The sequence below is a fragment of the Balaenoptera borealis genome, assembly GCF_965194805.1.
Source record: "Balaenoptera borealis genome assembly, chromosome: 7".
In the NCBI taxonomy this organism is placed as follows: domain Eukaryota; kingdom Metazoa; phylum Chordata; class Mammalia; order Artiodactyla; family Balaenopteridae; genus Balaenoptera; species Balaenoptera borealis.
The window spans coordinates 115,542,376-115,685,980 of NC_138864.1; the positions used below are offsets into that span (position 1 = coordinate 115,542,376).

At 41.1% G+C, this 143,605-nt stretch overlaps 4 protein-coding genes and 4 long non-coding RNA genes across 21 annotated transcripts in view; 4 read left to right on the top strand and 4 right to left on the bottom strand.

The window, feature by feature from the left end:
* The window catches only part of UBN2 (ubinuclein 2), a 77,711-nt gene extending 62,574 nt beyond the window's left edge, over positions 1-15,137 (top strand). For 5 of the 7 annotated variants that reach the window (XM_082400257.1, XM_082400261.1, XM_082400259.1 and 2 more), the window contains 3 exons: positions 1,114-1,345; positions 1,778-1,867; positions 4,844-15,137. In XM_082400257.1, the coding sequence (XP_082256383.1) occupies positions 1,114-1,345; positions 1,778-1,867; positions 4,844-4,893 (372 nt within the window). In that variant the 3' untranslated portion in view covers positions 4,894-15,137. The other 2 variants (XR_014246988.1, XM_082400256.1) reach the window with 2 other exon arrangements.
* A 17,171-nt stretch (positions 15,138-32,308) lies between these two features.
* FMC1 (formation of mitochondrial complex V assembly factor 1 homolog) lies at positions 32,309-35,815 on the top strand. Its single transcript, XM_082400393.1, has 2 exons — positions 32,309-32,523; positions 35,521-35,815. The coding sequence occupies exons 1-2, from the start codon at positions 32,386-32,388 to the stop codon at positions 35,722-35,724; spliced, it is 342 nt and encodes a 113-aa protein (XP_082256519.1). The 5' UTR covers positions 32,309-32,385; the 3' UTR covers positions 35,725-35,815.
* A 6,853-nt stretch (positions 35,816-42,668) lies between these two features.
* Positions 42,669-43,963, bottom strand: LOC309632631. The gene is made up of 2 exons (XR_014247011.1): positions 43,831-43,963; positions 42,669-43,724 (listed from the first exon to the last, which is right to left on the bottom strand). It is a non-coding gene; the product is annotated as an uncharacterized lncRNA (long non-coding RNA).
* A 185-nt stretch (positions 43,964-44,148) lies between these two features.
* Positions 44,149-100,392, top strand: LOC309632602 (putative RNA-binding protein Luc7-like 2). 7 transcript variants are annotated; one of them, XM_082400361.1, is made up of 11 exons: positions 44,175-44,574; positions 57,411-57,481; positions 59,060-59,154; positions 76,091-76,189; positions 79,249-79,359; positions 83,120-83,263; positions 87,744-87,920; positions 89,333-89,424; positions 91,691-91,720; positions 95,223-95,414; positions 99,108-100,392. In XM_082400361.1, exons 2-11 carry the CDS (start codon positions 57,424-57,426, stop codon positions 99,283-99,285), a joined length of 1,176 nt encoding a protein of 391 aa, XP_082256487.1. In that variant the 5' UTR covers positions 44,175-44,574; positions 57,411-57,423; the 3' UTR covers positions 99,286-100,392. The 7 variants fall into 7 exon arrangements, with proteins under 7 accessions (XP_082256485.1, XP_082256487.1, XP_082256490.1 ...); XM_082400362.1 differs by lacking the exons at positions 44,175-44,574; positions 57,411-57,481 and adding exons at positions 50,298-50,398; positions 54,593-54,669; XM_082400360.1 differs by lacking the exon at positions 44,175-44,574 and adding an exon at positions 54,609-54,669.
* Positions 95,269-100,320, bottom strand: LOC309632623. The gene is made up of 3 exons (XR_014247004.1): positions 100,210-100,320; positions 97,842-97,901; positions 95,269-95,380 (listed from the first exon to the last, which is right to left on the bottom strand). It is a non-coding gene; the product is annotated as an uncharacterized lncRNA (long non-coding RNA).
* Positions 100,393-109,931: 9,539 nt separating the features above from the next.
* Positions 109,932-115,559, bottom strand: LOC309632625. The gene is made up of 2 exons (XR_014247006.1): positions 113,077-115,559; positions 109,932-111,015 (listed from the first exon to the last, which is right to left on the bottom strand). It is a non-coding gene; the product is annotated as an uncharacterized lncRNA (long non-coding RNA).
* Positions 115,560-117,102: 1,543 nt separating this feature from the next.
* KLRG2 (killer cell lectin like receptor G2) lies at positions 117,103-134,926 on the bottom strand. Of its 2 annotated transcripts, XM_082400335.1 has the most exons (5): positions 133,270-134,923; positions 127,088-127,189; positions 126,201-126,346; positions 118,806-118,909; positions 118,078-118,332 (listed from the first exon to the last, which is right to left on the bottom strand). In XM_082400335.1, exons 1-5 carry the CDS (start codon positions 134,408-134,410, stop codon positions 118,212-118,214), a joined length of 1,614 nt encoding a protein of 537 aa, XP_082256461.1. In that variant the 5' UTR covers positions 134,411-134,923; the 3' UTR covers positions 118,078-118,211. The 2 variants fall into 2 exon arrangements, with proteins under 2 accessions (XP_082256460.1, XP_082256461.1); XM_082400334.1 differs by lacking the exon at positions 126,201-126,346 and having other exon boundaries at positions 117,103-118,332; positions 133,270-134,926.
* LOC309632628 lies at positions 134,000-135,405 on the top strand. Its single transcript, XR_014247009.1, has 2 exons — positions 134,000-134,101; positions 134,944-135,405. It is a non-coding gene; the product is annotated as an uncharacterized lncRNA (long non-coding RNA).
* Positions 135,406-143,605: the final 8,200 nt, after the last annotated feature.

Here is a 143,605-nt window from a genome sequence, read left to right on the forward strand (position 1 = left end):
GGCTACAAAATTGCAGAAACTATAGTAGATGACGTCTGATACTGAGAAATTTTGATTATCTTTTTTGATAAGTACACATAAAAAAAGTCAAAATGGGAAAAAATTATTTAATTGCTTTATAGAAAAGTGTTCAAAGAATTAAATTAGCTTAATAGAGTATATTTAAGTAATTTGACAATGAAAGCTCATCAGTGCTAGCATATTTCTAAACATAAACATGGCATCAAAGCCCAGGTCGGGGAGTGTCAAAACACTCTCTAATTTACCTTTTGCCTTAGGAGTCTAAGTTCAAAAAAGTAGTGGAATTGGAAACCTCTTTCAGGGGTTAAGGAGAGGCTAGATAATGTGGAAAAAGGAGGCTGTCATTCAGCAAGTTTGATAATAAAAGGAAGATACATAAGTCAGGTTTTTGCTAGGGGTTGGGGGAGAGCCAGGAATAACAGCGTGGTTGTAAAACCATGTAAGAGGACTCTGTAATTGCGAAGGCAGAGTGAATACGGAAAAGGTGCAGTGCTTGACATTTGTCGCAGAAAGTTCTGCGTGGGTGGGATTCATGGCATAGGTCAGGTGTTCAGCTTCTGAGGAAGAGGCAGGTAAGGCTAATGATGAGGAGGACACAGGATGGCTGTTATGATGAAAGTACAGGGTATCAAGTTGGGGGATCTGAGAGGGTAATAGTCTAAACAGCAGCTGCAGGGGTTGTGTCGGAAAAGATTGTAAGACAAACAGTAAAATTACAGAGCATTTTCAGAGACCACATTGAAATTATGTGGAATTAATTACCAGTGTCAGATCTAGGGGCTAAGAGCAAAAATGGAAATCTAAGGTTAGAAATGAGTTGATTAAGAGAGCGAATGGGTGCTAATATAGGCATTGCGGTAACAGTTAAGAAATCTAAACTGGCGATGAAGAGCTGAGTAGAAGTATTTCCAGAGCCAATATTGGTCACTCTTTGAAATGTAATTTATGCTTCAGTCTTCATTTCTGTCTCCCAAAGTTTCTGTTAGAGCAGATGTAAGACATAGTCTCGTGTCCATGAGGATATTAAGTAAAATAAATCAATTCAGGTTAAAGACTTGACTTCTTATGTATTTTGACCCCTGGTTTCTGCAGTCCACAGCAGGAGCATCATTATTGGCTAATGCCTCACCTCTGACTCTCATGACATCACCTTTGTCTGTAACAAATCAAAATGTGACTCCTTTTGGGATGCTGGGTGGCCTTGTTCCAGTGACCATGCCCTTCCAGTTTCCCTTGGAGCTACTTGGCTTTGGAACGGACACAGCTGGAGTGACAACCACCTCGGGATCTACCTCAGCCGCTTTCCACCATAGCCTAACTCAGAGTAAGTGGGGCTCTTTTATTTACTTGGCTACCTAGTTTGATAGAACAGGAAACTTCACAAATTTATACTAATTGAGAGTAGTCCAGTTGGAGTTAGTGAAAATTATAGAATGTTTTAAAAAGAAATGCAGTTTATTTCATCTATATATATAAAATAAGTCAAATTACTGGACTCTGAAATTTTTTTATAGTTTCTAAGTGAACTAACTATCCCACATTTCTATCTTAATGAAATTTATAAGAGGGAGTCCGATTTGCTGGGTTATTTGCATACACATTTATATTTATACATGTAAATATGTTTTAATGTATGTGCTCTAGTTTAAGAAGTCAAGGTCTGTGCTTGCATTAGATAAACTATTTTCATTTTTTATCTAAGAGGGCTCAGATCTTAGTTTTAAGAAGATTACTGACAAGTCTGTTCTCCTCTCAGATTTACTAAAGGGTTTACAGCCAGGAGCTCAGCGTGCAGCAACACTTTCCCACTCACCTCTGCCTACGCATTTACAGCAAACATTTAACGGTAAGAAAGCCACCTGTTTCTTCCTCTCTTTATTGTTTATACAAATTTACAAATATATATTTTAAGTCTTTTCTGAAAACCATGTGAGGGAATGACAAAGATTGGAAAAACTAATTTTCATGTGACTGAATCCTTATTGGCAACAAACACCTTACAGAAAGGAAATAGGTAAAGGAGATCTTTTATTACATGTGTAGAGAGCCTTTTTGAAGGTGTTTGTTATATGGAAATAATGACAAAGAATAGGATTCATACGACAGTGTACAAAAGTCATGTCCGGTAATTAATCATAGTTGACCTTTATTGAAAGCTTACTAAGTGACAGTCTTGTGACTACTTAACATGTATTAGCTAATTTAATCCTTACAACAAACCAGTGAATGAGATAACAATCCCCATTTTACAGATCAGGAAACTGAATCAGAGGTAAGCAACTTGCCCAAGATGATAGGGTAGTAAGTGTTTAATCTGAGATACAAACCCAGGAAGTCTGACTCCATGGCCTGTATTCTTAACTATTAAACTTCTCTGCCTCTTAGCCGTGATTAAATTAACGTGATTTTAAACTGTACACGTTATATATTTGCAGCCCAACTAGATCGCTCTGAAATCTGAAATTGGATAGTGGACACTGGACACAACACTGGCCTCCAGATTCTTGCTCTCACCAGCAGTTGACCCCCATAGAACGCTGATACTGTTCTGAAGGCCATTTTCAGGATCTTTGGGCCGCTCGGCTGCTCTCTTAACTTTGGAAGTTGACTGGGGCCTCACTATTCTTTTTGGCCACTGCATTTAAAATTATTGTTGACCAAGTTTACAGTTGACCACAATGTGGAAATGGGAGCTTTAGAGCAATCTTGAGGCAATAGGTTGTAATTAATCCTCTAAAACACCTAAGTGGTAAGCTGCCCCAGACTCTCCCCTTGAGAGAATGAATACAAAACCACAGTCGTGCAAATGGGGGACCACAAAGTAGGCACAAGTGTCAACAGTCCTGATCTTCCTGGGCTTCTTGATTAGGTTTAAATGCTTATGGAAAATTGCCCTGTGACCCTTTAAGGTAGTTCCGCCCTGGGTATTGACCACTGCTTGGTAGGATGAGTCCAGCTTAGAGCTGTATGTTTGAGGGCAGAACGGTAGAAACCTGCAAGGAATTAGACACCCGGGATTCTTGTGGTTCAACATGACCCCAGTATTCCAGGTGTAGGTACATTATCTTGTTTTCTGGCCAGCACCACTGTTCCAGAGGGAGAAAGGAAATAAGACTGTCGGCATTTTCCAAGAAATTGAAATTAAAAAGTTTATAATTTTTCATTGTAAAAACATTTTAAAGTATGAGACACTAAATTTGAGAATCAGGCTGGGATTTTTGAATTCTAGGACTGCCGCTTTGAGCAAGTCTAACTTGTTTGACCTGCACTTCCCTTGCTTGTAAACTGGGGACAACAAGATGTTTTTAGTAGGCTTCTTATGAGAATTTAACAAAAATATTTATTTAAAGCTTCTAGCATGGTACCTGGTACATAGTAAGAGCTCAGTTAATGTTAATTTTCTGACCTTATCTAGTCTAAAGACTGGGGTCAGTAAACTTTTTCTATAAAGCTGCAAATAGTAAATAATTTAGGCTTTGCAGGCCACATAGTCTATCACAACTACTCCACTCTGCCATTGCAGTAGGAAAACAGTCATAGACGATATGTAGCATGAGTGTGGCTGGGTTCCAATAAAACTTTATTCATAAAAAGAGGTGGCAGACCATATTTGGCCCACGGGCCATAGTTGCCAAACCCTGGTCTAAAGAATTGCACAGTCCAGTTAATATGAGTATTTTATTTTGGTAATTAACCAAAGCTTCTTTGAGCAAAATCCCACTCTGCCATTTTATGAATTTAATTATGCCTCAAGTCAAATCATTTCTGTCTACAAATGCAAGGGTATAATACCTCATTATAAAATAGAAAAGTCAATTCCTTAGATGTTGTCACCAAGTTCATTTTAATAATATTCTGTTTATACAGCTTTTGAAATAACTGTCTTGTTTCATTGATACATCTTTTCTTCAGTGGAGGCAGTTTTTTTGTTTTGCTTATGTTTCACCCGAGTAATTTAGGTTTCACACGAGTGGACTTAGCATTGTGACTTTTGTGGTCTCCTCCAGCCTTAAGATTGTTACTGAATGCAATAATTTGTTCCTTTACACCTGTGTATTTCTGCCCTTTGTGCCTCCCTCTTTTTCTCTCAGGCCTGGTGGGGGCTTAATTTTCCTTGCTAAGGCAATGAATGATCTATTAGAGATTTTCTCTATATTCTATTAACTCTCGAGGTCACTGGGCCCTACTCGTGTCCAGTTTAAGTAGAGTGATCAACATTTTCCCAGTAAAAGTTACATAACCATATGTAAAACTAGAAACCATTGTTCCCAGTAGCAAGCTTTCCTACCTTTTACAACTTTTGCCAGGTTAGGACTAAAACAAAGACTCAGCTGGAGTTTTCACTACCAGTGTGGTCCAATCATTTACATAAATAATTGAGAGTTATTAAATGCTGTGTCATAGCAGGAAATTTAATCTCGCTTGCAAGAAAATGAAATTGACCTTGTCTTCTAAAGGAATCAAAAAATGTGGTAGGTCCCTTGAAGGAGGGGGATTATGTCTTTTATGTTTCTTTATAATCCTCACAGCATTTGACACAACTTACAGTGAGGTAGATAATAAATACTTGTTGAAATAGTATTTTTAGGACACTGAAAACCAATTAAACCATAGTCATTTGAGGTAAGAGGATCATTCTTGTTGAGTTTTTATCTCCTTTATGTTCTCAACCTCTATGATGCTATAACATGTAAGGTACGAAAGGTTATCTTTTTAGCAATCTCATCATCCATGTGAAAATTAAAAGTTAATTGTTCTTTTTGCTTTGTTTTTATTTTTTATTACGTGCCGACCCATACCAATTAAACATCTCTTTTCTCAGATGGAGGCCAAAGTAAAGGGGACACTAAATTACCACGGAAATCTCAGTGACTTCCCAGCAAGCAAAGGAGATGACACACTCGGCTGGCTGATGGAATCTACCTGATGGAAAAGTACTCATGTGGTCATAGGGCTGCTGTTCTGTCGATGTTTACATTCTCTCGTCCCAAGCACTGTGGTGAGGAGGAAAAAGAAAAGAAAACATTACTTGAGTAAAGCCAGGTGCAGGAGGAAGAAATGCTTTCGTGCAAAGTTAGTGACCTTTTGGTCTTTTCTAAAGAAAGACAAAGTTACCATATTAACTGACTTGAAAGAGACTCAGTTGTCAAACCCACAGAAATACAAATTGGATTTTTCCCGGGGGGAGGAAGAAGGAAATTGAGGATTTGGGTAAACTCCATCCATCCTGGGGGTTGGATCTGAACACTTGTAGACATAATTGCATAATAAAAGACAATATATCTGAAATTAGGCCAGTTTGTCAGGAGTAATGATCATGTCTGGGTGGACCATGCAGCAAATTTGCCACAAAAAAAGTTAATGACCCTATGTCTGATACAGACAGTAGCTGAGTATAAATCATGTACCCTCAAAAATCCTGAACAAACTTGAATCTTCTCCAGTGTGTAGCAACTCCTATGTAAATCAGTGGACTAAAGATGCTTCAGGAAAGTCATTTTAGCACAGTGATATATATTACATTTTTAAGTCAAAAAATTGAGCCCGTTGCTCTTAACAGACAAAACTTAGATGTTCCCTTTTTGTAAAAGGGTCAATTACATCTTCCATTCAGAAGCAGGTACTTAACTCTCTTCTTCAGGTGATTTGTGCATCTGGTATTGACTGGTTGATTCTTATTTCCATTCTTGATGTTAAAACGTGACTGTGTTCACATTTTCCTCTTGAGAAATGGGGATCTTTGATATAGGGCTGTGGCTTTGGTCCACTTAGCCTTTGCAGGCCTGCCAGTATGAACTGTAAATTTCCCCCAACATCACCTCAGGTTCACAACGTCTCCTTCTGTTCTTTTAGCTAGTGGTATTTCAGGTGATTATTAACTATTGATATAAACAGGTATAAGTGTGCATTACAGTGCTTCTTCATTGGTCATTCAAATGGCATATATGTATTTTTTTTGGAATTTTGAAGATGGTGTTTTAAAGGGAAGAATTAAATTAGGATCATTATGTGTACAGGGGATTATTTTTATAACAATCATAGTGTATTTTTACTCCCTATATCCAGTGTAGTGAAATTGATTTGGAGCATTTGGGATTTTAAAGCTTTACTAATATTTACTCAGAGTATCGATATGTGAGTAAACCTGCAGATAATAAGACTCCGTTATTATAGCTTCCTCATGCAAATAGCATATTCAACAAAGGACGTTAAGGGAGAAATTTATGGTTATGTTTGGATGCATTTTGTTTGGGTTTTTATTCACCTCATCATTGTTCTAGTCTCTCTTTTTTCTTCCTATTTAGGCTTCTGAATGTTTTCAAACTGTACTCAAGAATAGTGTAAGCTTGATCCATTAACAATGACAGACTAACCTAAAAAAACCAGCATCAGATTGGTAGTAGCAAGATTCCTTGCATATGTTTTCATTACAAATCATCCTGTTACGTTTACTCAGATAAGGGTATTAACCAGGCCCTTTTTTTCCTTTCATGAGCAGAAGTTCCAAATAGCTTTAGGACTGTGAATAAATGAGCACAGATCTCTTTAGATCTGTAAGCCTGTATTTTGACTTCAGAGTCACATTGGCTTGGTTATAGCAAAAAAAAAAAAAAAAAAAAAGTTAATAACTGAAAACTTTAGTTCTAAGAACTTGTTACAGTAAGAGGAAAGGATTATTTCAAAGGAATCATTGATATAATTACTTGCCTCTAAGAATTTAGTTTACCGGTAAAGCAAATAAGAATGTTGTATCAACCCTGGTGGATGTTTTGGAAGGATATTGGGATGGTGCAGATAGGTTTGACTTGAATTGAGTATGTTTGATTAAAGTTTGTTTGATTTTTTAACTAGGGAAGCTTACCCAGTTCTTGAGTTGTTCCAGTGTAGCATACCTCTTGCTTTTATTTAATTTAGAAAAAAGAAGTCTTTGCTAATCTCTAGGAATTTTCCTTTGGGAAGCTGCCTTTGTTTTACTTCCCATACCAGGAGAGAAGTCAGAATGCACATTAATCTCTCTTCCTGAGGATAGTTGTGCATGTATTCATCTGTATGTGTATATCTGTACACATATATTTATCTATATATAAGTTCATTAGGACTTTCAGTTGAGGAGTAACAACTTTAATTTCTTTAATCCATCAACTCTGAATCACGCCATGTGAAGATCCCTGATGACTCTGTCTTCATTAGAGAAGAACAGGATTATCAGTTCTTCCCCCAGTATCGTTTATAACTAACCGGTAAAAATAACTGAAGGCCCTTGGCTCTGAGGAATTCTCATACGTGGAGATTCTGTTCTTTTCTCTTCGGTCTTGATTCTGCGTCACTCACTGCACCACATTTTCACTACCTTAATCCACTCCAATCAAGACTACCCTTTTATGTTGTACAAGTGAAACCAACATCCTTATATTTCTTAAAAAGTATGATCAAAGAGTTACTACATGTAAATACCTCTTTCTTTTCTAGGCCATAACATTGAAAATGGTGTCCATACTGTACAGTCACCTATTTTTACAGTTTGTCTTACTAAAATCATACATACAAATCGGTTATTTTTTAGCACAGAGGCTTGTGACTCATATTCTATTTTTGCACTTGAAAGTCAAATTATGTTATTTTTTAAAATGGTGAGTAATTTGGAAAGGATATAGAGCAATGTGTATTTCTGAAGAGCATTAGCAACATCCCAGTGTAAAAGTAATCAGCACACAATGATGTCCCCATTCAGCGGGATTCTTGATTCAGGAAAAGTAAGCTGTTTTCAACTGTCTCGTATTTTAAATTGCCTTCACTGATGTATAAGCTGTTACTGTACATACAAGTTAATCCTCAGTATTCACGAGCAATAATGAGTGGTCAGCAGAGCTGTCTCCAGAGATAGCAGAGCTGAGCCTCAGTTGGAGACTGAGAGCAAAGTGTCAAGCTCATTCAGAGCCTCCACAATAGATGTAAGCAATAATTTAATCATAAGTCGATTGTAATTCTTTCTCATATGCTTCTGAGATCAGAGGGTAAAAGAAATCATGATTTTAAAGCAGCCTGAAGAAATTAAGTTTTGGGGAAAGAAGTGAGGTTAATCTGAAGTCACAGAATCTTGAGATTGAGGGAATCAGAGGATTGTGTTAGTACATTCTTTCATGCCTACCACCCCTTTGATGGATGCTGTTAGCCCAAATTACATTTTTTAATATCAGAGAAGCTGAATAGGGTTTATCTTATCACCCAGGTAGGAGGAAGAACTGGGCACACACACGTTTGAATGCTGTGGGTTTGACACCTGTTTGAAAACAACTTATCTGAAAAGATTTTTAACCCAGGATTTTTTTTTTCCCAAAGCAGATCTAAATTGTTTACTACCCAGGTTTGGAAAGGGCAGACACCTCTAATCTTTCTCCTCTCGTTGCCCTCTACCACACCCCTTTCCACCTCTACTTGGTTCAAGACATTTTCTGAAATGGAATTCTACTGTTATTCAAACTGCCATTGCTTATGAGAACGCTGTGTCCCTTGGGATCATCTCTTAGAACTCCAGTTATCTATCAGATTTGCTGCTACATTTGTAAAATGAACTTTGCCTGTAATGGTCAACTTTAATCTAATTTACAGTTCTTTACTTCTAGGAGGTTTTGTCATATAATTTGGCCCATGTATAGAATTAGGATACTTTATTTTAGGGGTGTACCATAAAAGCACACTGGTCCCTGTATTCTTTTTTATCATCATTTAGGTTTTGAATTTTTGTTTGCTTTTTTTGTTCGTTGATGTTTGTTTTGTCTTGTTTAAAATTAGAAGGGTGAGAGGAATCTGTAATCTGTAAGGCCAGACGTGAGAACTTGCCCCGTGCTTCAGCACTGTAGTTTCTGCTGACCTTATGTTCTCAAAAGGGCACTTTTACTTTCTATTGTGCATGTATGATTGTTTTTTTGTTTGTTTGTTTTTGTTTTTGCTTTTAGGGGGCTTTTGTTTTTGTAATAGTGATGTGGAAGAAAAATGCAGTAGTAGGTAAATGACTGATTACAAACATGTTAATTTTATTTTATAAAATTTAAGGGGAAAGGTTTAACTCTGTAGATCGTTTCTTAGCTCTGGTAAAATGGCTTATATTACTCCTCTAAAACATACTCAGTTCAGGCCTTTGTCTTTGTTAAGTGCCTTTTTTTTCTTTCTTTTTTCCCTTCTTTTGAAACTGTTCTCAGATATCCTAAAGTACAGGCTAATACGTCAGGGGATTCAGGAGGAAGAATCTCAAAACTTGCCAAGATCATGTCATGCTATAATATTCTTCCTTTTCCTTATATGAATATGGATATATGTGTAAGATACATACATACATGCATACATATATATATCTGTCTATATATGTATACATATGTAATATATATACAAAACTAGTAGCTGCTGTACCATTGCATCCTTTCTGAGCACTCCCCTATTAATGCTTGCAAAACTGCCTTGTTTATTCCATTGCTTTTAGTCAATTCAAATGGGTAGATTGGGAAATTGTCTTTTCACAAGATACTATTTTCCCCCTTTGAATATCTGTTTGTAGACGTCAACAGCAACAACAACTATAACTATATATATATAGATAGATATATATATAGATATATAGATATAGATATAAATAAAATAAGTCAGTTATTACAAGTAAAATAAATTTAGTGGACTCATTGACTATTCCTGGATGTAATCCACTACTCTGTGCCCTTCAAACTTGGCGTGCATAATACTAGAGAAAGCATTGGAATAACAAGAATCTTAGAGTCTTTCTGGGTCAAGTTGATAAGGTACACAACGGCAGGCAAGACTAAAGACATGGGAGAGCTAGAGTTAGAACCATGGTATTGTTTCTGAGTTTTGAAGGAAGTTAGCAACTTTGTCAATATTAAAAATGCATCATGTATTCTTCTGGGAAATAATTTTTGAAGAATTCATATAGCTGCATATCTGTCAAAAGATTAATAAACTTAGAAGTAGAAAAGACTTCAGATTCTGAGGAAAAACACTCATATAACCCATAGCATTCTTGAGAGAGCTTCAGTTTTCTTATTTGCCAAATAATTACATTTGGCTTAATACGATTTAATGGTTATCTATGTTTCTCCCTTGAGCAAAATAACATAATATTCGATAGCTAATATTCATCTGTTTCTTGTTGAAAACAGATGTGACATGTTAAGGGAGACTAAATTGAACCAATCCTCAAAGCCCAGTACAGATATATCTAATAAATGCCCCCTTTTAACTACATTTTAACTGAGGAGACTGGTGGCCAAAAAGGAGAAAGCAGAGGCTCCTGGTAGTGTTACCTGATAGCAAGACTGTTATCAGGTGGCCTCAGTTCAGGCATGTTACTCTTGAATTACTATGTTTAGGGGGAATATCATTTAACCTTTGTGCCTCAGATTACCCATTAGAAAATTGGGTATAATAATATTCACCTACCTCCCAGGGATATCAGAGACTTTTTCAAAAATATTTTGAGTTTTTCTAAAATGTCCTATATAATTTAAAAAGTATTATCATTTTCCTGCAGCGGCTAAAAAATGTTTCCCTATGATGGGTATAAAAAAGTACCATATGATTTTTAAGTTTAAAAAAAAATCACTGGAATTCTAATTTAGATACATATTTGTTATTTAAACATATTATATTTGTGGTTGGATAAAATGCTTAGTTTCAGGTTAATAAGTGGGGAGGGGGTAAATAACACTAAGTTTCTCAATTATAAGTAGATTTTTTTTTAGCCATTTATGGTATTATTACACATGTGATTTTTGCCAAGGTTGTGGAGCTGAAGCTAGCTAAAGCTTGGTCGATTGGTTATTGGAGTTGATTAATGATCCCAAACATTTTATCTGCCTCACTTTGCCATATTCTCAGTCTGATTTCCTTATATTACTTGTTTAGTGAGGGATAGCTAAACTTTTAACTTTCTAAGAATGAATGGGAGTCTCCTCCTTCTTGTAAATTGAGATTGTGTACTCTTGCTGTAACTATAGGTTTATCCAGCTTTGCACTGAAGGGGCAAGCACTACATACAGTCAGCTGGGTGTACTTTTAGCCAGTCTACCTTTGTAATTTATGCTTCTTCAACCGTGAAAGAGTTGGAGCCATCAACTGCTCAGGTGGTAGGAAAATGGGAGAGGGGGGAGGCAGGATTCTTTTCCTGTAGCTGGGGAGGGGGTGGGGAGGGCGGGGGTAGAGGGAAACATGTTTTGCTCAACTCCAAAGAGGAAAGGAAGGTCATCTTATCCTACCCTCCACTGGGTATATTAAGCAGTAATACATAGAATTTTCCTTTTATCATTGGAAACAACAACAACAGGAAAAAATGGATGCCACCTCTCTGAGCCAAATGCTTAGCAACATTTGTTAGGGTGTGTATGTAGATTTAAATTGTAGCACATATTCAGGGTCAGGAAAGAGAATGTAGGGGGATGAGGAACAAATTATCCAGTGTAAGTGAGTCAGCAGAAAGCGCCAGGCCCAAGCAGACAAAGCCTCTGGGTTAATTCCCAGAACTGGCTGAGGCCCATTTAATCTCTAGCATAGGATGTTTTTCCTTAAAAGTCACTTTTTGGTTTTTTTGTTGCTTTTTCCAGATAAAGCCTTAGTTAGTAGCCTCTAAATATCAACTATGCAGATAAACACACAAATTTTCCACACTTTTTCTCTTTTTTCCATTCTTTAAATAACAGATGTTAATTAAGACTTCTACCCAAAGAAATAAGGCATAAGGGTTTTGTTGAATGTGTGTTTGTTCCTCTAGGGAAAATTAATGGAAACATAAAAATAGAGATATTTTGTGTGTTCATCTATCCTAAAATGTGAACTTTATATTAAAAAACTAAGTACAGATACTGGTGCAAACTGTAGTTAGAATCATGGCATGTCTTTGGGTTGTTAAGATAAAACCATCCCAGTGTTCAATTCTGAGAAAGTTTTAGATTCTGTGGCACAGTGTTCAGGTTTGTGGAGCTAAACAGATGGTCAGACTATAATTAAAAAGTAGCTTTGAATATTAATGTCAAATTCTTATTATTTCTTCATTTGCTTTAGTCTTCATTCTTCTTTCCTCTAGTCTGAGCTCTTCAGTTAACCATTCCATCAACCAATTGCTACACTAGAATATAAGTTGCTAAGAGTCAGGGGAGGAAAGGTTAAACTGTCTTTCACCTCCTTTTCTCACTCACGTTGGCCATCTATGCTGTGTTCCCACTGAATTCAAAAGTAAAGACTGTAGGCATTTCTAGGAGACTGTTTACATCCCAGCACAGACTCAGACAGGGACTGGTAAGATTTTAATCAGACTGCCTTTGAATAACTTAGTATTAAATTACATTTTTCTCAGATACTCCCAAAGTACCATTTGCTTGAAAGTAACTACTTGTGATCTTTATTTAATTTCCTCATACTGTAATACTTCTTTTTTCCAGCCTTTCTTACATATGTACATTTTAGATCGGGTTAGTACTTAAATTTTGGACACTTTTCCGAACTGTTACCCAAACAGGTCAAGAATACTTCTAAAAATCTCAGTAGTAAAATCAAAGGGGTCTATATGTCTAGAACTTAGAGTCATCACTGGTGACCTGAATTATTTTTCTCTTCTTTGTGTTAAAAATAGATTTCTCTACTATATAATGTAGTAGTAGCTACATTGCATGGCTTCCTCAATACTTTTCAAGATTATTCAGAAGAGACACAGACCTTTGTTAGGGCTCTTATTTCACATAATACTCTGCCTTGCTTATTTTCATTACTTCCCCTGGAATAAACCTACTTTGCAAAGGTCTGAGTCAGATAGGCCATGTGAATCCTTAGTACCAATTTTATGTTCCTCAGAAAACTCTCTATACATTATTTGCTCCCATTTGCCAATAATAATATAATTCTATTTTAATCTAGTTTTAAAATATTTTGTAATAAAGCACTAATGGAAACCTAATTGAAATACAAACAAGACGATTATTACCTAAGATAACTTGGAGATACTTCTGTTTTTGAAGTTAACAGCTCCATCTACCCTCTAAGCACATTTAGGAGTCAGCAGTAACCAAGACCAGCCAAGTGGCATGTTTTTCTGTGTGACCACCTGCCCTTTATTTGTCACATCTCAGCTATATTATATTTTCTGTCCTTGCGGCCATCAACTTCCCTCCTTTTCTTGCTTCTCTCTTCTGTTTGCAGGGGTAGTGTGCCCTGTGCCCGCATATTGGGTTTTTTTTCCTGTACCTGTGAAATTACCAAGAATTACCCCAATTTTGGCCAGAGGCATTAAAAGAGAAGTTATCCTCAGTTGATAAATGTATTACTGTTTTATATAGGTAGTCGGAAAGTTGACCAAGTTTGGCCAACTTTTAAAATCCTGGCTATGCTTACATAATTAATTACATATACCTTCTGAGACCTTCAGATAAGCAAGGGGCCCTTTCACCAGTAGAGGTAGGTTTCCAACCTATACGTAATTTCCTGGCCAGCCTCCAGAGAAAGGATTCAAGCTTTGTACTGTTCTTTTGTTGGCTGTCATTGAAAAACTATATTATAGAATGTATCAAAAATATCTAATTGTCCTTAAGAAGAGTATGTAAATCTGGAGCTTGCCCTTGTTTGTTGCTCACTGAACATTGTAAAGCTTAAAAGAAAAGGAAAGGAAATCTCTGGCTGGTGAAAATTTTGTGCCCCAAATAACATGTTAATCAAAGTCTACCACGGTAACCAAGTGATGAGTGTTTTCTCTTTTATTACAAGCAAGAAAATTTATTTGCAGTTGCAAAAGTTATTGTGGGACTGCAGGCCTATTTGCTATAAATGATTGGAAATAAGGATTCTGATCTTTAGTCTGGGTTAAGCACATATTTCCAACCCTTGCGGTATGAATTTTCATAAAGGAAAGACTTTTGTTTGGTAACAGAAGGAAAAACAGGACTTATTTATACAGTGAACGTTCACTCTGTAGAGGAGCTTCCCTCCAGTTACACATCATGTTCTCACTTTAGCCGCCTCCACACTTGATATAGATGCCAACATGTTTTACAACGAGTCTTGAAGGAAGGAGCCTACATAATTGTTGCTCCTCCGGGTGAAAGGCCCTGGTTACTGTACTGCATTTGTTTATAGGGAGGTGTGTTTTTGCTAACTTGAAGGGATATACTGTATTTTAAATAAGTGTGTGACTTAATATTTTGGGATTTTTTTTTCCTCCTTTAAAACTGGACCTGAACACAGCTTTGAGTTGATATTTGTAATAATCTCAGGACCTGAAAGATTGTAGCATTTAGTGTGTCTTAAAAATTATGTACTGTACCAGCCATGGATTTTTGTAAATATACCTGTCTCCCTTTTTTGTATTATTTTAGTAAAAAAAAATAATAATAAATTTAAATAAAAGGGGGTGGTGACGACATGTGGATGGGTGTGGGTATGTATGTGTGTGTGTTTGTATAAGGCTCTTTTGAGATGAACTGGTGCTTGTTTAATTTCCGGCTCTAATGAGAGCAGGAATATGGACAAACTGCTGCTACTGAACCCTGCACTGAGCCTAGCTGTTTCCATTGTATTTCCTAGTGATTGACCAGGAAATGACTAAGTTAAATTCTTCTTCCCACTGCCATCTTGCCTTTGAATTCTCAGTTCTACACACTTTTTGAACTTTAATGGTAAAGCTTTCCAAACTTTGGGTGGTTTGCTGGTCTCTAGTTTTTAAAGAGCTCTTGTCACTATTTTCTAAGAAGAAAGAAGGACAGGTAAATTTTTTTAACCAAAAAAAAAAAAAAAAAAAAAAAAATCACATTTCATAAAATCCTGTTGAATTTTGGACATGCGAGAGGACTTGAACATTCCTAAATGTGGATCTGTGAATTTAGTAAATTGACCCCATTGATATACTCCTTCAGTGCAGGAATTTTTTTTTCTTTTTTTTTCGTAACAGCCTTGCTCATATTCCAGGTGTAGCTAAGCAAACCCCTGTTTTAAAGCAGGAGCCTTATTTGATTCAGTGTAGATGTTTTCCTGTCTATCCTTTGTGACAGGGCCTTTTACATGAGTGTTTTTTCTTTTTGTATGTGTTATGTGTTTGTTGTATTAAATAAAGAGGAATGTACATATTATTCTCGTGTCTGTTGTATCATTGGACTACCTTGGATTTTAATATCTCATTCTTTCGGTGGTGGTTGAGTATCTCGTGCCTGTTTCACACTGTGCGAGGCGCTGTGGGATACAGAGGTAAGGGCGTAGTCCCCACCCTCCATATATTTACAAACAGTTTGCAATCACATGAGAAGTTAAAAGACAACAGTTCAAAATTTATCACAAAGGTGTGGTCCGTGGCCATCTGACATTTGAGTTCAGAGCAGGGGAGAGATTGGATTGGAAAGATCCGGGGAGAATTGTCAAGTTGATGGCATTTGAACTGGGCCTCCAAGAATGAGTGGGATTTGGCTGGGAAGGAGGAAAAGGGAGCATGCTGAGCGGAGTCAGGAAGAAACAGGAAGGAGGCCAGGCTGCTATGAGGTAGACATTGGGGTGAGTAGGAGAAGCCAGACTGGGGGAGTCTGGAATGCAGGCTTACCAGGTTCTTCCTTCAGGTTATAGGGGGTGTGTGTGTGTGTGTGCCTCCAGGATCAAGGCTTGCAGTTGTAGATACAGGAATTAGTTGCATAGGTGAGCATCTTTTAGTCTTGTGGAGGACTTCTTTAGGAAAAATATTGTTAAGAGAAAAAAAGTAAAAAAGAATTCAACCTTAGAAATCCAGGTAGAGTGTGGGAAAAGGATGAAAAGATAGAAAGCAACTTGTCAGAGAAATTGAACGGTTTCGTCATTTGTAAGTGTATATGTGCATAGAAGATACAGAAAAGAACATAAGCCCCCAAATATAAGAGTGGTGGTACTTAAGTGTATTTTCAGTGCATTGTCATCAGGATGAAGAATTTAAAAGGCATGGTCCTCATGCAGGGAGGAGGGTAGGCTGCAAGTGCTTTTATGAAAAACTAGTAACATTTAAGGACAGTTTTGCAAGTGTGTTCTTGAGAGTAACAAGAAATCTGTAGTTAAATAATAAGACTACACTTAACTATGTTGTCACCATCTTGTAAATGTGTGTTAACATATTAAAGGTGCCATTATTAAACCAGATTTTTTAAACCCATAATTTCCTCAAGCTTATTTGACCATGGAATACTTTTTTTCATGTAACTTCAATTAACATTAAATTATATACGGCATGTGAAGCACTTAGCATAATGACACATAGTAAGTACTAGGTAAATGTTAGCTTTTATTATCATTCATACTAGTTCTGTTTTATTATTTATTATATAGTATATATATATTCTTAAAGTTTTTAAGAAGAAAAAACATGGCCCAAGGAGTTAAGGATTTCAGAATAACCAAGTCAGTTTAGAGAGCCGAGAAGTAAGCAGGTAGAGAAATGCAACCAGTTCTCTAGAGTTGAATGAGGGACAGGTGTCCAGAAGGGGGGCTGGTTCAAAGGAGTATAGAAAACTCCGAAGCAGGAAGTACGTTTTACACTTGTCCATGTAGTCAAGAAACTGTCTCAGACCTTAGCTTTGGCACAGAAAAGAGTGTGGCTAGTTAAGAAAATCGACAACTGTAGATGGAGCTCGAAGGCAGAAGTTAACAAATTGGTGATGGAGCTACTTTGCTTTTACAAATTTATTCTAAGGGGAAAATGGCCTTGTACAAAGGTTTCTGTAGGAGTGTGTTAATCTGTGTTGCTCATAACAGTAAAAGTTGGAACCAATCTAATGTGCTAGAGGGGATTGGTTAAGTAAATAAAAATAATACTACTAAACAAAATTGTTTTAACATAAGAAATGATCAAGATGTCCATGTATTAAAAGAGCAGTTATAAGTGTTAATGCACATATATAGGCACAGAAAAAAATATATGGGGGGATGTACACGCCAAAATATAAAGATTGGTGAAATGAATGCTTTTTTCTTTGTCCTTTTACTTAAATGTATTTTCAGTGAACATGGATAACATGAGCAAGATTTTTGGTTTTGGGGTTTTTTTAAGAAACAGTAGGTGGACTTAGGTGAGGAAAAGGGGAAAGAAATGGGAAGGAGCCTCTTGCTGTCTCATCACTGGGAGAAGGGAAAAGAAAAGAATTTATTTCTTCCACTCAGACCCTGCTAGATCCCAAAATTGGATCTGGCTTAGAGGGAAGACACACCTGAACTGCTTGATTTAAAGTAAATATTTTTCTGGAAAAGATTATTCTTGTACTTAGTTAAAAAGAAAGTACCAAATACATGATTATACAGTGAACGCAAAGCGTCTTTCCTAACCATGGCCCCATTTTCCTCCCTCAGACCAACCACTGCTACCAATTTCTCCAGTTAAAAGTATACATATGCATCTGACCTTTTAACATAAATTTAGCTTACATATCTGCTCTACCAGACCTAGCATTTTTTTCTCAATTATCTTGGAAATTATTCCACACAGTACGTAGAGGTCTGTCTTATACTTTTTGACAGCTCATAGTATTCCATAGTTATAGTACCATAATTTATTGTATCCATTCTTTATTAATGGGCAGTTAGATAACTGTCACAGGTCAAATTGTGATATCCTTTAGGTATTTGCAGTCTGTGTATGCATATCAAACCAACAGTCAAAAGTTTGTTTTGTAATGGATAATAATGACTAACATTCCAGATTTGAAAGTTGGTGTCTGGAATCTGTGGCATTGCTTCATATCTATGTAAAGCTTTGAGGAATACTCGAGAAAATAAATCTTTTCTAAAACAGAGTTTTGAAAATTGGAAGTAAAAGAACTGATTCGAGGTGCACGAAGGGTTGCGTTAGCTTGCAGGTGGGATCATGAGCTTTTCCAAGGACAGTGACAGCCCCCTCTGATGCAGGTATCATCTAGTATGATTGCTCTTCCTCATCAATATGTGCCTTGACATGGCTTGTTTTCTCTGTCTCTGTGTATAGTTACCTCTTCTGTGTCCCTGTGTCTGACCGTTCACTATTTCCCACTATCTTTTTTCTAGTAGGGTGGCACAGCACGCAGAATAGGCTGACATTAAACAGACTTGGGTTCTCAGGTCCCCATTATGCAGCTGTGGCACTTTAGACAAGATGCGGATCTCCTTTCAGCCTGTTTCCTCATTTCTGCAGGGGTAATTCCCAGTGGGGGGGTTTGTTGTTGAATTGGAGACAAGATACGGCAAGCACCTAGCATAGTGCCTAGCACATAAGAAGAGCTAATGAATGGTGGCTACTATTATCCTGTCTCTTTTCTGCCTTTTGCTTCTTAAATTCGCGCTTCCTCTTGCTCTCCTAATTTCCCCAAATATAGAAGTGAAACCAGTGTTTTAAAAAATCTTAAAATATATATATATATATTTAAAAGTACAGGAGTGGATAAATATCAGTTAAAATTCTTTCATCACAGGTGTCAAACCCCTGGCATAAAAAGTAAAGGGAGACTGCTCTAAAAATGAAGTCTATCAAACAAAACGGTTAAGGGAATCTTTCGATTCATATAAGTGAGCCTTCTAGAGGTAAACCTAGTTTAGGTAAAGCTTTATAGGCTGATTCAGTGTCACCAAGAGCCAGCCATCTGTCTCTGCCCTGGCATTCGAAGTGTCAGGTTTCACAGGTAGCCCTCTGACAACTACTGCCTCTCCCTTCATAGCCAATTGGCTGCTGCATTTCCAAACTGTATGTTAGTATGTGTTGTATATAGTTTATTTCTGCTTTATTGTACCTCAAATGCAAAGCAATGCATTAATCATGTGCCTCAATCCATAGCACATGGTTTTCATCACTTAATACAAGATCTCATTCCCTCATTTTATTATAAATTAGGTTTCTCCTTCCTTCCTTAGTCCCCACTCCCTCTGTCCCAAAGGTACCCACACTTACTCTTTTGATATGTGCCCCTTGTTATGCATGCGTCCTTCTAAAACTTGTAGTGTTATTTTGTGTGTATGCAATTTTAATTTATATAAATGGTCCTGTGCTATAAATTGTGCTGTTTTCTACTTTTCTCACTTATATTGGTCCACGTTGCTCTCTGTACATCCTACGTGTTGCATAGTATTTCATATGACGCATCCACCACTTTCTGCATATCCGTCCTCCTAGAGGTGGATATCTAGGGTGTCTCCAATGCCTTATTACCATGAGAAAAGCTATAGGTAGTCTGCGAATTGCCTGTTCATCTGTTCTCATTCTATTGCATTTTCATCTTTTTGTTGTGATAATAATCTCTTAACAGTTTCAGACATGTCAGATATTTTAGTCTATTACCTGTCTTTTTAACTTTGCCTATGCCATCCTTTATTGACCAGAAAACCTTTTTTAATAGTCAATTTTTGTCTAATTTATGTTTTGAGGGGTTTGTTATTAAATATTTCCCTTCCCCTAAATCACAAAAGATATCCTCCTACATTCTCTTTGAATATTCGGTTTTTCATTTATAATCCATCTGTTGTCCATTATACCTTGTATAATGTAGGAGTCCAGCTTTATTTTTCTTCATTTAGTGGGCCAGTTTTTTACCAGCACCATTTAGTAAGTCAGTATTTCTCCCATTAATTTTTGGTGCCATTTTTATCATATGTCAAATACTCATATATGCAATGGTCTATTCTGAGCTCAATTCCATTCCATTGTTCTTTTTATTTCCATACCAGTATAGACTTATAGTCTCCCTTAATATTTAGTAGGCAGAGTCTCCCTCTTTGTTCCTCCATGTTCACTCAACTAATCGTGAATTGTTACTCTTCTATATAAATTTTAGAATAAAATCTTCAAGTTCCATTCAAAAAATCTAGCTGAAATATTAGGATTGAATTTAATTTGTAGTTTACAAAGAATGGAATCTTTAATGTTAAATTACCTCATTCATGGTATATCTCTTCATTTATTTAAATCCTCTTTCATGTCTTCTAGTAAAGCTTTTAAATTTTCTCTGTAAAGGTATTGTTTGTGTATTGATTTCTAGGTACTTTATAGTTGTAGATTTTAAGTATGGTATGTTAATCTCTATTATGTTTTCTAGTGACTTTTGCTGGGATCAGGGAATGCTATTGATTTTCACAAGTTGCGTTTGTATCCAGCAACTTTGCTGTACTCTCTTATTCTAATAACTTGTCTGATTATTTTATTAACTTTTCAACTGAGTTAATCATACACTCTACAAATAATGGCAGTTTAATCTCCTCTCCCAGTTTTTTTCACTTTTTATGTCTTATTTTAGAGCATTAGACTCTTTAATAAGTACTATGTAGACAGTAGTTGGGAAAATGCCATCTTTGTTTCCTTCTTTCTTTTTTTTTTTTTTGGCCACACTGCGTGGCTTGTGAGACCTTAGTTCCCCGACCAGGGATTGAACCTGGGCCCACAGCAGTGAAAGTATCAAGTCCTAACCACTGGGCCACCAGGGAGTTCCCATCTTTGTCTCTTATTTTAATGGGAAAATATCTAAATTTTCTCCATTAACTATAGCATTTATTCTATATTTCTGGTTTATAGTTTTTATGAAGTTAAGTAAATTCTATTCCTAATTTTCTGGAAATCTTGATCATAAGTATGAGTTGAATTATGTCAAGTGCTTTTCCTATAACACCTATGTACAATCAACCCACTTGCAGAAAATTTCTTAGAAATGTATTCATAATATTTTTTATTCTTATAACCTCTGTTGTATCTGTATTTGTTTTCCTGTTCTCATTCTCTGTTTTGTTTATGTGCATCTTCTCCCTTTTTCTTATTCAGTCTTGGCAGAGGTTTGTTCTTATTAGCTTTTCAAGGAACCATGAGTTTTATTGAGTTCATTATGGTTATATCTTTTCTTCTTTTTTTTTATTGAAATATAGTTGATTTACAATGTTATGTTAGTTTTGGTTATATATATATTTTTTAACATCTTTATTGGAGTATAATTGCTTTACAATGGTGTGTTAGTTTCTGCTTTATAACAAAGTGAATCAGCTATACATACACATATATCCCCATATTCCCTCCCCCTTGCGTCTCCCTCCCACCCTCCCTATCCCACCCCTCTAGGTGGTCACAAAGCACCGAGCTGATCTCCCTGTGCTATGTGGCTGCTTCCCACTAGCTATCTATTTTACATTTGGTAGTGTATATATGTCCACGCCACTCCCTCACTTTGTCCCAGCTTACCCTCCCCCCTCCCTGTGTCCTCAAGTGCATTTTCTACATCTGCGTCTTTATTCCTGTCCTGCCCCTAGGTTCTTCAGAATCACTTTTTTTTTTTTTTTTTTTTAAGATTCCATATATATGTGTTAGTATACAGTATTTGTTTTTCTCTTTCTGACTTACTTGACTCTGTATGACAGACTCTAGGTCCATCCATCTCACTACAAATAACTCAATTTCGTTTCTTTTTATGGCTGAGTAATATTCCATTGTATATATGTGCCACATCTTCTTTATCCATTCATCTGTCGATGGACACTTAGGTGGCTTCCATGTCCTGGCTATTGTAAGAGCTGCAATGAACATTGTGGTACATGACTCTTTTTGAATTATGGTTTTCTCAGGGTATATGCCCAGTAGTGGGATTGCTGGGTCGTATAGTAGTTCTATTTTTAGTTATATCTTTTTGATCTATTGTTTTTTTTACCAATATATAATGTCGCTCATTTTTCTTTATGATGTGTTTTTGCCCTAATATTAAATTTAATATCCCAGCTATCTATATCCTGAATAATATTCCATTGTATGAATATATTACATTTTTATTTATCCATTCATTAGTATGGACACTTGGGCTGTTTCCACTTTTGATTATTATGAATAATGCTGCTATGAACATTTGTGTACAAGTTTTTGTAGGATATATGTCTTCAGTTCTTTTGGGTGTATACCTAGGAGTGGAATTCCTGGGTCATATGGTAACTCTATGTTTAATTTTTTGAGGAACCACCAAGCTGTTTCCCACAGTAGCTGGATCATTTTACATTTCCACCAACTATGTATAAGAGTTTAAATTTCTCTACATCTTCACCAGCACTTGTTATCTTCCTTTTTTTTTTTTTTTTTGGTTATAGCTATCCTGGTTGGTATAAAGTGATATCTGATCCTTTTGATTTGCATTTCCCTAATGACTAATGGTGTTGGGCATCTTTTCATATGCTTATTAAGCATATAGTGTGTTAAGTATAATTTACTTATATTAGTATATTAAATATATAAAAGTACTTCTTCCAGGAGAGTTTTCTTTTTTTATATTTTATATTTTTTATTATTTTTCTTATTGATGTACAATATTATATAAGTTACAGTGTACAGTATAGTGATTCATAATTTTTAAAGGTTATACCCCATTTATTACTATTATAAAATATTGACTATATTCCCCATGTTGTACAATATATCCTTGTAGCTTATTTTATACCTAATAGTTTGTACCTCTTAATCCCCTACCCCTAATGTTACCTCTTCCCCATTCCCCCTCCCCATTTGTAACCACTAGTTTGTTCTCTATATCTGTGAGTCTGCTTCTTTTTTATTATATTCACTAGTTTGTTGTATTTTTTAGATTCCACATATAAGTGATATTATACAGTATATGTCTTTCTCTGTCTGACTTATTTCACTTAGCAGGAGAGTTTTCAAAGAGACCCTTTGTGCTGTAAACTTTCTAAGGCCTTGTATGTCTGAATGTATCATCTTTCCATCCTTACATTTAAGTAACAGTTTAGCTGGGTATAATATTCTAAGTTATTTTCCTTCATCACTTAGAATATATAACTTCATTGGTTTTTTTGTCTCCAGTGTCTTTTAGGAAGACTAATGTCAATCTAATTCTTATTCTTTTGTGAACTATCTGCTTCTTCTCTCCAGAAGCTTTTAGAGTTTTTTGTCTTTAATGTTCTTAAATTTCACTGTAATGTGTCGAAGTTTTGGTTTTTCCATATTTATTCCGTTCGGTGCTCCATGAGACCTTTGAAATGGAGTCCTTTTTATCTTTCATTTTTTTAAAGTTCTTACTTATGATTTCTTTAAATATCTCTTCCCTAAATCCATTTTCTCTCTTACTGGGATTCATATTGTACAGATATTGACATTATTATTATCTCTTAAATGTTCTTTCATATTTTCCATCTCTTTCCAGTACCTTCTAGGAAAATTCCTTGAGCTGATCTAGATTATTATTCACTTTTCAGCTAGCTAGCCATTGTTTTTATCCAGTCTGTTGGGTTTGTTCAGCTATTACATGTTTCATATATATTTCCATTTGGTTCTGTGTAACTGCTTGTTCCTTATTATTAGCCTCTTTGTGAGGATCTTTATTATGCTTATTTTAAGTTCTTGATCTGTGTTGTTCCATTCTGGTTTGTCTATTACAGTATGTTCCATTAACTGTCTCTTTGTTGTGATTATACTCCTCAAGTACCTCATTATTTTCAGGTGTGAGCCTGTTTTTTCTTGGGTTTAGCAGCTTTCTTAGCTGGTGATGTATACGAAGGGGAGAGGCCAAGGTTAGGGCCCTAGCATGTGTTTAGTGGGTTGGGAGCAACAGACCCACAAGGTCCCAGGCACCAGAGTCAGACCTTGAACCAAACTGTAGGTCCAATCCTACAGTTTATTGTTTTCTACTAACTTGCTTATACTGGCTTATTTCTGCATGTGTGTGGTGATTTTTTATTATGTATCCCTGCACTTTGGCTTTGGGCATTCTTTGAGGCCTGGTTTTTTTTTTTTTTTTTTTTTTTTTTTTGAGGACTGGTTTTAAAGTGTGTTCCTCTAAAAGAGTATTTGAGTTTGCTTCTTCCAGGCTTCTAGGAACATTACCAACCCAGGACCACTTCAAACTAAATGCTCATCTTAAGGATTTCAAGGACACAGAGATAGGAGGACTTTCAGCCACAAATGTATTTGAGTGGTTACTGCTGGTGGTTAAGGATTCTTGTAGAAGGTTCCCTACCCTGCCACCCAACCCTGAGCTGAGGTTGAGACAGATAAGTCTCCTCTTGGTGAGGTCGGGGATATTTTTTAAATTCCCAGCAATAAGGTCAATTGTTGGGGGCTCCATTATTTTGCAAGAGTTTATGATCTGACCTCCTACCATGCTACTCGGAGGCTTCCTTTCCTTTGGGCTGCCTAAGGCAAATTAAAACCTAGACTGTAGGCCACCAGGAATGAGCAGGTATCTTCAGGGCAAATGCTGCTTTTATTGCTCACTTACCTCCTTCTTTCTGACCTCTGGTTGTTCTGGCTTCCTTTACTGTCAGCTCAGTCAAACTTAAAAAAAAAAATTTTTATGTTTGTTAAAATTTCACCCAGGACTTTGTGTTTTACATGGAGAGAGATTTCTCTGCACATCTAATCTCCCATAATGTAAAAAACAAAAGTCTTATATATAGGTTCTATAAAAATAGTTATATCTCTATATAAACACATAATATTAAAATTTAATATAATTAATATAAGATTATACTTAATAATTAATATGTAAATATCAAAAAAGTTCTATATTAACTGTACATTCCCACAGTCCAGTTCACAAGTCAGACTGTCCCATGCTGCCTGCAGTGAGTGCATCAGGTGTCCTGTTGAAAGAACAGGAGTTCCATAAGGAGGGTCTGACAGTGGTAACTTCATTTACTAAAGTGGGAATCTTTCTGTGTCAGTTTCACCAGAAACCCCAAAGGCTGAGAACAAAACAGTAGGTGCCAAGTCCATCCACAGTCTAAAGGGAAAAGGAGCTAGATCACCTGTGCACCACATGCTAAGAGATTGTGAAGTAGATACTGGGAAGCACTGGTTCAGTGCTGGCAAGGAAGAGCTCGGCACCCACCTCCAGGCTCTGTGAGAGAATGTGAGAAGATTCCTTTGGAAGCAGCTGTCAGTACGCTGGACATTTCCCTTCTGCTCCCCAAGCAGGAGAGGGTGGAGGTGCTTCCTCTTCACCTCATGCCAAATGAGGGGGGCACTTCTAGAGGACCATTGGGAGAGCGTGACACATCCTGTGGAGTTTGAGGGACACAGAAACTGGTGTCTGACTCACTCCTAAAAGTCTAAAGACAAATGAGGAGTAGGTGGCTAGCTCCTGGAGAAGACAGAAGAGGAGAGAAGGCTGCAATGGGAATGGTTTACACTCCCAAAGTTCCCGAGTTCCTGTGGGCCTGACGTGGTTCTCAAGAAAGGGAGCCAGATTTGGTCATTTTAAGAAGGAACCCAGCCAAAGGGAACACCTGGACGGATGGAATGACCTCAGTGGAGGGGAGGCTCCTGGAAACTAAGGGGCCGGGGCAGGAATTCTAAGTAACTAGAGAAGGCATGGCCTACAAGGGAACTACAGCTGAGAGATCCCCAGAGAAGGAGAAACTATTGAGAACCTATAAAAAAAGAAGCAACACTGGAATCTGCTGCTCCCGGAGGACACGGACACCAGCTTATCTCTACCAACAAAGTAAGACCTTACCTCTTTCTTCTTTCCCTTGCTGTAACCGGCCCACAGGCCCAGAACAGCAGCCAGCAAGGGGGCAGGAGGTAGTGAGAAACAGAAATGACACTGATCCTGACCTCCATTCTCCTTCACATTTCCAGACTGGAGGAGGAGAGAAATGTTAAATTAACTGATATTTGAAGTTTTGATCTGATCCTGGATGAGACTTATTCACACCTAGAAAAAAGAGACTATTCTTAAAATGCTCATGATAACTCTTTAACCTGTTTGTCACCTAAAAGAGTAAAACTGTAAATTTCAACGAGTAAAGCTGTAAATTTCATCCAACCATAAGCACAAATCATTACAGCAAGTGTGTAGGGGCACTCATGAGAAAACAAAATTGCTTTCTGTCTATACAAGTCTAGCTTGTTCCAGGAAGAGGTTGCATTTGAAGAGCAGTAGGTAGGTGGGCCGTGTCCTACTGCCCTAACTGCCCATTTTTCAGCCTGTGGCAGCCTCAGCTGACAATGGGGAGAGGTCTTATGCAATGACGTTTGGAGTTTTAATGTTAAACAGACTGGACTGTTTTTAAAACGAAAGGAAAAAAAAAAAAAAAAAGCCAACTGTCCCGTTATTTCCTAGGAAAGCTGTGTGAGCCACCCACGATTTCATGCCGGAGAGGAAGAAGTCCACAAGCAGCAATGGAAGGAGGAATAAATTGCTCTCTGCTTGTATCTAGCAAGTCCAGCTTGCTGGTTAATAGTCACCTTTACTTCTGAGTATTATAATGTACTGCAGTCTGTATGCTACAGGATGTTATCAGTAAGGTTAATCTGCTTAAGAGTAAGGCATTTAAATGGCAGAAACTACTATGTAATGGGAAGTAAACGACATAAAAATCCATAAACTACACAGATGGAATGATTATCTTGCTGAAAAGTATTTACAAGAGTTGTCAAACTTAAAAATTACCTATTTTTCTTTTACAAAAGAGGCAAGTGTTTCTCATTTGCCGTCCTTCTCTGTGATGACAAGAGGGTATGAAGAGTAAGCTGCTGTGTGCTCTAAGTCTGGTTTTCGGCAGCCAGCATTCATTCCCATATCCTTATGTATTACAGGGGCGAGATCTATGGAAACGTTCCCAAACTCCTTGCCTTCAAGGTTCTGGATGTGATTTCTTTCTGCTAGATGTATTCACGTGGTATTTTGTAGGTGGGAGGAAAAAGTGATATTTTTTCTTCTGGCAGCACCTAGCAAAACGGGCAGGCCATGGGAGACTGAAAGTTCTGCCGTAGCTCCCAAGTAATCTCCTGTCAGCCCCTATGTGAGTACTTGGGGGCCAGCTCTGGTCAGCAGTGGGGGGACCTGCATTTTTCTGACCTAGGTGATAGCAGCAACCTCCCAGCACTCTGAACTGCTGAACGTTAGTGGCAGCTTTCCTGAACTCCTGCAGCTCTTCTAATGGTGCCGTCAAGCGTCTACTGAATTGAATGTCCTGCACTCAGTTCCTTTCTGCTTGAAAAGCCTGCGGTGGTTTCTCTTTTTCTGACTGAGCCCTGATGGATACAGGTGCCTAGCTGATCTTCTGAAAGAAATGAACATACTTAATGGGTCCTTTTAAGTTAAAAGTGATATTTTAAAGCTAAGTGAGGCACTGACTGCCTTTTTAAAAGAAACTCATGCAATGAAGAAATTTGAAAATGGATGTTTAGAAATGTTTATCACTATGTGATTTTGTTGCCCCAAATGATGTGTTAAACCAAGATTTTCAAAATAATAAAACATACTGTATTACATTGCATTTTCAATAAAATAAAGAATAATAATCTTTCTTTACTGAGAGAAATTAGTACTTTTTTACTGTTAATAAATAAAAATATTTTCAAAATATTGTTTTTCTTTTTTAAAATATACTTTTTATTTCTATTTTGTGCATGTTTTAAATGTATTTACTACGTTGAATCAATAGTACATGTATATAATTTAAAAATAAATACAAAGGAGGAGGCACAAGATTTTTACTAGAGTGGTTACACGATCAAAGAAGTTTAGAAATCACTGCCCTGGGACAGGCATCTCTAGAATCACAATTGATAGAAGCGAGTGCCTACAAACGTCTACTTTCAGATACACCCTCTTTCATTAGTCCTGGCTCTTTCCCACCAAAATTTCCCCCAGATTCCCAAGCTCATGGCCAGGTAGCTAGTCACTGCTATAGTTGCAGTGTTAAGACTGGACCTTCAGGGTCTGTTCCTACAGTTTCACTGGGCATAGAAAACTTGTCCCAGAACTCCTCCTGTACCCTCCCAGAGCTTGAAGGACAGAATAATGGTGGCCTCACAGTGGGTGGAGACTGGAGGTAGGGTCTCTCTACTTAAAAGTGTGGGCACTTCCCCATGCCAACACACACACACACAACCTGAAGATGCAGATTCTGCACGTCATTTGGGTCTCTGCTCATACGTCACCTTATCAGTAAGGACCTCTCAGAACACATTAGCAGGTCTCAATCCCCTGCCCCTGGCTTTCTTTTTCTTCATAGCACTCATCACCATTTGATAAATTTTATGTTTTGCTTGTTTATTTGATTATTGTCTGTCTGCCCCTTTCTAGAATGGAAGCTTCATGAGTAGAGGAAAGGTTTACCTATTCTACTTGTGCTTTCCCTAGCATCTGGAAGTGCCTGCCTCACAGCAGATGCTTAATAAAAATTCATCGAATGACAAAATATTTGCTTTCTCAGCCTCCCCTGAACAACATGGGAACATAACCCAGGCCATGCTAATTAGAAGTACTCAGCCCAGAACTCTGACTCTTAGGTAATGACTTAATCTATTCTGGCACAAGTGGAGGCAGAGGAGTCAGCTACTGCCAGTGTCCTGGAGCAACAGCTTTGATGCCATTGTCCAGCCTCTGCCCAGTGTCACTGTGTTAGCACGGCAACTGCAGCGACTGTGCCTGCTGGTGTTTTCACTGGACCAGATCTGGGACAGACTTTTAGGTGAGGTTTCTTGCCTGTGTAGCTCCTAAGCCTAGTGTCTAGCCTTACCAGGAAGTTCTGACAATCACCCAGTATCTTTTTAATAAAAATCCCTTTTCTGCTATAAAACTTTTTTTAAAGTTTAAAAAATAGGCTTTGGAGTTAGATTGCCTGAGGTCAAATACCAGCCTTACCACTGAGCAGTTAGTAAAGTTGGCTAAACCAAGAAACTGCCCTGAGCTTGTTCCCACATTTCTAAGTAGGTAAAATCTGAGTACTACCTCATGGAATTGTGGCGAGGGTCCAGTGGGACATTGCCTGTGAAGTGCCCCAGGACATAGTTTGCACGCTGGCAACCCTAGGTTATGTAAGGTGAACAGAAGTGTTTTGTTTGACAGACAGTATTGTTTTTAACTGATTGCTAACACTTAAAGGGGCATTGCATAAAAATTCTGGATTTACAACTTCTCTTGAAAAATCAGAAGCTCTGGCAACACTGGAACCACATTCCTACTTGCAACTAGATTGAGCTGAAAAGTCTAGCTCCTGTGCAGGAGGTAGGAACCCACCTGCCTGACTCACTCTTGTTTACCTGCCTGCTTTCTGCTGTAGGGCTTTGGGTATGTAGCCCTGCACTAGGAATATAAAGATTTTCCAAAGTTGCAAAATTATGAAGTTCAGCTAAATTGTCTCTAAGAACTTTTTTAGACTGATTTGGTTTTCTGTTGACACACAGTAATTCTAAAATTTCGTGGAATTTATTCCCAGACAGCCATTTTATTATCTTTAATGTTTCTTTGGGTTGACTGGGTTTAGTTGGGCAGCTCTCTGTTCCATATGACATTGGTTGAGACTGTAGTCATTTGGGGGTGCCACTGGATTGGGACACTCAAGATGGCTCACTGAACATGATCATTCGTGCTGTCAGCTGAGAGGTCAGCTTGGTGTACCTCAGGACTCTTCCTTGGGCCGTGGGGTTTTCACAGCATAGTAGCTAGATAAGAAGCAGATTGTGAAAGTTGCCAGTTTTAAGGCCTGGGGCTCCAGAGAAGTCCCAGAACCTTCTATTTATTAGTTAAATCTGGTCACAAAGCCAGCCTAAGCTGGCTTTCAAGTGTGGGAGGGGTGAGTAGGATGAGTAATAAGCTTCACCTCTTGATGTAAGAAGCATCATATGTATGAAAGGGGAAGATCTTGGGGGGCCATCTTTGGTGACTAGTGGCTACACAGAGCTAACATTTTATAATTATCTATTTACTCTGCTTTAGTGTAAAAATGGAAGAAAAGAGTCTCTCTGCAGTTCAGTAAAAAGGAACTCAGAATTATGTCTTATTGCCCCTTACCATATCAACAGTTATTGAAAACCTACTTCCAATTAATTCTCCCACTTCCTCAGAGCTGGCTTAAATTTGCTACATCTTAGAAAGTTGCATAAACAAATTTCTTCTAAGGGGAAAATAGCTGACAGCATTCTTCTTAACCCCTTGCATATTTGCCTTTTAAAAATCAGACACTTATGAATTACAGGGTGATAAAATGAATATTTTATGGGTATGACAGGGAGAGATCAATTCATTCACATTAAGTCATACTGGTTTACCCTTGAGTTGATTCTGGAAGTGTCAGGATTCCAGCCCACGTGAAAAATTGATCAAAGTTGGCACAGCTAGAGCTGGTGAACCCTGAGAGGGACCTATGAAGAGAGACCCATGAGAATGGGAAGTCCGGAGTCTGAGCAGTTGCATCTTGGCTCGTGAGGAAGATGATGAAGCTGAGACACAGGTGATATAGCTCGTAAAAGGTAAGATTACATAGAAAATCTAGGGGAGCCCACAGGAGGTGAAGTGAATCATTTTAACTTTGCCATACTGACCATAAGGGCCTGGAGAAGTGTCTGACCTAGACTTCCCGAGGAAACTTGAAGCCCAAAAGGTAAATAGGAATATTAATGCAAATGGTTAAGATTCAGGCAAAGGGAATAACACAAGATGTGGAGAGGGGGGCTTGCCTGGTCCTGGAAGATCCCACATGCCGCGGAGCAACTAAGCCCGTGTGCCACTACTGAGCCTGCGCTCTAGAGCCCGTGAGCCACAACTACCGAGCCCGTGTGCCACAACTACTGAGCCTGCACTCTAGAGCTCATGAGCCACAACTACCAAGCCCGTGTGCCACAACTACTGAGCCTGCACTCTACAGCCCGTGAGCCACAACTACTGGGCCCGTATGCCATAACTACTGAGGATGCCCTCTAGAGCCCGCGAGCCACAACTACTGAAGCCCGCGCGCCTAGAGCCCGTGCTCCGCGACAAAGAGTAGCCCCTGCTCGCCGCACCTAGAGAAAGCCCGCATGCAGCAACAAAGACCCAATGCAGCCGAAAACAAATAAAATTAATTAAATAAATCTATTAAAAAAATGTGGAGACGAAGACAGAAGTTCAGCTACACTGAGCAGAGGGTGAGAGGAGATGAAGGTTAAGACACAGGCAAGGGTCAATTTAGGTAGGGTCCAGTGGTCTGAAATTTATCTTACGGGCAACGGGGAGCCACTGCGAGATTTTAAGCAAGGCGTTAGTCCGCTGAGACTCAGAAGTGACTTGTCCAATTTATTCAAATAGGAAAAAAAACAGAAAATTAACTCCTAATTGTTTCTAATTAACTAATTCCTAATGAATTAACTAATTCTAATTCCCTGCTGTTCCATGTTTACCACTAACCCGCCAATTCAGAGGGCGAGGCAAACGTTTCTAACTGGCCACTTGCTCTGCGGAAATGGCCTCAGTGTTTCAACCGGAAACAAAATGACCGCCACGCACGCCCCCTAACGGCAGGATGCAGCCAAGCCAAGTCCGGAAAGCCGCAACACCGGAAGGGGCCGGCTGTTTCCGGTGAAAACCCAACGAAGCACAAGCTCAGCGGGCGAATCTGGGAGATTCGGCTAGCGTGCCCAGCGCGCTCGGCTCCGCGACGTCGTATGCGCGCTTTTGCGCAGGCGCGGAGCTACCGCGTAGGAAACGCGTACGCAAAACCGTGCGCGTGCCCGATCTCCGTCCGGCGCGTCGGTGCTGCTTCGAGGGTAAAACCTTTGGAGCTGTGAGGCGGATATTTGTTCTCTGAACTACAACTCCCAGCATGCCTCGCACCTCATTAATGGTACCAAGTGTGGTTTCCTAGGATAGGTTAAAAAGAAACTGAAATGACGATGACGTACCAAGGAGGAAAAAAATTGAATACGTTGTTTGAGGGCGTTGTTCACCGAAGCCCCAGTGGCCTAATGGATAAGGCATTGGCCTCCTAAGCCAGGGATTGTGGGTTCGAGTCCCATCTGGGGTGGTTGCACTTTTGCCTTTAAAATAAACTTTCCAATAAAACATTTTGCCTTTCCCCCTTCTTAAACAATTATAGCTAAAAATGCTAACTTAATTTTACTCTTTAACGATGGAAAGTGTATGCGTGGTTTTTCTAGGTGTGGGGCTACAGTTTGCAAGAATCAACATACTCCCATTTCCTTCTTCTGAGCCGTAACCCCATTAAGATTTCTGCTAAGTCAGTACGTTGAATTTTGACATCCCCTCTAGAAATAAAATCTCAAAGTTTTCTATTTCAAATTGACACCCACTTCCGACATGCCCTCATTTTCTCCAGAGTCAGCAGTCCGTCAGCGAATGGCGTCTGAAATGACGCAGTCAGGAAAGGAACTAGGACCTTCTTTTCCCTCGCTCGGCCTTTCTCCAGGCTCTTCAGTTACACTCGGCTTTCGTTTGCTTTTCTCTTAACACCTTAGGACGCCGCTCGGCGTTCGATTAATAACGCTCCGCAAAGAAGGGAAGCGAGGCATTCCACTGTCCTGCAGTCGATAGGGGGAGCCGGCAGCCTGGTTCCGACCGTACCATTAAGCGGCTGAGCAGGGGGTGGTGAGGGAGTAAGAGGGGCGTAGGGCGCCGTCCCGCACCAGGCTCGGACGACGGGAAAATGGCGGCCTTGGGGTCACCGCTGCGCACTTGGCGAGGCCTTCTCCGAGAGTTGCGCTACTTGAACGCGGCCACAGGCCGACCCTATCGCCACACCGCGGCCTATCGGTACCTCGTGAAGGCTTTCCGTGCACATCGGGTACGGAAGCCCGTGTCCGGGGGCTCCAGCGTCCCTTTCCCGGGAAGGGAGGGAGAGTCGGGTCTGGGCAGGGTGGAGCGCGCCTGGCCTTAGCCCTCATTTCTGAGGCTCTGGTTCCCTCCAAACAGATCCAGGCCGTAGTCTAAGGCCTGAGCCCGGGGACTAACCGAGGACCGGCGGGAAGGCAGAGTCGTCCTGGGGTGGAGCCGTCCCTGAGGCTTTCATTGGCTGTCTTTGGCCCGTGTGGAGGGGAAAGTCAGAGGGAAGTGAAATGGCGGAAATAGAGAGGGACAAGAAAAAAGATGTCCTTGGTGGAGAGTGTAGGGTCACAGGCCACAGCATCTACCCGACACTCTCCTTTCCGGAGGAGAGCTATTCTGAGAACCAGTTTTTGATGCAGAGAGGAATATTGGGCGCTTCTTGAAGAGCAGGACTACGCCGCTTCAGGGAATGGTGCCTTGCAGGGCTGAACTAGAAACCTCTAATGAGGTGGTACTGTGAGTTACAACATTAACGTGATATGTGACCAGACAACAGTGTTTCCGCCGGTAGTAGATAAATATGTACATATGGGAGGCCATCATCCTTGGAAAATCCCTTTGTGAAATCCGCACTCCTTCTACCCCTTAGGCAAGATCGGATGGAAGATAGTTTCTTTCTTCAAAAGGGGCAACTGAGGCTCGGGGACGGTTGACCTGTACAAGCACATGTATAGGAGCAACTAGGCTCTAGGTTACTTGGTTCCCAAATAAGAGTCTTCCATTTAATTACTGCCTTTAGAGTTACTGATCTGGCTTGGAAAGAAGTTGCAGCCTTTCTCAGAAATGATAAATTGGAGAGTCAACTTGGGCTTTAGCAAAGGAAACAGCGTCCTTTGAGCAGTGTGGGAAAGGGGAGAACCATCATCCTAACTCTTGATTTTCTGAGCCATGGAAGTTAGAATGCAAAATGTTAGAACTAAACTTCCAACTAATTTTTAAAAGGTCACAATATTAGGGACTGTTAGGAACTTGGCTAAAAACGACGAATAAGAGCCACATGGGTGCTGTCTTTTAAGAAGCTTACGATCCACCTGAGGAGCCATATAACCAAGGACTTAGAATAAACAAGTGCTGAGGGAGTAAATAGACAACAGGGGTCCTGGCATACAGAAGGGGTAGGCTTTCAGGAGGAAGTGCATTAACCAGGGGCTTGAAGAATAAATTAGAGTTAGCAAGTAAATGGGGGTTGGGGAAGATGAGGTCCAAGTAAAGAAGGTGTACAACTGCAAGCCCAGAGGTGAGAGGAGCTGACAGTGGAGAGCTGTTACGGCTTAGGGTGTGGTGGAGGAAGTGGAGGAAGATGAGGTAGGTGGTAGGCAGGAGTTTAAACTTCATTGGAAATGTAATGGGAAGTCACTCTTAAGATTTTCAAGGTGACACGATTATAGTTGTACCTAATGGAGGCAACATGATTGCCCTTGAGAGGGCCTTGGTAACGGCTCTGAAGTTCCTTGGAAATACACCTGAAATTCATGCTAAAAATTCCAGAAACACCACTCTGTGGAATGCATATGAGGATATGGGAAAGGGTTCTATTTCCTGCTGGCTCAGAGCTAACTCAATAATCATCTATGCCCATTTTCTCTCTCCTCTCCCTAGGCTGAAGGGATTCAGTTAGCTGAATCTCCCCTTTCTCCATTGGGAAAATACAATTTTCTATTTCATTAGATCTCTCGGTCTCTTGTGGTTCATTTACTATGTTACATTGCTGATGCTTTTCTCCTGACTCCTCATGATTCAGGCTTAGCTGAATCAGGATCAGTTATGTTCTTCCCTATACTAACATAGAATTCCTGTTTCAAATTCTGTCAATTTAGACTTATATAATAGAAGTAAATGTTACCCGTTGTTGATGCTTGACATTAGTGTTGGTCACTCATAAATTTTTAATTATAAAAAGTTAAATTGATTAAAGCAGATGAATTTTATTTTTGAGCAGCTTATAGGTGCCATTTTCATATATGTGATCTGCAAATCTTAAAGCACACATTCTAGTTTTCAGATTCCAAACCTAGATATTCAAGTAAAGAAAGGTCAAAGAGAGACATACGTAGGCAGTGGTGCCCAGAGATTAATCCACACTTGAACAGGGCTCCTTAAGTCATTTGAGGCTATGCACACATCTTTGTCTTACCTTTCCTGCCCCTTTCTCACAGCCTCAGAACATAAAACTAGTCAAGTAAAGTCTGTGTACTAATTTAATCTGGAAGTTAATTATGATGAAGAAAAAACAAGGTTTATAGTCACTTTGGAATGGATATGGAATTTCCAGCTTCTGAAGGTCATCAGAATACAGATTTTATAGATGAATAAATTGTGAGAGCGAGTATAATTAAGTAGTATGAACATACGCATATTACTTTTATTTATAAAACCTTCATTTTGTTACTGGTGAGGACAAAGCTATTTTTCAGAAAAATAAGTTTTTAATTTTCATTGAAATGAAAGGCATATGCCATATTAACCAAAGTCCACAGTCACATAAAATAAAGCAGCCCTTCATTTGTTTGAAGGGGAGAAAGTTCTGTATTTTATTCCTTAGGTGACGTTAATGATCAGTGACCTGACTGTATTCCCCATCTCTGCCATTAACCAACCATAGAGCCTCTCTGGGCTTTAGTTCCCTCATTCGTTAAATGAGGGTGTTGAACCAAGAGATAAACTTTTTTCCGGTATTAAAATTTGAGGACAGGATGAAATGCTTCAGTGAAACTCCTTGTAAAATTCCTCTTTGAGTAACAGGTGCCAGCTTTCCTAATCATCAGCAGTTACAGTGTGCCCCTATATATGTACAGAGTGCCTTTATATATGTTATTAAGTATGCACAAACACATGTTTGTAGGTCCTCTGCAATTTACTTTCATTCTAGAGAATGCTTGTTTAACAAATCTTTCTCTGTGGCCCTGTGTCTGCAGCTGGGCTGTTAATAGAGTATCTGACCTTGCTGCTCCTCCAGGTCACCAGTGAGAAGCTGTGCAGAGCCCGGCATGAGCTTCATTTCCAAGCTGCCACCTATCTCTGCCTTCTGCGCAGCATCCGAGAACATGTGGCCCTTCACCAGGAATTTCATGGCAAGGGTGAGCGCTCAGCGGAGGAGTCGGCTGGCTTAGTGGGTCTCAAGTTGCCCCAGCAGCCTGGAGGGAAGGGCTGGGAGCCATGAAAATGGAGAGCTTCCTTGGATGCTGCCTTCATACAGGAATTTAATCGTTTCTATCAATATGTATTTATCATTAAATTTTTTTTAAAGTTTAGGGGTTTTCTCTGAAATTTTGTTGACTGAGGTTTTCTTAGGGAGGTTTCATCTTTACTCTCAGTGAATTTTCTGAAGTTTTTACACTAGGCTGATTGATGTTCTTGATTTACTTTTAAAACTCTTTATTTTTTTCTTTAATTTAAAAAGTAATACAGCCTATTAAGGAATTCAAATGGCATAGACATATAAAATAAAGCCCTCTTACCTTTTCCCTTGCCCCTCTCTCCGCTCTCCCAACCCCATTACCAGGTGGTAACGATTACTAACAGTTTGGTGTGCATCTTTCTAGATGTTTCCTATACATAAACAAACAATTATACATATATACCTTTTATCTAAAAGTACACAAATACGATGTTAAGGTCCTGGTAGGAAACAGATGGCACACTCATACAGGGTTACTGAGGAGAGTTAATGAAGGGATATTTATAAAGATGTGGCTTGAATTAAGGTCAACAAGACAGTGGGGAGCTGTCATCTCCCTAGGCCTGACGGAGTTGACCCTTAGGTATAAGAACATGGCCACCACTCATCTACAGGCTGCAGGAAGACCAGGGAGAGGGCAATGGAATGAGCACACTGACCGCTCCGCCTCTGCCTTCTACCCTCCATGTCAAATTGCTCTTCCTCCTGAATTCTGTCTCAGGGTGAAGGGCTGCGTAATGCACTTGGCTGACCAAGTCAAGAACTTGGGCTTCATTCTGTGTTTCTCTTTCTCCTCACTCTCCACATCCAGTCAGTAAGTTCTGCTTCTGCAAGAACTGTTAGCATCACCGTCTCTGTCCTAGTTCAGGCGCTGGAAATCTTTTGGCTGAACTATTAAACTAGGCTCTTAAATGGTCCCCTTGCCTCTAAAGTCCTGAATTCCACAAGTAAAGATTCTCTGTGAACTACCAATAGTTCTTTATGTGTGTCCCCTTTGTGGTATATGTCAGTTTCTTCTGGTATTACAATTGTAGACATGTAATCTCTTTTTCCCTGGACTCTCAGCTCCTTTAGAGTAAGGATGATGTCTCATTCATTTCTGTAGCCTATAAAGCGTCTTCCACAGTGACTTGCATAGACTATTATTCAGTGTTTTGAATGCAAGGCTCAGTTCTGCTCACTAGAACAATCTGAACAGAATACTCCAAGCACTTCAAAACATTATCTCTTTCTTCTAAGAGATTAACGTTAAAATAATAGTATTAAGAGGTCAAAACAAGCATTTGTTCAATTGAACAGATCAAAAAAAATGTTTAACATACTATTTCCCCCTGTGTTATTTCATGGACATGGGTACATTATTATCTGAAGATGTTTTACTTTGCTAAGATGAAGAAAGCAAAAGGATTAGGATAGATTGATGTTTTGATTCCTTTAGTTAAAATATTGTGTATATAACAAATAACTTTTTTTTTCTGGCCGAGCCGAGCAGCTTGCGGGATCTTAGTTCCCCGAATGGGGACTGAACCCGGGCCACAGCAGTGAAAGCGCCGAGTCCTAGCCACTGGACCGCCAGGGAATTCCCATAACATTTTTAAAGAAAGAGATTTGAGGCAGAATTGCCTAAAGGGGTAGGAAATACTTATGGGCTTGAAGTCATATAGACCTAGGCTTTAATCCCATCTTTATAATTCACCAGCTGTGTGATCTTGGGTGGGTTAGTTGCCCTGAGGTTGTTCCCTCTTTTGTAGAATGAGAATGCCAACAAGGTGGTTGTAATAAGTGAGAATAATGTTTACATAAAACATTTGCACAGTACGTAAGTGCCTGACAAAAAAGAAAAACTTGTTTTCATCTTAAACCACTGCACCCTTATTCTTTCATCATGAACCCTTCCTCTAAGCCCTATTGCCACCAGTCTTCTGAAATATAGCCAACTTATTTCCCATGGTTTAAATGATTTGCTCAGGCCATTTCTGTCCTTATATAATCAACCTGGACCTCCTATCAATGGTCTTACCATCCAGAATTAGGTGAACTCAATGTTAGAAATAGATGGAATTGACTCTGGGATATGAACTGTATTAGTGATAAACTTTCTATACAGGGAATGTCCTAAAACTAGGGACTCCTGAGGTTTTGGCACTGTGTTAACTCACTGTAGTTTTTGATGTGGTACATGCTTTATCACATTCCTTTGCTGTCTCTTCTGACTGTCCTTTAACTTCAGCTGCTTCCTCTCACCGAATTCTATTAGTATTTAAATATGCTCAAGGCTCTTCCATCTAAAAACAACTATAGTTGACCCTTGAGCAATTTGGGGGATTAGGGGCACCAATCCTCCACAGAGTCAAAACTCTGAGTTTAACTTATAGTCTGCCCGCCACGGTTCTGCATCTGCAGATTCAACCAACTGCAGGTCGGGTAGTACTTTGGTATTTATTATTGAAAAAATCCACGTATAAGTGGACCAGCACAGTTCAAACACATGTTGTTCAAGGGTCAGTTGTACTCAGCTTTAACTCAAATATCTTTTCAGCTCCTATCTTCTAACTCATTCCTCTTCGCAAACAAATTGAATGTATTCAATGAATTGAATGAATTTATTCAGTGAATTGAGTGAATTTTCATTTTATACATTTTTTTTTTTAAAGTCTTTATTGAATTTGTTACAATATTGCTTCTGTTTTATGTTTTGGTTTTTTGGCCGCAAGGCATGTGGGAAAAATAAGTTATATTGAGGTATAATGTACATATAATAAATATACAGGCCAATGAATAATGACAAATGAATGCATCTGTGTAATAACCACACCAATAAAGCTATAGAACATTTTCATTGCCCCCCAAAAGTTCCCTTGTGCCCATTTGCAGACAACGCCCCTTCCCCGCACCTGGTCCCAGGCAACCATTGACCTGCCTGCTGTAACCATAGATTAGTTTGGCCTGTTCAAGTATTTCATCCAAATGCAGTCATATAGTATTTACTCTTTTGAGTTGGCTTCTTTTGCTCAGCATGCAGATTTTGAGGTTAATAATCCATGTTGTCTCATGTACCCATTTTCTGCATTTTTCATGACCATTCATTCTTAATCCACTGCAGTCTGGTTTTTCACCCTCTACTAGAACTGCCTTGCAAATTTACAAATGACCTTCATGCCACTAAACCCAATGGATCATTCCTTATCTTGCTGACCCCTAGGGAGTATTTGTCACTGTTAACCTTTCCTTCCTTTTCTCTTGGCTTTCATGATACATTTTCTGCTTTCTCCTCTCACTCTAGCCATTTGTCTTCAGTTTCCTCTTCTGTGTATCGCTTATATGTTGGTGTTCCTCACGTTCAGACCTAGGTCCTTATCTCACACTCTACATGCTTTCCCTGGGTGATCACCTCCATTCCAAGGCTTTAATTATCATCAACAGGCTAACTCCAGTCCAGGCTCCCCTGCCAAGCTATAGACCCGTGTGTCCAGCGGCCAGACAACACCGCTTAGGTGACTCAAAGGCATCTCAGATTCAGTGCATCTAAAATGGAAACTCCTCATTCCCCCATAAAATCCCTGGCGTTCCGTTAGTTCATTGACATTCTCAGCCACTTAAGTCGGAAATCTGAGTTATTCGAGACTGCTTCCTCTCCTTCACATCCTCAGCTAAATAATCATTAAATTAGATTTTACCTCCTAAGAGTCTTGACTCGCTATTGCTAGTACCCTAGCGCAGACCTCTTATCTCCTGCATCTCTTCTCTGAACCACTGCCCTCCCTAATTGGTCTCATTAAATCCAAATTGCGCTCTTCAATCAATCCATATTCCACTGTGTACAGATCTGATCTTGTCTCTCTCCAGCTTACAACTCTTCAAGTTAAACTTTAACAAGGGCCTGCAGGATCTGGCCCTTGCCAAATCTCTTGAGCCACATCTCTACTCCCCGTACGTTTGACAGTCTAGCCATACCGAAATTTGGTTCTAGGAGCCATGGCTTTCTTTGAACATTCTGCTGCGTGTGGCTTGCAGGATGTTAGTTCCCCGACCAGGGCTCAAACCCACGCCCCCTGCAGTGGAAGTACGGAGTCCTAACCACTGGACCACAAGGGAAGTCCCCCAGAATTTGAATTTTTTAATCTACATTTAAATTAACAGGAACCAGGTTTATAAAATTTGATGTTAGGTATGTACTCATGCCCCAAGGATAATTGCAGTATTAAATTTTACTATATAGCCTTTATTTATTTACTATATTAGTTTATAAATTACAGTAAAATGCAGAGTTGTCTGCTCTGGATGGCTAGCAAAATGTATGCTACTTGTACCTATTCTAATTTTTAATTACCTAGTTTCTAGCATGTATAGATTAAGAGTATATACTGTTCTTGTAAGTTCCTGTTTCCTTATGATACCTTATTCCTGAAGGAATGGATATCATTGCTAGAATGTACACAAAGACATATTCACAGAGGTTTTTGTTTTTTTCAGATAAGAGTAAATTTTAAAAATTAAAAAAAGTTTACAAACAAAGAGAACGAACTTCTGTTAATGATAGTCTAGGTAATTTGGATTAACCCTTCTGTTGAAGACAGCTAAAAAACATGGATGAAATTTTTTTTTTAATTCTTAAAATCATTAAAGAGCTATTAAGATAAGTAGGGAAATACTAGGCCAAATCTTAGAAGACAAGAACCAAGAAAAGTAAGTGCAGCACACAAAGGCACATTTTTGGCTTCAGGGCATTTGCCAATTTAGTAGCAATAGCTTCAGTATTGAAACTGACCTGTATTTTTGGTGGGATTATAGGGCTAGGGAGGCAAAAGGCAAAGTCTAGGGCCCACCAAGGTGGGCACTCTAATAAACTCACACTCACTTTAAACTAGGACCCTGGAGTTCACCCTCAAGTGTGAACTGGAAATAAAAAAAGCCCTTGCCAGGCTTTCAGACCATATTTTTGCCATTTTGGTGTCAAGAGAAATTAAAGCATTGAATTTGTATTATGGTGATCCTTGACAAGTACTTCAAGTTACTATCAGAGAAAAATAAAAATCCCCTCTGGAGAAAGATAGCATTATATCCTACTTAGGGCTTATATTATTCCTACACATAGTTTTTCAAATACATGTTCAGCACACAAAGATAACCAGACACAGAAGAAAACAAGACCCCATAAGTGAAAACCAGGAAATACAACAGACAACAGAAACAGAAACAGAAAACATCAGATATTATAATTAGCAAACTCAGATTACAAAACAATTATGATCACTAGGGTCAAAGAACAGCTAACCCTGGGAATTTCATCAAGGAACCAGAAACTATAAAAAATGACTTAGATTTGAAAAACCAAATAAAAATTCTAGAACTGAAAAACTAAAGAATTTAATGGATGGGTTTAACAGCGGACTAGATACAGTGGAAGGGAGATTAGTGTGAACTATAAAATTTGTCAGAAAAAAAGCATCAAGAAGGTAGCTTGGCAAGACAAGGTGGAAAATGCGAAGAGAGTAAAGAGACATAGAGGAAACAGTGAAAACTTTATTTGGAGGTCCAGAAGTTGATGAATGACAGTATTTGAGAATAGCTAAAAATTTCCTGGAATTGATAGATGTCAGTTCACAGATTCTAAAAGCTCAATGAATCTCAAGCAGAATTAATAAAAATCCACACCCAGATACATCATAGTAAGTTGCAGAAAACCACAGGCAAAAAGAACAAAATTTGAAAGCAGCCAGCTCTCTTCAAAGGAGTGACAGACTGAGAACTGACTTCCCGGGAGCAACGAAGGCTGCAGAACAATAGAATCTATGTGCTGAAAGAAAATAACTTCCAACCTAGAATACCCATCTAGAATTGAGAAAGGCAAAATAAAGGTCTTTTCAAAGCAACAAAAATGGAAGAGTTCCTTACCAGCAGGCCAAACACTAAAGCAAACCCTGAGGCAGGGTAGGCAAACTTCCCTAAAGAGCTAGATAGTAAATATTTTAGTCTTGCAGGCCATAGGGTATGGTATCTGTCACAACCACTCAACTTTGCTGTTGTAGCGCAAAAAAACCATAGACAATAACAAATCAGTAAGCCTGGTGGTATTCCAATGAAACTATTCACAAAAATTGGCAATGGGCTGGATTTGATGGGTGAATTGTATATTGCTGACTCCTGTCCTAAAGTTTAAACATCAGACAAAAGGGAAATGACCCCAGATACAGAGATTCCAGAAGGAAAGCAAAGCAAAGTGGTAAATAAACATCGATTATATGAAACTTGGTTTTAAAAAACATAAAGAACTGGGAATTCCCTGGCCGTCCAATGGTTAGGACTCTGCACTTTAACTGCCGTGGGCCTGGGTTCCATCCCTGGTTGGGGAACTAAGATCCCACAAGCTGCGGGGTGCAGCCAAAAAAAAAAACTGTAAAGAACTAAAACATGCTTAACAAGAGCATGTATCTTGGGAATAGGTTAAATGGAGTTAGTTTTCTAGGTTCTCTCTGGGGGAAGTGTAAAGACTTTGATACATTAAAAACGCCCCTTATAACTTCTAGGGTAACTGCTAAAAGAATAAAAACAGACTAAAATTTTCAGACTACTAGAAGGGGAAAAAATGGAATGATTAAAAGGCAGGCAAGAAAGGAGAGAAAATTAAACATAAAACAGGTGAGACAAATAGACAAAATAAGAGCTTTAAACTCAAGCACATGTGTAATTACATGAATGTGAATGATTAAATGCTTCAATTAAAAGACAGTGAATATCAGACTATTGAAAAAAACCATGTTTTTTAAAAATAAGAGATACATCTAAAATGTAAGCAACCAGAAAGGTAGAAAGTAAGAGAGGGATAAGAACTAAAATCTCTTCACTGACACATAACATTTCAACATTTTAGTGTATTTTCCTCCTAAGGGTATTGTATATATAATAGTGCATTCCTCTCAGACATATTAATTTGTAAATTTTTCTTTTATTGTAAATAGTTTTCAAAGGATGATATTCCAAGTATTGGAGTTGTTTGAATTTTCAGTTCTCTGAATAACTGGTGGGAAACTATCTGGTCAGTTACTAAACACTAGGATGATTCTAAGATTTTTGTTGGCCCAGTATGCATTTAAAGGGATCTTGGGGGAATTCCCTGGTGGTCCAGTGGTTAGGACTCGGTGCTTTCACTGGCAGGGCACAGGTGCCATCCCTGGCCAGGGAACTAAGATCCCTCAAGCAGCGCAGTGCGGCCAAAAAGGAAAAAAAGGATCTTGGGACTATGATTGTTATTTCATGTAAATTTTTTACTGATCTTGATATTAAATTATAAGTTCCAAGACAATGTATATAAAATCTTAATGAAACAAAAAATTTTACCATTATTTCCTTGCAAAGTACCTATGTCTCATCTTAAGGAATTAATATTTTACAAAAAAAAAGTTAAAACCTCAGGGCAAGGCTCTGGGCTAGGATTTTCTGCTAGCTCATTTAGTCCTCACAACAGTGCTATAAGGTATGTATCTTCATTAGACATGAGATTAAGAAATAAATCGCTGAAGGTCCCACAGTTAGTAATCGGTCGACCTACGTCTGGAATGCGGGGTGATGGCAAGCTAAGAACCCACAGGCTTGCTTTTCTGTTGTCAGGTCTGCTGATACACTGAAAAGGCCTTATCCTTCAAATTTAGCTCTCAAGCAGGAAAAAAATTCTCTACAAGATGACCTTTCCTGCTTGGCAGTAGAATACTGCTTAACTTTTATAGTTTCTAATTTAGACTAACAGCTTCCTGCTATATATATAAGTAACGAAGACAAATCCGAATGGGGTAGGTGGCCTGTTTCGTAGTGCAGTAATTTCAGGCGTTATTTCCTGAACCTGATTTATTCCAGTTGGGGGTGCTTAAAGCCTCCCTGCATAGATTAAGGAAGATGACCCAGCTGTCAGGTCTCCAGGGCTCCTTCTGTAGAGGGTCGGGCAGCAGTGAGAAAGGAGTCGAGTCTACACGATTTTCAGGTGGGCCCTTGAAATCGAGTTAATCGGTCAATGAATATTCGTCAGGAATACGCCCGTATTAGCTCCTAAGGCTGCTAACCTCCGTCGAAACGACGGGTATGGTCTCTACTTACTTTCGACTCGGGCTAACCCTCTGGCACACTGGCTAACTTGGGGCTGGTTCGCCAGCACAGCGCGCAACGCTGCCCTAGCGGACCTGCAGCCTGGAGCGTGAGGTTTCGCGCCCGGGGCGGAGCCGGCTCGAGGGTCCGTTGAGGCACCAGAGTCTCGCGAGATCTGGAGAGCTGGGGCGGGAGAGGCCCACGTGCACGCGCCCGAGAGCCGTTAGGGTGGAACCCCTCCCGCACGGGGTGGGCGGAGCAAATACAGTTGGACGCTAGTTGGTGGAGCCCCCGCGGGAAACGACTAAGCGCGAGGAGCGTGCGCGCTCACGTCGCGGCGACGGTGGCGGCGAGCGGCGTCAGAGCTTGAAGGGGGGGGCTGACGTCTTCTGGCGGGTGGCGGTGTTGGAGACGAGAGCTTGGTTAGCCGGTATTGCTTCTGTCCCAGGAACCCGACGGAGAGTGAGGGAACGAGGGTCGCTTTCGGGGGCTGCTGCCTTCCACGTACGCGTCGTCGTGAGGAGCGCAGCCCGGACTCTCCTGCAACCCCTCCACCTCCCTTTTCCGCACGCCTCGAGGCAGCGGCGGCAACCGAGACAGCGTCTCACCTTCCCCCACCCCTTCCCCTTGTCCCCCCGCCCGAGAGGGCCCGGTCTGCGCCCCACCCCCGTCCGTCCGCCCGCTACGCCGCCGCCATGTCGGCGCAGGCCCAGATGCGCGCGATGCTGGACCAGTTGATGGGCACCTCCCGGGACGGTAAGCCTCTGCCAGTGCCCTGGGGGTGGGGGAAGGGATGGGGAAGGCGAGGGAAGGGTCTCCGCGGGCGCACCTGGGCTTGTGTGTGTGGCTGAGTAAGGGGCTCCCAGATTGGTAACACGAGGTCCCGGCTCCCGTCCCATCCAATCAGGGCTGGGCAGGCGGGCCTGGGGGGCGGCGACCGAGCGGATTGGCGGGAACTGCTGCCAATGGGGTCAGGCGGGGCCTGGAGGCCGAAAAGAGAGTTTGAGCCTTGAGTGTTGACTTGGCTGGGACGGGAGAGCCCACGTCTCTTTTGCGTAGGCGGGCGGCCTGTTTTGTCGCTGATTAGGTACCTGCGGACCGCTAAAGCCTCCGCCCCCTGAACTAATTCCTTAACCCAGAGCTTTGGGATCAGTCCTCGTCGCCGCCTTCCAGAGTATCCAGGGAGAACTGGCCCCCATCATCCACCCCCTTACCTGGGTCCGGAGAAAACCTTTACTAGGAATCCAGTCCCAGGGATGAAACAACCATTCTTATGGGAAAATCTGACCCAAACCATGGTTTCTTGAAGCGGGTGTGTTTGGCCCATTTTGTGAAAAGAAGGATGTTACGGCCTGTTTTTTTTCCGAGAGACCTCCATTTTGTTAGACAATTTAATAGAGGCTTTGTTCAGTAAATATTGACAAACCTTGCTTGTGCCCCGAATAGAACCATTTTGAAAATGTGGTGCCCAGTGAAGTAGAATTGAGGGGAAACAACGATCCTTTTAGGCGCTTAGGTTAGAGCTTGTATAGAAAACCACTAATGGCTGGATATCTTTTTGTCATAGAGAATTTCTAGATAAGATGAAATGCTGATGCTTTTTTTGGTGGTGATAATTAGTAATGTACTCTTTGATATTAGACTCAAATCCATGCTAATATGGAGGAAGGGTCTAGTTCACTACTTTTTCTCTTAAAGACAAAGCCAATACTTGCTCATTTTTGTATGTTGCTTGTTCAGGCAAATAGTTTCTTAGCCATTAAAGAAATGCTTTTTTTTGACAAGTTATTTAAATTGCTTCACGTAAGAAAAAAGGCACTCTCAACTTTTTAGCAGTCGCTATTATAATTTCCTTGAATGCTCTGCAGCAAAATATGTGAGTAAAACATTTTATCGAATTAAAATGTTTTAGCAGTGTATACTTTGCATGGTTTTTCAGTGTTCATAGTTCAGTTGTAATAAATACCCACATTTGGAACTTACCTTCGTAGAACGTATAGAAAAATAGGTGTAGATCGCAAACCTACTTGTGGTTGTGTAGAGAGGAGGCAAGATTGGGAAGGAAATGAATTTCATTTGTGTAGTAAACCCTTGAAAGTTAACGTTAATTAAAAATGCCACTGGAGAAAGTTTTATCAGTTACCATTTGTCACTTTTAGATAAGAATGGTTTTTTTATAACATATGGTATTGAGAAGAGACTTAATCCAGGGTCTTAGCTAACAGAATAATCTTTGTAGTAAAATTATAGAAATCATTTCATTTAAGACATACTTTACATGATCCTTTTAATTCTAGATGGGTACCGTTTTTGGTACCTTCTGCATGGATTGAATTTCCTAATTTTACTGGGAGGGTAGTTGGATCAAAGTAACTACTATCACCTGATAAATTTCCAAACTAGGCAGCCAATCTAATACTGCAAAGCTGAATTAGAATGTGTGTGTGTATATATATATGTGTATACGTATATATACACACACACACATATACGTACATATATATTTTTCTTCTATGTGTGTAATCACCAGAAACTTGGGTTTCTTAAAAATCCAGTCTGCTTTGTATACAAATAAATTTATATTTTTATGTGTCTGTTACTGGATTTTTTTTTTTTTTTTGCCTCCAGACTAAGAGGATTTACCAATGAACCCATGTTTACAAGTCCACGATATTATTTAGCTGAAATGACTGGATTTTCACTGCTGTGTTGGGCCAGAAGTAAGAAACATACTACTTTCAAGGAAAAGAATTGAATTTTTTTTAGCTACCCAAATTAGTTCTTTTATATATATAAGACAAGAATCAGTATTCTTTTCCTTCTTACCAGATAGTTAATGAGTTTACATATTTCATCTTATGATTCAGGACCTTTAAATAATTAGGATTTTTTTTTTAGCGTACAGTCAACTTGAAGTTATCCAGGGATAGGGGGACGTGGATACCTTCCTGAATAACTCATGTAATTTGAAACCATATAATGGGAAGCTTTGTATTGGACACAGGAACAGCTTACAGGGAATGCTGTTGGGTGTCTTTGGTACTAAGAGGTGGAAATGGGGATCCAAGAGGTGGGAAAGAGATGGAAAAGGTAGGTAGGAGGGTATTCAAAGCAGCTGTGTCCAATTTTTTTTTTTTTTTTAAATCCCAGAGACTGACTATAAAGCAATGACTGTCATTTCGTCAGGGTGGCAGTAACCACCCCCTCAACTCTTAGTTTCCTGTCTGTGAGGGAATCTGAAGTGGCACAGGAGGCTCAGAGTACTTTCTCTTTTACCTTCTTTGCCCCCCTAATGAAAGATTTATTTCCTCTTCCCCTCCCCCAAATCAGAATTTTTAATTAGTTCCTTTTTAAACTCACTGGAGATTTAAGTCTGTTAAATGTAACTTACTTTGAATTACTTAAATCGATTAATCATGTAGATTACCTAAACTTTACTGAAATTCTCAGAAATAGGAATTTTAGTAGGGAAATGGAGAGGTAATTTTGGATCCCTGGGCACTCCCAGAAAGGACAGTCCTGGCTGAGTGGTGGAAGTGGGAGGCTTTGGACAACCAGAGGGCAGCATGATGGTGCTGGGAGGCTGGGCAGGGGGATGACCAGGAGGTGGGAGAGGAATGCATAAGGGAGGTGGGAGGGCCAAAGACAAACTTTGCCTTCTTTGCAATTTTGCCTAGGGCCCTGGTGGTGGCAACCGCCTGTGTGCCACTGAAAATCGTGCCGATGCCTGGCATACTGCATAAATGGAAGCAGGGTACCGCGTGAGTTGAAACATTGGTCACACTATATAAAGTTTGTATATGTGAATCAGTGTAACTCATACCCATGTAACTGGGGGTCTGACTGTATTTGGATTTTTCTGATAAGGCATCATGGGCTAAGGAAAAGAGCACTGGGCTGAGACTCAGGAGACCTGGTTTCTAGCCCCAGCTGTACCTCTAATTGTAACCTTGGGTAAGTCACTTAACCTTTTTTGCCTCAAGTTAAATCTATAATTTGTTAACTGAGAAGCCAAGTAATTTCCTATGTTATCCTCAAAAATGTTGAAAAATAAGTATATTTTAAGTTTTTTAAAAGGGAGGAACCGTAAGTAGATATAAATTAGTATCTTATTTTGTCTGAAGTTTAAGATACATTAAATTTTATAATTACCTTTGTTTTAGTTGTTAGCATTAATGGAAGGGAGAGGGACCAGTTGTCTTCCCGGAACATACTCCACTTGAAAGCAGCACAGGGGAAGTCAAGCAGCAGTTCAGCTGCATTGTCTGTGTGATGGTTGCAGGAACCTAGTGTCCTCACACAGACTGTAGTTATTTTTGTTGGGTTGGTTTAATTGGAAGGATGTCCCTTAGCTAAAGCCCTTCTGACAACAGGTACAGTTTAGTTATGAGAAGTCTCTGGCCCTGACCCCAGAAAGGCCTTGCAAGGTTCCAGGGATAGGAATTAAACAAAATTGAGGGTGTGAATTTGGAGTATATCCTAAGTTTAGCAACTAAAGAAGTTACAGAAGGTAGTTTTGGGGATTCCATACCTCTTAATTGCTTATAACCCTTAAATGGGAACAGAGACCATCTCGTAAAGGTTACACCAGGCCAGAAATGGCATCTGCCCTCAAAAACAACCAGTAGACTAATGGAATTCAGATTATAGATTAGAATTTTATAGCATCATTAGTTGCCCGTTATGGTTAGGGAATGTTTAGGGGAAGTTGAAGCTTTCAGATAATTTTAGCTATTTTTGATGGTAATCCTTCTGACCATACGATGTTCTTGCTCAGTTAATAGAGTACATTAATCATAATTTAATATTTTTGCTGATCACTTATATATATGGTAGTTGTAGTTCATGGGATGTAAAATTAAAAGGAGATGTATCCTAGGAGATACCCAGGAAAATACAGTTCAGAAAATCATTTACTTGTACCTAGTACAAGTTTAGTGATATGTAACTGTTGACCCTATAGGACAGTATGACCTCGCTGCCTTTCTGCAAAATAAATTATTGAATCAACGATTGAAGTAGCGTTTTCTTCAGTGGTTTTTTTTCGTAAAATCATCTTTACTGTAATCTGTGTTCCTTGACTTGTCATCAACACTGAGAGCATTTTCTTTTCATTTTCTCTCATTAACATAATGAATCATATTTATTTCTTGGTCAGTTGTAAGTCATTCTTCTATTCCACTTGGATTGTTCATTTTAAGTGAAGGAGGCATAGCCTTTAATGTGCAAATATACATTTTTTGAAATAATAATGGGCTATATCTAACTCCAGAGCTTGTAAATTCTTTAACATTATAAGAAATTTTAGCAAACATAAGGTTAAGTAGTTAAACATAAACAGAGTTTTAGTAAATATTTGATTTTATCGGAGGTCCAAGCATATCAAAACCCTGAAAACTCTGTTAACACCCACATAGTGAATCTGTTTAAAAAAACTTTAACTCACTTTGAACTCTGAAAGGTATTTGTCTACAGAACAGCCCAGGTGATAATAATATCACCTCTTACAACTCTGCATTGTTCTTGGATTCTCTACAGTTGTTTAGCTCTCCTCAAGTAAATCTATGCTTCTGAGACATTCTTTTGCTTCGGGTAAAAAATAAAAGCAAAGAAAAATCATTTTGTCTGTCAGTCCATAAGCTTTATAAGCAGCAAGTAAATACTTTGATTTGGTTTGGGTAAGATGTCATATAAGGATAAATGGTAGTGAGCTACATGTTAAAGATGGGTAGCAAGAAGTCAAGGGCAAGTAGGTGTCATGGATGGGGGTGAGGTTTAGTGAGGGTTTCAGTACCAGGTGGTTCATATCAACATTAAAGCTTGAAGTTCCTAAGGGTTCAGGCAAGTTTGGGGTTGCAAAGATAGGCAGAGGGCTTAAAACAGTAAGTGTGGCCAAGACTAGGTAAATGAAGCAGGTACTCCTCAAGAATGGAATTCCAGAAAGGTGCTTGAAATGTTAGTGTATTCATTGAGGACACATAATTGATTGTACTACCCAACTTAATAGTCAGTCTACTAAGAAGTTGTAGACTGTGAAGATGAGGAAAGTTAGAACATTTTGGGGAGAAAGAATGAGGGAGTGGGAGGGAGGGTAAGTTTATGACAGGAATCTTATGGATTCAGCACCTGCAAAAAAGTCATTCTGTTCCTTTTCAGTTTAAGATCTCATACATTAGCAGCTGCTGGGATAGAAATTAGAAGGCAAGGCCAAAATAGATCAGTTAATCAGTTTTGTAAGATTATTGAGGATAGAGAGAAAAGTAGTTTGTAAAAACTCTGAAATTGGCTACAGCTTAGTGTTTTTGTTTTAACTGAGTAACTTATGACTGAAAAGTCAAAGCCATTAGAAAGTAACATGTAACTCAGTCAGCTAAATAAATGTTATATTTTTCTATTTAACATGGCCTAGAGAAAGGAGTCTTTAAAACTTTTTTCTTAAAATACTCTTACTAGATACTGATCCTTATGTTCTAATTTAGTTGTGAACCATGTGCAATGATTTTGACCTCTGTGATTCAACATGAAAAGAATTTAACCAGCTGCCCTTGCTGAATCTTTTGTCATGTCTCCTGAATGCATGGTAAATTGTTTTTATTTTCTTGAAACCTCAGGTTTCTGCCTACATCAGTTTTCTCTTTCAGAGTTAAACTTTCCAAAGCTTTGCCTTTCAATAAAATAGGTTGGATATTTACTGGATAGTATCTACAGTATATATATGCCTTGCTGTTCAGCTGCTTCTATATTCTGTCCTACTACTATGATATGCAATATACCCTTTTCAGTTACTTGAGGGTGTGTTTTAGATCAGGTTTGGCACTATGGTCCACCCGCTTTTTGTAAATAAAGTTTTGTTGGAACACAATCATGCCCATTTGTGTATATATTGTCTGTAGCTGCTTTGCCTTACAACAGCAGAGTTGGGTAGTTGCAACAGAGTTAAGTAGCTGGTAAGTGTGAAATATTTGCTATCTGGCCCTTTAAGAAAAAGCTTTTTGACCATTGTTCTAGATCAGTGTTTATCGAAAATGTGGTGCCCAGATCAGCAACCTTAGCATCACCTGGAAACTTGTTAGAAACACGTATTCTTGGACTTAACACCCCAGGCCTACCAAATCAGAAGTTCTGGGGATGGGGGCCAGCAATTTGTGTTTTAAGAAGCCTTTCATGTGACTCTCATGCACGTTAAAAGTTTGAGAAACTCTGTTCTGGTTAAATGTTTCCCAAATGTAAATCACATATATCACCTGTACTATTTTTTACCCTGTTTTCTTTTTGTTTAATTTTTTTTGTCAACTCACTTTCTGAAAATTTAAGCTAATTGTAAAATGAAAGTTTATGTCACCAGAAAAATAAATACAATGAAAACAACATGGTGTTATGAGATAACTAGAGTCTGTTGTCACTTACCCTATGCTAAAAATTAGAACTCATTAGATGTATTAAGTACGTACTAAGCACCAAGTGGAAACTTTTTTCTTAATCATGATAAATAATCACTAGTGATTGAGTGGTGTTTAAAATGTCATGTTGGTGAAATCATACAACATCTAAAATTATTTTTTGTCCAAATCCCATACTTTAAGAAATGCTGTATTAGTTGCTCATACGGAAGGAAAGCTGCTTCAACTGTATATGCCTAACCCACTGGGTGGAAATGACTTTTCCTTAGAAATAGACAGAAATACACACCCATGAGATAGATATCGAAGTCCCCAGAGAGGTCCATCTAGACTTCTAGGATGAAATTACGTATTTTGCTTCATCTTACCTTTCCATTAATGTTGTGGTCCATGGTGGTCAGCAATTCTGCAGGATTTCGCCAACCTCTTCCACAGTGGGATTGTGAAAGGTGCTGGCTGTGAGAAAAGCTGATGATCAAAGAAAACCCCTGGACTAGAAACTGGGGGAAGTGCTGTGATTCTGTATTATGGACCGGAACCAGCAAGGCATGCTTACTAGGAAAACAGTTGATTCACCTCAGATTTTAGAATTTTGAGAAATTCTGGTATGAAAATAAATCAGATGATTTAATGTGCCTTATAGTATTAGAGGGAATACTTCCCCAGACGTGGTGTTCTGATACTGGCCGATGTGTTTTAGGGTGTAGTAATTGTTGATGGGACTAGAACCTGAATATCCCTGGGTTGCTGAGTTGTTTCAGTTTTTTTCTTGCTTTCTTTTACTTAGAGATTATGGACGTACTTGCTTCTGTCGTCATTTGACTCTGCAATAAAATGGTGACATAGGACTCTAATTCTCGAGGGGCTGAAAGTCTAGTAGGGAGTGAAGATTGCACATGAACAGTTACGTTTATTTTTAAGTGATAAATTCTGTGATTCTGATTGCATATAGGTGTCTAATTTTGAAGAAAGTTTTTAAAAAAATATAAAAGACCACCAAACACCTATAGGAGAACAAATGTTATTTGTTCATTAAGTAAAGTGTTACAAATGAAGTCCCTCATGTTCTCCTTCACAGTTTCAGTCCTTTCCCCCAAAGGCAATTCTTGTGAATATGTCACGGTTTTCCTGCTCTGTCGTTCAGTAGTTGTAAGGCTCAGTCTCCTTCATGGTAATCGCTGTTTTTCATTTTAACTTCCTTTATCATTGAGTTGTCTGTCGCCTCTGTCCTTTGATATTCTCATTTATTTTTCCTTTTTATTTCTTCATTAGTTTTAGATTTGGGGAGGCTCTGCTTAGCATTTATAGCTATCACCAACTATGGAGAACTTGTCTCTCTAATAGACAAATCAGCCAATTACTTTTTCTTTGGTTCTTTTCAGCTATTTCTTCATAGCCAGAGATAGCTTTCGTTACTTCTAATTTTGTGTATAAAAAGTTCTGGATGATAGAAGGCATCACATATCCAGAATACGAGTGTTACTGTATCAGAATTGCAGCTCTGCAATTAAGTATCAAAATATGAAATTTAGCAGGCTGCAACTTTTTAATGATGGACTTCCCTTTATGACATATACCATAAAACAAATTGTATATAATCCACTTTTAGGACTAAATTTGTGGGTAACTGTTTATTCAGGCTTTTCTAAGGTGTGTCTTAAATCTAAGAGGAGGAATATGTTGATTTCCTAAAGCATATATCCCCCTGGCAGAAATGTGATGGCATTGAGCCCTGCCAGTGACCAAGATTCTGTGCTTTTATCATGAGGGAAGGTAGGGTTGTGGCAGGGGTGGAATAGAGCCCTTGGAATGTAGCTACTTCAGTATTTCTTTCTGCACATTTCCTTCACCATTCTGTTAGCTCGTAAAGGCCCTGAGTAAGCTTTTCGTCCTGCTACCAAGGCTGTTTCCCAGTCTCATTCCTTATAATTTTTTTATATGGATTTTCATAGACAAGTAGGCTGATAGATTTAAAAAATTATTTTAGCATTATTAATCTTTGGTCATATTCAGCAAGAATGAACTTGTTTTGGAAATTTCTTCTGCAGTGGGCATTGCATTTTTAAAATGTCGGGCTTGTCATGGCGATTATGGTGGGGGTGATATTGATACCTATTTGTAATGATAAACCTTTAGGACCATATGAAAGAATTAAGAGGGATGGCCTTTCAGTACCCTTATTTTTTTGCATTTTCTGGGGGAAAGGAAAGCCTCTACTAATACTCAGTATGATTTTATAAGTTCTGTTAGAAAGAATGACTTGATATTACATTTGGAAGGGAGAATGCCTTAATTAGTTTTTCCCGCTGCCATCTTTGTCTGAGTATTTTTTCTTTCCTTATGTAATAAACGTATTCCTGAAAAGTTTGACATGTATCGAGTCCTATTAAATGTTTTCAAAGCATGAGTAATCATATAATGTTAAGACATGGTAGTGAATCTTTTCATAAAATGAACCCTATACTTTGTACTATATAAATATACAATGAATTAAACTGAGTGTATTTATTAACAAGGTAACATGGAGTAGTAAGAGTTTTTTCTTTTAAGGTTATTATAAAAGGGTTCTTATAGGTGAGCTTTAGGCTAAATTCTAAAGGAACAACAAAGGTAGGTGGGAGATGTTAGTGGATTTGGTGAGCCTATTGGAGGAGTGTGTAAAAATGATCAAATTTGCTCTTTACTATAATAGTTACGGTGAAGCAGTAGCTTTTATCTTGGTTCCATGTGAAGACATAGGGGTTTACTTGTCCATATGAAGACATGTGTTTACTGTACAGGACAGGTCTCTTCCTGCTCTGTTACTAGACTAGAAATTGGTCTTTATATAGTTCCCACATTATTATGTGGAGTCCTAGCTTGTGTTGAAAGAAATGGTAATAAGAAGGTGGAACATTTGAAGATTTGAGGGCACAGGGAAATGAGAAACTTTAAGCTTATACACCTCTCTTTCTAGCTCTGGCTTTCCTTTCACTGAAAGGGTATGGAATTTATTTCAGAGGGAATGTGCCTGCCCTGTCCCAAGCCAACAGTGACACGTGGCCCCTAACAAGTATGCCTGTGGGGAGGGCTTTGATTGTCACATTGGAGAATGTGGGAGAGCTTTTCCTCTTCTGGCCCCATTTATAAACTAGGATGCTTCCATTTGCTTTGTGTGCTGTTGAGTTTTCTCTTCTCTGTTTTCTCTAAGCTAAGCTCTTAGCTGATTCTGTACAAAAGAAATACTAATTAGTTGTTTTTATAAATTGCTTGCCATTAATGCCTGATAAAATGCGGTAAAATAAGGATTCTGCATACCATTATATATGTCAAATATTACAAAGTTTAAGGTTCTTTTGAAATTACAATACTAAACTCAGTTCACTTTTGCTTAGCCTTCACAGTTGTTGATCACATAGCATGGTCATCCACTCACAGCTTAAAAAAATACAGGGAGCATCGGAGAGAATGGGTAAAGTAAAATTTTGATGTTTTTAAAATAGCACCTAAATCTATGAAACTTGATTTGATTTATTGTTTGTATGGGAGGGAGAGGGTGGTTGGCACTGGAAGGGAGGGGGTGGATATTGGGAAAATAGCATGCACCATGTAAAATGATGTCAGATACCATCTAGGCTAAGATTTTTAAGTGTTGCTACTACAGTTTAAGTCTGTTTCAGAAAGGGCAGGACCATAAAATGGCAGTGTTGGGATTTACAGTGGGTTTATCTTTCCCTCCCTACAGATTGAGGGGGATTTTGAGAATAGCAATATTTGAGTAGTTTGGACAGAAGCCTTCTTTTTAGAGTGGGCTGTCCATATTCCCTGAGTGAAACTGCCTCAGTAGCACCTCAGACTCTCTTAACGTTACTGAGGCTCTGTTAACGTTACTGAAAGACCTCGAGAGGAATAATATTTATTCCAGTTTTTATTGTACACCTATGACTCAGGTGTTCTCAAATATAGGTTATGATTCATGAAACTCATGAAGGGGTTGAACAACAGAGGTTAAGAGAGTTGTTACTCTGAAGGTAGTTGCTTGGTAGAAAAAACATTAATAGAAATTTTGATGCTTCCATTCAGATGAAGAACACTTTTCCTTTCAAAGTTCTAAATCAAGTTTTTAATCTCAAATCTCATCATTATAGTTATGTACAAAGCCTAATTAATTAGTATTACGGAGGTCATAGAGAAGAGAGCCTGCCATGTTTTTATGGATAGGGCATTTTATTGTTGTGAACTCAAATAACTTGGTCTAATCTCCGCCCCATTATTTTTAAACTTTTTTCTTTGCTTACACATTTAAAATCTGGGTGCAGAAAAAATTAAATCAGGTTTTACCCTAAAAATATTATTCTTGCCCCAGCTTTGCTATTCCTCTACATGAAGCCATTTGCCAAAGCCAGATACGACTTAACTTATTGTTTCCCAAACCTTCCTGCCTCTGTAAGCTTTGTCAAAGGTATTACCGCCAGTTTGGAATGCTCTTCTTTCCCCTTTCCTTTGGTCTAAGTCCTGTCTTTCCTTCAAATAATGGCTTCTACTATTGCATGAAGCCTTCTCTAACCTCTTCAGTCCTTGGTGGTCATTCTAGTCTTAGAATTCCTGAAGTACTACTATTTGGTAGTATTTCATCCATTACATTCATCTGGCACTTGGATCATGCTTCCTTTTGTTATTACTTGTTACTGCATTTAAATATCCTGTGTCTCTAGGAAAATGAGGGGCTCCTTGAGGGTAGAGAGCTTGTCTTAAATGCCTCTTTGTAATCCCATTGCCTAGCACAGAGGATATGTTCAGTATTGGGCTTGATTCTATTATTTGGATCCAATATTAGTGTAACAGAGCAATTGTTCTTTTAACTTAGGTTATTTTTATAATGAATATATACCCAGAAAACCCAAAGATAAAGTACATTGAATTAATAAAGTAATTCCTTGTATTATAAGGAGATTTGGTTCATATTTGTTCCTTATTAATTATAGTTCCCCCCTCCCCCCTCCCCCCTCCTTTGCTTTTTAGTGGGTGCTCTTTTACCTAGTTTCTTTTGAAAAACATGGTTTGGGCCAGATATATTGACAGTTTATATTACTAGTATTTTTATTTTAAAATTCTTTGTTGGTTTAGCCAGATTATACTTTCATGGCTTAAGCCCAAATAAAATACATTTATTAAATACTGTATGGTAATATAGTCAAATTATTTTAAAATGTTAACCTTAAAGTCTCTCAAGTAAAATTTAAAAAATATCAATAAACAGATATTCAGTTGCTAGTCCCTCTCAGGGTATTTCTGTATCTCAAATTATTAGGAATTTTATTATTTCATTGTTATAAAGATTTCTGTACTGTACAGGCTGATATTTGATAGCTGTATTTATTGTGTTTACTGCAGTTATCAAATGTTTATAGAGCAACCATTCGTATGTAGTGAGGAGTTATTTAAAAATACTTTTTGGCATTTATAGAAACTGACACTGAAAGGTCCTCAGGGATAATTTTGCTTAGTTCATATTTGGAATTGTTCTCATTTTATCTGATAGCAGTGTCTTCAAGGCACATATGTCTTAATATTAGATTTATGTCGTGATTTCAGAGGAAATGTTTGACTAGTAAAACTTCTGAGAATCTTGATTTTAGTCTAAGGCCTGGCTTGTCATATTCTTGAGCCATTAGTTTGACAAAGCACTGAAACAATACTGCTGTTGCATTACTGAAAAACTTAGAAACTTGTAGCAGGGAGACTTCTAGATATGTAAGTTTTTTTTTTCTTCTTCAAAAATTTATATTATCTTTAAATTTCTTAGCATAATTTGGGTACATGCGAGAAAGCAAAAAGCTTCTAATACAGCATTGACATTCTGGTGTGAGCTCATCAGAGTACCATTCTGACATGAGCTTAAGGCCCTCACCAAAGTCTTGATGAAATATACTTTATTAAAAAACATTTTTCAAAACCCCAGTTTGCCCAAGGACCACTTTACAGAGCTCCAGCCTTGGACTTTTACCTGTGATCAGTCATATTCTTCTCTAGGGTTACACTTGTTAAGTCAATATTTTAAAACAAAACAAAACACCCTGATTTTGTTCACTTTTGTTTTCATATACAAGAATCTTTACAGTCAACATGTACTTCTAGATGCTATATTGAAATTGCTGGCAGAGTCTATTCTATACAGACTGAACAATCTGGCCCCTTGTTTTATTTGTAAAGGTTCAATGTATCTATGCCTGCCTACTTCAGTCTGCAAGGGAGTGTCAGAAAGGCCCCGCATTCGCCGAGCCGTGAGTTATCACTAACTTTTCAGATGTGTTAATGAATGTGGAACAAAAGCAGTTGTGTTTAAAAGGAAAAAAGGACCATCAAAATAACCTTTATTATAGTAGCAGGCGTGAACACTAAATTAATTATTCCAAATTGTGGTGTCAAAAATAACCTACTTTAACTAGAGACTAGCCTCTAGAAAACCTATTGTTGAACTGCTCTGAAGCTATCATTTTAGCTATAAATTACTATTCTTAAAATTTTATAAACCTGGTTGTAAATTAATATGTTCTTTAAGTCTTTTTAACCAAGTTAAAACAATTTGAACAAAATCTTACCCCGCCTAAAAATGATAGTATTTAGTTGACTTTGAGTTAAGCTCTTCAAAATAAGACCATGTGAAAGGGGTAAAGTTTTAACCTTTTTTGTTATTCACATGTGGAAAACAAATTAATTTAGATAATTGAATCACTTCCTAGATGAAAGTTTTTAGTTCAGTGGTATTTAAAATCTATTTTGGTACCAACAGTTCTCGCTTCAGTAATTCACCAGTAGGTTTTCATTCATCAATGACGATATCAGTTTAAGGCTAAAAATAAAATACTTTCATTTCCTAGGGCTTATCATTCTACTTAGAGGAAATGTCCTTAAGAGTTTTTCCCCCCCCCCCAAAGAGATTCTAAGCAAAAAAATTGTAACTAACATCTATATTTTGTTAATATAGTTACCTTTCTTTTTCTTAGATTCTTTAAAGTTTTGAGTAGATAGGCATATTTGATTAGCAGGTTGGGTGCTTCTGTTGCTTAGGAGGTGTATTATGTTAAATGAAGACAGAATGAATTTAAATGTACCCACTTTGGCCATATATAGCACAGACTACATAAAACTTGGAGGTGTGGGACCTTTGGAGGCATTAAAGTTAACATTTCATTTAGGCAGTATGCCTTTGTTTGACTGGTGTGTAAGTCCTTCTTCCAGGTTTGTACGCTCTTAAACACGTTATTCTACCCTCTCTAACTCCTCCCAGCAGCAAAAGGGAGACACTTCAGCTGGAACAAAATAGTGGAAGAAATGGCGTCTGGGGTTCAGTGGGGATTCGCAGTGTGTATGCAATGTTTGCAAGATTACTTTTTATGTTTTTCAATTAATGTAAATAATTACAATATAAATCAGTGCTTAGTGTCAAGTAGGGAACATTGTATACCAGTAGAAATTCTCCTAGTGGGTCTGCTGCAAGTCACTTAACCTCTTGGGGCCTCAGTTTCCTCATCTGCAGTATGAAGGAGTTGGACTCGATAATCTTTAAGGTCCATTCCTGCTCTACATCCTATGCTTTTCTGAAGTACTCTGTTTAACAGAATGCATTGCTTTCCCACTTTGACTATTTGAATTACATGTGCAGTACACATACTGCAACTGCATGTTGTCTAAAATAGTTTTTCTGTAGGGTATTATATAAAAACTAACCCCTCTTGAGCTGATTTATAAATGTGTGTGTGTATAGCCACACATAAAAAGCTAGTGATGGTAGGGCTCTCAGAAAATAAATATTTTCCGGTTGTCTAACCTTGAATGTTATTAACTTTCCTCTATTACAGGAGATACTACTCGTCAACGAATCAAATTCAGTGATGACAGAGTATGCAAGAGTCACCTTCTGAATTGTTGCCCCCATGATGTCCTGTCTGGAACTGTACGTGTTTATTAAATCTGTTGTTTTGTTATTGGTATACTACGAAAACAAACTACTTGATAAAGTCTTAATTTCGTGTCACATTATCATGCAGTGATGTTTTTTTAAACACTTGTTAGTGCAGCAATTTGCATCCCTTATATTCAGGTTGATAATTTAGATCTGCAATAATTGGATTCCTCACAAAAATGATTGCTGTGTTTTACTGTATAATTTTTTCCATTCTTCAGAGCAAGCTTTTAAAAAGCATTTCTTATTTGGAACATAGAGGCAGTTATTATACAGCAGTTGCACTTTTAGTTTAGAAATAATATAAATGATTTTTTAAATTGTTTACTTCACTGTTGAGCAGAGTAGACTTTCATCCAAAACAGTATACCTTTTTATTAAGATTTGTGCACGTTTGAATGTGGAAATCATTGTGGGGAAAATATACTGGTAAATACTTAAATTTACACAACTTAATTTGCGAGTAGTGTTGTCGGTTAAAATTCATTTATATTGCTTACTCCTAGTGATGTAAAGCTCACTTAATTTAAGTTCTATATCTAGTGATGTTGGTTAATCTTAGGGCATCATTTTAATTTGGTAGATAAATCACATGATGATGGACCTATTTAAATGGGACAGAGGATTTGATTCCCTGGCTTTTGGATTTGATTGAAATGGTAACTCACAAGAGCTTCCATTCACAAGGATAGCAGAGGAGGGCTGGTAGGGCCTAAACATTTAGCTGACTTTGTCATTTGTCTGAAATGAAGAAAAGATTTCAAACTTCCATTTGCAGAAGCAATGAGTTCCCTTAAAGATGTCTAAATTAGTGGTTTCTTCTTTTTTTTTTTTGGCCGTGCCACGTGGCATGCGGGATCTTAGTTCCCTGACCAGGCATGGAACCCGTGCACCCTGCAGTGGAAGCTCGGATTCTTAAAGAGTGTTTTCTTCCTGATAGGAGGAGTTAAATACCCCGAATACCTAAGTATCAAGGCATCTTTGATAGAAAACACCTCTTTTTCCAATAGGAAAGACCGTCGAAACTACATTATGTTAAAAGGAATAGAAGAGCTAACATTTAAAAAATATGTAATACCTAAATTTTTTTAAAGTATAATATTAAAAGGGAAGACATCCAGTTTCTGAGCACTTGAATTAGGACTGTGACAGATAATTAACCCTCATATCTGCTCTTTAGAATTTCCATAATTAAAGTATTTTCTACTCTGCTATAATACAGTTGAAATCTATAATATTAGTAATTATCTGTAGTATTATTTGATTCTTCACATTTACTATTAAATTTAACAATGATATTTAAGGCTAAATTATCACTTCAAATGAATTTTGAGGAAAAGAATAGTCGATAAAATGGCAGAATTTAAATTTTTAGTACTTTAAAACCAGCCATAGCAGGACTTTGACATATTATTATATTCTTCAGGCATGGCATTAATAATAATGAAAAATATCTAACATCACAATTGTACTTTTACATTTTATAATGTATACAATGCAGTCACATTCATTTATTTCTCAAAATAATTCTGTTGGGTATATGTTCCATAGTTAGCCTTAATGACAGTAAAGTGATTTATTCAAAATCATTTAGTTCTATTGATTTAAGGTAAAACTGGAACCAAACCCAAATTTTCTGAGCTGTACTTTTATTCAACATGTTTTCTACTCTGTATGTAATACTTAATCCCTCATCATGTTAAATAAAAAGGATTAGTGTTGGTCTTGGACTTTCCTTCTTATAAAGTTCTTGCTGGTGGATTTGTAAGAAGCACATTTTTTCAAATTTTAATATCTCTGAAATATGCATCTTAAAATTGATGATAGAAAAACACTTTTAATTTGTAACATTTTTCTTATGGTACAGAATTTAATGATGAGGCTTAAAATTGATGGTGTCTTGGATCACATGAAAAACAGTTAAGGAAAGCCCTTGGAAAGGCACTTGCCAGGGAAACTCTGTATGAGAAATATCTCCTTTTTGTCAGCTTAATAGGCAAGAGATTGTCATATGTAAGGATGGGGTTAAGTGGTTGTGAACCTCTTAAGCAGAGTTTTAAGGGCTGGCTCTAGGACTTTGTAAGAGTCCAAGGTTGTCACAGAGTGCTGTACTTGAGAACTTGAAATCATCCACAGAGTGACTTTCTCATGACCCTTATTACTAAAAAGGGCTATTTATAACAGTTTATCCTATGTACAAATGGTTTGTAATTACAGAGCTCAGACTTCTTTAGCATCCAATCTCTGTAGAACACATGCTGTTCTGGCACAGAATCTAATAGTTCACACTTCTGTGTGTTGAAGATGCTGATTTTTTTATTTTTTTATTTTTTTGACATGTTAGATCAAGGATGAAAAGAACTAAATTGTAACTGTTTTTATAATGCTTTTTCTTTGTCGTGTAACTGAAGGTTGCCCTTTAGTTTTCTAGACCTTGTTCCTCAGATCTGTCACTTCCAGCAGAATATGACTCATCAATACTCTAGATTATTTAGCAGAATAATACACAAATATATTTTTTGGCTTATTATTATTATAAAAAGGTTGAACTTTATACCGAGCACTTGGAGATGAAGAGTATGGTTTCTAAAAGTATACTCATAACTGACAGTATGGAATATTTTTGGAATTCAGCTTTTTTTTAAATATATATTTTTTATTTATTTATGTTTGGCTGTGTTGGGTCTTCATTGCTGCTTGCAGGCTTTCTCTAGTTGCGGTGAGTGGGGGCTACTCTTCATTGTGGTGTGCAGGCTTCTCATTGCGGTGGCTTGTCTTGTTGCAGAGCTTGGGCTCTAGGCGTGCAGGCTTCAGTAGTTGTAGCTCACGGGCTCAGTAGTTGTGGCGCACGGGCTTAGTTGCTCCGCGGCATGTGGGATCTTCCCGGACCAGGGATAGAACCCTTGTCCCCTGCATTGGCAGGCGGATTCCCAACCACTGTGCCACTAGGGAAGTTCCTGGAATTCAGCTTGATGAAAATGCCCCTGTAACATTTTACCATTCTTTAGTCTGGTACTCTGGTATAACCAACTTTTTTTTTTTTTTTAATTTTATATTGGAGTATAGTTGATTTACAATGTTGTGTTTCAGGTATACAGCAAAATGATTCAGTTATATGTATATCCATTCTTTCTCAGATTCTTTTCCCACGTAGGTTATTCTGGTATAACTGACTCTTAAGCTAACAAATTAATTAGAGGAGGTAAAATGTAGAACAGAGAATCAAAATAATTGTGTGTATATGTATCTTTAGATTATGGTTTTTATAAGAAGCATGAATATTTCTATAATTAGGAAGTTTTTGTATTTCAAAGGCATGGATTATTTTCCTGTTCTCATCTAGAATTTTTTGTTCTAGTCTCACTCTTCTCCTCCTTTGGAACAATTAGTTTTCTCCCTCTTCTATTTACCATGCAGAAAGTAGACAGCATCCCCTTTCAGATTTAGGCAAAACAAAAAACCTAAGTAGAGTTGTCCTCCCCCCCCCCCCAAAAAAAATGAGCCACATTATTTCTGGCACATATATTCCCTAAGGAAAGATAAGTATATTGAAGTGCTTAAAAAAAAATCTTTCCATCTAGTTCCTAGTGATCTAGGAAAAGGATATGTGATAGTAATAATTTACAGAAGGCATTAAATCTAAAGCAGAAACTTGAGATTAAGATCTGCAGAGATGGAAATGTATACTCTCATAATGCATCTATCCTAAATTCAGAAGTGGCCACTACTAATTCTTATAGCCTTCATCATAGTATAATTTTAGTGTTGACAGGCCATAATGTCTTCTAGTGTAAGGCCATCATTTTTTTTTTAACATCTTTATTGGAGTATAATTGCTTTACAATGGTGTGTTAGTTTCTGCTTTGTAACAAAGTGAATCAGCTATACATATACATACATCCCCATATCTCCTCCCTCTTGTGTCTCCCTCCCACCCTCCCTGTCCCATCCCTCTAGGTGGTCACAAAGCACTGAGCTGATCTCCCTGTGCTATGCAGCTGCTTCCCACTAGCTATCTGTTTTACATTTGGTGGTATATTTAAGTCCATGCCACTCTCTCACTTCGTCCCAGCTTACCCTTCCCCCTCCCCATGTCCTCAAGTCCATTCTCTACGTCTGCATCTTTATTCCTGTCCTGCCCCTACGTTCTTCAGAACCTTTTTTTTTTTTTTTAGATTTCATATATATGTGTTAGCATACGGTATTTATTTTTCTCTTTCTGACTTACTTCACTCTATGACAGTCTCTAGGTCCATCCACGTTACTATGGCCATCATTTTATATAGATAGAAAAATTAAGGTTCAGAGAAATTGTCTTTGTCAGATGTCTCACAAAGAATCACAGTATATTATACCACACAGGAATCTTAGAGTTATTTTAATCCGAATGCTTTTTAAAATGTTTTTTGTTGTGTTGTTAGTTTTTTTAGGTAACACAGTTACCTAAGACAGTGACTTTCAGATGTTTCTGAAATGTCCTTAGAGGTACCTCATTCCCTGAGGACCTGGGAACAGGCCAGTCTTTCTTATTTTGACGGGAATTTTTACACATTTTAAATACAGGGATTTTTCCATGACGTTTTGTTTTTATAAAGAGAGTCTGCAACTCTGAAATAGAATTTAAGAAAAGCTGATCTTGAGAAATACTTAGGGACAGGAATATAGTAAAATTTTATCTGCCTTTTGAAGTGATTGGATGGGAGTATTTATTGGTTGTCAAAAATCCTAACTGAGTTGATTTTATGGTGTCTCCAGTAGGTTCTGGGTTTTATCCAAAATGAAGTTTTTATTAATTGAAACTCCTTTATTGCTACTCTAACGCTTTGTTTTAAGGCCTGGTTATAATCAATCCCTTGGATACCTACAAACCTGAACTTTAAAACTGCTGAAGTCTCTTTGATAGTACAAATTTAGAGGAGCCATGAAAGTTTAGAGAAGCAGAATAAGTGATAAGGACTAAACCTGCACAGAATTTTCTCAGCCACTCAGTAGCATGTAAGTTTCATAGTAAGGGCAAGGACATTTTGTTCACTGCTATATCCGCAGCATCTAAAACGGTTTCCCTCCATTGTGTTAAATGAATAATCAATCACCCAGAAGAAGAAAGTGAAATAAATGTTCCAAAAACTAACTTTGAGTTTCAAAAATTAATGACTATGGAAAAAGTGTTACCTTCTAACAGTTAAGGAGCTGGAGAGTATCTTGATATTGAGTTGCTTATCAAAACATGACAACAGTGGTTTCACATGCAGATGTGAAAAAATTAGTCTATAGACAGTTTAAACTCATAACCTCTTCTCTGGAAAGGGTTTGTTTTGGGATATTTAGGCGTTTTTAAACAAGTATTTTTAACATTAGCCCAAGTGGTCTAGTGGTTAGGGTTCGGCACTTTGACTGCTGTGGCCCAGGTTTAATTTAATCCCTGTTCAGGGAACTGAGATCCCACAAGCCGCCATGGCATGGCCAAAATAAAAAAAAAAAATAGAAAACAAAACATTGACCCAGATGACTGGCTTGAATTTTTTTTTTTTTTTTAAATCTCTATGACCGCCAATTTCTAGAGCTTCCAAATTTGCAAAACTGCCAGATAGCTCAGGTTTTTACCAAATTTGGATTTTGAAGTGTCCTTATATTAATCAGATTTGCTGCTTATATTTTATTCTCGGTTTCTTACAAAAATACGCATTCCTTTAACAAGCAGTAAACCAAAAATACATTTGGTGCTTAGGAAATCAGAGGCGTAGTAAGAGCTTCCCAGTGAATAATTAGAGCTTTACCATTAAACTTTAAAAACCCAGTCCTGTGTATAATTTGGAGTATTGTTGGCAAATTGGCACATGAATACTCTGAGCTGTTCAACTTGGGGTACTTCTGTCCTTGGGAAATAACCTTTTTCTGTTATTGAGAATAATCTTGCAGTCATTAATTTCATATTCTTAAAATAAGTTAATATACTTCAGGCTTATGGAAGTGATTTTTTTAAGGGGACCCAGAGACCATGTGTTCTAGAATCTTGTTCTAGTTTAGTCTGTCTCTAATTGAGGTTGGTCAGCATGTTTGTCCGTGACTTGGATTAATGCTTAAATACAAATATACATACATGTAAATAAGATGAACTATTGTGCTGATGTCCAGTCTTTGTAGATCAAATACAAATTAATTTTACTCTAATTTTTATTCTGTAATATTGAATCAGTTTGAGGAGTCTTTTTAAACTTCATTAATAGAAAATTTCAACTATAAATAAAAGTAGAGTTGTTGTATAATGAACTTCATGTACCTGTATGCCAGCTTCAGTAAATATTTTACACACAGCTACCTTATTTCATTTATAATTACGTATGTCCTCTCCATCCTGCTGTTTGTTTTGGGGTTTTTTTTTTGTTTTTGTTTTTTATTTGTTTTGTTTTGGCTGCATTGGGTCTTTGTTGCTGCACGCAGGCTTTCTCTAGTTGTGGCAAGCGGGGGCTACTCTTTGTTGTGGTGTGCGGGCTTCTCCTTGCGGTGGCTTCTCTTGTTGCAGAGCACGGGCTCTAGGCACGCGGGCTTCAGTAGTTGTGGCTCGCGGGCTCTAGAGCACAGGCTCAGTAGTTGTGGCGCACAGGCTTATTTGCTCCGCGGCATGTGGGATCTTCCCGGACCAGGGCTTGAACCCGTCTCCCCTGCATTGGCAGGTGGATTCTTAACCACTGCACCACCAGGGAAGCCTAAGATCCACTTCAAAAAACAACAGGGGGCTCCCTGTTGTTTTTTGAAGTGGATCTTAAATCTTGGACCTGTCATTTAGGATGACTCTTGAAACATTATAAAGTAGCAAAGACCAATAATTTCCAAGCAAAGCAGAGTGAGGTCTGGAAGTCATTGTTCAAGCAGGTTGTTTTTCATAGCCTGATACTTTGTCAACATGTTTCACTGTCACATTTGTTTCTCTCTCTCTTTTTTTTTTTTGTGGCCACGCCATGGCAACTTGTGGGTTCCCCGACCAGGGATTGAACCCGGGCCCTCGGGAGTGAGAGTGCAGAGTCCTAATCACTGGACCGGCAGGGAATTCCCACACATTTGTTCTTCTGTACAATAATTCTCAATAAATGTTATTATCTAAGAACCAGGAATCATCACTTAGTAGTCCCTGAACTCTCTAGATCTTTTTTGGAGATAGGCACAGTTTTATAAACTGCGTTTTAACAAATCTGAAGAAACTAGTGTGTTCTCTGAGGCTGTTCATTGAGAAAGGTGGGATAGAGTTATAAATGCATCATTTGGAAGATGTAGGCAATGAACACAGAGCAAACATATGGTAAAAACCAAAAACTTGAAACAAATATTTTTATTATACAGGTGATTAACCACAAACATCAAGCAAAGTCATGGATTGTCTTATCACTGGAAATATTTTTTTAAATGTGATGCTTTCTGTCTTGATGTGCAGGTGGCAAGATCAAATGACTTAGTATAATCTTTTCTGTTGGGTTGGCCAAAAAGTTTGTTTGGGTTTTTCTTTAAGATTGTTAGGGTTTTCCAGTAAGATCTTACGGAATAACCTGAACGAACTTTTTGGCCAATCCAATAATTTGATGATAGTTACTCATGAAGGGAACTTTTTAAAGCATTTGGTGTTTTACTCTGACCTATATTGAATAAAACATCTTGACTATATATTACCCCATAGACTTTTTTGGTCTACGGGGTCAAAAAATATAAGCATATATGTTGATGTATTGGATAATGTAATTTGTAAAATATCCAAATTCAGGTAGGTTTTTATGTGTCCCCCCTTTTTGGTGTTTATTATAACCGTGTTTGCAGTAATGAAATTTAGGTAATAATGGAATTAAGCAGAGCAAGAAATAGAAAAGGGCAAGCAAGAGGTATCAGATTAATGAGGGCTAAATGGAAAAAGTAAAGAGAATTCACAGTAAAAGTTAACAAAAAAAATTCCCCTTCACGAAGTGATTTATTTTTTTATCTCTCTGAGAGTGTTGCTAATTGCTGAGATCAGCATTCATTCATTTATTCACTTAAATACTTATTGAGGATTTACTATGTGCCATGTGCAATGCTGGGGATACGGAAGTGGACAGGGGTTTCTGTTTTAGTGATGGGGGCTTACATTCTAATGTTCTTTCACAACCAAGTGTGAAAAGAAATAATGTGATTTCAGGAGTGATGTGAAGTGCTATGACAAAAATGCGTGGTTAAGTCTGAGACAGTGGGCAAGGGGCTACACTGACAGGGTGAGTGGAGAAAACTTTTGATGAAATGACATTTGAAGAGATCTAAATGTTAAGAAAAGCCAGTCATTCCTGAGTGGAAATGAATTTATCATATGTTGCCTCTACACAGAAACTTTTGGTGGTTCCCTATTATATATATGGTCAAAAGTCTAAAATCTTTAGTAGGTCTCTCTCCCTTGAATGAATAAATCAGTTTGGTCCTGTTTTGACCAGACTGATTTATTCACTGTTGTCTCACTACTTTCCTTGCCCAGCATGCTGATTTTTGCCTATCTCCATTTCTGTGCCTGGAATAACCTTTCTGTACAAATTTAAATCCTGCCTGGCTTACTACACACAATTGCTCTGAACCCCAGTGTAGCACCTGCCCTCCATACTACCGAGTGTGCACTTGTTTTGTCTTATTTATATATGTTCTTTCTCTCCTCAATTAGAATAGTCTTTGTGGGGCAAGGCCATTTGTTTTAATTTTATGTAGCTATCTTTGCATATCTAGGATTAGAAACGGGTAAGAAGGTATTTCCTACTATATTCTTCAAAAAAACATACATTAAGAAAAGGTAGAAGAAGAGCTTTATTTTTCTTTATCCACTCAGGAAAAAGTGAACTTGGAGGAAGAACATTCAAGTGAGAATGGGCAGTTAAGAAGTTGGGAAGTAGTAGAAAAGCAGGAACTACTTTGTGCATGCACAGTGTGCCCCATTCCTCTTCACCCACCACTCATGTTTGACTTGTTAGTTTTGAGTGACAGGATTGGAATTAGGAAAGAAAAACCTTAATTTTTGTTTTAAGACAATAGTGGCATAACTGAAACTCATATCCAGGTTTTGTTATTTCAAGGCTTCTTCCATAGTATACTAGGCTTTCTCTTGTTCTTGAGCTGGGTCTTTTTTTTTTATATATATATAAATATATTTATTTATGTTTGGCTGCGTTGGGTCTTCGTTGCTGCACGTGGGCTTTCTCTAGTTGCAGCGAGCGGGGGCTACTCTTCCTTGCGGTGCGCGGGCTTCTCATTGTGGTGGCTTCTCTTGTTGCGGAGCACGGGCTCTAGGCACGCGGGCTTCAGTAGTTGTGGCGTGCGGGCTTCAGTAGTTGTGGCTCGCAGGCTCTAGAGCGCGGGCTCAGTAGTTGTGGTGCACGGGCTTAGTTGCTCCGTGGCATGTGGGATCTTCCCGGACCAGGGCTCAAACCTGTGTCCCCTGCACTGGCAGGCGGATTCTTAACCACTGCACCACCAGGCAAGCTTCTTGAGCTGGGTCTTGAAGCAGGGACTGACCATGGATGGAAGAGAGATTTTATAAATGTGAGGAGGAAGAAAGTGAAGATGTAAGAAGTGAAGGTCAAAGTGTAGATGATTTGTTTTTTTTTGAAAATAGCTTTGGCATTGGAACAGTATATGGAATGGTTCAAATGCTAGGCTAGGGGTTTGTATTTCCTGTGCTCTCTGTCCTGCTGTCATGGTTTTGTTTCACTTTTTCTCCAGCTGGTATATGTATATATTCCTTTTAGTACTTTACCAGTATTGCTGTCTATTCTTATATATTCCTTGCTGTCTGACAAGGATGTTAGTCCAACCAGTAGTGTGGTGTTAATGCTTCTAAAACAGATTTTATCATGTCATATTTCTTTCCAAGTAGTCGAGCATTCTTGCATTCTTCTCTTCGTCCAGAGTAAGTTCTGCACGTGTTGATTCACATTCAAAATCTTCCAAAATCTAGTCAGTCTGTAATTTGATCCATATAGCAGTCCTGAAGTACTTGAGAAAAGAGAAGTCCTGAGAGATGAAGTGAATTTCTCAGAGTTAAATGAATAATGAGAGGTAAAGGGATATTTTCTGAGTTGGTCAGTGCCTACTCTGTCTTACTTTGTTTATTATTTTGGCAATATAATCTTCGAGTATAAGAGAAGAAAGCATAAAACATGAATATTTCCCATTATTCATCATCCCCCACCTTCCCAGGACTAAACCCTGTTAACAATTCAATATACATCTTCCACTGTCCTTTCTATACATTTACAAGTGTGTGTGCATGCATGTATGTCTGTGTTTTAACAAATGGAATCTTTGAATTTTTCTCACCTGTCTTCGAGAAGCTTGCGTATTAGTGGTCTACATTTTTTAAATGCCAATGTACTATTTCACAACATGGTCATTCCCTAAATTACTTACCCAGTGACTATTAATATGTTAATTGGTTTTGGTTTGGTGTGCAATATGGCAATGAAATCCTTGTATGTACATCTTTATTTACATTTGCTGCTGTTGCTTTAGTTTAATGTCTTGTTTTTTTCTTTTTTTCTCAATGAGAATATAAATTCCTTGATAGCACGAATTTATATTCTCATACCTTTTTGTAATTCCCTTTAGGATCTAGCTCACGGAACTGAGCAAATGTACTAACATATAACAAAGCAAAAATATTTGCAGAGCTGTCACTTGGAGCTGTCACTGTGTCATGTTTCTATGACTGATATATTCATTAACATATTCACTGCCATTAGCTAAGTTAACCCTTTGATTGGCACTACCGTAATACTTTGTTGATTTTGATGTTCAATTTCCACATGCTTGTGTTCCTTACATTTTTTTCTCCAAAATTGAAGTGGCTTCATTGATTTTTCTGCTTATAAGAATAACATATGCTCATTACATTTAATTCAACCACTGTCAAAAAATTCAAACAAAATCTTCAACCTCACAGCAATGTCTGTATCAGAAGTTACAAAAATGGCATTTTATTATATGTCTTTCTTTGCCATCTTCTTTTTTCTCCACTTAGTATCAAGAACATTGTTTCTAATGGCTATATAATCTATTATATGGCTATTCCATAATTCATTTAATCACACCCCTTTCGCTAGGCTCTTAAAGTGTTTCTAATTTTAAAAATCAAAAACACCATTTGTTAAACTTTATTGTTCGTTTATCTTTGTGTACTTACTTGTTCCCTCAAGTTCTTAGAAGTTGAATTCCGTAGTCAAATTGTCAAGTTTATTTAATGGTTAGGTCATGGGTTGTGCAAACCTGATCTTCTGTGTAGGAGGGAAAAATAAGAGAAATAAACCATTTTCCTCATGATGCTTAGGGTCCATTTGAGGAGATAACAGTCACCTTCGGAACTTCAAAAGAACTGTTAAAAAGTGCTTAACAGAGTCAACTTTATTAAGTAGTAAAACATAATACAAAATGTTGGGAGGTTATAAGAGAATTCTGTTATCAGAGTTAGGTATAGTTATTTGGTCAAAACTTCATGGAGGAAATGGATTTAGGATGGAAAGGACAAAATGCAGAACTGAATTTATCCAATTAAAAATAAGCATTTTCCCAATAATCTAAGAATTTAGATGTCCATTAATTGAAATACCAAGAATAAATTTGCAGAAAGAATTTGAAGTAAATTACTTGTTAAATATAAAAATTTAGAACTCTTCCTGTGGCTTTCATCATAAATAGTTACTTTAAGTTAAAATAAATAACCAAACATTTTATTTTGTTCAGTTTGAAGCTCACCTATTTCAAGAGAGAAGCAGTAGCAGCAGGAAATGTCTGTGCACTTAGTGTTCAAAGCACTATTGCATTATCAGTGATGAGTCAGGTTTGATTTGGCTTTTGAGAATTGGTCCATGCTTAGTCATGGTGTGCTTCTATCATGGTTCCCTCTGGTGGCTTTTTAATTAGATGACTAGGGTCATGGAGAGCATTAACATCGGCATACTTTCCCTTCACTCACTTTCACAGTGGCAGGTAATTGTTGAGTTTATTTTGGCTTGTTTTTTATTTTAAATACTCTTCACGTGCATGACATGATGTCAGAATAAGTGGTTAGTAATGATGTTATGGACAGTGGAAAATAGATGACTATTATCTAGAATTCTGAAAATTTGCCTTGCTACACCTACTGTTCTGCTGGGTCCCTGAAGAAATAAGCACTGAGGCTATTGCGGGGGGGAGTGTCTTCATTATAACTAGGCTCTTCGAGCTCCTACAGCTTTGGCCCCCAAATCTACTTTGGTGAGCTAGGTAAGACTAAAGCTGCAGAGGCTTATAGCCTAGCACAGTGAAAAGCCCAAGTAAGTTTTCCTCCTGGAGGAGAGGAGCACATAGGAAAAAACAGAGAAGAATAGCTCAAAACACTTTAGAAGGAAAGCAGTTCCAACAAAGAAGATAATCCAAGGAGAGGCTAAGAAGACCTTCCCCTCCAGAGCTCAGACCAGTTTTGTCCTGGGGTGCATCTTGACCACCCTTGCTCGTTAAGTCCAGGGCCCCCCTGTGCCAGTGTTCTTCTCTGCTCTCTTTTCCTAGTTTGGTTCATTCAACAAATATTAAATATTTATTTAAGCATTCTTGTGTACCTGTATACAGGCCCAGGTACGTAGTGGATAAAATAGAAAAAAATCCTTATCCTTTTGGAGCTCATATTTTCCCTTCTGTAAATCCCCCCCCCAAGGCATATATTACGCCCAGCTCTACTCCTGTCATCAAAATTCCACCTCTGCTACAGGGATATAATTGGGTATTTTTTGGTGTTCATTTTGTTCTTGACCCATGTAGTTGCTTTTCTTCTTTTGGTTGGTTGTGTGATGTAAATTTAAAGATAGACTGGGGGAAAGCCTGGAGTTCCTGCCAAAGGATGGTATGGGTGGACAACAGAGATGTTTAGGTTAAACACAGTGAGGCAGTTTATATGTTTTTGAAAACAGATTGGAAATATAGTTACGGAGGGGATAAAAATAAGGGAGATTACTGAAGGAAAGGCAGTAGACGGCTGCTTTGAATATCTGCTGTGTGCAGAGCTTTTTTAGATGTTACGGGGGATGAATGTCAACTAAAAATATTAAAAGATAAGTTAGTACTGAAATAATTGGAACTAGCATAATAAAGTGGAAGGGGTGTTAGACTAGAAATCTGCTAACCAGATATCCTAATGAGTACCCTGAAGAAGTCAGTCTTTCTGGGCTTCAGTTCCTTTGTCTGTGGAATGGGAATAAAACTGGATCAGTGAGTGGTTCACAACACTGTACGTTAAAAACTTCTGGGAGGCTTTTACAATTTAGTTTTTGGAGGGTTGGGCTTGGGCCTGTTTTCGGAAGCTTCCACTGATATTATTTAAAAGCTCCCCGGGTCCAAGTTGAGAACTGCTGCACAGGATCAAAGGTATTTCCAATTATGACGTCTTAACATTTTATGAAATTAAGCATAGCATGAACAACTATAGCTGTGGAAATATATGCAAATAGGATTGTTGGAATGATTAATGTTAAGATATTATTAAGAAATCAACAGGCTGGTGTAACAAAGGGGGTAACACCATTCTTTTTGCCATTAACTTCTTTCATTCGTGTCTTATTTTCCTGCATGTTTTTTATAAAGAGTGTTAAATGTTTTTCTACAGTTTTTTCTTAATAAATGTTGCCTAATAAGCAGCTTTGAATTTCCACATATCTATAGAAAGTTTCAGTTGCTGTTTCTTATCACTGGAAAACTCGTTAGTTTGTTAATCCAGGGACTAATGAATGAGAGTGAGCAATGGGGCCTGGAAAATCTCAGCATCCTCAGCTACACTGACACTTCAGACCATTAGTGTGTTGAGGACTTTTATAATGGTGGTGAATATTCCTTATTATTTCCCAAAGGATAACTTTGAGGACATTGTCTATTTATATTTTCCCATTCATTCCTTTACATAATTAAGAACTGAGGTAATATAGTTTTATTGAGAAACTTTTTTTTAAAGATAGTCATAAGATCTCAGAGTTGGAGGAAAGAATAAAAGTTATCTGATGGTTGAATTCTTTATTCACAACCCTAGAGAAATGGTTGTCTAAACTGTATTCGAACCTCTCAGTTATCTGGCAACTCAACTAACTCCCAAGAAAGCTTATTCCATCTTTGGAAAGCTCTGATTATTAGAAAGTTATTTTCTTATGTTGAGAGGACTAAAGTCTAACTCTCTGGAGTCCCTTGGGACCATAATACAGTGTTTCTGCTTCATATTGAAAAGTTCTTCAGTTGACTTTTCACATCTTAATTCTTCTCCAGCTAATTACATCCGTTCTCTGGCTGTTTTGTATAGCTTTGTTTTGAGACACTTTATCTTGTTTATTCATATCACTTTTGAAATGTGTTAGCACACAACAGTGTGTGTTTTGGAGGAGAGGGGTTTGCTTTTAAAACCAGCCTTCAATAAGAGATTTCTCACTTTGCTCATACTGTAGTCTATAAGTTAGTTTTGTATCACATAAATTGATCTCAGTCGTGCCACACTGTAACCCTTACTTTTGACTAGTAAGTTTTTCAATTTGTCAGATTTTTTGCTCATAACCTAGTTATTTGTAAATTTGACTTCTTGGATGCAACTGTAGGACTTCATATTTATTTCTTCGTACTAAATTTTATCTGGTATATCAATATTTTTGAATCTTAATCCAGTGAATTCACCATCCTTTTTAGCTTGAGATATTGTACAGAATTGATAATCATACCCTTTGTTATACACATGTCCAGGTGGTTGGCAACCATGTCAGATAGGCAAAGTCATTTTTAGATAGTATATACAAAGCTAAGGCCCAGACCTGTGTGCTGTAGGTACTCTAGTCCTGTTCCCTGCTACTAGAAACTTCCCTCTGAGTAACGCTGGCATATATTTTCTTTTTTTAAATTTTATTTATTTATTTATTTATGGCTGTGTTGGGTCTTCGTTTTTGTGCGAGGACTTTCTCTAGGTGCGGCAAGCGGGGGCCACTCTTCATCGCGGTGCGCGGGCCTCTCACTTTCGTGGCCTCTCTTGTTGCGGAGCACAGGCTCCAGACGTGCAGGCTCAGCAATTGTGGCTCACGGGCCCAGCCACTCCGTGGCATGTGGGATCTTCCCAGACCACGGCTCGAACCCGTGTCCCCTGCACTGGCAGGCAGACTCTAAACCACTGCGCCACCAGGGAAGCCCTGGCATATATTTTCTTAAACATCTGCTTTCTAAATCTGTAAAACTGGAACACTCTTTTCTTGGCTTCTCCTAAGGTTAGTGTGCTTCATCTCACTTTTTAGATCCAGTTTAAATGTATCCTCTTCGGAAAGGGCTTCTCTGGCTACCTCATCCCAAGTAGCCTCTCACAGTAATGGGAGCATTACTATTTTATTAGATCACTTAACTTTGTTCAGTGGTACAAGTATGGTTTATTATTTGCTTCTCCTCTTCTAGAATGTCAGCTCCATGAGGTTGGAGACTGTATCTTTTGTCACTTGGTGCTATGTCCCTAGCACCTGGCATAGTGCTTGGCACAAGTTAGGTACTCAGCTGTCAGTTGAAGGATGACTTTACTGCTGCAATGTTTTGTTGTAGTTTTACTTTGTGCATAATTTGTGTAACAAAAACAAAAGGAATATTTACTATACCTTTTTGAATTATTGTATTCACTTTCACCAACTTTCCAGAGATTCTGTGACATTCCAGTGATGGGATAGCACACCTCCAGTTGGAAAATCTCTGCTTTGCTCTGATCACCTTTAATCACATCTGTAATTATCTTTACATCTAGCCCATTTTTTTCTGTTCAGTATGCTTCCAAAAGGATTTCATGAAAGATCTTATCAGTTGCCCAGATACATGTAAAAATGGACAGAATTTTAGAAATTTTTGTCTCAGATATGAGAAAAGCCTTTAATTGGGAAAATAATATCTAATTGGAATTTCAAGTAGAAGGATCCTAGTAGATTCCTTATTGAAATAAATATCTACTTGGTATTTATTTTATTTCCCTGACATATGCTTATCAAAGTGGGGCTAGATACTTATTCTTTGTGAAGTTATATTGGGTTTTAATAAATTATCTCTTTACTAGTTCACCTGGAGTCTTGTCTGGAATCCATATCAAGATTACCAGTCTATTGTTTGAGGACTCCATCTTTATTTGAAAATTAGAATGTTATTCAAAGAATATTGACTATAATTCAGCAGTTTGATTTACTCGTTCTTCTGATTTAATTTAATTTAATTTAATTTATTTATTTTTGGCTGTGTTGGGTCTTCGTTGCTATGCGCAGGCTTTCTCTAGTTGCTGCGAGCGGGGGCTGCTCTTCGTTGTGGTGCGTGGGCTTCTCATTGCGGTGGCTTCTCTAGTTGTGGAGCATGGGCTCTACGTGCGGAGGCTTCAGTAGTTGTGGCCCACGGGCTCAGTAGTTGTGGCTTGCGGGTTCTAGAGCACAAGGTCAGTAGTTGTAGCACATGGGCTTAGTTGCTCCGTGGCATGTGGGATCTTCACGGACCAGGGGTCGAACCCGTGTCCCCTGCATTGGCAGGCAGATTCTTAACCACTGCACCACCAGGGAAGCCCTGGTTTGATTTTAAATTAACTTTGATGTCTTTTCTGTGTTAAAGGGCCAAGTGAAATATGTTTTGAGATAAAAGCTAGAAGCTCTTCTCAGATTCTGACAGGCTTTTTTCCTTGTCCATTTGTTCTTAAGTACACAAGCGATCACGGTTCCCATCTGTTGGTAGACAGAATTCATGCAGGTTTTTTCATGTAGGCACCAAGTTTTATACCTGTCTGTGAAATTCTGTAATTTGAAAGTCCATAAATAAACATCTGTATGACTTAATCATTATTCTGAAGAGAATTGTGGTTGTTAATGAATTTTTGAAAAAATACATTTTCTGTTTTAATAATATGTGTCTTTTTTCTCCCCCCACCCAGAGAATGGATCTTGGAGAATGTCTGAAAGTCCATGACCTGGCTTTAAGAGCAGATTATGAAATTGCATCCAAAGAACAAGATTTTTTCTTTGAACTCGATGTATGTCATTTTGCTTCAACAATTAGATTATCTTTTGTAGTAAAATATTTTGAATATGCATTCATATCTCTTAATGGGAAAAGGCTCTTAGCAAATTATCTTTTTTGTGATTATATGAAGGGTAGTACTAAATTAAGTAAGATTATGTCCTGTCTTGACTAACAATATTTTTTAAAAATAGGTGAAACTGGGTATTTTAAGAAAATGTGTGAAAGTTGTGCACGTCATATATTCTTTTGATAATTAAGCATATTCTTCCCAGTTAAGGTAGTTGTGATTAAGGAAATACCATCTTAAGCAAATGTAAACAACTAATTTCTAGTGTATATAAAGCCCTTTAATTACTGAATTTTTACATTAGTATTTATTTTTGTATTTGTAAATATGTATGTAGAGAGAGGGAGGATATTAAGGACAATGTTGTTTTTTATGTAAAACTAATAGAAGAAATATTAGAGGAAATAGAAGGTACAATTTAGGTATCTAAAGGGCTCAGACTCTTGACTTTATTTTTTTTTTAATACAAACAGAATAATTGGGACTTTTTTTTTTTTATAGAAAACGTACCAATCAGCATTACATAAAACATACTGATGACCATAAACCTTATATGTTTTATCAGTGAGGTAGTAGATGTTTCATTTGGTTTGGGAGATAAAGTAGTAAATAGGCCCCCCAATCTACTTTTTTGAACTTCCAAGAATTTCTCCTAACGGAAATGAAGTCACCTATGTAAACATAATTTAATATGGGGCTGGAGCAGTCAGGGAAACACCATAAAGTGATTGTGTTATGATTTAATATACACTGGGCATAAAATACAGCAGAAATTCACCACCATGTAGATGTAGGGGTATGGTGTTTTCAATCTTTTTCTATTATGGTATGATAATACATTGTTTTTACATATCAAGTATCTACAGATTAAATTTCTAGAAATAGAATAACTGAGTCAAAGGCCAGTTTTGCCTGGTTGCCCTCCATGAGAATTATCAATTTATACTCCCACCAGTATGTATGAAATTGTCTATTTCCCATAGGCCACATAGTGTGCTCTCAAGATTTCTATGTAGCTTTGATAGATGAAATGTGAAATATAGTGTAATTTTAATTTGCATTTCTCTTATGAGTGAGTTTGAAAAAATTTTATAGATTTAAGATCTGTTTTTATTTCCTTTTCATTGAACTGTCAGTGTACATTTTCTAGGGGGTGGGTGCTATTTGCTAATCTTGGATGTTAGTATTTTTCTAATTGATTTGCACTGACTCTTTACAGATAATAAAAATTAGTCCCTTTTCTCAGATAATACATTGTATTTTTTTCCTATTTCTTTTTTGGTAGTTGTGAGTCTTGCAAAATGTTTGTATAGTTGTCCAATTTATTAATCTTTCAAAAATCTATTAGATTAATTCAAAAGGCCTTCCCTATCCTGATATGATGAGAATTCTCTCTCATGATTTCTTCTGGAATTTTTATGGCTTTGTTTTATATATTTAAATCTGTGATCCAACTTAAATTTATTCTGTTATAAGGAATTGAGGTATAGATCTCTCTTTTTCCAGATAGCTACTTAGTTGACCCAACACTATTTATGGATTAGTTCATCTTTTTTTAAAGATAAAATTTAAACTAAAAGAATTAAATAGCTGTTTCTTTCTCATCACAGATAAAAGGTTTTATTTTGCATATTCATGAAATTCATGGGTTAATCAGCCATTTTTAGAATTTGGTATGTGTTGAATAAATTTATATTTTTAAACATTTGTGTTTTGAATTAGCTGTATTTCTCTACAGTAAGATATGAAAGTCCAAATCGGTTGGTTTGGGAATCTTTAAAGTTTACTTTTAAATGAATTATTATTTAATTATAGATATATTAATATATGCCTGATAAGTGTCTTTTATATAAATATTGACCTGGATTTTTGCAATGCAGACACTGCTAAAATTCTCAGTGGTTTATTCTTTGAGAAAAGGGCAGGTTTTCCTGATTGTAACATTTTCATTGTGAAAAATTTGAAAAGCACATGAAAACAGATTATTAAAAATTATCCATATATTCAGAAATAATTACTGTTAACATTTAATGTATGCTCTTCCATTTTTTCTATGCTACTTTATTTTACAAAAATGGGATCTTGCTGCATTTAACGTTTTGTAACTTTTTATTTACAAATAAGTCATGACCATTTTCTTATATCCTTAATGTGTTCTACTAACACCTTTTTTAAATGGCTGAGGATTAAATTTTCCAAGTGTTACCTGGATAATATTTAGGGTATTTACAACTTTTCACCATTAAAAATAACACTGTGAAGAACATCTTTGAATATTAATTCCTCCGTATACCTCTGATTACTTTCTTTTTTTTTTTTTTAGCCTTTCCCAGAAGCTCCCAGCAGACTTTTTTTCTTTTAAGAATTCTCTGCAAGGGACTTTTTATTTATTTATTTTTGGCTGTGTTGGGTCTTCGTTTCTGTGCGAGCGCTTTTTCTCTAGTTGCGGTGAGCGGGGGCCACTCTTCATCACGGTGTGCGGGCCTCTCACTTGTCGCGGCCTCTCCGGTTGCGGGGCACAGGCTCCAGACGCACAGGCTCAGCAGTTGTGGCTCATGGGATCTTCCTAGACCAGGGCTCGAACCCGTGTCCCCTGCATTGGCAGGCAGATTCTCAACCACTGCGCCACCAGGGAAGCCCTGATTACTTTCTTAAAATAGATTTCTAGAAGTAAAATTACTAAGTCAGGGGTCATTTTTAAAGCTTTTGATAACGATTACCATGGTGCCTTTTTATAAAGGCTGTGCTAGTTTGTGCTTCCTTCAGCAGAGTATGAGAGTGGCAGTTTCCTTATAGCCTTACCTTTCCTGGGAATTATTTATGTCTATTCTTTGTCAATTTGATAGATGATGAGTAGTGTTTTCAATTTGTAACTGAACCCAGTTTTGTTATTTTTTTATTCCCATGGTAGCGTCTTAAAAAAAGTGTAATTTGTGAGTAAAGATATCTATGAATAAGGTTGATTTTTCTTGCAGTGATTGTCTTTTAATTAAACTTTGTAGGCTATGGACCATCTGCAGTCATTCATTGCAGATTGTGATCGAAGAACAGAAGTGGCTAAGAAAAGATTAGCAGAAACTCAGGAAGAGATTAGTGCTGAAGTTGCAGCAAAGGTAAGATTTTCAGTCATTTCATTAATACAAAGTATAGTTTTACCTCACTACTTTTGTTTTAACTTTATTTTGAAATAATTACATTCATAGGAGATTGCAAAGACGTATATAGGGAATTTTACGTACTCTTCCTTTAGCCTCCCCTAGGTTAACATCTTGCACAGCTACAGTACAGTATCATAAGCCAATAAATTGGTATTGGGCCAATCCTTACATTTAATTCAGATTTCACCAGTTAGGCTTATGTGTGTATGGCTCTATGCAGTTTCATCACGTGTTACTTGGGTAACTACCACCATAATTAAGTTACTTAACTGTGTAGCATCACCACATACTCCCTTGTGTTACCCCTTTATAGCCACACCCATTCCCCACTAGCCCCTGGCCACCACTAATCTATTTTCCTTCTCTATAATTATGTAATATCATTGAATATTATGTAAGTGGAATCATGCAGTATGTATCCTTTTGAGATTGGCTTTTTTCACTCAACACAACTTCCTTACTTTTCATACAAGTTGTTCATCAGTAGTTCATTCCTTTTTATTTTTGAGTATTCCAGAGTATGTATATACCACAGGTTAACCATTCACATATTGAAGGACATTTGGGAAGGACATTTTGGTTATTGGCTAATACCAATAAAGCTGCAATAAATCTTTACTTACAGATTTTTGTGTGCACATACGTTTTCATTTCTCTGGGATAAAGGCCCAAGGATACAGTTATTGGATCATTTAGTAAATATATTTTTAGTTTTGAAAGCAAGTGCCAAACTTTTTTCTAGAGTGGCTGTACCATTTTACATTCCTGCCAGCAGTGTGTTAGTGATCCAGTTTCTCCACATCCATGCCAGCGTTTGATGGTGTCACTATGTTTCTTTCTTTCTTTTTTTTTTTTTTTGGCCGTGCGGTGTGGCATGTGGGATTTTAGTTCCCCGACCAGGGATCAAACCCGTGCCCCCTGCATTGGGAGTGTGGAGTCTTAACCACTGGACCGCCAGGGAAGTGCCACTGTGTTTCATTTTAATCATTCTGAAAGGTGTGTGGTGATATCTCACTGCAGTTTCAGTTTGCATTTCCCTAATGACTCATGATGAACATTTTTTTCACCTGCTTATTTGCCAACTGTATAACCTCTTTTGTATAACCTCTTCAGTGAAATGTTTGTGTATGTCTTATGCCCATTTTCCAAATGGATTGCTCATTTTTTTAATGTTGAGTGTTGAGTATTCTTCAGATGTTCTACTTTACTCACTACCTTTTAAAAATGTTTTGTTGAATACTTATATGCAAAAAGTAAATAGAAAAGTACAGTGAACCCCAGTGGATTCAAAGCCATCAGTCTTGTGCTATTGTTTCATTATTTTAAAAGCAAATTCTAGACGTCATATCATTTCACCTCTTAAACATAACCATAAAATTACATCCATAAAGGTAACAATTTTTTAATATTATCCAATATCCAGAATGTGTTCATTTTTCCTGTGTAGAGTTGGTTTGTTGAATCAGAATTCAAAGTCCACATATTGACTTTTGTTGGTTTGACTTACTACTTTATAGTATTTTGTACCATTCAGTATAGTCTGGCACATTTTATGAAAACGCAGAATGGAGACAAAGTTACTCAATAGAGTTTAGGTGACATGATTAAATATAGTGCTCATATATGTGTGTACAAAGGGAGATGGCTTCCTTGTTTGAGGAGAGGGTTACTTTTAACCAACTTTTTCTGGAAAGTTCCCTTAAGATGGGGACTGTAAAGATGGGCATCCTAAAGTACAAGGAATCTCATTTCTCATGGTTGAAAGAGATCCACAGGTGTTGGCTAGACCCCAGCTGTATTGATTTATACAGTATTGTATTGGTTATCTATCACCACAAAAATGCTGTTTAACAGAGTACCTCAAAACTTAAAACATTAAATATTTATGTAGCCCGTGAGTCTATAATCAGTGACTTAGGCTGAACTTGACTGGGCAGTCATTCCTGTTTCAGCTGGGCTCAGTCACATGTCTTCCAGTCGGCTGGAGGCTGCTGAACTATGGCCTAGAAGGCTAGCCTGGCCATGTTCTCATGGTGGTAGCAGAGGTGCAGAAGTATCAAGCCCAGTCATACAAGCACTTTTTAAGCCTTCCCTTATGTCATATTTGCTACCGTCCTGTTAACCAAAGCCAGTTACATGGCCAGGTTCAGAGTCAGCGTATGATGGTACTCAGTTACGTAGCAAAGGGCACAGATGCAGGAAGGGTGAAGAGTTTTGGTCATTAATGCGATCATTCTGTGGCAGGTGTTTAAAGAAAATATCATTTTGTTAAAAGTGGTAGGATAATGATAACAGAGTTGGGGATTTCTTTGAGGGACAAATATATTGGATTGAGGTAAATTTCAGAAGTAAAGATTACTGGCACACTACTTTGTTGGGACTGGATGTCCATTTCAAATCAAAACGTTCTTTGCGGGACCTGCCTGGTGGTCCAGTGGTTAAGAATCCTTCTTCCAATGCAGGGGACACGGGTTTGATCCCTGGTGAGGGAACTAAGATCCCACATGCCACGGGGCAACTAAGCCCACGTGCTGCAGTGACTGAGCCCGCACGCCACAACTAAGACCCAGTGCAGCCAAAAGCGAAAACAAAAACTTCTTTACTAATATTATTGGCCACACAGGCTGATTACTTATTTTGTAGCCAAAGTAAAGACTGTGTTTATGTTGTCATGTGCCGTTAAAACAATAAGAATGAACTAGATTCCCACGATGATGGTGGTGGTGAGGAGGAGGCATATCAAAACCCAAGGCAAGAATTAATCCTAATGGAAAGACATGGACTAAGAGAGAAGGGTGCCATGCTTGTATACTGAATATCAGTAATGTGCTGCATGCATGTACAGGCACATTTTCTCGTTTCTCACAACTTTGTGAGATTATCCGTACTTCTCAGATGAGGAAGTAGATTCAGGTTGCGTAATATGGCCAAAATTGCATGGCTGGTAATTGGTTTGGCAATTGGACTCTAAAGCCATATCTTTGCTTTAAAGAATATCCTCCAGTTCGTTTCTTTTACTCATGTTTGAGTGTATGCTATTTCCTGGGCATTGGAAATACAAAAATGGTATACAGATATCTTTAAAGTGGTGTGATATATATAAAAGTAATGGTCATAGAAGATACAAAGATGGCACAAAGGAGGGTATGGCCCTCTCTGCTTAAGTGTCTTAAGTGAGGGCAAGGTGTGGTGATTGATTGTTCGTCAGTGCTTCACATAATAGACTCTTGAGTTGAATCTTACTGAATAGATAGACATACATTAGGCAGGTAAGGGAGGTAATGGACGACATCGCAGGAAGAGGGAAGCAGTACATGCCAAGTCACAGAGGAAGAAAACAACAGGGTAAGTTTGGGAAACTAAATATAAGTGTAGATTTGTTGTGAAGTTGGAAAACAGAAAGAGATAGTTTGGAAAGGTACAGAGAGCCAAATTGTGGACGAAAATGTATCTTATACTTGGAATGCACTGCCAAAGCGGAGGTTGAGAAGTAATAGTTACATTGAGATCAATTGTATCCCTGAATTCACTGAAGTAAAGGCAGGCAGGCTCAAAACATCTTGATGTCCCACTAGTTCATTTATGATATGCTCAGAAAGCATTAGTTATACTCATATTGCCTTAGATAACTTAGGTCTTTTCTGAGCATTTATGCAATATTTTGAACTTTGGTACATTCTGCTTTTTATTCATGATCTTTTCTGATTCTCTCCAGGCAGAACGTGTTCATGAGTTAAATGAAGAAATCGGTAAATTGTTGGCTAAGGTGGAACAGCTAGGAGCTGAAGGAAATGTGGAGGAATCCCAGAAAGTAATGGATGAAGTAGAGAAAGCACGGGCAAAGAAAAGAGAAGCAGAGGTAACTAAATTCTTTATGGTAGTTTATAGAGCCTTAGTATCTGTACTTCCTAAAGAACATATATTTGACTAGAAATTATTGAAAAATTATTACTATTAAAGGAAATTTAAACCAGTTTAAAAATATTTAACTAGTCTGTGTCATACTAATAGGTTGTATATCAAAATTAGTGGTTGTTTTGGAATTTAGAGTCATTGATCTGTTGAAATTTGTAACTAGTAAATGAAATTAACTAAACTAGCTAGTCATACACAACAGTCTCACACACAATCCACACACATGCTGTCTTCATATACATGGTCACTATGATACCCTACCCCCTACTCCACGGCCCATGAAACTGTAGTATTCTCCCTTCTTACTTAGTACAGTCTGCTAACACATTGGGAGCTTCCTCTCATTCTTCCTCCACAGCACAGATCAAAATCTGATATCCTGCAGACAAAGTTCTATTTTGTTTGGCCCCCCCGATATTTTTTAGAAAATCGAATGCCTTTGGATGAAAGTGTACTCTCCCCTTTACCATAGTCTCCGTTGTTCCTAACTGTATCACACCTGGGTTTAATTTGTTCTTATTATCTAGCCTTTTAAGGCAGAAGCTTAGATAATTGGTTTATTTTTTATTTTTTAGTTTTATTGAAGTATAGTTTATTTACAATGTTGTGTTAATTTCTGCTCTGTAGCAGAGTGACTCAGTTATACATATATATTCTTTTCCATTCTGTTTTATCACAGGATATTGAATATAGTTTCCTGTGCTATACAGTAGGACCTTGTTGTTTATGCATCCTATATATACTAGTTTGCACCTGCTAATCCCAAGCTCCCAATCCTCCCTCCCCACACCCCTTAGATCATTGATTTTAGACCATTTAATGCTGTAAGTTTTCTTCTAAGCACGATGGTAGCTTAGAAGGTATGAAACAGATTTTCATATGTTGTGTTTTTATTTTCATTCATTTCTAAGTATTTGCTAATACTGCTTTGTGATTTCTTTTTTGACTTGTGGGGTTTGAAGGCATGTGTTTAGTTTTTACATATTTGGGTTTGTCTTTTGTTTGTTTTTTTTTTCAGATTTTTTTCTGTTAATGATTTTAATTCAATTCTGTTGTGGTCAGAGAACATATGTGTGATTTCAGTTTTCTTAAATATGTCAATACTTGTTTTGTGGCCCTGCATATGGTCTGTACTTGAAAAGAATGATATTCTGCCTTGTTAAATGGAGTGTTCTATAAATGTCAATTGAGTCAAGATAGTTAATAGATTTTTTCAAGTCTTCTATATCCTATTGAGTTTTCTGCCTATGAGAGGAGTGTTGAAGTCTCTATAGTTGTGGATTTGTTTATTTATGCTTTTCATTTTGTCAGTTTTTGTTCTATTTTGAAGCTCTGTTATTAGGCTAATAGACATTTAGGAGTGTTGTATCTTTTGATTATTTTAACCCTTTATTATTTTGACATGTCCTTCTCTGTCCCTGTTAATGTCCCTTGTTTTGAAATCTCCTTTATCTTACGTTAATAAAAGACTCTCCAGCTTTCTTCATAAGTTGAAGTTGTGTACTATAAACCCTAGAGAAACCACTGGAGGGGAAAAAAGAGTTATAACTAATAGTAGCAATAAAACGGAATCCTAAAAAAATAACTTAATCCAAAAGAAAGGCAGGAGAAAAGGAACAAACAACAGATTGGACATGTAGAAAATAAATAGTGGGATGGTAGACTTAAACCCAGTGTACCAATAATTACATTAAATGGTAAATGGTCTCAACAATCCAATTAAAAAGCAGAGATTGTGAGACTAGCTTTAAAACAAAACAAAACAGCAACAAAAAAACCCCACAAGACTGAGCTATATATACTAGCTACAAGAAACACACTCTAAATACAGAGACACAGATTAAAGGTTCTAGGCTGGGAAAAGATATACCAAGTAGCCATTCTAGATAGTTTTAATGTCTTAATATTAGGATTTCTTTAAATGTAGTTAATATCAATCCAGAAAATAAATACTATGAATTTTAAAATACACAAAGTATTTTATAGCTAGCTTATTTCCCCAGAAGGCTCTTGGGTAATGAAGCCAGCAATCATTATTACTTTCCTTCCATATATTGCAGTTTTCATAAAACTTCATATACGTACACTTGGTGATTTACTAGTATTGCCCAGTAGCTCAATATTGTTAGCCTGTTATGTACTATCAGTTGATTTTTACTTAGAACAGTGCATTAAAATGTTTTCTTGCCTTTTATAGATTGTGTTCAACTGCACGTAATAGGAAACTTAACTTACAAAGACTGAACTAAAGAAGGGTTTTGTTTTTCTCATTTAATAAATACTTGAGGTTAGGAAGCCTGGGGCTGGTACAGTAGCTCCATGATGCCATCTAGCATACAGGCTACTTCTAGCTTTAAGTTCAGCCATCCTTACTATGTGGATTCATCTTTATGCTTATCAGTTTGTGGTAGCACTATGGCCACTAAGCCTAAAGCCTTTCCTCTATGCGTAAGTAGAAAGAGGAGGAATAACAAGGCACAAAAGTTGAGTTGACTCGTCTTGTGTGTTGTGCTTTCAGTTTTCCTTTTTAAAATTTTTTTATTTTGAAATATTTTAAGAAAAGTTAAAACATCGTGTGAAGAATTCCCCTACATCCTTCACCCAGACTCTTCAACATTTTACATTTGCTTTATCATTTTCTTCCTACATGAGTGTGTGTGTGTGTGTTTGTGTGTGTATTTTAACTGTTTGACAATAAGTTATAAATATGCTGCCTCTTTATCCCTAGATACTTCAATGTGTATTTCTTAAAAACAAGGATATTTTATTATATAACCACAGTACAATTATCTGAATTAAGACGTAACATTGATACAGTACTATTAATTAATCTGAAGAGTTTGTTCAGTTTTTACCAGTTGTCCCAATAATGTTCGTTTTCAGAAAAGAAAAATTTTTTTGTTTAAGATCCAGTCCAGGATCACGTATTGCATTTAGTTGTTACGTTTCTCTAGTGTAATATAATCTGGTACCTCAGTCTTTGTCTTACATGATCTTGACAGTTTTGAAAAGTATAGGCTAGTTATTCTGTAAAATGTCCTTCACTTTGGATTTGTCCAATATTTCTTTCTCATTAGATTTTTGAGAGGAATACCACTGAAATAATGTTACAGCCTTATCAAAAGGCATGTGTTAGTGGTTTTGTTCATTTCTGGTGATGTTACCTATTTTTCCACTGTGAAGTTACTGTGTTTCCCTTTTGTAATTAATAAGTGTCTTGGTATTGACATTGTAAGTATTCTGTTTTCCATTGCTTCTTGATCCACAGGTTATAGCAGCTGTTGATGATTTTCGTCTGAATCTGTTGACTCCTTTTTAAAGAATTTTCCTGTAGATTCTGTCCAGCAGTGTCCACTTACATCTCCTTAGCAAAAGCTACATGGAAGCTTGGAAATGTAATGTTTTTAGCTGGCCATGCTGCTGCCTCAAACAAAAATCAGAATTCTGTTAATAAGGAAAAAGAGTAGAGTGGATACGCAAATCCACTAATATTTATTACTTCATTAATGAACTTAATATAAATAAAATGATTTGAGTACAAGACATCTTAATCTCCGTAAGACACCTTTCATCTTTGTCTTTAGAGCTACTCTGTTTGATGGGAAGTCTTATCATTTGTACGCCCTGTCTGCATTTACATAGGGGGGAAAATGATATGTGGGCAAGAAGGCAGTGGAAGGAAGCTGTAATAGTATGGAAGACATGCATTCCTTTTCCCCAAGCATGGGCGACTGCTTCTTCCTTGATCCTTCACTGATGTATACTTTTCGGGTTGCTACATCTCATTTTTTTTTTTTTTTTTTTTATTTTAAGACACAGGCACCCCAAAGTTTAGGGCTGCTCTGTTTATTTATTTATTTATGGCTGTGTTGGGTCTTCGTTTCTGTGCGAGGGCTTTCTCCAGTTGCGGCAAGCGGGGGCCACTCTTCATCGCGGTGCGCGGGCCTCTCACTATCGCGGCCTCTCGTTGCGGAGCACAGGCTCCAGACGCGCAGGCTCAGTAATTGGGGCTCACGGGCCTAGTTGCTCCGCGGCATGTGGGATCCTCCCAGACCAGGGCTCGAACCCGTGTCCCCTGCATTGGCAGGCAGATTCTCAACCACTGCGCCACCAGGGAAGCCCGCTACATCTCATTTTTAACGAAAATTATAGAAAACAGAACATTGAGAAAACCTTTTAAGAAAGTTGTATCATGTTATTGTTATGGTATTTCTTGACAAAAGAGGCTCTGATCTTTCATTTCCAGTGGAGAAGTCCCGAGGACAGAGGATCGGGGTAATGGGGAGTCTATAATATTCGTGACAAAATAGTCATGCTTTTGTGTGTTCATTAGAAACATTTTTGGTATAAACATAGTGTATTTTGTGTAATTGTATGATTTTAATGTGGTTTATATGAACATTATTTCTGTCGCTTTTGTTTAGGAAGTTTATCGGAATTCTATGCCAGCTTCCAGTTTCCAGCAGCAGAAACTTCGAGTCTGTGAAGTTTGCTCTGCCTATTTAGGTCTTCATGATAATGACAGACGACTGGCTGATCATTTTGGGGGTAAACTGCACCTGGGATTTATTGAAATAAGAGAGAAGCTTGAAGAATTAAAGGTACATTGGTAAATTAATACCCCTCACTTTATCCAATATAGCCACTCATTCTTTTGATCTGTGTAAGTTGTCTTTTTGTGTAATATTCTTGTGATTCAGGACTATTCTTAACTGTGATTCTGTTAACAATTCATACTGAATAGTGTAGGATTGTAAATGGAAATACCAGCTTGTTTAATGGATGATATCTGAGAAACAGACTTTAAAAATCCTCTTATTCTGGGAGGAGGTACTATTTTGTCTTGGATACGATGTTGAATTAGGGAGGAACCTTGCAAACTGGGTTCTAAAATAATGCCTAAAATTTCCAGTGATACTTTATTTTTTTAATAAAACGAAGAGTAATTTAATATGATAATATTTACTTTAAAGGAAGATTGAAAAAATGATCCAATATTTATTTTAAATATTTTGCAGTTCACTAAATAGCAAACTGTAGGACCTCTAGTTTTATGCTTTTGCCCCCATTTCAGAAAGGACTTAGAAACCTATTTTTTTAAAAAGAACAATCACTGTTGCTTAAATATATAGGCTGTTGTGAGAAAGGCAACACAGCTCTTACTCGTCTGCTGAGTTCTGAGAAGATAAGCAAACACAAAAAAAGGGTATTTCTAAAGAGGTGAACATAAGCAGAGTCAATGGAAAGGATCAATTTACTTTTCAGCAATCTGATGTGGCTAGTTTTTTAAAAAATGGTGGCACCTGTAGCATTTTGTCATGAATTGAGGACTGTCTCAAAGATGGGAAACACTGGGAGGTGACTTTTTGTGCAGTTATCACTGAAATTAACCCAGGATCCACAGTTTGACAATTAAAATAATGTGGAATCAGAATCACCTAGACACGTCTCCATATTTGTAGTTAACTGTGAGCTCATCTCAGTATTTGGAGTAGCTAGGATGACCGTGGGTAAATTTTTTGAAATTACAAAAAGAGTTTCACTATAGCAAATGATTGTCTGGCTTGAAGTTAAAACTCAAAAATGGTACCTAATTGGGAACCTTTGCAAATATAGACGTAGCAACAGAACTGGTTTAGCATTTCACTGGTACTTTTTAAAAGCAGCAGCCTCAGGATTGTAACTAGAAGTCGACAGAAGACATTTCTATATTGGAAATCTTTAAAGAGTTTAGAATTTAGAAGACGTTAAGAGGAGAAAAATCTCGTGAAAGTGACTTTGAAATATTAAGAAGTCAGGGAGAAACATGAAATTTTATATGGAAGGGGGGGAAAGAGTTTGGAAACCAGACTTGTAAGCTTAATGATTATACCTGGCAAAACTTCAAAATGAATTCTTATTAAAAACTTTTTAATGTTAGCTATGGTAAAGTTTAGGATAATGCTCACTAAGAATGGGCCCAGTAAATAATGCTTCTCATTTAGTATTATTTGAACTGTCATTGTTTTTTAAGAGAGTTGTAGCTGAGAAGCAGGAGAAAAGAAACCAGGAACGCCTGAAAAGAAGAGAAGAAAGGGAGAGAGAAGAAAGGGAGAAGCTGAGGAGGTATGGAGTAATTAATTGAGTAGTCCAAGTATCTGAAGCTGAACATCCCTGGTTCTAAAAAGAGATGTGATTATACAAGGTTTTAGATGTTAATAAATCTGGACATGAGAAATTTCTGTTTACTCTTAAAAATATTACCATGTGAAACAATGTTTATTCAAGTATGTTAATTTATGGCTGTTTAAGTTAAGGAGATTTCCTTCAAAATGTATGGAAGAGGGAATAAAGATTGCTTCACACATCTGTATGTTTAGTAAGATTTATAACAAGGCCCTTTTCTAGCCCTCTGATTTTCATAATGGGCTAGCTTTGTACCAGGCTGGCATGGAACTGTTTTATGATACATACTTGTTGATAGAAGGTTTGGGTATTTTTTTTCCGCTTCCTTCATTGATTATTTTACGTTGTACTTTGAGTCTGTATTTCTTCAATTTAGGAGCTATAAACTATTAAAATTTTTATTCATTTATTAATAGCTAAATGTGCACAATTCTTTTTATATTGACATATTAGTTGATAAAATCATATTCTTCATATTTAGAATGTTTACATGTTCTGGGTCACCTTTACCCATTGGCAGCAAGTTGTGTGGCATCATGTTTATAAATTCAGCAATTTTCAGATGGAGGGGTATGCCACAAAACATTTACCTGTATTTCTAACTTAATAGTGTTCCCTTAATTGTATTACGTATCTCTGAAATTTAAATACCTTCTCTTCAGCAGATGTCCCTAAATTAATTAAAATTTTTGATAATACAGGACTAGGTTATGTCAGCTTCTTCCAAGCTTTGATCATGTTACACTCAGTCTATTTCAAGACATTTAAACTGACTTCATTTGTGTTACATGGCTTGTAACAGGTAATCTTTTTGCACTGTAATGACAAAACAAAACAAAGCTACATATGGACATGTTCCTGTTTAGAGGAACTGCTGTCATTCTTCCGTTGATACATATGTTCTTCGTTTACTGGTAAATTTTACCTCAGAGCTTTATCTCTGTTCTCTTTTGTGTATACTAAGTTTCTGTGGGAATATTGCCCAGTATTGTAATATTTAAGACAATATGAATGGTATTTGAAATCTCAGTTTAAGTTAAAATTCAACAGAATATAGTGCCACTAGTATAAACTATTCAACAGAATATAGTGCCACTAGTATAAACTATTCAACTGAGGTGATAGTCAAATGAGAAAAAAAATTCTTTGCAGGACTACATTTTCACATATGTAAAGATAATGAGAAAGTACATCACATCTTTCTCCTTTAATGACAAATGGCAAATTGCCTTTAACATTTGTTATAAAATGTTAACATTGTTTCAGAAATGTTTAAAAAAAATTTTTTTTTAAACTATCTGTGAACTTGAGGACCTAAGTATGGAAGATGAGGAAATTACTAGTAAGTACAAAATGACACACAAAATGGGATTCCAACTATGGTATTGAAAAGGATAATGATAAAAATTACTGTCACTTGATGCTTATTATGTGTCAGCCACTGCACTAAGAATTTACCTATATTCATCTAATACTTGAAAGCCCCCTGTGAAATTCTTATTACTATCCCTCTTTTGCAAATGACGGACTAAGCTGAGGGAAGATACATAATCTGCCCAGGCCACACAGATAGTGAGTGATGGAAACAGTTAAGATTTACGTCAGGCTGAACCCGAAGTCATGCTGCAACCATGGTATATATATGCTCCACCAAAAACCCCCTGTGACTTCCTGGTAACCGTAATATTAGCTATTACTATCTGTTGAGCTTTAATTGTGTGCTAGGAAATATGAAGAGTACTTTATGTAAGAGTATTGTGTGTCATATTAAGAAACATTGTAAGATTGAATTGAGTGTTCTAGGGATTATAGTATGAGGTGATAATTACAAAGTATTGTCTCACAGATTAGAAATTTTATTCTGTTCCCAGAGGGAAAGAAGAAGTGACAGAGATACAAATAACAAAGAAGTTTTTCCAGGTTGGGAGGTGGTTTTTGGAGATTTAGTGAGTTGTGTTGTGTTTTAGTCCTCTAGGAGCATATTCTTTTTTTTAGAGCCAGGTAGCCTAGTTAAGGGGTATGCCAAAGTGGGGAAGTCTGTAAAGTTTGCGGTGCCTTTTAGAAAAATTTGTGTACATACATACAAGCCTTATATTTATAAAATTAATATAAAAATTAGAAATGAGGATGTAATTTTAACAGTACATTGTACCTTTTCTTCCTTTTTTATAGTTACTTTTCTAAAAATAGATATTTTTTTTTTTAGGTCTCGATCACATAGCAAGAATCCTAAAAGGTAGGTATTATACAACATAAGTTGTGAAGCTGTGTTTTCCAAAGGTAGTTTTTATAGATTAAATATCTTTTTTAAAATGAATGAGAATTAATATAATTAGTGCTCTTAATTCTTTTGTAGCTCACATTTGAGCAGTGTCATTTGAGAAGTTGGTCAGAAGATACTCATGAGCTACTATTAGTTTTATCAGAGTAAAATCACAAAGTGCCCTGGAGTTAAAGAGAAAGCTAAAAATATTTCAGAATATTTTATTAAAATCTTTAGAAGCTCAGAGTAAACATGTGACAGGATTTATTTTAAAAAAATCAATTTGGGTGGTACATCTAAGAAACACATTCTGAGAGGTTGTACCTGTTCAAAATATAAATAAATAGTTGGATACATTTTGAATGAGGAAATCCATGGTGAGTTAATTAAGGGGGAAACTAAAATGTTTAGTTTGCACCCAATCTAGACTTTGAGTTTATTACTTCTCCCCTTGTACAGTGATCCCAAAAAGCTTTAAAGGGGCATTTTACGGCCTTAAAAGAGGAAGAGGACAAGATAACACTTTGTTTTGACCTTTGGCACTAATATTTGTGGGCTTTTTTTTGGTTTTTTGTGTTTTTTAAAATTAATTATTTATTTATTTTTGGCTGTGTTGGCTCTTTGTTTCTGTGTGAGGGCTTTAGCTGGGGCAACTGGGGGCCACTCTTCATCGCGGTGGGCGGGCCTCTCACTATCGCGGCCTCTCATTGCGGACCACGGGCTCCAGATGCGCAGGCTCAGTAGCTGTGGCTCACGGGCCCAGTTGCTCCGCGGCATGTGGGACCTTCCCAGGCCAGGGCTCGAACCCGTGTCCCCTGCATTGGCAGGCGGATTCTTAACCACTGCGTCCCCAGGGAAGTCCCTTGAGCCTTTCTCATGAGTCCATGCCTATGCAGAATGCCCTTTCTCATTTTTTTCAAATCCTACCATTCCTCTTATTCAAATCACATCTTCTTTTTTGAAACCTTCTGAGTATTCTTTTTTTTTTTTTTTTTTTCTTCTGAGTATTCTTGACTCTGAAGAGTAACTGCTTCCCAAGAACTTTTTCCCTGTGAACTAGAGCATTTGTTGTTATGAAACAAAAACCTTATGTTTCTATTAGATGTCCCTTACTACTTTTTAGCATCTTTCAGCAGTATTTCTGCTTAAAACACTAAAACACTAAGGCATTAAACAGGACCAGTTGTGTCAGCTAATTTATATTGTTGTTGAGTTTTTCAGTCCAGGCTGAGAAGTAGAGATATTAAATGATGACACTGTCCTCTTTTACCAGTTGGTTAATGCAGCTTCTCCCTTGGTTGGAGAGAGATGTAAACTCTTTGTACATAGAACATCTTTAGATATTCAGGCCAGAAATTTAATTTCTACTACTCTAGTCCAAGCCACTTCTTACCTCACTATTTACAATAGCCTCTTAAGCAATTTCTTAATTTCTATTTCTGTTGTCCACTTTCCTTCGCCTCAGTCTGTTTTTTACACATCGGCCAGAATGAGTTCTTTAAAAAGTGAAATAAGTCATATCAGCCCTGTCTTCAAACCCTCTAAAGGTATTCCATTTCATTCACAGGAGAAGTTGAAACCCTCACCACGGCTTTAAGTGGAGTGATCAGTGTGCCCCAGGGTAGTTACAGTTTATGTCTTGTCTCAGCATGTTCATTCATAGCGCCCCCTTTGCCTCTGTGTAATTTAATGTTGAGCGCATCCCGGTTTGAATGACAAAGTACTCGGTCACCCTGCTTGTTAGACTCCTGATGCTACTCTGCCTTGCTAATTTCATTGCAGCCAAAAGGGTTTCTTCTATTCTTTTGACATGTTGAACTTTCTCTCACCTCAGGGCCTTTGCACCCATGTTCCCTCTACCTGAAGCAGTCTTCTCTGAGCTGGCTGATTTCCTTACTTCATTTCATCTTTGCTTAAATGCGATTTTATAAGAAAAGCCTTTCCTGCCTATTCGATACAAAAGATGACCACCTCGTTTCGTTCTGCATTTTTACCCTTCTTAATATATCATTTCTTTATTTCCTGACTTATCTTTATTTACTGCCTGCATAGCTGTGTAGGCCTCTTTCCGGAGTATAAGCTCCCTGAGGTTAAGGACTTTGCTTTATTTGCTGCTCAGTCTCCCCAGTACCTAGAGCAGTGCAGTAGACACCCAGTAAATGGTTTTACTAGACAATTATTGTGTAATCTAGTAAAATGAAATTACACGCTGGGAGAAATAATTTGTTTTAATAGCTCAAAGTGAGTGATAAAAGAAAATATCATTTGATAAAAACTTGTATGGAATGAATTTTATCTTTTCCCTCTGTTTCTTTTCAGAAATATTTAATTGTGAAAGTACTCTATTCAGCTGTGGTTGATACTAGGTCCACAGTATGTCCTTTCTTTGAATATAATGATGATATAAGCTGAATAGTTTTAAACGTTAACAAGATAATTTGAAAATAAACTCAGTTTGTAAATTACATCATCTGAATAATGTGCTTTTGAACTTACTCTTCTCATAATTTGATTAAGTTCCTCATTCTTTAAAGTGACTTAAAATTTTTAAAAGGGCTTTACTGAGATTTAATTTACACACCATACCATAAGTTTACCCATTTAAGTGTGCTGGTTAATGATTTTCAGTAAATTTAAAGTTGTACAGCTGTCACAATCCAGTTTAGAATGTTTCCATCACTTTTAAAGTTGCTATTAACAAAATTCATACCTTTCTTCCCTGTTGTTTTCCCTCAAATGTTTTACGTCCTCTATATATGCCATCCCCACCCTGGCCGCAGACACAATACACAAGTTAGTTTTGTGACCCAGTGGAGGCTACAGAAGTGTTTTTCCTTTTCTGTACACCTACATACTTGTAAATACTTTTTTTTTTTTTTGCAGTTTAAGTTCTCTAAAATGATTTATGCATGTTAATTATTTTTTTCTCCCAAATAAGTTATGTACTACTTGAATAGAGAGCTGTCTTAACTGTGTTTTGATTACACTGACAAGGCATTTAAACTTATTTCAATGGTCATATAACGTTTCCAATTCAGCGAGTTAGTAACTTTATCCTAAACAATATTCTTTCTCATGTGTCTCCTTTCTCTCCATGTTCATCAGGTACATACTTTGTTTCTAAAGTGTACTAAAAATCTTAGACGTTTAAATGAAATTAAGTCCATAAAGCATCTAGATAATACAATCCCTGGCATGTAGTAGTGTTACAGATTGTTTCCTTCATAAAAAATATTCCTGATGTAAATTTATACAACACTGATTGACCTCTGAGAACTAATGTTTAATTTTTATTTCAAAATTCTAGTATGTAGTTATTAATATACCAGCAATTCATTTTAGCGTAGATTTAGCTGATTTGAAATAGTATTGGCATTAAGTAAGGCTACTGAGGGATAGTTTCTCTTTAAAGAGGAGGCTTTAGTAAATGAGAAATGTAGTGCCAACAAAGCTAAAATCTAAATATCTTTTGTAGATCCAGGTCCAGAGAGCATCGCAGACATAGGTCTCGCTCCATGTCACGGGAACGGAAAAGGAGAACTCGATCCAAATCCCGGGAGAAACGCCATCGCCACAGGTCCCGCTCCAGCAGCCGTAGTCGCAGTCGCAGCCACCAGAGAAGTGGGCACAGTTCTAGAGACAGGAGCAGAGAGCGATCCAGGAGGAGGTACTGAGGTCCATAGGAGGATATGGAACTACCTTTACAGTTTAGACTTGGAATACTAGTGGTTTGAACTTGGCATCTGCTAATTTGTACACATTTGTGTGTGAGTGTATAACATTTTTTTCCTGATTATATGGGTAGTTCAGAAAGAATATACTTACGAGCAAGAGTAAGAAATTGGAACCAATGTGTGCAGAGGTTATTGCTTTTCTCTGCTTAGTGTGTCTTGGGAAAAAGTACTTTATGGGCAAATGATTTTAGGTACCAATACTGTTAGAGCTTTTCCAGTATGTATTGGTGAATTAGGGACTCTGAGAAGTCCTTTCATTAAGAGTTGTCTGACTTACTGTTTTCTAAACTTCTTTGAGCTGGTGTACTTTTTCAGAGCAGACACATTCAGTATATTCTTGTTTATTCTGCACTATAGATATGCATTGTTATATACAGTTAGTTTGGCAGGGCAGGTTCAGAATTTTAAGGAAGTTAGACATCATTGGCATGAAAATTCAAAACGTGCAAGGAGAGCAGACCCAGGGTGAGGTGTGTTTTAAGGACTTGAATATCTAATCAGGACAAAGGATTAGAATGTGGTGGAGCCTTAAGCACTCACGGTCTGTATAGACCAAGCTCCCCAAACTTCTCAGGTCCCATTATGGCCCTTAAGCCAGGCCATTTCTATGGAACAGAAACATTTTTTGAGTGCCTAGTATCTACTAATCTTAAGTTTTCTATGGATTACTCCACATAAAGTCCGTGATAAATTTTTAACAGCTTTCTGCAGATTTTTTTTTTCTCCCCCCCTCAGCTAGCCATTCCCCGAAACTGCTCACAAACTGCATTGGATATAATAGGCTCTTTTAATTATTCCTTATATTCTTGCCTTGTTCCAAGTAGGTTCCCTCCCCAACCCCCAGCTTTACTGAGGCATAATTGACAAAGTAAGTTGTAAGACGTGTAAAGTGTGCATTGTGGTAATTTGCTCTACATATACATTGTGAAAGGATTCCTTCCATCTAGTTAGTTAGTTAACACCTCCATCACCTCACATATATTTTTACTGTTTTTGGTGAGAACATTTAAGTTCCACTCTCTCTTAGAAAACCAAGTAGTTCTTCAGGTGACTTTAAATCAGTAATAATTGTATACTTTCTACTGTATTAGGCCTAGTAAAAAAAATAAGTATAATGTAGTTGAGCACCTTTATTCAAGTGAGTTAGGACACAGGACTAATAACATCTTTCTTTGACAATAATGAGCACTAACAAAGTGCTAAACTGGATATCAGAGTAAATAATACAGGAGCTTAGATGAGGGAAGTAAGTACCAGAGTAATAAAAAAAATGGCTTCAGGGAATAGCCTAAAACCTAGAGTGGGTATAATCCGAATTGGTAAAACCAGATAGGAAAAAGATATTCTGGGTATTATAGGCAAATGCAGAGAATGAGCAGGGAATTTATGAGGGCAGAGCTCTGCATAGTGTGATTCTAGGCCACTTATCTCATTCTTAAAACGAGGCACACAGTACGGTGTCCAGAAAAATACATTTAAAAAAATTCTTCACGAATCTTACCTGCACTGTAAATTTTAAGAATCATTTTGCTGGTTGATAGGTCTAGATAATTTCTCTTGGCAGCTTGGCTACCTGTCATTTTTTCTGATGTCTCTGAACTCTTAAATGTCGTTTTTGGTGGTGGGGATGGAGAGATGGGCATGAAGTCTCCTCTTCTGGGACCTAGTCCCTAATGTTTCCTCCGTTAGTGAAGATATATAGGAAATTTTTCCACCATACCACCTGACACCCCTCATCTAGTATTTTCAGCATGTTGTTAATAAAGAGGATTATTTTTGTAAAATTATTTCTGTTCTCAAGAGCATTTCTAATCTTGATACTCAAATTACTTTTTCAAAGCAAAGCAATAGTTTGTTTTTTGCCAAAAATTAGCAGACAGTTGCTACTACAGTCTACATTTACTGTATAAAAGAGAATATCAAGTTATTGCTACATAGTAGTTGAGTTTAAATTTCAAGGTAAGCCCCAGTTAAAGGTCTTTCATAACTTGCCGTTCTCCTGCTCCAACTGTGAGATACTGGTCTCCAATATAAGTAGATTTCTGCTTGTGGCCTTTCCGGGTAACAGTTACCCTTGGTAAATGAGGACCGTTTGCATTTTTCTGCTGCCTGCTGTGTTCAGACACGTACAGTGCAGACTTCAGAGTCAGACTACTTGGATGAAGGTGGCCTTGGCCAAATTATCTAATTACCCCTCCTGTCTTTCCTTATCTACTTAGTAGAAGGGTGCCTGCTTCATCAGGATTATTGGTAGTTGAGTGAAATACTGAGTGAAAACTGCTTCTGTAATAAGGACACTGTAATCTCTGGCAAAATACTAGTTGATACTTAGAGTTTGTTATTATTTCTCTGGGACTTACCAGCAATGCATGTCCTTATTCTTAGGCATCATCTCAATCGTCTCTCTTCATATTCCATTCCTACAAAGACATGGATAGGAATGTGCACTGTATGATTTAACACATTTTTTTAAAAATTAAGCTTATTAAAACCTTAATTAAGTAGAATGCCAGAAGTTGACATTTAATATTTCAGCCTTTTTGGTTTAATCCTTTTTAACTGTATTTCTAAAACTGGGTAGTAGGTTAGTACTTTTTCCCCTGCCTTAGAAGTTGAAAGTGTTACTTAATCAGACCTCAGATTCTGAACGTGGGTTAAGTGAGAGAGTTATGTAAAAAGTACCATGTCACCTGTGAAGAACCAAATAAATGTAATATGTTACTGATTTATTCTAGATGTTGAAGGTATAGAAGATTCCATATTAATTCTGATCCCCTAATGTCCTTTGGGTTTCCTTTTGATTGAATCTCTGGTATGAGCTTATTACCTTTCTTCTTGACTTGGGTATGGGAATGGAAAGGTGGTATTAAACAGTTATGGTTAATCAAGATTTATTACAGTGTGATCATCTTCCTTCCTGTCTTCTGAATTTTTTTTGTCGGTTGAATGAGCTAACTCAGCAGGAATAAAGCAGAGTTTTAAAATAATAAATGGTTGCTTAAAGCCATATCATTGAGTAGTTCTCTTACCTGAGTGTTGGCAAACTGTTGCCTGCAGGCCAAATGTGGCTCCACAGCCTGTTTTTATACAGCCAGGGAGCTATGGATGATGGTTTTTATATTGTTAAGGGATTGACAAAAAGAAAAGGAAGAGTATACCACACTCACATGACCTGCAACACCTAAAATATTTATCCCTCTGGGCAGACAGCAAAGAGAAAAGGGTTCCTGATCCCTGTCCTAAGCCACTGATTTCCATCTGATTGGGAATCTACATTCTATTATATATATTCTTAAAATATTGGATAACATCTTTAAGGTATTGTCTATATATTATTTTTATATTAAATATGTTTGTTTGTTTGCTATGAACTGGAGAAGCTTTAGGGTTGCCTCTAAGATAATGAGAATGTCCTGTAAATCATTTTGGCTTGTGGTTTTTTGACCCTTAGCTATTTGTCTTCAGCCATCTCCTTGTTTTAGTACCCTTCTCAAATACAGTAGTGCTCTTTTCTTGGATGCATTCTGTATATCTTCAGCTAATCAGTACCTTAATATTTATCCGATTCTTTCATTTGGATTTTGGGTTTCCCAACACATTTTGCTCCTCAAATTAATATTTTTCAGATCCTCAAAAGAGAGATTCAGAGAACAAGACTTAGCATCACGTGACAGAGACAGGAATTCAAGAGACAGATCACCTCGTGACAGAGATCGAAAAGATAAGAAGCGGTCCTATGAGAGCGCTAATGGCAGATCAGAAGACAGGAGGAGCTCTGAAGAGCGCGAAGCAGGGGAGATATAATTAGCTGTGTACATATCCTCAATCCTTAAGCTTCCTCTGGAGTTACATACTATTGTTTAGTTTACAGCTGTTCAGGGTGACACAGTGAGCAGTTCCAGACACCTATCCAGCTAGGCTAGGTGTATAGCATCTAACTTGATCTGAACTTGTTTTCTTTGATGAAGCCTAAAACTACATCCATAGTTTCTGGTGAACTTGTAATACACTTCTGAAAGTACAGTTTTATATAAGATGCTGATGTCTTTATCCTTTCTAGTAGGAGTGATAGTGAATGAACTGTGTTACTTGCCTTGGGATTTTTTGAACATTTGTAAAATGCTGTCTTCCTTTCTCGTCCAAAAAACAGCAACTTTGGGAATTTCTTTTTAATCCTTCTTCCTTTGACTCTGTATCCCGATACCTCTACCCTCTAATTGTAAGAGAAAGGGGTGCAGGGAAGCAATATAACTTCTGTTCTAAGGTTCTAGTCCCATTATTAATTACTAGCTGATTACAGTTCAGAACATTTATACTGGAATGTGTGCTGGAGAAATTTAAAATACTGGGAGTTTTGTTTGTCTAACGGTGCCTATTTTAGAGTGGGAAGTTGAACAGCTGTTGCATTACATGCTTTGCTTTTTTATTGAAATTTTGAAATCAAACATGTCTTGATTTTTCTGTTCTATTGAATAGCTACGTTCAGGATGTTTTGAGATGGGGGGTGGGGGCAGGGACTCTTTCATAAGCACTTCTTGTTTTATTTTGTGTGTGTGAAGTATAAAGATTACACCCTTATTGTAAAAAATAAAATGAAAATCACCACCATCATTAAACTGTAACTTGTCTAGTAAATTGTCACTAGAACTACTTGCTGTGGCCATTTCTATTCTGTTACTAATAGTGCCTTACTGTGCAAGGCACCAAAGGAAATAAACATATACTTACAGATTCAAGATGAATTGTTGCTCCACCTGGGCCCTTGCTGGCTATATTCCAGCTACTTCAGGACTGTCTGTAACAACCGCTGTAGAGAAGGACCAGACCTGCAGAACAAATTGAGTTATTTGTTTGTTTTGTTTTTCTTCACATTGAGCAAATTGAAATAAAAACATGGTGTAACCAGTGTAATGAGACTGACGATTTCTACATTGAAAAGCTATATACCCACTCGTGTTTAAACAGTAGTTAAAACTTGCGATTCTTGAAAAACAAGAATATAATGAAATGAAATAAGGGTCTGTGAGTGAGTATAGTTAAGATGCTTTCAAGGACTATTTCTATCTTTAGTTCCATAAGTTTAACAAATTTGATGTGACAGGAATGTAAGCCTCAGAAACTGAAACTAATCATTTTAAGTGACATCAGATTTACATCTAAAGGGGACAAACCTCAAGTTCCCAGTTTACCAAGTTGTACCTCATTAAATGAGGTTTTCCTGCCATATTTGGTTCCACATATTCAGTTCATACAAAGTTTTATCTGAGACCCAGCTGCATCAGTACCCATTTATTTTTGGTTGCTCAGAAATTGTTTTGTTATCTACTTTGTTCCTAGTGGTCTGGGCTGTTCTCTTCAATCCTTAAAAGCACTTTAGACTTAGTACCTTAGGGTGTGGAGTGAGGTCCAAAAGGTTAAGCTGGTAGGTGCAAGGAAGGCTGTCTGGAACCTGACCCATCATAGTGATATATGTGGACTTAAATACCACATATCTAAGTGGCCACCAACAAACAGGTCAGCAGTAGCCAGTGAAGGACATCATCATCATCCAGGGGCTGGGCACCATGGTGGATCACCTCACCTGCATGTTCCTGAACTGAATAACCCCATTTTAAAAGATCCTTTTAGAACAATTCTGTGGCTTAGATACTGCTAGTATTTTTGTTTTTATTTTATTTATTTATTTGGCTGCATTGGGTCTTCGTTGCTGCACGCAGGCTTTCTCTAGTTGTGGCGAGCAGGGCCTACTCTTCGTTGCAGTGCACAGGCTTCTCATTGCAGTGGCTTCTCTTGTTGCAGAGCATGGGCTCTAGGCACGCAGGCTTCAGTAGTTGTGGCTCGTGGGCTCTAGATCACAGGCTCAGCAGTTGTGGCGCATGGGCTTAGTTCACAGCATGTGGGATCTTCCTGGACCAGGGCTCCAACTCGTGTCCTCTGCACTGGCAGGCAGATTCTTAACCACTGCGCCACCAGGGAAGTCCCACTGCTAGTATTTGGACTTCAGAGTAAATGTACATTTTTGATAGTCATCTTTGAACACGGGGTAACCATTCTGAGTTAGAATAACCCTAAAGTATCTCTCATACACAGTTTGGTATTTTTTTGTTATCTTTAGAGAAAGTTTAGTCACATTTACAAGAACATTTGATCCTCTGGGGATGTTATGCTAAGTATTTTCCTTCAATAAGACCCTCATTTTAGGGACTTATGGTGGCACAGTGGATAACAATTGGCCTGCCAATGCAGGGCACATGGGTTTGATTCCTGGTCCAGGAAGATCCCACGTGGCAAGGAGCAGCTAAGCCCATGTGCCACAACTACTGAGCCTGTGTGCCACAACTACTGAGCCCACCTGCCACAACTACTGAAGCCCACATGCTTAGAGCCTGTGCACCACAACAAGAGAAGCCACCACAAGGAGAACCCTGTGCACTGCAACGAAGAATAGCCCCCGCTCGCCAAAACTAGAGGAAGGCTGCACACAGCAACAAAGACCCAACGCAGCCAAAAATTAAAAAAAAAAAAAAAAGATTTTATTTAAGACCCTCATTTTACTGTCAGCAAGCATTTTCCCCAAAGCTGCATTGCTGAGCTGTATGAACGGTATCAACTCAAAAGAAAAAAACCCTCCATTTGTAAGGAGACTTGTTTTTTCCCAGTAAGACTTTCTTACCTTTCTGATAAAAAGTTAAACCTTAGTTTTAGGGTTGATTTATCAAGTTCCTGGTATTTTTACCCTCCAAGTTCCATTTTAAGAGCCTACTTTCATATACAATTTCGTAACAGCTTTCCACATTAGCCCTTTGAGCCAGAGCCCAGCATGCATTACAGTTTTGTCATTCAAGGTAGTAATTTGTCATTCATTGTGACAAATGTAATTTGTCATTCAATATGGTATCTTTTCAAAAGGGTAGTGTTGGGTAACAGCCCATCATTGTAAGTTTTTATAAACAAATGTTGGTGATAGTTTAAAATCATAAGTACTTACAGGGTTTAACATTAAAGATCCAAGTAAATATTACATAATAAAAGTATGCACATTTAAGGTGGATACTCAACTGATAAGTACAGGTACACCTATGCAGGTTGTTAAGCCATTGAAACACACCCCTCAGTTGGTAATTAGCTGCTGCCCTGAGCTTCCTGAGTGCCTCCCCCACCCCCACACCATCCTCGCATCTCTTAGGTTTAGGTCTGGTGCAGCTGAGTATCTTCAGAACCTTGATCCAGCACAATATGCTATACTGATATTTTGGGGGGAAAATTCTTGTCTGTTTCTCCTATCTGGAAAAAAGCTATTTACATCCATTATTCATTATACCTTGACGACTGGTATTCAGATTTTCCCAGGGTATAAATAATGCAATAAATACTAAGTTCTTGCTTTTCATTGCCTGTTGCAATTTGAAAAGAAAAAAAAAAAAATCTCACCTTCAGCAGAGTTGGGAAAGGCAGGAGAGGGCTGAGAACAGGGGTTTGATGGCAGAGGCAGACTAGGGGGGCTAGGCATGGGACTACCAGTAGAGTGGTGCTGGGGCCACAGGTGAGCAGGGCTCTGTGAGGTACTGAGGGCAGCAGATGTTTCAGAACTGTGAGGTGTACCTACATGTTCCCCAGGTACCAGCAGAAACCAGGATGTCAGAGGTTTTGGGTCTACAAGCACACCTAGGGTCAGACCAAACTACATGCCAGCATGGCAGGGTTCCGGCTGAAAGCAAGGCATTCAGACACACAGAACTGGGCTCTCAGTCAAGGATCCAGCAAGGTGAGGCCATATAGGAAGTGCCAGCACCAGAATCTGCAGATAATGCTTTGGGAGAGGCTCCTAGGGTCCCAAACACAATGCACTCCTTTACCTGGATACTGTTGGCTGCTTGTAACAGAAGATCCAACTCAAACAGCCTTACACAAGGAAGGGTCTGTTGGCTCACATGATTGAGTTCCATGTAACAGCTTCATTCTCAGGTTAGCACAGAGCCAGATATCCAGATGAAGAGAAACTGTTACCGAGCCAGGTTCATCTTGCCTGACATTCAGGGAACTGAAACACTGAGATTCCAAGGTTTGAGGCAAAGAGAGGATTTCTTCGCAAGTTAGCCGAGGTAAGAGATGGGAGAACCGATCTCAAGCCTGCCTCACCGAAGGCAAGGGGCTCTCAGGGTAGCGATGGGATGATGAATAAAGAAGCAGGGTGGCATGCTCTTGGATTGGAAAAATTAATATTGTTAAAATGGCCATACTACCCAAAGCATTCTGCAGACTTAATGCTATCCCTATCAAATTACCCATAACATCTTTCACAGAACTAGGACAAATAATCCTAAGATTCATATGGAACCATTAAAAGACCAAGAATTGCCAAAGCAATCCTGAAGAAAAAAAAGCAGGAGGCATAACCCTCCCAGACTTCAGACACTACTACAAAGCTACAGTAATCAAAACAGTGTGGTATTGGCACAAAAGCAGACATGGATCAACGGAACAGAATAGAGAGCCCAGAAATAAACCCAAACACCTATGGTCAATTAATCTTCGACAAAGGAGGCAAGAACATACAATGGGAAAAAGACAGTCTCCTCAGCAAGTGGTGTTAGGAAAACTGGACAGCCACATGTAAACCAATGAGGTTAGAACACACCCTCTCACCATTACACAAAAATAAACTCAAAATGGCTTAATGACTTAAACAAGACATGACACCATAAAACTCCTAGAAGAGAACACAGGCAAAATATCCTCTGACATAAACCCTACCAATATTTTTTTAGGTCTCCCAAGGCAATAGCAATAAAACCAAACATAAACAAATGGGACCTAGTCAAACTTAGAAGCTTTTGCACAGCAAAGGAAACCATAAAACGAAATGACAACCTACAGAATGGGAGAAAATACTTGCAAACAATGTGACCGACAAGGGTTTAATATCCAAAATATACAAACAAGTCATACAACTCAACAGCAAACAACCCAATCGAAAAATGGGCAGAAGACCTAAATAGACATTTATCCAAAGGAAACATACAGATGGCCAACAGGCACATGAAAAGATTCTCAACATTGCTAATTATTAGAGAAATGCAAATCAAAACAATGAGGTACCACCTCACACCAGTCAGAATGGCCGTCATTAAAAAGTCTATAACAAATGCTGGAGAAAGTGTGGAGAAAAGAAAACCCTCCTACACTGTTGGTGGGAATGTAAGCTGTTGCAGCCACTGTGGAAAACAGTACGGAGGTTCCTCAGAAAACTAAAAATAAAATTACCATATGATCCAGCAATCCCATTCCTGGGCATATATCCAGACAAAACTATAATTCAAAAACTACATGCACCCCTATGTTCATAGCAGCACTATTCACAATAGCCAAGACATGGAAACAACCTAAGTGTCCATGAATGGATAAAGAAGATGTACATACATACAATGGAATATTACTCAGCCATAAAAAAGAATGAAATAATGCCATTTGCAGCAACGTGGATGCAACTAGAGATTATCATACTAAGAGAAGTCAGAGAAAGACAAATACCATATATCACTTATGTGTGGAATCTAAAATATGACACAAATGAACCTATTTATGAAACAGAATTCCAGACATAGAACACACTTGTGGTTGCAGGGGGGAGGAGGTTGGGGGAGGGATGGAGCAGGAGGTTGGGGTGAAGAGATGTGAGCTTTTTGTTTGGTTTTTTTTTTTTTTGGTTGCGCTGCATGGCTTTTGGGATCTTAGTTCCCCGACGAGGGATCGAACCCAGGCCCCCTGCAGTGGAAGCACGGAGTCCCAACCACTGGACCACCAGGGAATTCCCCGTAAGCTTTTACATAGAGAATGAATAAACAACAAGGTCCTACTCTATAGCACAGAGGACTATATTCAATATTGGATGATAAACCATAATGGAAAAGAATATAAAAAATGTATATGTGTATAACTTAATCACTTTGCTGTACCGCAGTAATTAACACAACATTGTAAAATCAACTATACTTCAATAAAAAAAAAAAGGGGCGGTGTGAGGTGTGTGGCATGTGGGGAAAGGTGATCGGGAGAAGGTGCGGGAATCATTCTGCGCAGGCGTAACGCAGCTATAAGCCTCTGTAGTTTGGGAAAGTCACCCAGCAGGCACCCACGCATGCTCAGCTGGAGGGAGGGGGGGTGGTGGTCCTAACCAGCCTTAACCAGCTCAGCTGCACTAGATGCAGTTGAGAGCCCAAGTTCCTGGGAAATAACTCGGGCACACATCTTATTGTTCAGGCTACGGGCCTCTTAGAAGACATGCAAGTATTAAAACAACCTTGATCAGTGAAGGCAGGTGAAGTGGATTTGATTAATCCTCATACACCGTTTCAGTCCCCCGAATCTTTTGATCATTCCTCAATCTTTTTTTTTTTAACTTTAAAAAAAAAAATAAAGCATTAAAAATTTTTTAATTTTTATTTTCATTGGTCGCACTGAGTGTGTGGGATCTTAGTTCCCCAAACAGGGCTCGGACCCTCGCCCCCTGCAGTGGAATCGCGTTTTCTTAACCACTGGACCACCCGGCAAGTCCCTCATTCCTCAATCTTGAGGGAAGAATGGCAATGCCTGCCCTGGATATTTCCTGCTGATAAGGTGTGTAGACCTAACAAGGACTTGAGTAATGAAACTGTTTAGTGCTCATTTGAAAATATTCTCTTGTTCCTGATCAAGTTAACATTTTCACCCCAGTAAGCAAATGGCACCTATGTGCCAGCTGTCACAGCATTCATAGGCCCGAGGTTGGTAATCAAAACCAAAAAGATGTACCTTCGCAGGGGTGGGGAGCACACAATGCCAGACATACTGATAAACTTCCCACATCAAGCCAGGGATCTGTGACTTACCTTTACCTATTAGAGTGTCTCGATCGTTATCAGTTTGGCTGAAACACTTAGATATTAAATATGGAAGGGACATGGGGCTGGGAAAAGTAAGTACGATTGCTACAATATCCTGACCAAGTGGACTCTTGAAGGGGGAAGACACCCAGGATTGTTTTATCTGAGGACACGAGGAGAGGACCAAATTTCAGCTAAGTCAAAAAACAGAGGACCGGAAATTCTGTTGGTTAGCCTAACCTGATGTTACATCTGAGGGCTTTTTTTTTTTTTTTTAGAAATTCACATCCTTATTTATTTATGACTGTGTTGAGTCTTCGTCCCTGCGCGAGAGCTTTCTCCAGTTGTGGCAAGTGGGGACCACTCTTCATCGCGGTGCGCGGGCCTCTCACCATTGCGGCCTCTCTTGTTGTGGAGCACAGGCTCCAGACGCGCAGGCTCAGTAATTGTGGCTCACGGGCCAAGTTGCTCCGTGGCATGTGGGATCTTCCCAGACCAGGGCTTGAACCCGTGTCCCCTGCATTGGCAGGCAGACTCTCAACCACTGCGCCACCAGGGAAGCCCCATCTGAGGGCTTTTTATCCTAAGTATCAGTGAAGGTAGGGGTGGTTGAAAAATTGATGACAGGCATAACCAATGGGGTCAGCATGATCAAATACAGAAAAAGGTTTTGAGTGACATATGCAACAGGTAGAGAGATTAGCTGCGTTTGCCAAAGTCTGAGAAATCCTAATCATTGAATTGTCCTTCCAAGCCTGGAAGGTCAGAAATACAGAGAAGACAAAAGAAATCATTCATTCCGGTAACCTAACACGTTATTTATTTAAGTAACTTGCCTTCTGAAGAGTTTTACTTAACCAAAGCCAACACTGCAGCAGTCTTGTTCACCTTATTTTCTCTCTCACAACTTAAGATCTGCTAGAGGTTCACTTGCCCACTCGGAGAAGTCAGTGTCGGGAGTCTGGAACCAGCTGAGGCTTGGATGATGACCTGGGGTGCGGTTTCCCTTCTGCAGCACAGTCTCTATTTCCCGTCACGTTCCTCAGAAGGTCCAGTCCATTGAGGATTGAGCTGGTCTTCTGGATGTTTATCCTTTCAAGATTTCAGTCTAGAGGTTCATCGTCTCCTCCTTTCAGAGCTCCCTAAAGGGGTTTTGCTATAAGTCCAAAGTTGGGGATCCAAATGCAGCAGAACCCAGCCATTCCCAGGAGTCCTGGAATTGTCTCCTGGTAGTAGGAGCTGCAACCCCGGCTGCAGCTTCCCTTCCACCAGGGAGCAAGGCTCTCTGTCCATGTGAGAGTTCAAAACCCAAATGTTTGGGGCTTCCCTGGTGGCGCAGTGGTTGAGAATCTGCCTGCCAATGCAGGGAACATGGGTTCGAGCCCTGGTCTGGGAAGATCCCACATGCCACGGAGTAACTGGGCCCGTGAGCCACAGTTACTGAGCCTGCGCGTCTGGAGCCTGTGCTCCGCAACAAGAGAGGCCGCGATGGTGAGAGGCCCGCGCACCGCGATGAAGAGTGGTCCCCACTTGCCGCAACTAGAGAAAGCCCTCGCACAGAAACGAAGACTCAACACAGCCATAAATAAATAAATAAATAAATAAAAGAATGTGAATTTCTTTAAAAAAAAAAAAACCCAAATGTTTAATAGAGGGCTGAGAAGTCTATGCCTTTTTCTTGGACACCTTATAGCCTCGTTCGACCAACAAGTTCACAGCCAAAACTGTATTCTGGTCTGAGATGTCCTTTGTCTTACTAGCAATCAAAGGTCATCCACATACTGGAGCAGGGCTCCCTCGCTTAGTTGAAGTTCCCTCAAATCTTTTGCCAGGATTTATCCAAAAATTGTGGGCAAATTTTTAAATCAACTTCTGCAGTGTCCCTTTGGGAATGGCTGCAGGCTATTCTTTTGGGGGTTGGAGCAATAGAGCCTGCAATGCGCAAGCCTGCTCTGGCGGTACTTTCATGTTCATTTGTCCAGGTGCAAAGATAACCCTGGTATTTAGTAAGTCTCGTATAGAAAGCTGCTTCAGGAAATTCCCTGGTGGTCCAGAGGCTAGGTCCTTGGCGCTTTCACTGCCAAGGGCCCGGGTTCAATCCCTGATTGGGGAACTAAGATCCCGCAAACCATGAGACCAACACAACAACAACAACAACAACAACAACATAGAAAGCGGCTTCAGATGAGGCTTCCCCATCTGACAGTCTAGCAGCTGGAGACCAGGCTTTTTCAAGTTTTCTCCAGACACCTCAGTTACAAACACAGTCTCAAAAGAAAGTTTAGAAAGCTGGATATTTAAAACAGAGTAAGTGGGGGACTTCCCTGGTGGCACAGTGGTTAAGAATCCACCTGCCAATACAGGGGACATGGGTTCGATCCCTGGTCCGGGAAGATCCCACGTATTGCAGAACTACTAAGCCCCTGCGCCACAACTACTGAGCCTGCACTCTAGGGCCCGCGTGCTGCAACTACTGAGCTCCTGTGCTGCAACTACCGAAGCCCACGCGCCTGGAGCCCGTGCTCCGCAACAAGAGAAGCCACCGCAACGAGAAGCCCACGCACCGCAACGAAGAGTAGCCCCGGCTCACCACATCTAGAGAAAGCCCACGCACAGCAACGAAGACCCAATGCAGCCCCAAATAATAATAAAACAGTAAGTGGCCCCCGTATTGATCAGAAAGTCCAAAAGTTGATTTCTTACTGTCCTAGTCATGTGGGGTTCTGTATGCGAGATATTGAGGGACTTCGCAGGATTTAGGGGAGCCCCTGGGTCCCTATCATTCTCAGTTAGCTCAGCCATCTGATGTGCCACTTGTTTACCTTCTTCCAGAGTCTTCCTTAGGATGGCACTGTCTCTTTTCCAGGGTCCCCCCCGTTTGCAGTAAGCACAGTGGTGGGAATCCCACTATTGATTGCCCAGTTCGAGTAGAAGCTCGGGGCCTCCTACCTTCTGCCAAGTCCCTCGTAGGGTCCTCAACTTGGTCCGGCTCTTCCCTGTGTAAGGCAGCCGCCAGCAGAGTGGCCTGTTGTTTCATTCTCTTGTTCCCTTTTCTCCTGAGCCTGGTCCCTGCCATTAGAAACTGAAGGCAATCTCAATAGGTTGAGACTAGGCATTCCAAGAGCACCTTCTGTTTCTTCTGTATATTGGCGGGGCGGGGGGAACCTGACCAATAAAAGTCATATTAACCATATATAAATCCTCTGGGGCCTCAGAGTCTGTATCTGTATAATGCCTCTAAGCTTTAGAGACCCATACTAGAAATTCTGAAAGAGGCTCATTTGGGTTCCCTTTTACCTCTTGTACTTTATTAAAGCTTCTTTGGGCACCCCTCTTTGAAATCCCGCAAGAATACAATCTCAATAATACTCGAGTTGTGGCCTATCCCCAACATTCACATCCCAATTAGGAGCCCCTGTTGATACAGCCACGCTCACAGCACCCCCTACCGCCTGCCAGGGGTGTCTACATGAAGCACATCTGCCTCCTCCCGAGCTTTATCCAGCACCATTCTATGTTCTTCTGAAGTGAGAAGGGTATTTAATAAATTTTGAACATCTGCCCAGGTCGGGTTTGGAGTTTTAAAAAAAAAAAAAAAAAAAAAAAATTGAAGAGAAAAGGTATTTCCATTCTCTTTGGGTCATCTCTGTGAGTTGGCATAGTGTTCTTACAATTAAATAAATCTGAAGTTGAAAGTGGGAGTGGACCCAGATCAACCCCATCGGCTGCCCAGTCTCAGCATTCACACCCCCAGTGGGGACTTGCCTTGATGGATATTGCCCCACCTGAGTTTGGGTAGCTCCCTGGCCAAATCCAGCAGCAGGTATGAGAAGGGGAAGATCACTCCTATTTCTCGACCCTCAGAGACCAGAGGGGCCCAAGCCGGAGGCTGTGGCTCAGACAGTGGAAACGAAAGAGCAACAGCCCCCATGATATAGGGGTCAACGGCAAATCATCCTCCCTTTAAATAGGATTAAGCAAAACAGGTTTCCTTGCCTTCCCTTCCTGTTGGACCATAACCTTACATCTTCTTTGCATAGGTTTATTCTGATACAATCATTGTATCTAAAGGTACTTCATCCCATGTTTTTTCTCATTTACAAAATGAATCTAGTTGCAGAATTATACTGTAAGTTCAGGATCCACTTACAGGCCATTTTGCTCAGGAGGCTAAAGGATATTATGGCCATGCAGTGTTACCAAAAAATACCATCACTTTCTTTTCCATGGATTCATAACTGAAAGTCTCCCAATTTTGGAAAATACAGCCTAGAGGGCTGCAAGGGGGAACTGAATTAACCTTTCCCATTTTGAAGGGGCTTTGCTTCCAGGTGGTCACAATAATGCAGTCTTTCTAAGGGTCCTTGCTACCATCACCAAGCTCAATCCCCAGCAGTCAATGCTTAACAGTGGAAACAATCAGACACAGACGGACACAAACAAGACCGACAACAAAAACCCCAGGCCTCTAACCCAGGTAGAGTACCTCAGCACCTGTAACCTTTTATATTGTCTGCCAGAATCCCTCCAGGTAGGCAGGCCCCCAGCCCACGATCTGGTCAGGATTATCGGACAATTTAAGCACAGTTGGATTTCTTTAACGCAGTTACTCACCCACAAGACGTCTTCCAAACCCAAAACCGTCTGCTGCAAAATGAAACGTCGGTGGCACCTGGCAGGGGAAATCCGGGGACGGTCCTGGGACAAACGGACCAGGCAGCTGCTTGGAGCTGCCTACACGCTCTCTGTACCAGCACGGGGCCAACAAGCCCCAAGCAAAAGGTCCACCTGGACTTCCCCTCCGGCCTGGCTCGCCAAACTTTACCCAACCAGGTTTATCTTGCCCGTCGCCCAGCAAGCCAAACGCTGAGACGCCAAGGTTTGGGGCAAAGAGTGGGTTTATTCCAGCTGAGAGAGAGAGAGAGAGAGGGGGGAGGGGGGGGAGAGGGGGGTGGGAGAGAGAGGGGAGAGAGAGAGAGGGAGGGGACGGGGGAGGGGGGAAGAGAGAGAGAGGGGAGAGAGAGAGAGGGGGGAGACAGAGGGGAGAGAGAGAGAGGGGAGAGAGAGAGAGGGGAGAGAGAGAGAGGGGAGAGAGAGAGGGGGGAGAGAGAGAGGGGGGAGAGAGAGAGGGGGGAGAGAGAGAGGGGGGAGAGAGAGAGGGGGGAGAGAGAGAGGGGGGAGAGAGAGAGGGGGGAGAGAGAGAGGGGGGAGAGAGAGAGGGGGGAGAGAGAGAGGGGGGAGAGAGAGAGGGGGGAGAGAGAGAGGGGGGAGAGAGAGAGGGGGGAGAAAGGGAGGGGGGAGAAAGGGAGGGGGGAGAAAGGGAGGGGGGAGAAAGGGAGGGGGGAGAAAGGGAGGGGGGAGAAAGGGAGGGGGGAGAGGGGGAAGAGAGAGGGGGAAGAGAGAGGGGAGAGAGAGAGGGGAGAGAGAGAGGGGAGAGAGAGAGAGGGGAGAGAGAGAGAGGGGAGAGAGAGAGGGGAGAGAGAGAGAGGGGAGAGAGAGAGAGGGGAGAGAGAGAGAGGGGAGAGAGAGAGAGGGGGGAGAGAGAGAGGGGGGAGAGAGAGAGGGGGGAGAGAGAGAGGGGGGAGAGAGAGAGGGGGGAGAGAGAGAGGGGGGAGAGAGAGAGGGGGGAGAGAGAGAGAGGGGAGAGAGAGAGAGGGGAGAGAGAGAGAGGGGAGAGAGAGAGAGGGGAGAGAGAGAGAGGGGAGAGAGAGAGAGGGGAGAGAGAGAGAGGGGAGAGAGAGAGAGGGGAGAGAGAGAGAGGGGAGAGAGAGAGAGGGGAGAGAGAGAGAGGGGAGAGAGAGAGAGGGGAGAGAGAGAGAGGGGAGAGAGAGAGAGGGGAGAGAGAGAGGGGAGAGAGAGAGGGGAACAAACCTCAGATCTCAAATTTGCCTCTAGAAAAGTGAGTGGCTCAGGGTATTTGTAGGATGGCAAATAAAGAAGCAGGGCGCGTTAGGGGTGGGGCTTGTGGGGAAAGGTGATTGGAAAAAGGTGCAGGAATCATCCTTCTGCGCAGGCGTAACTAAGCTACAGGCTTCTGCACATGTGAAAGGTCACAGAGCGGACATCCATGTGTGCCCCGCTGGAGGGTGGGTGATCCTATCCAGCCTTAAGCGGCTCAGCTGAGACTCCGAGTTCCTGGACGGTAACTCGGGCAAAACCTCGTCTTGTTCAGGCTACGTGCTGTTTGGGGGACACGCAAGTGTTAAAACGACCTCCATTACCGGAAGCAGGTGGAATGGATTTGACTCATCATCACGCACCGTTTCAAAACCATCGCGTCCTGTGTCTGTAAAGAGCAAGGCAACCTCTTCTCACATCTGTGGCCCACTTGCGCTGTGTTCCCATTTGGAACAGAGTTAGTGACATCCCTAACTGGCTTAGGCCTGGGCTCCAGAACCAAACACTGGCCAGGGGACTGGGACAGCACCACCAGCGTGTTTGGCTTAGATGTGGCAGGTGCCTCCCCAGTTATCCCTGCTCACCTCCACCCCCAAACTGGGGTCACTGTCAGACCACACGGCTGCTCCACGGTGAGGGCAGGAGGTCGGAGCAGATAAGGGAGAACCCCCAATATCCCCAGTGATTCCTCTGCCTGAACACACACCCTCGTGCCGGCAGCCAGGCCAAGTGCTGGGGATGGACCTTGTTCTCTGCATCCTCCCACAAACCTGGCACAGAAACACAACTGACGTTCAACAAACGTGGAGCGAATTATTGACATACATTGACCCACCTGATCTCATTTGATTTGTGCATCGCTGTGGTACTGGTGGGGGCTGTATCCTACCACACCCATTTTATGGAGGGAACAGAGCGAAGCCAAGGGACTCATCAGGTCACGACAAAGTTGCCCAACATCTCTTTGCTCCTGAGCCTGAGGCTGTTCCTGGCATAACGCTGTGAATGATATGTCCCAGGAGGGAACAAGAAAGGTGCAAATGAACTGTATCATTTCTAAAACCTTTTAATATAGTCTTATTTTACTTTTATACTATCTCTAAAGCTGAGAGTAACAGAGGAAACGCCCATATTTATCCAAATTTGGATATATGAGTTACACGTTTTAGCTCCCTGAATTTTTTTTTTTTGAGAAAGTTTGGTACAAATTACTTGAAATCAATGTTAAACTCTATCAGGTGATGAAATGTGAATCACAAACTACTCTTGTCAAAAATGTTTATATTGTAAAAAAGAATGTGTGTATATACATGTATAATTGAATCACTTTGCTGTACAGCAGAAATTAACACAACATTTTAAGTCAACTATACTTCAACAACAATGAAAAAAAATTTTTTTTAATGTTTATATTGAGTCGAAGCCTAATTTCAGTTTACAGGAAATGAGACACATTCGGGATATTAGTCACTCTACAAGACAGCTGGCCTGGTCTCTTCAAAAAGTCAATGTTACAGGAAAGAAGTTCCAGGTTGAAAGAGACTCAAGTGATAACCCCTAACAGTGCTTAAACGCTGACTGGATCTTTGTTTAAATTAATGGAGCAACTAGAGAAGTTGGAGCACAGATTGAATATGAACTTAATTTTATTAAGTGTAATGGTAGAATTGCAACTATGTAGAAGAATATTCTTATTTTTAGGAGATGCATGCTTAAGTATTTAGGGGTGAGGTGTCTTGATGTCTGCAACTCATTTTCAAATGGTTTGACAGTTTTGTATATACAGACATAGAGTAAATGTGGCAAAATGTTAACAGTTGTTAGATCTAGGTAGAGAGCAGCTGGGTGTTTGTCATGTCATCTTTTTCAACTCTGTATTTTGAAAATTTTCACAAAGTTAGGGGGAGATCTTAGATTTTTCCATTTGTATCGTCACTTTTAAAATGCTCTGTCCTGGGGCTTCCCTGGTGGCGCAGTGGTTGAGAATCTGCCTGCCAATGCAGGGGACACGGGTTCGTGCCTTGGTCTGGGAAGATCCCACATGCCGCGGAGCAACTAAGCCCGTGAGCCACAACTACTGAGCCTGCGCGTCTGGAGCCTGTGCTCCACAACAGGAGAGGCCGCGATAGTGAGAGGCCCGCGCACCGCGATGAAGAGTGGCCCCCGCTCGCCGCAACTAGAGAAAGCCCTCGCACAGAAACAAAGACCCAACACAGCCAAAAATAAATTAAAAAAAAAAAAAAAAAAAAGCTCTGTCTTGGTGGGCATATGCGTCTTTTAGGCAGGGTTCTCCAAATATGGTCTCTGGACCATCAGTATGAGAATCACCAAAGAAAATATACGAATGGCCACGAGCACATGAAAAGAAGTTAACATCGGTCGTCAAGAAAGTGCAAATGAAAACCACACTGAGATACCACTGCACATCCACTAGAATGTCTAAGCGTGAAAAGGCTGGCAACACCAAATGCTAATGACGTGGAGCTACTGGAACTCTGGTATGTTACTGGCGGGACTGTAAAATGGTACAGCTACTTTGGAAAACAGTTTGGCAGTTTCTTACAAATTAAACACATCCTTACCATACAACCCAGTAATCCTACTCCCAGGTACTCAAGAAAATTGACAGTCCACACACAGACTGATATTCGAATGTTCACAGCATCGTATTCATAAAAGCTCCAAACTGGAGACAACCGCAATATCACCGACTAGAGAGAAGATAAACAGATTGTGATCTGTCCCTACAAAGAAAGGAACTACTACCGATACCTGCTGGCAACCTGAACGAGTCTTTAAAACCTTGTGCTAAGCTAAAGAAGCAGACACAGAAGAGTACGTTTAATTACTATTCTATTATTTGAAATCCTAGAACAAGCTAATCTATAGACACAGAATGCAAATGTGCCTGGGGCTGGAGATCAGGGAGAAGAGAACAATGACCACAGAGGGACAGGAGGGAACTATCTGGAGTGTTGGAACTACTCCACATCTTGATTGGCAGTGGTTACATGGGTGCCAACAGTTGTCAAAAGGTACTCTTGGGCTTCCCTGGTGGCGTACTGGTTGAGAATCGGCCTGCCAATGCAGGGGACACGGGTTCGAGCCCTGGTCTGGGAAGATCCCACATGCCGCGGAGCAACTAGGCCCATGAGCCACAACTGCTGAGCCTGTGCGTCTGGAGCCTGTGCTCCGCAACAAGAGAGGCCGCGATAGTGAGAGGCCCCCGCACCGTGATGAAGAGTGGCCCCCGCTTGCCACAACTAGAGAAAGCCCTCGCACAGAAACGAAGACCCAACACAGTCAAAAAATAAATAAATTAATTAATAAATTTAAAAAAACCAAGAATATGTTGAGTAGATGAACAGATTTGGAGTTATAAAAAAATAATAATAAATAAATAAAAAATTTAAAAAGAAAGTACTCTTGAGATGGGTGCATTTTCTTCTGTGCAAATTATATACCTCAATGAAGTTGACAAAATATCTACACACTTTTTTTTGCCTGGTGGCAATATGGGCTCTTTTAGACAGCGTTTCTCAAAATGTGGTTTGCAGACTATCTGCATCAGAATCAACGGAAAAGCTGGTAAAAACCTGACTTGGGGGTCGCTCCCTGCGCCCAATCTCAGGATGAGGTGTGCTCCACACAGGTGACTCTTCCACAAACGAGGTGTCCACAGCTGTAACCTCGGAGGCCTCTGTGGGCTGCTGGGCTAGCCTGTGTCAGAGGCAGCTCTCCAAAGCTCCACAAAACAAACCGGCGCTGGTGGCAACGTGATTCGTGTGGATTTCAAACAATAGCAGTTGGCAGTGCCTGGTGGAAAAAGTGACTAGAAAAATTACTCAGAGGAATTCCATGCAGACCAACCTGCTGTATAACTTTTCCAGCTTCCATTTAGTAGAAAGGGAAAGACAGGCTGTGAAGGTGAGGTGAGGCTGAAACTTGTGAAAATGTACCTCGGTGAAGGAAATAATTACAGGTTATAAGAAAAGGCAGTCACAGGAATGCTTTCTGAAGCTCGTAGTTCTCAAACCAGGCTGCACATCAGAATCTTTTGGACCTTGTAAAAAATATAATTTCTCTTTTTATCGAAGTAGTGCATGAATATGGGTATTTAAAAAAAGTGAATATGGTTTTATGTTAATAGTACTAAAGGCGGTATATTAAAAAAAAAAAAGAAAAACCTCACTACTCCTGTAACCTCACTCCTGTTCCTTGGAGATAGGCATTTAAGTTTTTTAACCTTAGGTATATAGCTTGATGAATTTTTACGTATGTACCCAGCCCCACCCAGATCAAGATCTAGAGCATTCCAGCACCCTTGAATATTCCCTGGTACCCCTGCCCAGTTAATACTCCTCCCCCCAGACCAAGATAACTACTGTCCTGACTTCTATCAGCATCAAATTAGCTTTAAGGCAACCACTTTAAATGATTTTTGCCATTCCTTCTAGGATTTGTCTCCATATTTCTAAGTAATAAGCGCACACTGCTATTCCTTGGTTTGCCAACTTTGGATAGTAACTAGAAGCTTCCTACTTTGGTAGATCAAAGGTCACTCTCTTACTCCCCTTTCTCACCACCTGAAGCTGAAAAACCCTCAGGTTTCCAGGCCCCAGCATCACACCACCCACGCTGGGCACCTGGATCTTTTAAGCTCCGCAGGCGATTCTAAACAGCACCGAGCCCAAAGGGCCCCAAGCCGGTGGCCCTGAAGCTGACGTTAAACCGGCCTGACACCACCAGACACGGACATTCGCCGAGAAGGGCTTTGAAGTGAGTTCAGCCTGAACATGTCATCAAGCTCTGGGGTTAATCTGTAGTTGGAATAAGAAGAAAGCCATGAGAAACACCAGAGTGTGTCTAAGATTTTTATTGCTTGTCAGGTGTGTTCTTAGGACTCTCCGTCCCTTTCTCCCAGGCAGCCGTACACTCTGTACAAGCTCTGAGTTTAAATGGACCAGTAGAGGTGTCTCTGAGGAGCTCGGACACCTGGTCTGCCTTTAAAGAGGAAGGCTGGTTTGCACATGATTGGCACCACGACCAGAGGCAGGTACAGTCGAGAAGCCTCTCCAGGCTGGAGGCTAAGCAAACCCTCCCCCCGACCTTGCTGCCACTCCCTCCAGCCCGGAGGCCCTTCACTGAACCTCAGTGGGAGACATCTTCAGGCTGGTGTCCTCACAGTCGTGGCAGGAAGAGCCGCCTCACGCCTCCCCACATTTCTGATTTCCTTTCTCCCTCGGACCCCAAGCTTTGCGGTGGCTTCGCTGACCAAGAGGGGGTGTGTCCTCTCTGCGTCCTCCCAGCCTTGGGCATCAGCTGGCCGGACGCCCCGCCAGCCCCACACGCCAGTCACCGCAAAGAACCTTACTCTCTGCCAACCCCCGGGGTGGGGACAGGACCCTCCTTCCTCTCTCCTCCGGGGTGGCCACTTCTCACGCGCTGCCCTCGGGATGTTGTCGGCGTGCCCGGCCGCCTGGAAACGGCCTTTGTAGCAATGATGTCATCGCTGCCAAATCCCAATGCCACGAAATGGGAGACCCACTTCATGGGCTCAATGAGGAGCCAGGTTGGGATCACCTGTGACCGTTCATCCTTTTTGTCCCTCTAGGCCTGAAAGGGTGCACACCTGTGACTAGGCAGGTAAGTGGGAGAATGGGAAGTGGCCGTTTTAATGAGAGAGAAACTGAGGCTTAGAAGGAAAAACCCAAAACCAAAAAAACCCACAAGGTCACAGAACAAATCCGCTTCAGCAGCTGGACGCTCAAATGGGCACCCAGCCGCGGGGCCACAGAAGGTCTCCTTCCCCGCGGATGCGATCTCCCTGCGCCAGGAGTCCGCTCCCTGCTTCGCCGAGGCAGGGCCACTGAGCAGAGCGGGCAGACCTGGAGGCCTGGGTCCGGGGGGAGGCCGCCCCAGCTCTCAGCCTGGCCTCCCCCAGCAGGCTCAGGGCGGGCAGAACCCAAGTCACTTGGCCCGCTTGGCGCAGACCCAGGGTCTGGGGGAGGCACAGTCCGAAGCCACGAACTTGCCTCCCTCCAGGCCCCCGCAGTCGAGATCCGGCCCTTGCTGGTCTTCCTCCGGGAGTCTGGGGAAGGGCGAGAGGAAGGGGAGGTACTCAGGCTGATGGGCCCTCCCAGCCTCTGTGCCCGCTGCCTGGGTACCGCTGGGATCGCTGCATGGAGCCCGGGGGTCTGGAAAGAGCTCTGAGGCAGGAGTTATGATGATGTGCCCTGCCTCTTGCCCCAGGGAGTCAGCTGTGTGGCCCTGGGCAAACCACCAAACCTCTCTGAGCGGCTCCCCTCATCCACAGAACATGGTGACAGTCCTTCTTGGGTGAATGCGTGGGACCCAAACAAGGGATGGGGTGATGAGGACTAAATGAAACCAAGGGGCATCCTAGGCTGGGGGTGGTGCAGGGGGGTGAACCTGGGGACACGTGGAGGGGAAGGCCTCCAGCCCCTTTGGCGCCTGCTGTGGTATCACGTGGGTCACACTGGGGGCCCAATGCTAGCGTGTTGGGGACAGAGGGGCCGCCCACCCAGGCCCACGGTCACTCACAGCTGGGGTGGCAGAGGGGTCCCATCGATCCAGTGCCAGCCCTGGGGGCCTCGTCGGGCCCCCACCCAGGAGTACTTGATGACTGGGTATCTGCTCAGGAAGTCCTGAGAGAGAAAAGCAGCTGGTCATTCTTCTCGGGCCACTGATACGGCTCACCTGGGGCTTCCGTCCCCCTACCCCATCCCCCATCCCAGGTTTCTGCAAGTTCCCAGTTCCACAAGCTACAGAAGCGACTCATCTCTCCCAAAACACCAGGAATTGGGAAGCTGTATTAGATGCCTGCTGGTTGACAGGCACCGTGCTCAGGACTGGGGACCAGAAATGGGGGCGATCCCAGCTCAGCCCTCCCCGGGGGAGACAGGAGGTGATCGCCCATCCCCACGGGCAACGCACGATGGGTACTGAGCGGACAGAGAAACGAGGCGGCTGACAGAAGAGGGGGTGAAGGGCATAAGCAAAGCTGGGAGCCTACAAAGCAATCCAGGTGACAAACAGCCAGTAGCCTCACTGGGCAGGAGAAGAGTGTTAGGGTTGATTAGGCTGCAGAGGTGGCCAGGGAGCAGACGGTCAACAATGCAATCGCCAGCAAGAGCATAAACTACACTGCACCCATTCCGGAAGTATTATGAAGACCATTCGAAATAAGGGTGAGTATGAAGCCCCTGGGGCAACATGGGGAAAAGTTATAGTACATGAAGGGTTATGGTAAGTGAAAAAGCTGAATTACAGTTGTGGCATGGACTTCCCTGGTGGCGCAGTGGTTAAGAATCCGCCTGCCAATGCAGGAGACACGGGTTCGATCCCTGTCCCGGGAAGATCCCACATGCCACGGAGCAACTAAGCCCGTGTGCCACAACTACTGAGCCTGCGCTCTAGAGCCCGTGAGCCACAATTACCGAGCCCGTGTGCCACAACTACTGAAGCCCGCGAGCCTAGAGCCTGTGCTCCGCAACAAGAGAAGCCACTGCAGTGAGAAGCCCATGCACCACAACGAAGAGTAGCCCCCGCTCACCACAACTAGAGAAAGCCCGCGCGCAGCGAAGACCCAACACAGCCAAAAATAAAATAAAAATAAAATAAATAAATTTATTTAAAAAAATAAATAAATAAAAATAAAGTTGTGGCATGATTATAAGAATGAAAAAATGTGTATGCACATGGGCGCAGACACACAAGGAACAACAAAAACCAAAACAAGTATGTTAGAGAGCTAGTGGAGATGCTTTTTTCTTTTAAATAATTGTCCTCAGCGTCATGTTATTTTTAGCAATGAATTAAAGCAAAAAATTGTATTTAAAAATTTTCAACTTGGAAAAAGACGTTTCAATGTTGTAAGTCCTGGTGCAGGGGACTGGTGGATAGAGGTGGGGACAGTGGTCCACACAAGCCCAGTCTTTCCAGAACATAATCTGTGCTACAAAAAAAGAGTGGCAACACAGTTCCTATTGCTCGGACGGGTAATTCCACTTTGGGGAAGAAATCCAAGAACATAAAGGGGAGAAAATGAACTTTCGCAAAATTATCACACTGCTATTTATAAAGAAAAAATGGAAAGCACCCAAATGCTCAGCAGTCAGGAAATAACTAGGCAGTTTATGGGATATCAACAAGATGGAAAATTACAGTGCTGTTAAAGGTGATGAGCACACAGAAGATGCAGTTATGCAAGAAAACGTAAATACAAAATCATGCCGAGTGGAAAAAAGCAGACCACGCCAGCAAGCCCACGCCGAGCGGCGCACATGCGCATTAGCGATGAGAAGTGACATAAATTTGATGTATGTTCAGTTCTTCCCTAGAAAAATGTTTACGTTGACAGAAACAAAACCTCTATATTTAATCCTGGGGATTAGAAAGCAAGCACCGAGTGATGCCTATCCCCTTGGTGACACTCCTATTTGTCCTTGAGGTCTCAGTTTAAAGGTCACTTCCTGTAGGGACACCGCTCTGACCCCCTCCCCTGGGCTGCCACAACCTTCACAGTTTAGAGCATGGTGTGTGGCATTTGACTGGCTTGCTTCCTTGTCAGTTTCCTGTATCAGACAGTGAACTTGGTGAGACCGGGTGCCTGCCCTATTCACCATTGACCATGACAGCCCAGCACATAGTACACCAGCTCAACAAAACTGGCCCCCCTCCCCTGTGCCACTGCCAATAACCAGCAAGGGCCACAGGTAACAATCGGGCTGTCAGGCCAGCCCTGCTCCCAGAAGTGTTGGTGCAAACCATCTCCCCTTCAAGGGAACATCAGCCGGTCAACAGCTGGGAGAAGAGCCAGAAAGAACTTCCAGGATGAAAGGTGCCAACCTTACCCCTTCTGAAATCCCAAAGACCAGACTGCATAAGGCACACGTACAGCCTCTCCTGGACTGGTCATTTCCTCTCTGGCTGGACTCCACAGGCTGGGGCCCTTGGGCAGGGTTGGGTGGGAGCTTTGGAAGGGATGAGAAGGAACCTGGGCTGGCTTTGAGCTGTGAGTCAGAGGGCAGAGCAGCCCCAAGCATCTCACTGCCGTGGCTGTAGCAGACTCGGGGCTCCTGCTGGCCAGCCCTGACCTCCTGGCAGCAATCAGTTGCCTGATCAGAAAGACACACCAGAGCTTGGAGCTCCTCCCAGGGCCGGGAAGGGGGCTATCACTGCAGAGTAGAGCTTTGGGGCTAGGACACCCCATATTCAAATTCTGGTCCTGTGACTTGCAAGCTAAGTGATCCTAGTTAAGTTACCTGACCTTTCAGAGCTTCAGTATGATCCTCTGTAAAATGGGGGGATGTTTTGTGTACAAGCCAAGGGCATGTAGTACACACTCATTAAATGAGGCGCCTCCAGTCCGTTGGATGGTGTACAAAGCTTTGTGTCTGCCTCCAACATATGTGACCTCATTTGATGCTTGGCATTGCCAAGGTGATCCTTCCCTTCTCTCTGTCCCTAGCCCCAGGCCATGCGGCTCTCCCTCTGGGCCTCCTGGTGACAGGAGCCATGGCCTGTCCCCACCCAGCTCCACCCACTCTATTCCGTCTTTTTCCTTGCAGCTCAGACACCATTAACCTGTTCCCATTGTTAGCAAAAATTATGGTGTGGGAAAAGCATTGCCTGGAGATATAAGTAAATTCTAGAAACTTCTGTGTAATTTATGGCTCAAAGGACTGCTCCGTAATGGCACAGACATCTGGGGCCTCCATCTACTCCAGCTGGTGCATCTCTAACTTTGCCACCAACGTGGGGGGAGGGGAATGTGATCCTGAGCAGAATTTACCTGAAATCTCATATTTTACGTATTAAAATTAAGATAAATTGTTTTCCATGCTTTCATACATTTCTTTTTAAAAAACTGTAGTAAAATATACATATAAAATTTACCATTTCAACCATTTTTAAGTGTATAGTTCAGTGGCGCTAGGTTCATTTGCACTGTTGTATGACCATCGCCCACCCCCATCTCCAAAACTTTTTCATCTTCTCCAACTTAAACTTTGCACCCACTAAACAGCTCCCATTTCCCCCTCCCCTTGGCAACCACCATTCTATTTTCTGCCTTCAAACATTTCTGCTTTAATATTTAAATGTTTTAAACTACTTAATTTTCTGAATCCTATGATATTTATTCGTGTTTTCATCTTTCTGCACTCAAAATGTGGCTTACAGTCAATGTGTACATTTCAGGAAGCTTCTTCCTTCCCCCACCCTGCAAAATAAAGCTGATCTTAAACCAATGGCTAGTGAGTCTAGTGACTGATGGCACAGAGGCACTGAAACTTGGTCTCCTTTCCTCTAACCTCTTGGGGAGGACGAGACGTGTCTGTCCTGGGGCTGCGTGTACTACTGGCACCTTGGCGTGTCCCTGGGGTCTGCACATCCCAGCTCGTGGAGCCTGGCCTTTGCCAGCGGGCCCAGCCCCTCTGCCAGCGGCCAGCCTGTCCTCGGCTGCTTTTCCCCATCCCTGCCTTGGTGCCTCCTGCAGCTTCTGGCCCTTGTCCAGAACTCAGGAGGACTCCAGAGCTCCACAGTCATCATATTCTGGATTTTAACTGCCTCAGACCCAAATCTTCACTTTGGTCTTTTTGCAAGGGGCTTTTAGGAAGCTCCTTTTGGGAAAAAGCTTATCCAAACTTTGTGATATATTTTCTGAATATATACTTGTGTTACAAATGATTGATCCTGTTTGCTTAGTTTTAAAAGAATTCAAGCTCCGTTTGCGATGTGGGTAGTTCAGCTCATCTCCCCTCTTTGAGGACCCCCAGCCACAGGGAGGCCATTTGTTTAGCCAATGTCCGAGGTCATGGTGGACTGAACCTGTCTGATGAGAGGCCCGAGGGCAGGGAACTTTTACTTCACCAGTTTTCTGATGACACTTGCTGTGCTCAGTGGGTCTGTCTCAGGAGATGGGCCGCTAAGTCCCTGCCCAGCTCACCCCCTCGTTGGCTCCAGGCACTCTCTAGGGACCCACCAAGTTCCCACTGGCCTTCATTTTGTAGATGCAACCAGGCTGGGTTGGGCAGAAACCATTATATTCTGATCTCTTGCCTCCATGGGCTACCATTACTCTAGCATTTCCCCCTAATCATAGTGCATACTATTTGTAGGACATTTAGACAATTTAAAAAAGCTTTAAAGAAGAAGGAAAATAATCGCTCGTAATCTTGACTCCAGTGATAACCGCTATTAATATACTTCCTTTCAGTATGTTTTCTTTGCATATATATTTACCATATTGGGATCACACATGATTTTTTTCAATCTACATTGCATCTTTTTCATTTCCCCATGTTTTTTGAAAAATGTGTTATCCCTGGTAATAAAATAATCCATGTTCACTGTAAAACATTTTCTCCAGCAGATTTTTATATCCACTTCATGAGAACTCTCCCAGAGAAAAGAAAAAGACAGAAACTGCCTTCCCTGCCGTGTGGGGTGGAATACCTTTGATTTTAGGACTGGGCAGGAAATGAAATTTCATATGTGAGAAAATCTTAAGTAAAATTATCAACTCAAATACAGAAGTATTTTGGGAAGAAAAAAATCTTGGCTAAATAAACCTTATCACAAGAGGCCAAGAATTAAAAAAAAATAATAATAATAACCACAAGATTAAAGGAGGAAACATAAAAGACATTACCATCTTAATGTATGCAAAAAAAAATCCAATGAAATTAAGACTCATTCATGCCTAAAACTCTTAGTAAAACAGGAATAGAAGGGAACTTCCTTAAATAATAACATAAGGGGGAAAAACAGACATAAGAATGGGAGGAGATAACAGCAGATGAGAAATGTCGACAAAATTTTGGAAGCTGGACAACATTGATTGGCTTAGCAGACCCAAGAAAGCCTAGTGGTTTTTCAAGGAAAGGGTGGAGTGGGAGGAAGCTGAGAAACATGCTAATTTGTATTGAGAAGCCCCAAAGTGCTCAAATATTAGAGGCAAGGTATAGGAAAACGCCAAGGCACAGAATAAAAAGCACTTGCATAAAAATAGAGATAATGCAGGGAGCAGAAGAAAACTTCCAAAACACTATAATTAGTATTTACAATGAGATAAGAGAAGATGTTTCATCCTTGCAACAGGAACAGGACACCATACAAAAGGAACATTTGAAGAACCAAAAAGAGTTCTTAAAATTACAAATAAGGCAGCAGAAATAAAAATGAAGAAAAAGACCCACAAAGGAATATTATTGTTAAATTTCAGAACACTGAATAAGAACAAAGGTGAAGACCCTGAAATTTTCCAGAGTTTGGGGTAGGGGGGCTGGTAAGAGTCACACACAAAGGATTGGGAATCAGAGTGAATGAGACTTATTAATGGTCGGACTAAAAGCTGGAAGGCAATGGAGCAAAATCTGCACAATTCTGGAGGTAAACTATTTCCAACTTAGAAATCTGTACCCAGCCAAGCTATCAATCAAATGAGAGGTTAGAATAAAAGTATCTTTAGACATGAAAGATCTCAAATGTTTTCCAGCAAATTTATCGAGGGTGTGCTTCACCAAGAAAAGACATGGAATCTAGGAAACGGGATCTCACATAGGAAAGAGGCAAAGGTATACTGAGGATGAAGGTAAAAAGAAATTCCAAGATCATAGCTGTGTAGCAGGCCTAGAGAGCAGCCAGTCCAGACTGAAGCAGAAGACAGAGCATTCCAGGAGGCTGTCTGTTCATCTCCTGAACTTTTTTTTAGTTTCCAGGTTTTTTTTTTTTTTTTTCTGGTCCATGCTGCCTTGCCCACCTTGACCTTCAATCACATACTCCTGTCATATATAACCAGAGCGTTGTGCACCTTCCCTTCATAGCATAGATCAATATAGTAACTAAACATCTATTTCTATGGTTTCTTGATTACTCTCTGCCTCACTCACTGCTCTTAGTCATGTGAAGGTGGAGGCTGTGCTCTTCAGGCTCTTCATTGAATCCCCAGTGCCAAACGCAGTGTAGGTGCTCAGTAAATGTTTATTAAGGCCCTGACTGAAAGAATGGTGCTTTTTCATGCATATTAGAACAGCTAATATAAATTCTTGGCACCTGCCCTCAGTTAGATAAAATTAAGCCAAGGGCTGGATCCAGTTTATAGGTCCTTTTTTGTAGCCACTTTCAGACCCACTGACTGGATTATTATTCAGCAAATATTCACTCCTCCCCCTCCACCCCCAGGGTGGGAGTGGGGCATGGAGTATACTGCCCTGTCCCTTTGATGTTGGGCTTGGCCACGTTATTTGCTTTGCCCAACGGAATGTTAGCAGATATGACATGAGAAGTTCTCAGTTCTTGCCCTCCTGCCATTTTTCTTACGAAGAGTTTCTCTCAAGAAGAAGGACGAGAGATTCATGGAGCAAACGCAAGCCCAATCCGTAGGCTCAAGCCAAGCCCAGCCAATCTGCATCCCGAAGCTGAGCTGTCCTGCCAAACCCAGCCCGAATTAGCCCATCAACGGTCCTCCCACAGACCGACGATCAAGAAAGAAATGCTTATCGTCTTAAGTCACTGACTTTCGGGGTGATTTGTTACCCAGTATTATTATAGCAATACCTGACTGGAATACCCACTAAATGTAATTTATTTTCCAGACTACCTCTCAGAGGGTACATGTGTGTCTCCCCCACAGACCGGCCAGCACAGACTTGTTCCTGAGTTCGCTGTTAAGTGCTGGGTCACCAGGCTGGACGGAAGCATCTCTGCTCCAGCCTTCCCGGCTCCACTTCCACTTCTTAGAATGAAGAGCAAACTGAACATCTTGGAGCCCTGACGCCTGGTCCTCCTGCATGTCACTTTATTTCTCCAGGCCTTGGTGACTTTTTCTATAACATAGAGTTGGACTAGATCTTTGAGGTTCCTTCTAGTACTGAGAATCTAATCTGTAATGATAAGCACGCCCCTCTCCTGCCCACCTCCCCCCCTCCTCACCTGGGTGTGTCTCAGCAGGGGGAGGGTAGCATGGTGGGCCGAGCAGAAAGCCTGGCTGGCCTCCCAGGCCTCAGCTTCGGCAGAGAGGAGGTAGCAGTGCTCCATGGACCACATCCAGCCCTGGGGGCATGGCTGGCACCTGGCCCCTGCAGCACAGAGACCAGCGGTGAGCGCAGGGTAAACTGTACAGAGCTGAATGTGTGGATGTTCAAAAATCAGGGGGTGGGGGGATTTCCCTGGTGGCGCAGTGGTTAAGAATCCGCCTGCCGATGCAGGGGACACGGGTTCAAGCCCTGGTCCGGGAAGATCCCACATGCCGCGGAGCAACTAAGCCCGTGCGCCACAACTACTGAGCCTGTGCTCTAGAGCCCGCGAGCCACAACTACTGAGCCCGCGTGCCACAACTACTGAAGTCTGCGCACCTAGAGCCTGTGCTCCGCAACAAGAGAAGCCACCGCGATGAGAAGCCCGCGCACTGCAACGAAGAGTAGCCCCTGCTCGCCGCAACTAGAGAAAGACCGCGCGCAGCAACAAAGACCCAACGCAGCCAAAAAAAAAAAAAAAAAAAAAAAAAAAAAATCGGGGCAAATCTGGAGGCATGGAACTGGCAAGACTTGGAGGGGCGAGCAAGGCGGGCGGGCCCTGGGAAGGCTGTACAGCTTGTGCACAAGGCCTCTCCAAGCACAGGCTGTGTCCACAGAAGGAAGGGGCTCTTCTCCCTTACCTCTGCTCACCGAGCCCTGTGCCTTCACGCTGCATCTGCGTGGGGGGGGATGTCTTTTTCTAATTCCCACAAAGGAGCTAGAAGGACTAGACACCCTGCTGGGGGAGCAGGGGAGGAGAGGGGACGGGGGGCGGGGGTGTCTGGGGACGGGGAGGCGCCATACCTGCTTTCGAGGCCAGGGCCACAATGGCCACCGTAGACACCGCCAGGAGCACGGCCATGACTGCCAGGGCCCAGCGCAGGGACCTCATGTACATGGGCAGCCCTGTGGGAGGGGAGGGGACAACCAGGAGACACCGGTTAGGAGATGGTCCCAACTCAGGACCATGCTGACTCCTATACCATCATCATGCCCACCTCATTGCCCACCCTCAGACTCAAGACACCAGGATAAACCACTCAATTTAGGTCCGAACCTCATACCTGGGAGAAAACTGCTAGAAGATATTCCACTTCTTAAATAACTAGAAGACGTAAGATTCTCTTCAAGAAAGAGAGTGGCTAAGAACCATTTATTGAGCATCTGATGTGCGTTAGATGTAGGGCACCAATAGCACCAAGGATGGGGCACGGGCCCTGCACTCAGGGAGCTAACGGGACAGGCAAAGGTACCAGGAGATCAAACTCCACACAAGAGAGGAACGAAGGCTAGATTCAGAGTTCGACAGACCCCCAAATTCAAGTTCGAGTCCTGACTCTGTAGGCCCCTCAAGCGTTCTTGGTGTTTTTCATTTTAACATTGGAGTCACATCTGCCTCTTCTCTCTCTCCAGGTCACTGGAGGCCACTAATGAAGCTTCACACAGAGAGTGCCTTGTGGGCTGCAGAGCACTAGACAGATGTGAGTTGTCAGCTTCCCAAGGACCTAGGGGACCAGAGGGCTGGAACGAGGCTGTGGAGGGGAAAGGAAGACAGGAGGACACTCCAGGTGGGAGGAAGGGTGCAAAGGCTCAGAGACAGAACATGTTCAGGGACTTCCCTGGCAGTCCCAAGGTTAGGACTCTGTGCTTCCACTGCTGGGGGCCCAGGTTCGATCCTGGTCGGGGAACCAAGATCCTGCAAGCTGTGCTGCGTGGCCAGAAAAAAAAAAAAAGAACATGTTCAGATGCCACGGCCTGCCCTGCAGATGGAGTAACCAGGGAAGTCAGAGGGGAAAGCTTGGGGAGTAAAACATAGTGCGTGCTTAATCACAGCCAGAATTATAAGCAGCTTTCCACCTGGAAAGACACACCCATCTGAAGTAACTGAGCACTCAGAATTTGACCTCTGCCACGACTCAGGCGTGAAATCAGTCAGAGCAAACACCTTGCTGCAAGGGGCCCAGGACCCACCCAAATCTTGGGGATGAGGGTCAGGAATGCCACAGAATCAGTGTGAGGGTCCTAAGAACTCAATCATTATATTTCCCAAAGCCTGAAACAGCAGAGGTTAGTCTGTGGCAAATAATTCATTATTTTGAAAAGAGTAATTCCATTTAAAAAACCATGGACATTGTATATACCCACCACCCGATTTCCTTTTTGTATCAGGGATTGACATCTCCAGTGTCACACCCTCTGCTGCTTTTCTTCACTGCTCATCCCATCGTCACTGTCTACATTTCAACTACCTTTCCCACGCCACAACTGAAACACCTTCTGCTTCCTCCTAGTCAAATCCCATGGCTGGGGTGGAGCCAGGTTTTGGGGGACTTAGTTTATCCAATTGGGGAAGGGGGCACCTTAAAAAATAAAATACAGGGACTTCCCTGGTGGCGCAGTGGTTAAAAATCCGCCTGCCAACGCAGGGAACACGGGTTCGAGCCCTGGTCCGGGAAGATCCCACGTGCCGCGGAGCAACTAAGCTTGTGCGCCACAACCACTGAGCCTGCACTCTAGAGCCCGCGAGCCACAACTACTGAGCCCGCGTGTCACAACTACTGAAGCCCACGCGCCTAGAACCCGTGCTCCACAACAAGAGAAGCCACTGCAGTGAGAAGCCCGCGCACAGCAACGATGATCCAATGCAGCCAAAAATAAATAAATAAAATTTATATTAAAAAAAATACAAACTTCCAAATACAAAGTTCAGCACGGGGCTCAGAGGGTTCCTGCCAGCGAGAGGCCTGCTTGTGTCACTGCCTTCAGGTCCATCTACTTCAGCCGGTGGCCTCTGCTCCTCCGGCTGAGCCTGACCACGCTGGACATCACCTCTCCCAGCTCCACCTCCTCCAGGCACTGAGAGCATTCTTCCTCTGAATGTACCCCTCCCGGCACCATCCCAGACTGCCAGGCGCTTTTGTTTTCTCCTGCCCAGACTGAGGACCGCTGGAGGGCAGGGTCAGGACGGCCGTTTCCTCACATCTTCCACACCTGAGGTGCTGAGCACAATGTGACAGGCGGCAGCAGGCTGGACGACCCCTGAGATCCAGCTGCTGCTCCCCTTCCCCCGACGGGGCTGGGGACTAAGCGCTTCTGACACGTGCTTACACTCTGAGGTTAGTGCTACTCATTGAGTAACGACTTACGGAGCACTTAAGTGCCAGGTGCTGGGGATTCAGTGAAAGCCTAGACTGTCACCTGCCATGCCCTGCGGGGCTCAGAATCCGGGGGAGCATACTTACAAGAGGGCTGCTGGCGCTGGGCAGCACAAGGGCCCGGGGAGCATGGAACAGGGACACCTGATCTAGCCTTGGGGACCAGAAGAGGTGACTCTGAACCAACACCTAAAGGGGAATAGTCTCCATTTGAGGATCCAGCTCTCCCCCAGTTTTATTTCTTTATTTTTTAAATTAATTATTATTTATTTATTTATTTGGTTGCACCGGGTCTTAGTTGCGGCAGGCGGGCTCCTTACTTGTGGCATGGGAACTCTTAGTTGCGGTATGCATGTGGGATCTAGTTCCCTGACCAGGGATTGAACCCGGGCCCCCTGCATTGGGAGCGCAGTCTTAACCACCGCACCACCAGGGAAGTCCCTTCCCCCAGTTTTAGGCTCTCTGCAAAAGCCAATTTCTCTTCTGGGCTGAGGGCTGCCATACAGAACATTCCCTGAGTCTTTGATTCTTCGGTTTACACCTGGACAGCGCCTCTGGGACATCTGCCCCAAAAAGCAAGGGAAGAGACAAAGCAGTGACATCTCCAACCCTCTCCACAGTGGCCTCCTCCCTCTTGGGTTCACAAGGAGGGGACATGAAACAGCTGGGTGACAGCATTACCGCACTGACCTGGGCAAGTCCCTGAGCCTGTGCCCTAGTACACCCTCTTGTCGAGGTAGCCAGCTTGATCTAGGCGGTAAAGGCCACCACAGGCAGAAACCACAATGCAGAGCTCCTCATCCAAGCAGCCTTCCTCAGACCAAGCTTCAGCCAGGAACTTTAAAGTTCTTTAATCCCACACTTCCCAGAGAGCAAGCCCAAAGCACCAAGTGTCTGCATGCACCCTGCAGTATTTTCTGCCCGGCATCTCCCTCCCCTGACATCATACCTCTCCACACCCCCGGGTTACCTGCCTCGTGTCCAGAGTATTGTTTCCACATGGCAGCTCTCCCTAACCATCCAGCCCCGAAGTCCGCCTCTCCCCTGGACACTGGACACTGCTGACCACACCTTCCAGAAACTCTCCTTTTCCTGCTTCTTTGCATCCTGATTCTCTTCCTACCACCTACATTTTTCTTTCCCAGTCTGTGGCTGGCTCCTCTTCCTTTTTTTTTTTTTTTCCGGCTGTGCTACACGGCATGGGGGTGTGGAGGGGGTGCAGAGTCTTAACCACTGGACCGCCAGGGAAGTCTGGCTCCTCTCTCCCTTTATATGACATCACTACCTGGAACTCCCAAATGTACCTGCTTATTTCTCCCACGCCTCATCTCCCATTCTCCATTCTGCAAGGATAACCCAATCAATCCATCATTCAGCTACCCAGCTCAGCAACTCGGGAATTGCTCCTGTTAGCACATCTTCATCAGCGCAGTGGCCCCACTCTCTAATTCAACCTTTGAACACTCCCTCCCACCTCTGCCATAGATCAAACCTTCATAGTCTCTTGCGGAACTACTGCTATCACCTCCTAAGGTCTCCCTTCCTTCAATCTCATGCCTGTCCTGACCTTCCTCTGACAGTGCTGTCAGAGCTCACTTTCTAGAATAAACATCCAACCATGTTACCTCCCCACGACTCCTCACTTCCTTGAGTCCTCACTTCCTTATCATCCCACCCTTTTAGTCACAGACTCTCCTATTATTAATCTGATAAAAAAGCTACAGACTCGGGCTTCCCTGGTGGCGCAGTGGTTAAGAATCCGCCTGCCTATGCAGGGCACACGGGTTCGAGCCCTGGTCCGGGAAGATCCCACATGCCGCGGAGCAACTAAGCCTGTGCGCCACAACTCCTGAGCCTGTGCTCTAGGGCCTGTGAGCCACAACTACTGAGACTGCGAGCCACAACTACTGAAGCCCGCATGCCTAGAGCCCATGGTCTGCAACAAGAGAAGCCACCGCAATGAGAAGCCTGTACACCGCAACAAAGAGTAGCCCCCGCTTGCTGCAACTAGAGAAAGCCCGCGCACAGCAACGAAGACCCAACACAGCCAAAAATAAATAAATAAACAAATTTATAAAAAAAAAAAAAGCTACAGACTCATTGTGGTGGACAGAATAATGTCCTCCTAAAGAAGTCCACGTCTTAATCCTTGGAACCTGTGAATATGTTAGGTTACAAGGCACAGAGGAATTAAGGCTGATGGAATTGAGGTTGCTTATCTGCTGACCTTGAGTTGGGGAGACTATCCTGGATTTCTGGGTGAGTCCAATGTCATCACAAGGGTCCTCATAAATGGAAGAGTGAGGCAGAAGGACAGGAGAGTCACAGAGATGACAGTGGAAAGGTTCAGCCTGACACTGGCTGGTTTTTCTCTTTTTTATTGGCTGCGTTGGGTCTTCGTTGCTGCGCGCGGGCTTTCTAGTTGCGGCGAGCGGGGACTACTCTTCGTCGCGGTGCGCGGGCTTCTCATTGCGGTGGCTTCTCTTGTTGCAGAGCTCGGGCTCTAGGCGCGCAGTCTTCAGTAGTTGTGGAACGTGGGCTCAGTAGTTGCGGCTCGCGGGCTCTAGGGCGCAGGTTCAGGAGTTGTGGCGCACAGGCTTAGGTGCTCCACGGCATGTGGGATCTTCCCGGATCAGGGCCCGAACCCGTGTCCCTTGCATTGGCAGGCAGATTCTTAACCACTGCGCCATAAGGGAAGTCCCGGTTGGTTTTGAATATACAGAGGACCATGAGCTAAGGAACTCAATCACCCTTAGAAGCTAGAAAAGGCAAGGAAACAATCATCTCCTAGGGCCCCCAGCAGGGATCACAGCCCTGCCAACTGGACTTTAGGCTCTTGAGCCCATATCAGACTTCAGAGTTACAGAACTGTAAGATAATAAATTAGTGCCATTTTAAGCTTCCAAGTTTGTGCCAATTTGTTACAGCAGCACCAGAAAACGATACACCTCTCATGCAGAAAATGTGCTCACACCCAACTCTGCAAAAGTTCCCGCGTGATTAGAGTCCCTGAACTCTACCATGTCTAAGAACCGCTGGCATAGAGGCCCTCGGGATTTGGAGCCTGTCTAGCTGACCGGTCTCCTCTCAACTGGTCAAGCTTTCAGCAGGTTGTCTGCTGGGGAGGCCTCTAGCCCCTCCAGCCAGAAGGGGCGCTACCACCCCCAACTCCTACTCAGCCTTCAGGGCTTAGCTGCAGGAAGCTTTCCCATGCCCTCAAGTTCACCAACCACTGCCTTCTGGTTCCTTGTCCAGGATTTTTATATTTTTCAGGCTCTTTCTTCTTCCCTGCAAGTCGCCACCCCCCACGCGGCAACAAAAAAACTCACACACACCCTAGCACAGTCTGGCGCGTAGTCCCCACGCAGTAGCAGCAGTACCTGCTGAACGGATGAGTGTTAGGGGTCAAGTGGTTCTCGATATACGGGAGGGAAAGAGGGAGTCTGGGCCTGCGAGAGATCGGCCAGCTGCAGCCAGGAGTCGGGAGACCGCGGTGCTGCCGAGCCACCACCGCCGTCACGTGATCCTGAAAGACCTCCCCCCGCCTGGAATTCCTTCCACCTGTACTTCTCAAAGACGCTGCGCACACTAAGAGCGAACGCGAAAGTTCTTGGAGGGTCGGGGAGGGAGAATAGCGGTTTTATTTTTTACTGCCAACAAGTTGGATTATAATTACGTAGACCAAAAGTTACCGACTCTACGCCAGAGAGGCCGGGTGGGGTTCCTCCGCCGCAGTGGCCCAACGCTGGGTGGGTGGGTGGGTAGCAGGGGGTCCTCAGGTTCGTCGACCCCCACCCGGGAGCGCGGCTCCCGGCGCCGGCGCGCGCTTACCTATGAGCTTTATGACCCGGGACAGCTTCTTGTCGCCGTCCATCTCGGCGTGGAGCACAGCGCTCTCCTTGCAGCGGCAGCGGCACGTGGGGGAGGCTGGGGACTCCGCGCGCCCCTCGGCGGGACCGGCCCAACCCTCGGCGTCGAGGCCGCGCTCCATCTGGGCTGCGGCCAGCGGCGTGCCACGGCCCCAGGTGCCTCCCGGAGACGGGGTCCGCCGCAGGAGCGGGTGCGCTGGGGAGGCGTGGCGGGAGAAGGCCGGCGATTCCGGCACCGGGACGGTGAGGAAGCGCGTGGAGGGCGCTGGCGAGGGCGCGCGGCTGCCGCCGGCCGCGCCCACGGACTTCACGCGCACGTCCACCTGCAGTTCCACGGGGGCCCAGGCGCCCCGAGCCGGCTCACCGGGCGCGGCCCTGAGCATCTGCTCCGCCCCCGGCGTCTCGCCGTCCCGGGGCTGCTCGGCCGCGGCTGGGCCCGGCGACGGCGGCTGCGGGCTGGCCGACTCCTTACGGCGGAAGGCGCTGTAGCCCGGGCTGGGTGGCAGCAACCGCAGGGGCGCGGGTCGAGGCGAGGGCAGCTTCTTCCCGCCCGACAGGTCCTGGCCCGCGCCCGCCTCCTCCTTCACTGCGGGAGCCAAACTCGGGCAGCTCTCGGGACTCTCAGGACGTCTTTCCTCCGCGGGGACCTGGGGCTGCTCCAGCTCCGGGACCCGGCTTCCCAAGGGCTCCATTGGGAACCCGGCTCCGGCTTGGTCTTCCCCCGACGCCCGGGCTCCCTCCATTTTATTCGCGGAGCAGCCGAGAGATGCCGAGCGGGGTGCACCTGGGCCCAGGTAGGGAGTTAGCTTCGCCTCCCGGGTCGGGATTGGTTCCGACGGGTCGCTGGAAGTTGTCAAGCCACGCCCCTCTCCGTCGCCACACCCACTTCCTCCTCCCAACCAAGGACCCCGCTGGGATTGGCTGTGGCTCGGGTTCTGTTGGCCACGCCCCTTCAGGCCCCCAGCCTCGCCTTCACTTGGCGCAAGGAAAAGAGAGGGGCAGAAGGGTCTGGCTGAGGGGTTACCCAGAAAGAGCCGGGAGACGGGTAAGGGGGAGCCCAGAGCGCAGACTCTTCTCTCTTCCTTGTCCCTGGCCCTACCCATTTCCCCCTCCAGCCCTCTGCCATTGTGCTGATTTTTGAGAGTTAGGGAAGGAGTGGCGCACCTAGAGGACTTCCCCAAGGCAGAAGTCCCAGGGACATCTACTCTGGAGGCCTGACTCCTACTGGGCTAACTCAATAAAGACTGAGGAATGAATAAGCTTGAAAATGTGTATTTTCACGGGGAGAGAAGCCTGGTCCCCTGCCAGCCTGGTGTGGAGTACAGGGTTCCCAGCCCTGACCAGTAATCTGAATACCATGAAAAAAATACAGATTTCTGGCAGACTCCACCCAGACCTACTGAATCTCAAGGCGATAAGGCCAATTTTTAACAAGTGCCCCAGGGTAAGATTGGCAGATAAAATACAGACCACTCAGTTAAATCTGAATTTCAGATAAATAAATTAAAAAATAGGTTTTTTGTTTTTTGTATAAGAACGTCCCAAGTGCTCCGTGGGATATACTTATATTTAAAAAGTATTCGTTATCTGAAATTAACATTTAACCTGCCTCCTATATTTTTATTTGCCAAATCAGGCACCTCTGCCCCAGGGACTTATGCTGGAGTGATCTTGGGAGCAGCGTTTGGAAAGACCACAGACTTGCTACTCCTGAGAGGAGGGAAGGAAGAAGGATGTGGAGGGGAAGGATCTTAGGAGGGGAGTTAAACTACTGGAAAGGATGCTCCCTGAAGACAAGTAACTGAGAGAAAAAGTCCAGCAGAAAGAAAGCACTATATGAAAACACTTTACGTTCAATCTCTACCAAACCTAGGCTATATATTTAATGTGGGGATATATATATGCCTGAAAATGCATTTTAAAAGATATGGAAAGATAGATACATACCAAAGTGATAATACTAGTGGATTTTGCTGTAGATTGTCTGGGGGGGGGCAGGGGGGAACGTCTAGGAGACTTAACCTTATCTGCAATGTTTCCACTTTCTAGAAACAGAAGGTATTTATGTATATTCTTACATAAAAATTCAATTTTTAAAGAGATGGCATATATAGTAAGTTATTTTTTTAGGGCTAATAAAGATTACTAAAAATACGAAAATCGTTCAAAAAGTATATAAAGTATAAAGGAAAGGTCTCTTCTGTCCCTCTGTTTCACCTCTCCGAGGCAGCCGCTGGCCCTGTTGAGATGGGCTCATTGTTCATTTTCAGTGTGGATTGGAGCTGAGAGAGGAGCATCCTGACTGGCTCTCCTGCTTAAATATCTTCGCCTGGGATGACGATCATCACATACGTAGTTTATAAAATCAAAGACTTCTTATCTTCCAAGTGTTCTGGCTCAGAGAGAGTCAGCGAGGAAAACATGATGTGCGTCACTGTGTCACGGTCCCTAAGAGGGAGACGCCAAGGCCTGGTTCCCCTGGCCACAGGCCACCACCCTGGGCTGGGCTCAGACTCAGAGGCACCCAGGGCCATCTAAATTCCATCTTGAATTTGAACCGTAGGCCACAGTGCCTGTGGGAAGTTGGTGGCGGGCACTGGCGCTGAGGGGTCAGGAGTGGAGAGACCGAGGGCAGCAAGAGGAGTGGGCAGCAGAGCGCGGCCCTGGCCCATCCCTCCTACCTGCTTTCTGCATTCCGTCCCCTCCTGTCTGCAGTCATACTTTCATTTCACCAGTATTTATGGAGCGCCGACTGGGTGCCTGGCATGTGGGTAAAGAGCCAGGGTGCCCTCCTGGGAGCCTGCACCACAATGATCTCCTCTCTGTTTAGTCTCTCCCTCTTCAACTGGTTCTTTCCCATCAACATGATCAAGCTTTACCCACCTTGGACCCTATATCCCCCTCCAGCCAATACCCTGTCTATTTCTTCCTTAACACGACCAGCCTTCTTTAATGAGAGAATTATCCCCGCGCTCTCTCCATTTCATCACATCCCAAGCACTCCTAAACCACTACGGTCTGTTTCAGCCCCCGCTAGTCTGCCAAAATCTTCTTTGCCAATGCCACCAGATCCAGCAGACATTCTTCAGTGCTTCCTTTACCTCTCAAAGCTTTTGACATTGCCAACCATTGCCTCTTCCTCAAGCCCCTGTTGTTTTCCTAATCCCACACTCGGCTGGGTCTCCTTTACTTCCCAGCTGCTCCTCCTTGAGTCTGCTCCCAGAGCTTCCTACTCGCCAGCACTCTCTCCAGCCCGGATCTTTCTCCTGACCTTGACCATAACAGCTATGCTATGGGTTGGATTTTGTCCCCCGACCCTGCCTTGCCCCAGATTCATATGTTGAAGTCCTAACCCCTAGAGCCTCAGAATATGACTTTATCTGGAATTAGGTAATCAGTTAAGATGAAGCCACACTGTAGTAGGGTGGGCCCCTAATCCGATATGACTGGTGTCCTTATGAAAAGGGGAGATTTGAATACAGACACACACACTGGGAGAACACCTTGTGAACATGAAGGCAAAGATCGGGGTGATGTGTCTACAAGCCAAGGGATGCCAAAGATTGCCGGCAAACCGCCAGAGCTGGGGGAGAGGCCTGGAACAGGTCCTTCATCACAGCCCTGAGAAGGATTCAACCCTGACTATGCCATGATCTTGGACTTCCAGCCTGCAGAACTGTGAGACAATAAATTTCTATTGTTTAAGCCACTTGGTTTGTGGTACTTTGTTACGGCAGCCCTAGTAAACAAGTGTCACCAGTCCAGATGGCTGCCTGCCCTGGGAACAGCTTACCCTGACCTTTCACCACCACTGATTCAGCTGGGCCAATCAGATTGTCTGTCACAGGAATTTGGCACTTGATCTGAGAGACCTGAAGCTGGGAGTTGTCACAGCTCCCAGTAAGGCACCTCTCTAGAGAGAAGACCCACAGACCCCTCCTCAGGTCCCTGGAGTTTCTGTGGCTTCAGTCCTTCCTAAAGCATGCTTGTTCAAACTCTGTGGATTTCAGGGGGCCCTGGTATCATTCCGCTACCTCCCTTTTTTTGCCTTAAGTTAGCACATCATTTACCACTCTGACTGCAAGTGGCAGAAAACCCAAGTCCAACCACTGCTTGCCTCGGGCGCCCTGGGGCTCCCTGTGGGGTGGAGGGGAGTGGGTAAGGCCCAGAATTTGACACACTCTCCATCCTGCCTTCCATGGCAGGGCCACATGGCCCTGGGCTCGGAAGGCCACTTACAATGTCTATGGTGGGAGACCCTAAGGCAGGTGAATTACCCAAATGTTTCAAGGTGTGGGTTCAGATCCTGGCTGGCCAGAAAGAAGAACAAATATCTACTGCAGTTCTTCCTTCCGTCTACTTTAAAATCCTTCTTTTTCTGCTTACAACAGTAATACATGCTTGTGATACAAAATTTAAATATTACAGAAATACACACTGTAGAAAGTGAAAGTCCCCAGGATTTCATGCCCCAGAGACCTCTGTTATTAACATTTCAATATACAGTCTTCTGGATGTTTTTTCTATGCATACACTGACCTCGACTGCTATTATACGTACATATATTTTGTTTCCAAAACTCCACTTGTATTAAATGCATACCTATACATGATTTATTTAAGCAGTCTCCTCCTGGTGGACATTTGGGTTGTTTCCTTCTGCGTGACATAATTCCTGCAGTGCTGCAAATGCTACAGTTATAATTCAGTGACCATCCTTCTACATTGTTTTAAAAAATCACTTCTTTGATGATATCTTCAGAATAGATTAATTAAAATGGAACCAAAGGGTGGTCACAATTTCAAATTTGATGGACAGGGCCCAAGTGACCCAAATTACCCACAAGAGGCTGAGCAAATGATGGATGAGAGAGGGTCGTCCACACAGCGTCACCAGGACTTGATATTTTCATTCTCCTTAGTCTTTACTAATCTGACGGGTGAAATTTCAACCTGAATTTCTTGAGTTATGAATGAGGTTGGACATACCTTTCTTTTTTTGGCTGCACTGGGTCTTCCTTCCGGTGCGCAGGCTTCTCATTGCGGTGGCTTCTCTTGCTGTGGAGCACGGGCTCTAGGTGCGCGGGCTTCACGAGTTGCAGCACGCAGGCTCAGTAGCTGTGGCTTGTGGGCCCTAGAGCACGCGGGCTTCAGTAGTTGTGGTGCGCGGGCTCAGTAGTTGTGGCGCACGGGCTTAGTTGCTCCGCGGCATGAGGGATCTTCCCAGGCCAGAGATTGAACCGGTGTCCCCTGCACTGGCAGGCAGATTCTTAACCACTGCGCCACCAGGGAAGCCCCCTGAACATACTCTGTTAATTGTGTTACTGAGAAGTCTTTGCCAGTCTCAGGGCCTGTGAAGAGGGCCACGGAGATTCCCTCTAAGGCCCGTTCCAGATCACGGGTTGGTTCCAGGAAGTGGCTCAGCAGGCACTCTTGTCACGCCCTCCTGGGGTTCACTGCTCCAGGAGGCTGATGGTATCAGGGCCACCTGAGCAGACTGAGGAGTTGTAAGGGCATAAACTGAGCCATGGCTGGTTGTTCCTAGAGAGGAAGCAAACACGCCCAGCCCTGGCTCTTGGCTGATGCCACCCACTGTGGTATCCTGAGCCCTTCTAGGGTCCCTGGCTGCACAGGTGGGGGTGGGGGGAGGTCTCTGCACCACCAGCTCCCTGGCACGGTCCACCCTCAGCTCACCTTCCACCTGCTCAGAGGCTCAGGGGCAACCAAGCCAGTGTGGCACTCCCACCCCCGGGTCCTTGGTCCCTCACTGTGACGGTCTTCATAGCACTCGGCACTGTCTTCGGTCAACGTGTTCACGTATTTGTTTCGTTGTTTACTATTTGTCTCCGGCCCTCTGGCAGCCACTGCTGTAACCCCAGGACAGTACCTGGCAAGCCCATCCCTGGCTCTTGGCCGATGTCACCCTGGTGACATATTATGAATATTTATGAAATAAACATTGCCGAACGGGGCGCTGTGCGGGGTGCTTGACATACCTTGTCTCATTTCTTCTTTCTCTCCCCCGATTTTTCTCTGACAAATTTTAAACATTAAGAAAAACAGAAAGCACACACAGCGAACACTTAAAGACCCTCCACCTGGACTCAACAGTTAGCATTTCATCACATTTGCTTTATCTTTCTCTCCATGCTAATGTACTTTTCGTTGCCGAACTATTTGAGGTACTTCAGACCTCGCGAAACTTGTGCCTTAAATACTTCAGCATGTATCGCCCACGAATACAGTATTCTGCAGAAGTCCATACCATCCTCACACCAAGAAACGGGCAAGTACTCCATATTAGATGATATTACAGAGACCGTATTTAAATTCCCCCAATTTTTTTCAAACTAGGATCCAATCAAGTTTCACGCAGTGCATTCGGCTGTTATGAGTAAATACTCTTCACAATAACTCTGTGAGGAAGACACTAAAATTCCTCCTTTACAGGAAACTGAGAGTGAGAGAGGTTGAGGTACTTGCCAGGGTCACAGAACTCCTAAGTGGGAGACTCACGATGCCGTCACGCATCTGCGACTCCCAAACACGTCTTTTCTCCCTGTTTCCTACATCTTGTTCCCCTCGTCCCCTGGGCTCTCGGAGGTTTCCTTCCCAGTCTCTGGTCCATGCAAGTCATGGGCTGGGGCCAAGGAGCAGGAGTTGACCTAGTTACTCAGCAGCCAGGGCCTCGCTTTCAAGTTCCTCCCGCCACCTCCTTACCCCGATCCTATCCCTGTTGTTCTCTGAGACATTAGCTTTCGGCTGGGACTGACAAGGCATCCTGTTTCTGCCTCAGTTATTTGGTGAAGGATCCACTTGCAGCTAGAGGAGAGACAAAACGTGAATCCAGCGGAGGAACAAACGGTGGCCTTCAGTCAGGTGAGCAGGTAAAGGTAAGGCTGCAACGGGGGTGAGCAAATATTCCACCTGGACGCGTGCAAGCTCATCCAAGGAGACTTAGAAGCCATAACAGGACAGGAAGACAGCTCCCTGAGTCATCGTCTGCTCGCTCCCGGCATGTCAAAACAAAGATCCTCCCTTGCTGGGAGTGCCACTCCCAGAATCTGCTACAATGCAGCGCACTTGGGCTTGTGAGTAACTGACCTGTGTGAATAGACAGCCCTGAAGAATAGACAGTAACACGTGGGGCAGACCCAGCTGATCTCTCTGGGTCTGGGGCTCAACACCCGGAAAGACCTGGATGGGAGCAGTGAAGGGAACAGGAGACGGGGGGCAGAAAGAGATGAGGGGGGACAAAGGGACATGAGGGCAGGAGAAGCAGGACCCACCACCTCACCTCGCTGCTATCTACGTAAAAGACTCTTCATCAGGCCGCGTGGGACCCCCACGGCCACAGTCTGAGAGCAGCAAAAGGAGAAGACACCGGCGCCCAGGAGCACCTCGGTGAGAAGGATCCAAATGTGGAGGTAAAGTTACCCTCTTCCCCTCTGAGCCAGATCAGCCCACCGCAGAGGAGATTTCCTAGCGAGTCCTCAGGCACCGGGTATCTCCCAAGTCAAAGTAGGCCTCGCGAACTCTAAACAAAGGCCTAGAGTATAAAACTAGGAAGGCTGACTAAATGTGGATGTTAAGTCTAAGCTAAGATGTTAACAGCTGGAGCATGTGTGTTTCAAGACAAAGGTGGTATAATCATCCCGCATGCCGCAACTAAAAATTCTGCATGCTGCAACAAAGATCCCGCACACAGCAACGAAGATTCCACGTGCCGCATCTAAGACCCGGCGCAGCCAAATAATAAATACATAAATACATAAATAAATAATATAAAAGGAAAGACCTTATTTAAAAAGAAAAAAGAAAAGGAAACCATCTCACCCCCACTTAGATTGGCTCCTGCCTGGTCTAGAGTTTACTATTCTCTTGTGGTCTGAGTGGCCCCATCACTAGGGCTCCATCATCTATCTTGATGGCTCCAGCTCCTTTTCTGCCTATTCTTGGCTTCCTCCCTTCAAGGAGCTCCCTGCAGCCAGGAGGGGGGAGCCATGTCCACAGTACCTCCCCCACCATGTGTGAATAGTCTTGAATTCTGGTATATGTGTGATTTGGCGACCACCAGCCTGGTTTTTCAGACAAAGGCCCAGAGATCTCCAGGTTCAATCACTGTGTCTGGGGAAACACCATTTGCGATATTGCATTTTATAAGAAATATATATTTGGTCTGTGTCCCCATTTCTGGCACATAGTTCCTAAAACCCTTGGAATTTCTTAAGTGATGAGAGCGATAAAGGCGTCTTTTGTTATGTTTATAAGGTGACTTTTGGACCACACCAAAGGATGAGTCTTCTTGTCAGGAGAACCAACCATGTGATTAGAGGGCTGAAACTTTCTTTTCTTTGCTTCTTTTTTTTTTTTTTTAAGAATTTCAACTTAAAAAAAAAATCTGTTTATTTATTTTGGCTGCGCCAGGTCTTAGTTGCAGCGTGCAGGATCATCGTTGCGGCATGTGGGCTCTTTAGTTGCAGCATGTGGGATCTTTTAGTTGTGGAATGAGGGCTCTTAGTGCGGCAGGTGGGATTTAGTTCCCCTACCAGGGATCGAACCTGGGACCCCTGCATTGGGAGCGCCAAGTCTTACCCACTGGACCACCAGGGAAGTCCTGAGGGCTGAAATTTTCAGTATCACCCTTGATCTCCAGGGACGGGAAAAGAGCAGGAGGTTGAATCAGCCACCAATGGGCAATGGTTTAATCAATCATGCCTGTGTAATGAAGCCTCCATCAAAACCCAAAAGGATGGGCTCTGGAGAACTTCTGGGTTGGTGAACATGTGGAGATGCAAGCTCTGCCGCCCCTGCCCACATTCCTTGCCCCATGCATCTCTTCCACCTGGCTGTTCCTGAGTTATATCCTTTTATAATAAACTGGTAATCTAGTAAGTAAACTGGTATCTTGAGTCCTGTGAGCCGCTCTAGCAAATTAATCCAACACGAGGGGGTCATGGGAACCTCTGCTGTATAGCCAGTTGGTTATAAGTACAGGTGACAACCTGGACTTTCAATTGATACCTGAAGTGGTGGCAATCTGGTGGGACTCAGTCCTTAATCTGTGGGATCTGACTATCTCCAGGTAGACAGTGTCAGAATTGAGCTGAATTGTAGAATAGCCAGCTGGTGTCTGAGAATTGATTGGTTGTGTGGGAATACCCTCCCACATGGGAACTGATACCCAGAATCCTTACCATCCTTGACCTCTGTCTCACATTCTATAAAATTCAACCCCTCAGGACTTCCCTGGTGGTCCAGTGGGTAAGACTGTGTGCTCCCAATGTAGGGGCCTGGGTTTGATCCCTGGTCAGGGAACTAGATCCCGCATGCGTGCCACAACTAAGAGTCCACATCCCACAACTAATTAGTCCGCATGCCGCAACTAAAGATCCTTGTGCCGTAACGAAGACCCCGCGTGCTGCAACTAAGACCAGGCACAGCCAAAAAAAATAAATAAATAAATTAATTAATTAAAAAAACAATTCAACCCCTCACCTTAGGTACTAGCTGCAGAGATTAACGACTTGTTAGTTGAATCCTATCAACTTCCTTTCTTATTTCTGCATCACTGTTGTGATGGACCAGGCTCCTAAAAACTCAGAATGGGTAGTAACGTGCTTTTCAACATTCAAGGGCAAGAAATGGCACCTTTCTTTATTTTCCTAAGTCATACTATATCCAATTCAAGCTGTCACTTATGACGATGCATGAGAACTTCACTGTGAGTCAATTTCCAGGGCCCCCTCTCGCAAGCAGATTAAACAAGGACCCCAGGATTTACTGGTGCCTTGAAAGAGGAGGCCCATTCTTGGGTTTTGGGTCCTGACTGTGCTGCTGCTTCTGCCTGAGACAGATGTAGCCTCCAGGTGCTGGTCTTTACCAGGCTTAACCCCACCCCTCACATGTCGGTGCAGGCAGCTGGGACCTGGGTCTTCTCCTGCCTCCAGACTGGAACTACACCATCCGCTCTAGTGAGTCTCCAGCCTGCCAACTGCAGATCATGAGATTGCTCAGCCTCTGTAATGGGGTGAGTCAGCTCCTAATTATACAAATAGGAAATATATACATATGAAATATACATACACACATATCCTTGTTGGTTCTGTTTCTCTAAAGAACCCTGACAAATCCAGCCTTTGTGTTACAGACTCCCTCCTCCCTGGCCGGCCGTCCAGAGCTGCACCTCTCACAGCCAGCCTCCACATGCATCCCCGGCTGAGGTCCTGCCCCCTCCCTGTCCCTCCAGGGCAGGTCTCTGGCACTGTGGGAACACCTGTCCCCACCCAGTCTCCTCCA

Bases quoted from the DNA above. Each gene is read 5' to 3' on its own strand.
- FMC1 (XM_082400393.1), top strand. From the start codon at position 32,386: ATGGCGGCCTTGGGGTCACCGCTGCGCACTTGGCGAGGCCTTCTCCGA. The intron at 32,524-35,520 runs GTACGGAAGCCC...CTGCTCCTCCAG, and splicing joins AGGCTTTCCGTGCACATCGG to GTCACCAGTGAGAAGCTGTG.
- LOC309632602 (XM_082400359.1), top strand. From the start codon at position 44,514: ATGTCGGCGCAGGCCCAGATGCGCGCGATGCTGGACCAGTTGATGGGC. The intron at 44,575-59,059 runs GTAAGCCTCTGC...CCTCTATTACAG, and splicing joins GATGGGCACCTCCCGGGACG to GAGATACTACTCGTCAACGA. The intron at 87,921-89,332 runs GTACATTGGTAA...TTGTTTTTTAAG, and splicing joins AGAAGCTTGAAGAATTAAAG to AGAGTTGTAGCTGAGAAGCA.
- KLRG2 (XM_082400334.1), bottom strand. From the start codon at position 134,410: ATGGGTAGGGCCAGGGACAAGGAAGAGAGAAGAGTCTGCGCTCTGGGC. The intron at 127,190-133,269 runs GTAAGCGCGCGC...CCCCTCCCACAG, and splicing joins CCGGGTCATAAAGCTCATAG to GGCTGCCCATGTACATGAGG. The intron at 118,333-118,805 runs GTGAGTGACCGT...GCCCTTCCCCAG, and splicing joins ACCCCTCTGCCACCCCAGCT to ACTCCCGGAGGAAGACCAGC.